Source organism: Daphnia magna, linkage group LG9 (genome assembly GCF_020631705.1).
Source record: "Daphnia magna isolate NIES linkage group LG9, ASM2063170v1.1, whole genome shotgun sequence".
Lineage (NCBI taxonomy): Eukaryota > Metazoa > Arthropoda > Branchiopoda > Diplostraca > Daphniidae > Daphnia > Daphnia magna.
The window spans coordinates 5088848-5225022 of record NC_059190.1 but is presented as its reverse complement, the minus strand read 5'-3'; the positions used below and the strand labels follow the sequence as shown (position 1 = coordinate 5225022).

Sequence of the window (136175 nt, the reverse complement as noted above, 5' to 3'; positions counted from 1 at the left end):
AGTTATAACAATAATAAGTGAAAAGTAAGATATTTATGCGGAATGTTTTATTGTGAAAATGAGATAAGTTTTGTATAGGATAGACTACTGCTGATTAGTATTTTAAAATTCTTATTTATTGTATAAGCCAAATGGGTGAATGGAAGAAGCCGTGAATGAGACGCGGGAGACTCGGGTTCGATTCCAATTCCAGAATTTTTTTTTTTCAGGTTGACAGATACAAGCTCGCGCGGCGGTGGCTGACTTAGCTTGAATAACCCAAGTCTGATGCTAGCTGAAAAATCTTACATTGGATCGGAGCAAATCTAGCTTGTCTCGTGGAAGCTTACACTACTATGGGAGCCTGCCATGCGAAGCTTGCGTCCAGCTTCTATCTAGCTAACCATCACGTACGGGGAGCCTTCATCGATACAGTACGTCGTTTTACGACAACACCTCCACATTTGTAGGCGCCTCGAATATTCTGATTGAGCTCTTCAAACAACCGGAGATCGCAAAGGAGCTGGCCAACTTGAGGATCACTTGGAAATTCATCCCGAAATGAGCAGCATGGTACGGTGGATGGTGGGAGCGACTGATATCCTTAACAAAAACTTCCCTAAGGAAAATGACTGGTCGGACGAGATTGAGTCTTGTTCAATTACGAACAGTCGTCGCTCAGATAGAAGCGATCCTCAATGATCAGCCTTTAACTCGAGTTTCCACGGATATCCAGAGCTTCAAGACTCTTACTCCTGCCCATCTACTCTACGTACGGCGCATTACTACATTGCCGATTCACTATGCAGCAGACGAGGAGTTCGAAGATCCAACTTATGGGCGTTCTATAGAACCCCAGATTCTGACCAAAACGTATTTAAGAACGCAAAATGTTTTAAGCGCCTTCTGGCGCAGATGGACTAATCACTATCTACCGTCACTACGGGAGCAGCACCAAGCCACCGAAGGAACGATCAAGGAAGTAATAAAGATTGGTGACGTGGTGCAAGTACAGTACCTACCAAAAGTCTTTGGAAGCCTGAGAGAACCTTATGCAAAAACCAGTGTATCGGATTTGGTACTTTTTTTAAATTAAAATCAAATCCACGTAAAAATAAACATGTAAAATCAATTTCAAATTAAATCATGTGTAAAAACTCGGTTTTCAAATCAAATCTTTGAAAATATTGCTAAAATCCAAATCATTAAATTTTCTTCTCTTGTCGGAGACAATTTCCAAAAGTTCAGCATTACGTTTAATAAATACAAGCATGTCAAATAATTTTGGTTTATTCTTGTTACTTCTTGCCGACAAAATGTCCACAGCCGTACTTAACGCACGTTCAATATTAGCAGAAGAACACGGAATTCCAATTATATCTTTTGCAATTGGGGCTAAGGCTGGGAATCTGTGTTGATTAAGTTTCCAGTACTCACACGGACTAAAATCAAGATCAAACTGACCCTTTTCATTTACAATCAGGGGCTCTCTAAAATCATTATCGAATTCATCGAGTATTTTCGATACACCTTTTGACAAAGTACGAGGGCGAACGAGCACGCTTGCAAGTAAAGATCGGATAGATTGTCTTGATCGCTTGTGAATAGGAGTGGCTGATGAACTGTCATTTGCTTTACGTCTTCTATCATCTTCACCACCACTGCCAGAGTTTTCTTCAATGCGTTCACCTTCTTCGTTTCCACCTAAAATTTTTTAAAATTATGTCACCGTAAATATAGGCTCACATATATGATCTAATGTAACAAAGGTGTTATAAGCTTATTACCGATTGTCCGATAACGCAACTTAAGTAGTTCCTTCACAGTCGCAATGACCTCTTCTTCTTCTTACCCAGCTGCTGTTATCCATGTTCCTTTAATTCTTGGGTCCAGCACGGATCCTGCAAACGTCAGGTTTAGAAATAAATGGGATTAAAATACGTACGATAATTTACTTCAATGTTATAACATACCCCATACAAAAAAAGTGTCCTTTAAAACCCAACTCATTCTTTTAGAGAGGGACCTGCTTAATTCTTCCGCCATGCATTTGCACGAAGTAATGAATTTTGCTTCTTGATTGACTCTTGGATCCAATGAACATTGGTTAACCAAATCCAGGTAAAATGGAATAACCAGCCCTATTGTTTCTGTATCCTTCTGGTAAACGTCAGTCGCAATTTTGAAAGGTTCCAGTAGGGTAACAAATTCTTTAAACACTTCAGTTGTTAGGATGATAGGGACCCTTTCGCTTTGCATGCAATTAATTTCGATTGAAGTGCCGTGTCAATATCAATGTCGTTAAGGAAGTGTTTCACCATTGAAAACTGCGAATTCCATCTAGTGAGATTCATCATTGATATTTTGAATCCAACGGAATCTAGCAGAACTTTTGTATCGACGACGCTTCTTCGAACCCCACCTACTATCTTGCATAACAAATCCAGTGACTTGGAAACAAATTTCTAAAAAAGAAGTTGAGAATTGGTTAGCGAAGTTCAATGAAACTGAAACGACGAAATGGTATTACCTCGATAGCCTTAAGTCCATCTTTAATAACTAGCTGTGTTTGATGAGGTAAACATCCTGCGTGTGACGAAGTTGCGCTGACGAACCAGTTTCGTTGATTTTCCAGCAATTTTCTTGAATTAGTCTTGCGAGGTCAATTTCTAATGTTGACATTAGATTTTCAATTTCTAATTCATCATTCTGAGAACCGCCAGCAGAAGACATGCATTCTAGGTATTCTTGAATCAAAACGTAGTTCGGGACTTCCAACCCAGCATCAAGTTCCATTTCGATGAACTCGTCTTCTTTCTCTTCTAAAATAAAGTTTGAGAGCTGAAGTCGGAACGCTTTAGTCATATTTGAAGCATTATCCGTTACAGTGCGAACAACCTGGAAAAATTAAATAATTACTAGACAGATTCAATGACCACTTTATAAAGACAACAACCTTCAACTTTTCCATTGAGCTCCCAGTCGGAAACGACGCATTCTGACTCTGATAGAATCGCTTCGGCTGTGTGATTTGAGGGGATCTCTTTCATGTTTAAAAAACATGTAAATGGGACGTAGTCAGCAGTAACAGACGAGCGTGAGACCCCCATGAACCCAACCATGCTGTTAGATGACCAAAGGTCCAGCATAATGGTCACAACATCACAAAATTTGAGTACAGTTTTCACTACTTCAGCAGTTCTTGCGTAGATTGAAGGTATAATGGTATCTCTCATCTTTTCGTAGCTTGGAATGTTGAATGTTGGTGCGATAAATAAGATCAACCTCCGAAATCCATCTCGCTGTAAAACTGTTAGAGGCAAATTGTCCATAACAATCATTTCGGCTAAAAGAATGTAAATTTTCTTTTGAGTATCTTTTGGCACTTTTGTTGCAAGGAAATTCGTCATACAAGATTGATTGGATGGAATTTGATTTCCTCCTGTATTTACTTTATTGTACTCTTCCTCATGGCATCTTCTTAAATATCGCAAGAAATTGCAAAAAGAATCTGAATGGCCGTGATGATATTTTCCATCTTTGCAATGCGCAGAGACCTTTCCGTTTGAGTATACAGTATGCCAGTTATCCCAACAATGATTTCTCCATAAAGGCCATTTTGTTTTCTCAAAGGCAGGTGTTTTAACAGCGTCTTTGGGTAGCTCTACTACCATGGATCTCACTTGCTCATTAGGGACAGCATCTTCTTCCTCGGAGGAAATTTCGTTTTCATCAGGATCGTTTGCTCGGTCTTGTTGATGTGATTTCCTAAAAAGGTCTTCTTCCTCCTCTTCGTACAATAATTGTTCTTGAATGGTTGGAGCAGTTGCACGACCACGTCCTCTTACTTGCGATCCACCTCTTGACCCACATCGTGATCCACCTCGTGATCCACCTCGTGATCCAGCTCGTGATCCACCTCGTGAAGCACTACCCCTGTTGCCGCTACCTGGTCCACCCATTTGTTAACACCTAAGAGTTAAACGGAATGAGTATTGTTGCTTCAATTATATTCAAACAGTAGCAGGTAACTTACAGAGGCAATGTAACTGTAGAATGTTGGCAGGCCAAGTTGCAAAATACAGTGCCGGTCCAGTTATAGAACCGGCCTGTGCGCGCTTCTATAACTGAATGGTTCTATAACCAAGCACCCGATCTTAGTGCCACCTATCGTCGGTTCTTTCATCCCTCAAACTTTTACGGTCTTAGAATGTAAGGGCACACAGCAGAGTGGTAATGCTGTTCGCTATAGATCTAGAGTCCCCTGTTCGAACCGCTGCTATGACTAACTTTAAAAGATTTTAAATATATGTGTAATATAGTCTATGGCTATGAATGGTGAGATACTAGTGTATCTTCATTGGTGGGGACCATTGACAGAGGAAGTGGTTTGATGAACTAGAAGAACTGTTGCCATACCAGAAGGAAAAAGAAATTAGAGTTGGTAGAAGAACTGGAATGGAACAAGGTGCTAGAAGATAAGAATGAATAGTGAAAGCTATTGTATTCTATTGTATTTGGTATGAATAACTTTACCGCTTATTATTATTGTATTTGGTATGAATAACTTTAATGCCTATTATTATTAGTTGGGTCATTGAACCGATGTACAGTATCCTGCACAAAAAGGTGGACACCGATTTATTTTGAAAAAGCCATCTGTGGGTAAAAATATGAATAGTTTACCTTTTTAAGGAGAGGTAGGGCGGTTTTGGCGCAAAATCATCATAAGGGGGGTTGGGTAATGTCAGTCCAGACCTCTTTTTTTTTTTGCCCTAGGTATTAAATGTCTGGAAAAAAGTGTAGACTGTATTATCGGTAGACTCCCCTACCCCCGGCAAAGTAGAACAATTTTAGCAATACAAAATAGAGTCTTTCCATTACTCGTTGTTGTAATTATCGATTGGGTCAGTAATCAGGTCCAAGCAAAATATCGGAAACAAGCAATCTTTAACTTATTTTTTTTTTTTTTTTTTTTTTTTTTTTTTTTTTTTTTTTTTTTTTTTTTTTTTTTTGGTGTTTTGGGTTTTAGGTTTTTTTTTTTTTTTTTTTTTTTTTTTTTATATTATTTTTATTTATTTTTTTTAATTAATTTTTTTTTTTTTTTTTTTTTTTTTTTTTTTTTTGTTTTTTTTTTTATTTAATTATATTTTTTTATTTTGTGGGGGGGAAAAAATTTTTTTTTTTTTATTTTTTTTTTTTTTTTTTTTTTTTTTTTTTTTTTTTTTTTTCCCTTTTTTTTTTTTTCTCTCTTTCGGTTGGTCCCTTTTCAAAATAATGTATAAAACATCTTTCAACTTAGGCTTTTTCGCAGAAGCGTCAATTATTGGCGTCAATTATTGGACCAATAAACTAGTTTTGAATTAGAGAGTAATTGGCATACAACTATAAAAAACTAATTTACTTTTTTTTATATTTAAATTTTTTTTTAAAAAATAAAATTTTTTTTTTTTTAATTATTTTATATTTTAAATAAAAAAAATATATAAAAAAAAAAAAATCTACTGTTTAAAACATTTCGTTAAAGAAAAAAAGGGCCTTCTGCACTGACTGCCATGCATTGACAGTTGCCTAGGATTAAAAAAAAAAAAAGAATTTACTCCCTAGGATTCGGCAACCAGCTAGGTAACAATTACGCAAATTAATTTTTTTAAACAAAATGTAATAGAATCAAATGAAAAAGCCACTATACCACGTATCAAATTTTGACAGAATTTTGTACAAAATTTGGGGACGAATGGTCAAATTCAGGGAAGAAACGTATATGGAAATACATAATGGACATTAAACCTTCTGAGATCTACTACTACTACCCTACCCCCTATACCCTACACCCTAAAATGGTTATAGTCCTTCGGTATATATACATATATACCCTCAGGGATGAGATATATAATATTAAATAAAATTTTGATGAGATATATAATATTTAAAAATTTGAAGAAAGTAGGCATATACGATGAATGATTATTTAATTCGTAAACAATTGCACTGTTTTAATGAACGCAATAATTTTGTAGCCAGTTATCTCATCCAAGTCTAGAACGCGGATCTCCCGCGTCGCCGATGGAAACGTATCCAACAAGCAACTAACAATTTACTAACTAACAGCTAGCATACGGATAAATATAATTTTGTGTTTCCATATGCTACCCGATTACCCGACCCGATAATGACAATAACGGATAATGGAAAGACTATTTTGTATTGCAAAAATTTTTCTACTTAGCCGGGGGGTTGGGGAGTCTACTGATGATACAGTCTACACTTTTCCAGACATTTAATACCTAGGGCAAAAAAAGAGGTGTCTGGACTTACATTACCCAACCCCCCTTATAATGATTTTGTGCCAAAACCGCCCTACTTTTCCTTAAAAAGGTATACTATTAATATTTTCTACCCACAGATGGCTTTTTAAAAATAAATCGGTGTTCACCTTTTTGTGCAGGATACTGTACATGTTGTTTTAGATATTGGTTTCACCCACTCTTATTCACTTCTCTCACTCATCCACACGTTATACGATGGGATTATGATGTATCATCATTATGTACTACCGCGTTTAAATTCAGAGTTATATACCTTGTTCTTATTAAGAATTATATTACTTCATCTGAGCCATTTGCTGAATGCATTTTTTTTCTAGCTTTCTTCTAGAATTTTGAGTAGTTGATGAGATTTGTAAACAGGTAAGGATTTGAGGGACATAAGCGTTTTAAATGGTTGTAAGAAGAGTTTTTTCTAAGAGATCTGGATGCGCTGTCGAGAAACGAGTAATAATTCAAGTGGGTATTACCGTTACACATAATGTTCAGGAATCGAATCAGGACAGTTTTTGTTACGTTTATTGTTTACGTACGTAGGTGTGTCTCTTCCTTAGAGATATATCTATAATTTTTTCTATTTTTTATTTACACCTTTCTGTGGTTTCCACCCTACTGTAAGTGGATAGTATATTTATAGTTATATTATAGAATATTTCCTGTTCCAAATGAGCTAGTGGCGTCATGTTAGCGTCTTGATAGTATAACTAAGCAGCACGTATGGATGGTCTAAATGCCTTCACAAGCTTGTATTTTGAGAAAGGAAGGAAGTAAGCCCAAAACGTCAGATGACAGATTGATGTAGGATTGCTGTTTATGTTAATGGACTTTTATTTCTCTTGGGACTGTAAAGGCGACGTAGAAATGTTCTTTGTGCTAAGATTTTCTTTTTGTTTAAATCATGTTTGCAATGATTATTTTCTCAAGGGAAATGTTAGGTATGGCTAAGAAGTTTCTGTCTTGTAAATCAATCGTAACAGTCTATAATAACCAATTAGGGGAGACCGGGGCTACTTGGCTCACTTTTTTTTTAGATGCGTCTCAAGCCTTTACTTTTCATCAAAATGAGACAAACTTTTATTTATAATATTAATTAATATAAACAACTTGAGCCAACTATCCCCTCCAAAAAAGAGCCAACTTACCCCTATAGGGGGTTGGTCCACTATTTATTATTTATAAAATGTTTGCAAACAGTCAAAAATATTTTAATGTAAGCCAATTAAAGCTGAATGAATGATGAATCCATCCATTTAAAGCTTATAAGTTTAAATCACTTACCTACGCCAAGAAAAAGAAAAGCACGGAGAAAAAAAAAGTTGGTCGGCAGTTGTCGAAAACGTTTTTCGTATGCTGTTCGTTTATTTTGCACAGTAGAAAAACTGAAACAACGTCAGACCATCTAACTGTCGATTTTGAAACTATTGGCTATTTTGAAAACAGCAGGTGGTAATTAACGGATTTTTAAATTAGAAATGAGCAACCTACCCCGTGAGCCAACTAGCCCCGGTCTCCTCTACCTTCGAAACTCACAACCACATACCCATATTCTACGTGATTTATTGGAATATTCGTTCCGCCTACATTTTGTCTTTACCAATAATAAATAACGCAGTAAGCCATACAAATAAATAAAAGATAATCGTCATTGGAAAGTTGGAGTAAGTGGAATTGTTCCAATTCAAATAAAAAAAGCACATTCTGCTCATTGTTTTCCTTTCCGTTCACGTCAATTCAATTGGATGAAGAGTTGTATTGCATTGATTTAATTTTAGCTAAAATTTATCAGACACAAATAATGGATGGCCTTCATCCTTGAAAGTGGGCATTCACTCAGATTCACCAATCCCAAGGTTAACAAAAAAACTGTCATATAACACAATGTTAACCTCCAGCAAAGGGCGACGTAGCACGAATAGAGTCGAAAAGTGTACATTCTTGTGATGGATACTGAAGGTTGTTGTCTCGAATCACCTTGCCCTACTAGATATAACTTCTCTGTTGAATGCTTTGGCTGTGGTACCGAATCTCGACCACAAAAAGTTTGATTTGCAAACACATTCAATCCCACTCGTTAACGAGGAAGATATTGAATGTGTATTTGAATCCGTTGCAGTACTGTAACCTATTTCAACCTATCTGGATCGATTGCCGCCTAAATCGTAATGACGTTCCTTTTATTTTAAACTTTACATCTTTGTAGTGGAAGATGTTATCTACTTATCGTGTTAATTTTACCCGTGGTTTTATGAGAGAAACCGATGTTTTTTCAAACTTTTATACTAACCTTTTTCGAAAAGACTAGCAAAACCCGAGGATTGAAAAATTGTGTGGGAATAGATTATTCTTTTACCACAAAGAGTGTATTTTAAAAAATATGATGCGATTACTGCAACACAAGTAATCGTAAAAAAACCGAGGATACATTTCATCGTAAGGGGCCATGGAAAAACTCGCGGAAAGCTACAGTGCGTTTCCAAACTTTGTGCCGGTAGTGTGACCCTGGTGCAAGTTTCAAAGAAAATTATTTTCTCCTGAGTTGTTGCGACTTATCAAAGGTGGCCACCTTTTACCGTAATCCTATCGGGAAAACGACGCTGTTTCCAAACTTATACACTAGTCATTTTGGGAGAAAACACGATTGAAAAAAATCAAGATAAGTGGCAATTCTTTTGCCACAAAAAGTGAATTTTTTTATTCAAGATGCAATAACTAAAAGTTAATCGTGAAAAAACCGTGGTTCCGGTTACGTTATCTCGTAAGGCGCCATGCTAGAAGCGCGTAAAACTACCCCACGTTTCCCAATTTTGCTTGAATACTTTAATTGTTAATTTAATACTTATTTATCCTATATTAATGAACTTATTTACACGTTGTGCGTTTCAGGTTACGGATGTTGAAAATAAATTTTCCCTTTTAGATTCTCGACGTAAAGCCGGTTGGAAGAGCCAGGAAAATATTGAATATCTTTTCAGGAAAAAAAGAAACCCTACAAGTAGAACTGAAAAGAAAAAAGAAGCAGGTGAATCGGAAATTAAGTCTTCTGGAATTCGATCCCATATAGCATTGCCAAGAAAGAAACAAATGGAATCTATGTAAGACGGTTTATTTGGTTTTTACGTAGCTTTGAACCTAAACGTTTGTGTTGTAGAACATCTGTGATAGACAATCCGGTCGCTTTCCTGGATCATCAGCCATCGCCGGTGATTGATCTTACTCGTCTGAACGTTGAAGCGGATGATTGTTTACAGTTGAAACAAAGCGAGGGAGAAGATGACACATTGCAACAACCTTACAGTTGCCACCAAGTCCTTGGCTTATGGACGCTGCTGCATCATACAGCACTCTAGTTGTTTCTTCTACAGTTTCGGCATTGGAGAAGGTGTAAGTTTTATACCAAGGGTCAAAATAGTACACATCTGTTACTGACGTTAACGCGTCTGTAACGCAGCAACAGAAAAATTAGGGATGAAAGGATGAATGACAATATGATAATGGCGAATGGGAAAATGAACAACTTTATTTCTTTGTTTTAACTGTGGGAGGGGAGACAATTTCCACTGACGTGGTAACAGAGAAAGATCTGAATTACTTTCTTACTGTATAATAGCTGGCTAAAAGGGCGCAAGGGCTACTTAAAACGTAAGAGAAAATTAAGAAGGCCCTTGCCACCTACAATCCTGCCCGTGAGGGCAGCACCGTAGGTGACAGTGGGCCCACTTGTTCACAGGTACTTAACAACAACAACAAAAAACAAAAACAAAGGAGAGAGGTAGTCTTTTGGTATCGCCACGGGCAGAGGCCCACGTCCACTTTTCTACTCCGGGATGATTGCTTGGTACGTTCTTCGGGGCGCATAAAGGATCTGGTGATGATCCTTACTGTCGCACATGGCACAATAGCGTGGGTGAGGACAGTCTGCTAGCTTCAAGTGCCCGGCGACAGATAATGGAAGGAAGCATCCAAAGAACCGATGTTAAGAGAAAAGCAGCTCCATCCGCTCCCGGTTGGTCCTCAACATGAAGTCTTCACACTCCAATATCTTGTGACCGCAAGCTAACATTCCCGGTTTTCTGAGGTGTGTCCTCAAGAAACAGAGAATGGTTGGAGTATGCAAGGGCGCGACAAAATGTGGGGCTTCCGGCTGGGCTGCTGCTGTCTTCTTCCTTTCTTTCAAGAGGTCTCCAACGCAGCTGTTGAGAATAGTTTCCCGTTCCGAGAGGAAATTCTGGATCCATACTGAGGTGCGTTAGTGGCCGGGCATTTAAGAGGGCTGCCACTTCTGCGATCACCCTTCGGAGGACTTTTTCTGTGACAAGACGGTTTCCCACACTGACTTTCATAGCTCTTTTCATGATTGAACAATTCTCTCCCAGACTCCACCAAAAAGGGGATCGGTGAAGGGGGCCCACTTTTTTTGGCCCGCCTACATTTTGTATTTTGTTTATTTGTGGCTTACTACATTTCATTTTTTCGTGCCCGCTTCCAATTTTTGACGGACCTTTTTCCGTTTATCTTTCCTTTTTTTTGGTTTATGTTGCTTGTACTTCAACTACTTCAACAAAAGTCAATGTTTTTTTTTATTATCATCATATTAGTGTATTATATGTATTCAAAATATAACAGTATTAAAAATCATTAAAAATCTAGTCATAAGTATAGAAGAATAAGAAACATAAACACGTTGTCATAGGTATAGAATCATGAGTAAAATAAACACGTAAAATAAACAAAAAAAATAAAATTATTACACTTTGGCGGCGGCTCAACATTTTTTACATGCAAATTTTGCTTCACGCGGTGTTTCAGTGACATCTTTGCACTTTCAGTGAAACCAATGTTGACAAGCGTTACACTGCACTGAGTTGTTTTCGTCATCTTGAATTGGTTTTTGGCAATGTGGGCAAAAATATCCCAGCTTCTTGGTGTCCCTCAATGTCTTCATTGTGTTTACTAGGAGAAATAGAAGTTCCAATTAGTTTTAATGTATACATGATTATTTTTTAAACTTACTCAATTTCATTTCTGCATCCCAGGCATCATCATCGAAGTATACCTTCAAGCAAGGAATAACTCTACCAACATCGTCCTCTAATAGTGCTGTGCTAACGCTTTCGGGAACTAACCTCACCATGTATTCTGTGATTTTTTGGTTGTTTTTAACAGCCGCTTCTGCATGCGTGCTTCCCGCAAGCCAGGTTATACTTTGCATTACAAGAAACATTACACACTTAAATGCTAAAATAACCAAATATGTCATCTTACTTGTAGACTGTTTCTCCTTTGTTTTTTCAGGAAAATATTTTGGGAAAACCTATAATGGTCCAGTGCCCGTTGTTTTTTGGGTCGGCCAGCACTTGTCTTTTGTTCTGGCAGATGGCAGGTGCCTAATTTCCGTTTAAGACCAGATGTAGGACTGATAACAGCAGCTACAGCTGCGCTTCTAGTAACAGGCTGACTAGCAGCCTCACTAGAGCAAGATGCCATAGCTGCCGGAATAATCTCACGCTCCACTAGAACTAATCCTAACGCCAGCGTGATTAGCGAGGTGTGTGTGCCAACCCTCAACGTCATTGGTGGTTTGAACCTAAAAAAATTAAAATTGTTATTTTTATATTTATAATTGATCGTTTGAAGTTATATTGATCGTTATTATTATTATTTTTATTATATTATATTGATTGTTAGAATAGTTATTTCTATATTTATAATTTATATTTATAACGAAAGATGACTCTTCGTCACATCTTCTTCGGATACATCATCTTTAGGACTTCTAGATAGAGATTGCACGTTGATGGGTCCAACGACGTCCTGGAAAAGGCGTGTCTGACGGTGAATGGCAACGCCGACGGCTTCGTCTATCGAGAGTCACGTCGCCTTCACTTCAATCACTTTCCCCTTCACTCTCCCTATTTACTTTACTTTCTTCTTCACTTTAATGTTCACTCTCTTCCCTAATTTCTGCATTTCCTTCTTTACACTCCTCCCTATTTTCTTTACGCTCCTCTCTATTTTCTTCATTTTCCTCTTCATTTTCTTCTTCATTTTTATCCCTATTATCATCACCCTCCTCACCATTTTCTTCACTCTCTGCCCAATTTTCTTCACTCTCCGCCATATTTTCTTCTTTATCTCTTCTTTATTTTCTTCTTCCCTTTCTCCTTCACTCTCCTCCCCATTTTCTTCACTTCTCGCCCGATTTTCTTCACTTCTCTCACCCACATTACTTTTTTTACTTCCTCCATCTCTCTCTTCCCCATCAGAAAAAACAAGTCCCTCAAGCCCAATACCCTGTTCCTTATCGTCATCGTCTGGTGTAGGAATGAGATTTGCTTTTTCAACGATTTCAGGGATGGATCCCCTGGAAAAATTCCGATAAGCACCTTCAATGGTTTGAGCGACTTCTTATGGTGTCAATTAATTCAAATCTAACACTCCTAAACAAACCATAATTATAAGAAAACACCAATACAACAACTATTTAAAAATTACCTATTTCATCTGTAGTTGGCAATGCAATTGGTCGGATGGGCCGATTGCCACCGACAGCCACACGCCCAGCACGCACTTTCATCATCTTCCCAAAATCACCAAAAACCTCAATACCAACCATTCTTACTTGTCGACCACGTCCACCACGTCCACCACGTCCTCCACCTCCAACTGCCCCACGTACTAACTTTCCTGAATCCTCACCAAGCTAAAAATCGGCAAGCCGACTTGGCTGGTTTCTTACTCTGGTAGGTTTTTCCATTGCTAATTCACTTAACCAAAATTAGACAAAGTTCCATGTGTGGCAAACGAAAACGACGTAGAAGAACAAATTGCGAAAAATTAGAGAAAAAAAAAGATAATTTACACGACGACACCTGGTGGATTACGAGTTTTGCGGCTGTGCCGAAACGGACAAACGTAGTGCCGAAACGGACAAACGTAGTGCCGAAACGAAAAAACACACACGAAGAAAATAAATACGCCTGGTACTAAATCTGGCCGTGATGCGGAAAAAGACAAACACATTGCCGAAACAATGAAAAACCAAACGAAACAAACCAAAATCAGTGCCAAAATGATAAAATCGAAATACCGAAAAAAAATGTCGAAACGTGTGGACACCATATAATCATCTTTTAGGTACATTTTTACACAAGTTAGACTCTACATTACGGGTTTTGGGTGTGATCTAATCTTTATATTTCACTCCTCGTGAATTGCCTACTTCGCTGGAAATTTTAGTTGTCGAGGATTCTTTGGATTTGCTTTCCGAGCTAACAGTTTGGTCAAAGTTAGCCGATCCAGTCCATCCCTTATATTCCTACTTTCAGGGGATTATGAACAAAAACTGCAAGTTTGAGCCATCTTTAGGACTGAATGTTTTCACAGACTACCGTTTTATGTGATAGTGATGGAGCAGTCTATCATACGCAAATGAAAGATGCGTATGTAAATCATTTGATCTTCCCAACTTGACAATCCTAATGCTTTGATTGAAATTACGTACATGGAACTTTGAATTTTACTTGGGGTAAGCCGCCAATATGGGCGAATTTTTCGTATGAAAATTGGAACCACCAGTTGAATATTCAGTAATATCCAGCTTGGGTGACAACTTTAGACGTACTGTAGGAAGTCCACCTTCGGAAATTTTGCTTAAAAACTGTCTGCCTTCCTTACATCATGGAACTTCAAACGAACGAGATTGTTTTTGGCCTACCTTAATATACAGTGCATTGGATTTGGGGCCATCAAATCACTCAAATCCAGATCAAATCCGAAAACTTGAGGATTTTGATTGGATTTTTGGTATTTGGAAAAGACAGTAATTTGATTTGGATTTGACGCAAATTGTCGGTAAAATCAAATCAATTTCAAATCCAAATCCAAATCATTAAGAGTAACTAAATCAATGGCCACCAAAGGGCAAAGCGCAAAGGTGAAAGGTCCAATTTCGCTGATGCTTTCCGTTCGGCAGTTGTTTTCTTATTCCACCCTACTTGTCATGTCTCATTAAGTAATTAGTCATTTTCCTCATTTTACAACTTCTTCCTTCTTTCAATACGTGAGTGTTTGTAACCAGCCACGATTGTGTGTAAAAGTAAAGGTAAAGGTACAAAATATTTAATTCATATTGCTATTTCCTACTCGGTTTTATATGTTCTCATTTTCATTAGATTGGCACTGACTTGACTGACTGACTGATTGTGCCAACTTTTCAATCCATATCTGATATCTCTCCACTCTTTGAAAGATTCAAAGATAATCAAAAGGTAGTATAAGTCCATTTAGGCTAAAATTGTATATGTTCTGTTTATACTCCATGTTCCAACCCCTAATAACAGTAATAAGTTTTCCTTTGTAGATAAGTTCTAGTTAGGTCTACATGTTATGTTTCTTTCTGTTCACATGTTGTTACTGCGAGCAAATTTTAAATTTTGATTGCGACTTATTGGCCAGGTCTAGTTCTGCATTTCAGATGATTAAGGTAATACTTAAATAACTAATATTGTAGAAATGTGAATTCATCAATCCTTTTTAGACTGACATTTTAGAATGAGTTCCAGAGGATACAAAAACGGATCACGAGGTAGTGGTGGCTGACGAGGACGTGGTAGCTCACGAGGACGTGGAAGCTCACGAGGACGTGGAAGCTCAGGAAGTGGGCATACCGTTCGATCTACAAATGTTAGTGATACTGCTCTTGCTCAAGACATTTCTCTAGAAGACGAAGAAGATGTCCTATTACGTCTATTGGCTGAAGAAGAAGATCACGAACTATCTATTAGTATGGAAACGGAAGATGTTTAGTCAGAAAAAGAAACACAACTACCTTCCACGTCCAAGTTACCAGAAGGTGCGCATTCCATCCCGATTTTTGAACAAAGCAAATGGCCAGAATGGAGGAAAAACTGTTGGACAGATTGGCATGCTTCATCGAGTAGAGTACTTTCTAAGTGCAATTTCTGCAGTTTGGTGGCTATCATTCCCGAAACAGAGACTCGTTTTCAAACTTTCTACGACACATGAAAAGGAATCACGTGGACGAATATAGCAACATTTTCACCAAAGTGTCACGTAAATCGAGACTCAACCAATCATCGATGACAACGTTTATTTTTAATCAAAAGAAAACTTCAAATGCCAAAAAAGAACAATTGGATAAATTGGTTACGTTAATGATCTGCAAGGACAACCTACCCCTCACAATTTTGCAGCGAGAGGGGTTTCGGAACCTAATGGCCGCTGCAGTTCCCGATTACAAACTTCCTTGTTACGAAAGAATGCGAGACACTTTAATTCCTAATCTTCATGAGGAGGTTGCAGCAGCAGTAAAAAAACGTCTTGCCTCATCACCTGCATGTTCGGTAATGATGGATTTGTGGTCTTCGAATGCAATGGAAGGATTCTTGGGAGTATCGTGTTCCGCAGTGACTTGTGACTATGTACCTTTCACAGCATTCCTCGCCCTCCGTGAGATGCCAAAGAATCATACGGCAGCTGCTGTCTTTGCAGAATATGAGTCGGTCATTGAAGATTGAGAAATCAATAAAAAGGTAAATGTTTCTAAAATCAAATCGTTCTGCTAACTGAATCTATTTATATTGCTTCGGGTTTACGATATGATGCTACGGCCCATGATATGATGGATTAAAATAAACAATGCCGATCAATCTTTCGTGGTGAAGGGACGAAATCCTAGCCCGAGGGAAGAATGGAAGGGAAAAGCAAAAGGGGAAGAAAGGGGGAACAGAAGTTCCGACGTACGTTTTATTAAAAAAATCGGCAAAAATCAGCCTTTCATAAAAAAAATTGAAACTTTGTCAAAATGTAGACGACTATGTCGTCTACCGTTTGTAAAAGTTTCAAGTAAAAATTCATATATTGGAATTTTTAATAATTTTTTCAGTAACATACACTTTAGCATGGAAACATATGGCGAGCGCGCCGATGTTTCCAAACTTTATACCTATGACTTTGGGGCTAAACTTCTATTCACAAAAATTTCAAAAAATTCATGGTGAAAGGAAATTCTTTCCTCAACAAGAGGATTTTTTTGGATTTGCTTTGCGATAACTCAAACGTGAGTTATCGCGTAAAAAAGGCAGACACTTCGGCCCGTAAGCCGCCGTGTTAAAAGCGCGGAAAAACTCGTCGTGTTTCCAAACTTTGTGTGGGTACTGTATATCATCGAGAATTTCTTATAAAGTAACCACAATGATTCATCTCCTCATTTGAAATCGAACACCGATCTCCAGCCTCACAGTCAGAAATGCTACACCTAAGCCGTTGACAACGACGTAAACATTCACAGGCAGACACAACATTAGCTAATTTTTTTCGGTAAGGAATATTACCAAACCCAAGCCCTAAATTTCCAACAAAATAAAAAAAAAACACACCATCCTGGGGTGTTGCAAAAATGTCCCGACCTGTTACTTGGCTTGAAGCATAATACCTTAAGGCATTTAAAATAAGGTCTAGACTTACCCAACCCTTCCCTGTCGTGTACATCACCCCGTCCCCCTTAAAGAAAAACAAACAAAAAAACCGTTACCCCGTCATTAGGTGGCTTCAAAAATTAAATCGGTGTTCGTATTTTGTGCAGGATACTGTACACGAAGGAAAACTAAAATATCTAAAGATAGATCAATCTCAAAGGTGTTCTTCTCTTACAAAGAAACCGAAAGCGAGCTAGAGAATATATCAGCTTAGAATAGATCCGTGGTCTAGATTTGTATGAGATAAATGTTAACAAAATTATTTCTGTCATGAAAATAGTGTAATTGTTTAAGAATTAAATAATCATTAAATATATACATTAAAATTGTTTCCCAAATTTTAAATATAATATATTTCATCAAATATTTATTTATTATATTCGTTAGCTATATTTGCTCTGAAAACTATTGTAACGAAAACTGACCTAAATATCTAGGCCATACACCACGTGGTCATAATACAACAACACGTGTACGGGGTATAAAAACCACGTGCGCAGAGTACCGCGTGCGGGGGGTGACACGTGCGCGAGGTGACACGTGCACGGGGGTAATGACACGTGCTGCAACATGACACCTCCCTAAGAGCGCGAACCCTTCATAAATAAACCTTTGTCTCACCGTCTGACAGTTAAATGTTTTAGTTACTTGTTTAACCTTGCTTAATATTATTGTTTATGCTAATGAACTAGTTTAGGGGGGGCTTTTCTACAGGGCCATTAACAAACCTCAAATTCACTTACTTCCCCATAAATTTCCTATGCAGCTAAAATTCACCCTCCCCCGAATTTCTATTTTACTCTCGTTAACTCTAGCTTAAATCCATTTTAAACGACCTGTCAAGAACCGTCAACTTGACTCGGGGTGGGTTAACACGGCCCACATCTTCCTCTTGATTATGTAAAAGTAGGTCACGGACCGGCTCGTTCGGTATATAAAGGCCATGATTTTCACCCCGAGCAATCAGTCTCCTTTCGAGATCCCGACCACTCTTGGAGCCTCCTACCACCAGCCGTGCCACCGTACTCACCTTATCGGTATGTTATTTTTAATTTAATAATTATTAGTCTTATTATTCGTCTTGATTGTAGCCCTAAATACACGGCATTCTGGTAAAATGCCTCGTTCATTTAACCCTATATTTCGTAGAGTAAGATGACGCAATTGAGCGTTACTCTACACTATTAACGCAAACAAGCTTAGAACACGGATCTCCCGCGTCACCGACGGAAACCTATCCAATAAGCCACTATCAATTTACTAGCAAATAGCTAGCATACTGATTAAAAAATTCCCACATTGAAGAATATTTAGGAGCGGGAGGATGGGAATTAAAACAACCCTTCATTAACTGTTTAACTTCGGGGTGTTGACCCAAAGAAAGACAATCAACGGAAGGTAACGTACAGAGTTGGGGGGAGCGCGCTCTTTTCGAGAGCGCGCTCTGAGCGGCGCTCAGAGCGACGAGCGAAGTCGCTCAAACTGGAAAAACGTGAGAGGGAGCGCGAGCGAAGACCTCCTGAGCGGAAGCTCAATGACTGCAACGCCATCTAGCGGTCAATATTTAAAACTAATTGGATGACGGAATATTTCCAAATAATATTCATCATCTCGTTCTGTGCTTGTGCCAAATTGCCAATAAACTGAATCAAGTAATTCAGAAGCAACCCAAACAGGCATTTTATTTATCCATGGCCTCCAATCAGAGAAGTAACAAGACAGGTGAAAGAGATTTTAATGAAATTGAAACAGACTGTAATTCTCAATCGTCTGATCACTCTGATGTCTCGCACACGTTGTAAGTAAAAAATAACGTTGGTTTTAATATTTATGTACTGTCAGTTCTAATCTATCATACTTTTTCTAGGGTGAATAAGGAAGTCGTGGAGATGGAAGTCATTGCTAGTGCTGAAACCCATTGTACGAGTAAAAGAATCCAACTACCAGCAAATTACTTTACTTTTATAGAAGATGTGAAGAAAGGAAAGGGGTTCAAAGTCAAGTGCCTATTGTGTCATCAGTTTAAGACAAAGTATGCCTCTAATGGACAACCAGAGTACCTATCAATAACTAACAACTCTGCATACAATGCAAAAAGGCATATGAAGGTAAACAATATTGAATGTAACAGAACCTTCAGACTTTTAAACTATTTTATCTTTGTCGTTCAACTTCCAGGTAAAACATCCTGAGAGTCTTGCTTATTTTGAACGATGGTGTAAAGAGAAAATCAAAGATGGAAACAATACTAATGGTAATGCTAGTATTGCTGGTGCTGGAAAAGGGAATGTCTTTCAAAGTAAGCTAGATCAGCACTTGAGTTCCAGTGCTTCTAAATCTAAGCCAATAAAAACACAAAAACAGCTTGACGATATGATACTGGTAAGAATTTTGCATTCAAACTTGAAAGATGAGTTAGATAACGATTCAAAATTGACTGTAATTCTCTTTCTTATACAGAATCACATCATCTCAGATCTTCTGCCGCTAAGTGAAATTGAGAAAGAGGGATATAGAGAGCTCATTGGTGGTTTAATTGGCTCTCTTGTCATTAAAAGTAGGCGTTCTATGATGGAACTGCTGAACAAGAAATATCAATCCACCAAAGATAATTTGATTGCCGAGCTTCAGAAAGCAGAGTACGTATGTACGACTGCAGACTGCTGGACAGCTCATAAGCGAAGCTTTTTGGGCATGACGGCCCACTGGCATTCAGAAGACAAAGATTCGAAAGAAATCGTACGTCGAAGTGCTTGCCTTGGAGTACGAAGGATTTACGGAAGCCATACTCATGATGTCATTGCTAAGGCAATTTCAGATGTTCATGCGGAATTTCAGATTTCCTACAAAGTTAACTGTACAATTACCGATAACGGCTCCAACTTTCTTAAAGCATTCAAAATGTTTTCAAGTGTAACACCCCAAGATAAAGATAATTTTTCTCGAAGATCCGATGGTGATGAATATGAAGAAGATGAGTTTAATGACGAAGAAGATGATGAGGAAGATGTGGTTTATATTGAAATCGGCGAAATTCTAAATCATGGACAAAATCAGCTGCAAATGGAATGTGATGAAGAACACGAGCAAAACATATCAATTCGAAAAGAAAATATAGGAGAGGACGATGTTGACAGTGACAATGAAGAAAGTCAGATCCGTCTTCCACGTCACTTCCGCTGTACGTGTCACACTATAAATCTGATAGCCACGACCGACGTTAAAAACATCGTGAATCAACGATTTTCAAGATTGAAGAAACAACTAGATGCTAAACTATCTTCCATCTGGAATAGACAAAGCCGTAGCTCATTGGCGTCCGACCACATTAAAAAGATCATGGGAGAACTGTTCGTGATTCATAATGCTACACGCTGGAACTCTTATTATGATGCATTACGTAAAGTGCAACATTTCGTGACTCACAAATTTGAAGAACTTCAAATGGTTTTTGATCATTTTAAAGTTAAAAGGATGACAACAGCGGAAATGGATTTTCTCAAAGAATTCATAAAAGTGATGAAACCAATCTCTGATGCCCTGGATGTTTTCCAAAGTGAATTAAAAATGTCTGTTGGGTGCGTTTTGCCGGTTCTAACCCTTTTAAAAGAAAAACTCATTGGTTTCCAAGAAGACAGGAGTTTTACTCATTGCGTGCCTCTAATCACTTGCTTGATCGATGGTGTTGAAAGAAGATTTTGCAAGTCATTTGTTGACGACTTTATGCGTCTTGCAGCGATCAGCGATCCACACTTTAAGTTGACTTGGAGTCCTGAAGAAAAAAAAGCGTACGACACCGACCTCCTGAAGCGAGAAGTTAAAAGACGTGGGAATGCTACACTTGAGTAAGGACTAAGGAGCTATATAAGCACTAATTAGAACAGAACTCAATGCAATTATTTCACCATGCTTGTATGGTCATTTCTTTTTATTTTATTTTTTATTTCTTCAGTAGAACTCAAAGCAGCCATGACGAAGGAAGTTGCAGTGATTTTTCGCCGCTGAAAGGAAAGAAACCGAAGAGAAATAGATTCTTGGAAGGATTGAAAAAGAGGGCCTCGACCGATGTTAGCGAAGTAGAACGCTACTTTAATGACGGTGTCGGTGGTTCCCTGGAAGATCTCCATCGTTTCCCAACTATAAAGCAAATATTTCTGTAAGTGTAACATTTTCCGTGCTAGCTAATTGATAAAATGATGTGTACTTCCTAATTTTGGTTTTCTTTCATGTTTATTAGGGAATACAACAGCGCACTGCCGTCGTCCGCCGCATGCGAGCGGCTGTTTAGCACGGCAGGACTAATTTTCGTTCCCAAACGTACAAACTTAAAGGACAGCACTTTTGACAAATTAGTTTTTTTGAAAAAAAAACGGGAATTCCAGTAAGAAGGATTCATCTTCTAAGTAAGTTGTAACTTGTAATGCAGTTGTAGTGCCAAAATGAAGATGGAAATATACAGATTTCATATGGCATTTTTTGTACGTGAGCGAAGAGCGCGAGCGCGAGCGAGAGCGCGCTCACTTTTTTTTTTTGCGAGCGAGAGCTGAGCTACGCTCACTTTTCAGCACTGAGCGGAAAGCTCTGAGCGCGCTCTCAAATCAGTGAGCTACTCCCAACTCTGGTAACGTAACAGACAACATCGATCTATGAATACTGATCGTAGGGTATGCTTTACCCGAATGACTAAGATATGCTAAATATTCAAGGACAAGATTTAGATTGCCAGGCAAGGGATTGGCCCGGACAACCTCCATGCGGTTAAGATGAGGGAATTGTCGCTCGTCAGAGGGTGAGGTTCCCCTTTGCTTGACAAGAGAAGATCCGTTCGAAACAGAATCACACGAGAATGTCGTTGGCCAGGTGTAGCAGGAGTGGGAACCAAGGCTGACTGGTCCATAGGGGACAAATTAACACCAATTTGGCTTGCTTTTTCCGGACCTTCGCCAGAAAGTGGGCTACTAGGGAAAACGGGGAAAACGCATACCCCTGAATGTGTTTCCAGCGGAGTGAAAAGGCGTTTATCGCAAATGCATCCGGCTGTAGTATCCAGGATTTAAATTTGTGATGCTGAGCGTTCCAAGCTGCAGCAAACAGATCAATGTCTGTTTTCCAAATCAGAGAGAGGTCTTGAAAGGCCGATTTCCTCATTATCTAACCGCTGGCGTCGAGCGTTTTCCTTGTTTGTTCGTCTGCAATAGAATTGAGAAGGCCAGGTAAATGTGAAAAAGAAAGGTTATTCTACGACTTTTACACAACAATCGACAATTAATCGAGCTAAATCACATAAAGCTCTGGATTTCGTACCACCACTTTGATTAATATAGCATACTGCTGTTGAATTGTCGAGAAAAAATGAACCGACAGAAAAGTGGAGAAAGATGTGAAGGATTTTAATGCGTAGAATTCGGCAATCCGCTCGAGCTCGCTAATATGGTGCAAGTAGTCGATCAGTCCAAGGCCCCCGGGATTGAATTTCATCACAAGTAAAACCCTATCCATGAAGAGAAGCGTCAGACTACCTGATTACTTGACGGGTTCTTTAGTTAGAAAGCACAGCCCTTTAGACAAGGAGAGATTCTGTAAAAACCAAGAAATATCTTCTCTAACTTCCAGTGGAAGAGAAACAACTTGAGAGACATCGCTGCGTTTAGAATGGAAGATGATAAAATCGTTGCAAATTACGATAGTGCGCTTGAGCGAAAGGCACCACAGGAATAGTCCATGAAAAACTTCCGATCAAGTATGATAGTTATGGAGAGACATGGATCCTTTCTCTAGAGCACGATGACAAATAGATTAGAGAGATACCACTTTTTCGAGTAGGAGTGCCAACAAAAGTGTAATGGAATAAAATAGTAGTCCAAGAAACTCGATAGATTGCGTGAGGGAAAGAATGGACTTATCCCAATTGATAAGCAACCCAGCAGAGGTGATCAAGTCAATTGCGGTGGCTAGATCCCGAAAATTATCTTCTCGGCTGCTACTCATAATAATAAGATCGTCTAAGTAGATAACTAAGCGAATTACCTTTCGACGAAGTGAAGCAACGACTGGTTTTAACAATTTGGTGAAAAAGCGAGGAGCTGAAGACCACCCAAAGGGAAGGCAATTAAATTGATAGGAGAGGTCCCGCCATATAGGGGATACACAAAAAGAGTTGGTGTTCCTTTCTTACAGGAACAGCTAGATATGCATCCTTAAGATCTAGTTTGACCATCCAGTCGTCCTGACATATAAGCTGTTTAAGAGATTCCACTCCTTCCATTTTAAAGTGTCTGAAATCAACGAAGGAATTTAATACCATAAGATTAATAATTGGTCAGAAGCCACTTGTCTTTTTGGGGACAAGTAAAATACTACTGTAAAAGCCAGGGGAGGATTTTAGGACAGGAACTATCGCGTTTTTTGTTAGTAACTCGGAAACTGCGTCGTCGCAAGCACTCTCCATTTCGAAGGACATGCGACAATTTTGCTGAATTGCATTCTGACAAGGGCAAGCAATAAAGTCAATGGTCGCACCCGAGAATACAATATTTAAAATGTAGGGATCGTTAGAAACCAAAAGTCACGCAGAAGAAAATAGCAATAATCTTCCGCCCACCGGAGGGTAGCTATAGTTAACAGAAGGGAAGGGGGGGGGGAATCAAAATATACTGTCCCAGAGCGTTGAGAATTTCCACTACCGCGGGCGGGTTGGAAGAAGGCAGAGGAAGTATAGAGTTGTTGGCTACCATACGACGTCTGTTGCTGGGCACCACGGCTGCCTCGGAAGGAATAGCGTGTCAAGCGTCGATGCGAACCTCCATTGCGTCCGATTTTAGCTATTTTGCTCTCTCTTCGTCCGCTTCTTTTGACAGAGCTTTGAGGAAGTGGACTCCAAAGAGGCGGCCAGTTTCACGAATGGAGAAAAGATACTGGTCCGATAGCAGATTGATGAAATCTGGGGTGGTCTGGCGTAGGATGTTCTATCTAGGATTTTTCCTTACTTCCGAGAAAACAACACCCCAATGGCGGAGAGCAGACTCCACATACTGATTTAATATATCATCAGGCGGCAGCAAGCCCCAAAGTTGAATAAGGGGATGAGCAATGTCAAAAATTTTATAACAAGTAGACAGCCATGTTTTTTCTACTAGGTCAGCGACCGAGCTTGATGATGATTTCAGACATTTTAAGGTGTGACCCATAGATTCATCTAGGCGCGGGCATTGTAATTGGAACGAACTTTCATAAACAGGAACGAAAACATAACGAAGACCTTTAGCCTCAGCAGGCGGCAGGCCGTTAATCATCCATCCTCGTAGTGATTTGGCTCAAGAACGGGGGATGGGTGGGATATGAACGGATGAAGGTTTCGGTTCACGAGAACGAGATGACAACTCACTTGAGTGACGAGGGGATGTCTCGCGGGGGTGACTAGGCGGTGACTCACGTGAGCGATGAGGGGATGAGTCTCTATGGCGGCGTGGTGATCGGGAACGATCACGAGATGATGTCTGTAGTGGCATGTGGTCAGAACGATCTCGAGAGGTTACACGTGATGGCGAACGATGAAGACTCCCACGAGATCGGCCACGTGATCGAGCGGATGAAACCGGGTATTCTGAACGGATTACGTAGCTATAACGCAAATGACGACCATGACCACGAGAATCGAGTGAATTAATCGAAAAAGAATCGTCATTACCATTCGTAACTCGAACGCCTCGAATATGCAGTGGGTGAAGAGGGAGAGGAGCTAGGCACGACGAAAACCTCACTGTAGCAGAGCTTAAACTGGTATGAGGAGTAGGTACTGATAGGCCCACACGGTTGCCGCTAGAGGGACATATGGATTTGATTTTGTATATTGTTAAGAGCTAATACAATGTATCAACACCGTTGAGGTCGACGCCGGAGTAGAGTGCAATAACGAGTAATGGAAAGACTCTGTTTGGAAAGACAGAAATTGTTCTCATTAGCCGGGGGGGGTAGGGGAGTCTACCGATAATACAGTCTACACTTTTTTCAAGATATTTAATACCTAGGGGAAAAAAGGTGTCAGGACTGACATTACCCAACCCCCTTTTGATGATTTTGCGCAAAAACTGCCCTACTTCTCCATAAAAAGGTAAACTATTAATGTTTACTACCCACATATGGCTTTTTCATAATAAATCTGTGTTCACCTTTTTGTGTAGGAGACTGTACATAAAAGGATTCATACCGAAGAACTTGATATGCTTGTTGAATGAAATGCAATCAGACACCTAGCGAGAAAAATGACACCGGAGCTGAAAGGAGAAAGGGGACGCTGTTTAACCCGGCCAGGAGCGTCCTCTGGCTCTTCGACCCTTCTCAAAAGACTTCTCAATTAAGCCACGTGACTGTAACTCTCGTGCATAACCACACCCTGTGTAACATTCTTTTCACTCTTTACTATATTTTGACGTAACTACTAACGTGACTGTAAGTATTAGTTGACTTGTCAGTCTATCAAGATTAACAGAATAAATCCTGTCAATTGACTCATTACACAAATCTCAAGTGCTTCATTCAACCTTGTGAATTACCAATACAATGGAAATCAGTCAAACAAAGGAGCTATGAAACTACTTAAAGACACTGCCAAAGAACAGACTAGTGTAAAACTCTATTTTCTCCATCCATTGGAACCTAATATCAAGATTTTGTGTTTCTTTGAAGTTTTGCACTTTCTGAAATGCGTTTGGAAGTTTGAATGATTACATTTATTGTACAGTCACTGAAAAAGGCGTGAACGGGCGTTCTTTACGTGTAGCTAAAAAAAAACCCTTTTTACTGTGTATTAGCGGATGGTACGAGCCTATGGCAGGGGTTAAGATACCTTATTTGCTAATTTTTGTTGTTTCTTTTTCCTATCCTTCCACCCATATTTACTTAAATTTTCTTCTTAACACTAATTACTATTTTATCATGGTTTGGCATATACAGTTAGCCTATTAGTTTTAATGTGTTAACAATAAATACTCAGTATGAAATGAATTTCCAATGTCGAGTCAGGTATTCGCGCGGTCTAGGTGATGGGGGCTTAGTCGGCTGGACAGACAAACACACACCGTCATTGCGCAAAAAACGACGGCTCTTTCGTGCAACGTAGACTGCTTCGTTTCTTGATTTTGGCCACCGGCCTTGGGCGATCAGAGTCTCTGAATTTTTCGGCTTGGTGTACGGCATTTGAGGCGCGTTGATCGTCGTCTGGCGTCAAGTGGGCATCGTGTAGGATGGAGTGTAAGAGCTCCAACTGGTCTAGATGTTTCATCCCGGTTTGGTCTTCGCGATTTCAAAGGTGGTTGGAAGTCACCGCGATTTTTTGTTCCTTTGTTTCCTCATTTGCCGACGTGTTAATAGTTGCGTTTTCGCAAATTGGTTCAGGAAGAGGGATGGAAAAAATGCAACTTTCAGTTGTTTGATGGTCCGACACTGATGCTGGTATGACAAATTCATCTGCGAATATGCTGTTTCCATATTGGTGATTTTCCTTGTCCTCGTGTTTTTCCGGGTGGGAAGAGGCTTTCTCAATGGTGACTCGGCTTGCGACAATAGCAGCCGAAAAACAGGTCGAGATATTTCAATTTTCAGTGTTTTACTTACATATTTTTTTTAGTTTCTTGAATTTTTCCGACCACAATGCCTTTATTTTCTTCTTTAATGGTTTTTCTTTGATTTCGTTGACAGAATATTTTTCTTCAATTTGTGCCATATTCGGCGAAGAGCTGCTGTAGTAGAGTTTTGGTAACGCGTCCGTAACGGCCAAAGCTTCAGTCGGCGGGTTCATCCTCGCTGCCACCAGATGAAACAATAGGGGAAAGATGATGTTTATTTAAATTTGACAACAATGACATTACAAAAACACAGCGGCAAAAACAAAAGGGAAAAGGTAACTGTCGGAGGAATCGGGAGAAGACTGACTGCCTCACTGTCTGACTGGCTGCTCGACTGGCTGCTCTTTAAGTTTGTCCGTCTTTTATGCGGCAAAACAGAATCGAATTTAAAGTCAAACGAGGTCAGGTGTGTTCAAAAATATAAGGTCGGCGGAAGAAGGCCGGCTTTACCATTAGAGTAATAAAAGTAGAAAGTGGGACATTCGGGGCAACAAATTTGGGGTCAAAACAGGGCAACGGCTAGAAGATACGGGCAATAAAAACAACACGTTAAATTTTACCGTTTGAATTTTGATTTTGTCGGCGGCTCGTTACAATATCATACAATCCCCACCCAAACATGTCTACACATTTCTTTTTTTTTCCTCTTTTAACAAGGCGTCTTATGGCAATACATTTAGCCATTTTTTTTATATTTACGGTCGAACCGTAAGAATAAAGTAAAAAAAACACAGCGAACTCACTGATGATTTGGCCACGATATAATAGGAAAGGTACGCTCTCGCGCTATCCCAGTCTCTTGGAGGAAACGGTGGGTGTTCAGTAAAGGGTCCCAAGATTCCCCGCCAGGTTCGCTAGTATAGGAGGCCCCTTGCCTCTCGGGGGTACAGTAAAAATTGGGGGTTTTCGTTCGTTATCTATAAAATTACCAATCAATGTGTCCAGAAATTGATTTCATTTAAGCTTAATTTAATTCCCTATCCTTAAATACCTAATTCATCTAGATTAGGCAATTATTTTTATGTTTAATTTGTGATTGAAATTTTAAAAAATTTTAAATTTGTGCCTTTCGCAACATTGCCTATTTCATTATATTATATTAAACACATTTGTCTTCTCTCTAGTGCAGCAACTTTTACACCATTGTTAAAAATGGATATATTTAATAAATATTGACGAATTCTATTTCTAATGAATTCAGCACTAGAGAGAGGACAAACGTGTTAAATATAATGAAATAGGCAATGTTGCGAAAGGCGCAAATGTAAAAAAAAATTTATTTTAATCACAAATTTAAAATATAAATAATTGCCTAATCTAGATGAATTAGGTATTTAAGGATAGGGAATTAAATTAAGCTTAAATTAAATCAATTTCTGGACACATTGATTGGTAAATTTATAGATAACGAACGAAAAACCCAAATTTTTACTATACCCCGAGAGGCGAGGGGCCTCTTATACTAGCGAACCTGGCGGGGAATCTTGGGACCCTTTACTGAACACCCGCCGGCCTTGGGCATAGCCGAGAGCGTACCTTTCCTATTATATCGTGATTTGGCTGTTATGCGAAATATATCGCATATTTTTAGGTTTATTTCCCTGGACGGTATTAGCTGATTCAGATAAAGATTATTTTCATGTTTTTACGTTTCGTGCCGCCGGCGCCATTATGAGAGTATTCCCTAAAAGTAACCACTTTTTATTATTGTTGTTATTTTTTACTTGTTTGGTGTAGAAATATCAGGTGCCTCTGGTGGGTAGCTACCAAAACTAAAGTACACCTACCATGTTTTCGGGAACCGTGCAAAAGTAATTTTTTTCACAAGTAAATAAAGTAATTAGCAAAATACAAAGAAATATGTTTGATGGTTATTAAGGTGATAGGAATTAAAACTCACTAGTATATTTGTTCTTAACCATTAATATGTACATGTAGATCTATATTATTTAAAATTTCAGCAAAAATTAATAAGCTTCATAAGTATTTCTAAGCTACGCACTTGTAAATATTTTACTAAGTAATTATGGCTACAAAATAAGTTGTTCTTCCGGATATATATTCTTAAGTAAAAAATTTCATTGTCCTCATGATAAATAATTAATTTCAGAAGTACATTTTGTATTAAGAAAAATAAATGTTATAATTATGGGTGCAAGAAACGTTGTTCCTAAGTAAACAAAGAATGAAATAAATCTTGAAATAAGTAAATTTTGTTTTTGTTCATACGGATGAAAGAAATAAGATGATAGATATTACTGGCAACAAGTATTTTTATATTTCGTACAAGTATTTACGTTCGTAACTATTTAAAGACATAAGTAAATGAACACATTGGTCATTTTGAACTTGTTTATTATTGCTCATAAGCACATTTTTCATATTTATTTTAATTTCATGTATTATTGGAGGGGGTTACCCAATACCCGTTAAACCGCACTGACCTGCCCTAAAAATAGCCAATCGGTTTACTACTCGAGTTATTGCTTTTCAAGCAATAATTTTACAGGAATGGATAGAAATCATCAACAGCTATCCATTCATGTATTTTTTTTTTAATTTAGAACTCATTTTTTTCCCAATTATAGTTTTTATTGGGAAAGGAAATTGCCTGAGACCCGTCAAACAACACCAACCTACAAAAAAATAGCCAATTGGTATACTACTTAAGTAAGTAGTTTTAAAGCGATAATTTGACAGAAATGGATAGCCCTCATCCAGAGATGTCAATTTCTATCAAATTTGTCAATATTATATTTACATTTTTACGGATAAAAATTAATTTTATTTCGTGTACTACTGGGAGAATATGGGGGTTACCTGAGGCATATTAAACCACACCGACCAACCCGAAAAATAGTCAATCGGTTATAACTCTAGTAGATACGTTTCGTTGCTACAAAAAATGGTTAGGCATTATTCTAGAAAAACTGAATGTGTTTCTTATTAAGAAGGATACGTTTTGCAAGCTGTTAACAAAGTAGTTCTAGAAAAGAAAAAAAAAATGTGTTTCCGAAGAAATGTCAATCCCCAGAAGGTTTCTATATCAATATTGCAAGAAATTTTCCACTATTGAGCTTGATGTACTTGACAAATATACCTATATTGGAGGATACCGAAAGCCGCACCAGGTAAGTACTTTGTGATATTACACAGTATTCAGTTAAGATCACAATTGTTTCTCACAAAACAATTTAATGCAATAACTCATCCTTAATCTGTCTTACTAGGACATGCAGTACTGGACCGCCAAAGGACGTTATAAGGACGCACTTAAACCACGGTCCTTTTATGTTGATGTTTGTGTTGAACTCATTCAGCACTAGATGGAAGCGTTATGATTTTCTGAGAAAAACATGGAAGACAACGTCTGAGTGATGACGCTGCGGCTCTCGACGTTGATGCAGAGAAGTTGGAAGATACGTCCGGTCTGTGTGGTATCTCTGACAGAGTTCAAGTGTTATTGTAGTACTGTGTGAAATTGAATTCTTGTGCTTTGAAAAGTCTCATTCAACTTATCTCCTATGCTAATCAGGGTTGCCACCCGTTTCGGCACTTTTTTCGGCATTTTGAATTTTGGTGTTTTCGGCACCAATTCTTTCCGTTTCGGCACTGCGATTGTCTTTTTCAGCACCGCCACCAGAGGTGGTCCTAAGTATTGGTATTACAATGTATGTTTTCTTAGCCACTTTTGTCCGTTACGGCACTATTTTTGTCTGTTTCGGCACCGCCCCAAAATTCGTAAACAATAAATTCCACTAGGTGTGGTGTTATAATATATTGTGAAATTTTGCTCACTTTGTTCTTAGACGCTTTGTTAGCAAGTTTATTAAAGTTTATTTGAAGTTTATTAGGTATATCATGGAAAGACCCACTAGATCGAGGAAACAGCCCAGCCGGTGGGCAGATTATGAGGTTAGTGGTGATTCTGGGTGGGTTGTGCGAGGCAGAGGTAGACGTGGTGGACGTGGGCTGGCTGTTCCTAATCAACCGATTCGGCCAAATGCATTGACAATCCAAGGTCAAACAGGTAATAGAATTTTGTTACATTGTTGATTCGTTTTTTTAAAATCAAATTTGGCTTTGGTCCATTAACTTTAAATGAACTGACACCAGAGGAAGCCGCTCAATACCTGGAAGCCGCTCAACGACATTCATCAAGGGGATCTATCCCTGTAATGGTTGAACAACCTAATATCATACCTATACCGGATGATGAAAGTGAAGATGGAAGTGAAGAAGAGAATGAAAGAAATAGCGTGGAGAGTGAATGAGAAATCAAAGAAGAGAGTGAGCAAAGTGATATAAGAGGAAGTGAAGAAGAGAATGAAGGAAATAGCGAGAAGAGTGAAAGAGAGAGTGAAGAAGAGAGTGAGCCAAGTACCCCACCCACACGAAGTCGTTGGCGTCGTCGTCACGCGATAGAAACGCTTTCTCCAGGACGTCGTTGGGAGGAACGTCGTCGAGCCCATAATCATTCAGCCGAGAGGCAATCTTTGTCAAGGAGTCAAAGCGAAGAATCAAACGCAAATATTACCAAGAGTGATCTATCATTAGGCGAAGAAACACTCGCTCCTGTGACTGAGGGGTTTTCTCAGCAACGTAAACCTCAGCGGGCTACACACATGCGCTGGAAACTTGTATTTAAAGCAGGAAAGAAGTAAGAAATACTATTCATTGTTCTTTTACGTTTTTTTTCTAACGTGCTATTTTTAAATCTAGGTTAAGTAATATCCTTGTTGACCGCAAACATGGATACAAGTTTGGTGTCTGGAAGGTGCTGAGTAATGGTATTCTTTATCGGTGTAATCATCGACCACAGGAGAATCCTTGCAAATGCACAGTTTTTCAATCAGGTACATACATCGTCTTTTTAAAGATTTCTTGTATTATTTAATGCTTATTCTGATTTCAGGCAATGCAATCATCCAGCGAGGAGTGCACATTACTTCCTGCCCAAAACAAGAAAATATATATGAGTCGCTAGTCATTTACAGGGACGCTAAGCGTGAAGGATTGAAAAATAAGGGGAAATCTGCTAAGGCCATTGCCGACCCCATCATCGCCAAGCACTTTGCATCAAATAGGAGAAGGAAACTTGTGAATAGAACACAAGTCTGTAAATCAGTCAACATGGTTAGGTATTTTTACACATTTCTTGCCTAAGTATTTATTAAAAAAATTCCAAACTTTGTTTAGAGCGAAGACTCGTCCAAAAAATCCAAAAACACTGGATTTTACATTTGAGGACGATGAAATTCCGGATGGGCTAAACCTTCATGACGTAGTAACCGCTAAGCGCAAACACATAGTCTGTTTCACTAACAAACAGGCGCGGCTATAAAAAAATGCTAAAAGATGGTACATGGATGGAACATTTAGCATCATAAAAAAACCCTTTATGTAGATGTGGACGATACACGCTTTCATTCGATATGGAAACGAAAAGAAAATGGTTCCATTATGTTTTGTCCTCATGTCTAGTAGGACTCAAAAGGACTACATACGTGTGCTGAAACACATAAAAAATGTAATTCTCGGTAACAGGTATAACTATAAATTTTTTATGACTATGAATGTAGTAATTACGAGACATTATTTATTTGTACAGTTACGCCATGAAAGAATGTGTCGTTGATTTTGAGAAGTCAGTGTGGCTGGCTATTGAAAAACAGTTTGGTATTGGTGTTAAAATATTTGGATATGGCTTCCATTGGACCCAGTGTATTTTTCGCCGCATAAAATCATTGGGTAAAATAAGACAGACAAATTAATAAGTAAAATTTTGAAATATATTAATGAATATTATAGGTTTAATAAGAGCATATCGTACAGACATGCTAATTCGTGGGATTTGCAAGTGAGTGTGAATATTTCTATATTTATTGTGGAACTTAACAGATGTATTTACTAACTATTGCAGGAAAATGATGTCTCTCCATCTCCTCCCACATGGAAAAATCCCTTCTGCCTTTGCAAATTTAAGATCAGCTGTTTGGGAAATTGAAAACAGGGAGAACCGAACTATGATGCGAAAACTGTACAACTACATGGAAAATACCTGGATTGACAGCTTGCTTTGGCCTCCTAAAGTTTAGTCGGTCTTCATGCAAGAGGTATTAAAAGAAAAATATAATTTAAAACATTCAAATGATTACATTCACTCTAACATGCTTTAGGTGAGAACCACTAATGACGTTGAAGGCTGGCACACACATCTCGAAAATCACGCTGGACTTAGCATTAGCAGTAAAGGCCTCAACCTGTATATTCTCCTCGAAGTTTTCTACGAGGAGGCTATACAGGTTGATATATACACAAAGATGCTTGAACAGGGTCAACAACTGACAAGACAGCGAAAAACTTTAAAAGAATTAAATTTAAAACTGTTTGGTTTGTGGAACGACTATTCCAAACAAAAGATAACAACCGCAGAACTTTTAGAACAATGTGCAGATATTTACACAAAGTTCAACGCAATTAAATATGCAAAAACTGCGAACGATGCTCGTCTCTTTGATTTAGAGACAGAATAGAAATTAAGTGTATGAACAAAATTGTATTGGATGGCTCAAAAAAAAGAAATACAAAGAGAACACTGTGTTCACTAAAAAATATTCAAAAATTTCACCAAACCGAAATCGGTTCGGGTGTTAACCGAAAAAAATGACACATTTCATAGTGAACACTACCCCGAACCATGCCACCGGTTCGGGTGTTCACCAAAAAAAACCCACAGTGAACACTACCCCGTGCCACCGGTTCGGGTGTTCGCCAAAAAAAAATGCAACATTCCAGAGTTGTTCAAATAATAAATACAACTAGTACTCACAAATAAAATAAAGCTCACAAATGAAATCCAATTTGAAGAAATAACAGCAAACACCACGCGAATAAAAAAGGAAAAAAAAATCAAGAGCTCCGCTCTGTTACTACGCGACCGCGCGACTGACAATTTCACGACAGACAGCATAAGCATAAGTCAGGTGGTGGTGGTGGCGCTGACTTCCAGAACTATACGCGCTGACTTCCAGAACCATACAGCTAGCGCCACTAGTGGCCTGAACAAAGTGTAAAGTCGACAGGCCTGTAAAGTACCGAAATCATGGCCTGGCATCCCTGTATGACTTGCAACATATTTTTATTTTGTGCCGAAACGGACACAGTTGGTGCCGAAAGAGACACAATTGGTGCCGAAACGGAGAATATAAGTGCCGAAACGGAAAGATTTTTTAATAAACGAGGAGATTTTAAATACAAGGGGGGACCAAGCGTTTTATATGGGTGCCGAAAACGCCAAAATCGAAAGTGCCGAAAAAAGTGCCGAAACGGGTGGACACCCTAATCAGGAGTCAAAATATACACTCTACTCGAGTATTAAACTGACAAAACTCTTCTCTGATATTATGTTCTAACAGTTTATGGGCCCAGATTTCGCCATACCGTTAACGAACTTATCAGAATGGCTCAAAACTACTCTTTGGATGCTATAAAGCATTAAGAAAGTTTGATGGAACTCAATTCACTACGTGGAAACACAACATGGAAATGTTGTTCACTCTCAAACAAATGAGACAGTTCATTCAAGGAGAAGACAACGAACCTCAAGAAATCTTTGCTGGTGAAGGTGATCTTCGTGTAGTCACCAATCAGGAATTGATCAATCAATGGAAGACAACTGATTGCTACGGCAGATTTCTCATATTCAATTGCTGTGATGAGACTAGAAAATTGGCGCTTCACAACTGTAGAACTAGCTATGATATGTGGACTCGGTTGGAAACCCAATATCTTCAACGGGCTGCAGACAACAAGCATCTCTTACACAGAGACTTCATGAATCTGAGACCAGTCGACAATCAAGGTATAATGAGTCACATTACTGAACTAGAATCCAAAGCCGCTGAACTCAATGATCTTGGAGTGATGGTGACAGAACACCACCTCATCACTACCATTTTGTGTAGTCTTCCTGAACGTTTTGCTAATCTGACGTCCATTTGGGACAATCTCCCTGACGCTGATAGAACAATGGAAGCACTACGGGCTCAGATTACTGGAGAAGAAAGAAGGTTCAACAACAGTCAAGGACATTCAAGTAGTCGTTCATTGAGTATGAATTCAGACACTCGACCACTTGCCAATTCCAATGGGAATTCTGCTCTGATTGGCAACGAATCACGTGGAAGAGGACACTTTCGAGGTGGAAGAGGTCAGTCAAGAGGGCACATCAGTAGCGGGATCAATAGGGATCTTGTCTCTTGCTCATACTGCGGGAAAGACCGCCATCTTGAATTCGAATGTCGAACTCGTAATTCCAATGAAAACGAGAAAACCAAGTCCAGTTCTTTTCACTACAAACGGCCTAAAGATGATCGAGACCCAGCTAATTCATCCGGGAAGAAAGTCGATTTTTCCCTCATCTCTTCATGTTGCTTGACAGCTACGAATTCGAAGGACATTTATCTTGATTCAGGTGCTACTAGGCACATGAGTGGCGATGAATCTATGTTAACTGATCTACGCATCATCCCTGACAATAGCTGGCCTGTGAATGGAATTGGTGGTACTGTCCTTTATACCCGTGGAATTGGGACAATGCGACTTGTCCGACACGTTGGAGATTCGTCTACGTATGGTGAAGTCAAAGAAGTTCTTTTTGTTCCTGGACTGGGCGTCAATCTCATCTCTATTGGATGCTTAACTAAGAGTGGATTCAAAGTTTCTTTCTCTGGACTACAAGCTATCATCAAACAAAACAAGACGATCATTCTAACAGCATCCCGGTCTGGGGAGACTCTGTATCGTGCTGATGCTACTCTTGCTCCTCCCACTGAAGTATGCCTTGCTGCAAACACTACCGTAGCTATACTGTCCACATGGCACGAGCGATTCGCCCACATCAACAGTAGAGCAGTTCATCGAATGGCGTCTGGAATTGGTGTAAATGGGATGATCGTCGCTCCTGGTGGCCGAAAACTGCATGACAGTTGTCATGGGTGCCTACTTGGGAAAATGCACAAGCAGCCGTTCACTCATAGCAACTACACTGCTGATTCTATTGGTCAACTTGTTGTTTCTGATCTGGTCGTGCCACTTCAAGTCAATTCTGTCGGTGGAGCACGTTACTATATGCTATTCAAGGATGTGCATAGTAAGTACAAAGTCGTTTATTTCATGGAACGCAAGTCTGAAACAGCTGATTGTTTTTTAGACTACGCAAAGAAAATCAAAACTCAAACGGGGCGTCGTGTGCAAACTCTTCGTTGCGACGGAGACAAGGTGTATCTGAACGACTACCTCAAAACAGCCTTGGCTGATCTACAAATCAACCTGCAAATCAGTGCACCCTACACTCCCGAACAAAATGGTATTGCTGAGCGTGATCATCGCTCTACGGTGGAATCTGCTCGAAGCCTTCTACACTCTCAAGGAATTTCTCTCAAATTGTGGGCTGAATGCATCAATGATGTTGTTTACGCTTTGAATCGGTCGGTTTACACACCAGACGTCATCACCCCTTATCAACGTTGGTTCGGCGTCAAACCGGATGTGTCCAGACTGAGGGTTTTTGGGTCTGTGACTTATTTTTTATCCCAGATGCATTACGTCAAAAACTAGATGCTAAAGCCACAAAGGAGCTTATGTTGGAGAATGTGAAGAATACAAGGCTAGTCGTGTGTACGTCGAATCCACAGGTCGCACGCACATCTCTAGACATGTCCAGGTTTATGAACGTGAACCATATTGGAAACTACCGGTTGCTGAAGTTACCTCGTCTTCATCATTTCTTCCTCCGGCTATCGTTTCGCCTACTACTACATCCGTCAATACACCAGTTGTTCTTCTTCCAAAGGAAACGGCCAAACGGACAATTCTGCAGACTACTCTCCCCATGCGCACTTCCAAACGGGGTCTTATTCCCAAGAAACTCTTCCAGTTTGAGATGGATGATCCTCTCCCGGTTCGTGGACTCATGAGCTACTGTGTGGATTTGGCTCTGAAATCTGTGTCACTGTTTTACGAACCACGTTCCTTCAAAGACGCTATGAACGGCCCTGATTCCATTTACTGGAAGAAGGTTGCGGATGATGAAATCTTCTCTCATGCCAAGAACAACACTAGGACTCTCACTCCTTTACCACCTCATCACGTATGTATTCTCAGTGGCTGGGACTTCAAGGTAAAAACGGATCAATTTGGTCATCTCCTACGTCGGAAGGCTCGATTTTTTGCCAAAGGCTATCGTCAAGAAAAAGGGGTTGATTACCTCGAGTCATTTGCACCTGTCGTCCGCTATGACTCTCTCCGTCTCATCTTGGCTATTGCTGCTGTTCGAGACCTCGAGATCGTTCTCCTTGATGCAACCACCGCTTTCCTCAATGGCGTCGTTGAAGATGAAATTTATATTGCCCAACCTGAAGGGTATGTGGACGTTGGCCGTGAAACTGATGTCTGTCGGCTCAACAAAGGCATCTACGACATTTGACAAGCATCCCGTATTTGGAACCAGTTGCTCCACACCGCTCTTATTCGTTTTGGCCTTTCACAGAGCCCTGCAGATCCCTGCGTCTACCATCGCATCACTCGGGACTCCTATCTCGTGTTTGCCATCTGGGTCGATGATGGGCTTGTCGCTGGTCATAACTTGTCTGTCGTTGATCAACTTATTTCTTTCCTCAACACGCAATTTGAAATTAAGACTGCTGCCCCTGGTTTGTTTGTGGGCATGATTATCACGCGTGACCGTCCGAACAAACGAATTCATTTATCCATTTCTCAATTCATTGATAAAATGATGGTTACTTTTAACATGTCGATGTCTCGCGCAGTGACCATGCCTGTTCTCAAGGGGACCCCGCGTCTTTCTTCCTCCTCCACCCAGGCGTCTCCTGCTGACGTCGCTGCTATGCACCACATTCCTTACCGCCAACTCGTGGGGAGTATAATGTACGCGGCTCTCACAGTTCGACCAGACGTCGCCTTCATGGCAAGTCAACTCGCTCAGCAATTTCATAATCCAACCATGATTCACTGGAAAGCTGCTAAACGTGTTCTTCAATACCTCGGCTCAACACGCTACCATGGTCTCTCGTTCGGCGGTAAGGGCCATGACAACAACATCGTTGTTGTGTATTCGGACGCAGACTACGCTGGGGATCTGGATTCAAGACGGTCCACCACTGCATATATTTTCATTCTGAACGGAGGGGCAATCAGCTGGTGTTCTCGACGTCAACCCATTTTCGCCACGTCTACCATGCAATCGGAATATATTGCTGCTAGTGATTGCTCAAGAGAAGTGGTGTCTATCCGGAGATTAATGGAAAATCTAGGCACTGTTCAACTGGAACCGACTCTGATCAAATTGGATAACCAGTGTGCTATTGGTCTTTGTTCTAATCCTCTTGCTCACAAAGGTGCCAAGCACATTGAAGTACGTTACCACTACATTAGAGAATTAGTACTGAACAAAACTATTTGTGTGGTGTACGTGGGGACTAAACTTCAATTGGCAGATGCGCTAACTAAAGCTATTGATGGCGATACTCACGAAAAATTTCTAAAGGGGATTGGTCTTGTTGCTGTGCCGATTGAGAATTTAGTGTAAACTGAATTCTATTTTTAAATCAAAGTTTCTATTCTTTTTTGCACTATGAAACACTTGGATTTATCATTCTATCTTAAAAATTAATCTTCAACTATTTTTTTTTGTGTGTTCATTTTTGGTGGTGAAATTATCTTAGTTCTGAATGAGAGAGAGTGTTGATGTTTGTGTTGAACTCATTCAGCACTAGATGGAAGCGTTATGATTTTCTGAGAAAAACATGGAAGACAACGTCTGAGTGATGACGCTGCGGCTCTCGACGTTGATGCAGATTAGTTGGAAGATACGTCCGGTCTGTGTGGTATCTCTGACAGAGTTCAAGTGTTATTGTAGTACTGTGTGAAATTGAATTCTTGTGCTTTGGGAAGTCTCATTCAACTTATCTCCTATGCTAATCAGGAGTCAAAATATACACTCTACTCGAGTATTAAACTGACAAAACTCTTCTCTGATATTTTGTTCTAACATTTAAAAAAATAAATTGCGTCCCTCAGAAGACGTCTTATTTTGATCCATTTCTTTAAAATCCACGTTTCCACAATTAACAGTGTAGCGTTGGGATTCAATTTTGTAAGAATTACGTACACCACATCAAATAATAATCCAGAATTTCTTTTTCAATACGTAGTGATTGGTTAAGAAGAAGAAGCTCAGTCTATGATGCGGGAGTCCAGTGATCGAAACTCATAATAGTTAAGTTTCTCTTCTGGTATCTTGGTCAAAGAGCGCAAGGTGTAGATTTGTGAAATGCTAAAATTTATTCAAAAATTCATTTCGTAATGATGGAAGCCAAAACTATTTCACTGTATTTTATTTCAGTCTAAAAAAGCTAAAACAAAGGAATGTTGCGTATATGGTAGACAACTCGACTATCATTCGGGAGAGCCGTGTTCGAATCCGATGGTAGAAAACTACTATTTGAATTTTTTTATAGAGAAAAAAGTCGTCCCAGTGAACGCCAAAATGAGAGTTTTGGTGCCCTAGCAGAACAAGTTATCTTTAAGATATCTTCCAGACAGAAAAACATCTACTAATTAGCTATCTTATAGATATCTTTTCAGTAGTCTATTGTCATGTATTGAAGATATCTGTTAGACTATCTTGAAAATATCTTTGAAGACATGTATGAGACAATTCATCAAATATATTTTCTTATGATATAGAACTAGGTAAGCGTAATAATCGCAAAAATAGTAAATAAAATTTCATTAGAAAACAAATCTGTATTAAATACACGCACATTAATGCCAACGCTTTCTGAGAATACCACAGTGGCACAGTACATATGTTTCATAAAAAACGTAACTAAAATTAACATTTTCTTGATATTAAATCCAGGTTGGTAGGTTCTACTCGCTGACTTTGACTTCTGCTTTTTTTATGGTAATAATTTTCAATCCTTCTGGTATCAGTAATTTTCAGTTGTGTCTTCGCTGTCTTCTCCATCTTTTCCTGGAGCATTTGCTTTTCGGTCATAAGTTGCTTTCGAATTCTTCAGAAATGTCTTGGTTTCGCATTCAAATGCTGATATCTCCATTTCCCGAAAGTCTTTATTGCTTGATATTCCTCCTAAAAACAAAAAAATATATATACACTGTTACTTTTCTACTACAATTATGAATAGGGTTTACTTTGGATGGCCTAAAAAGAAGTATTTAATTGAAAACAAAAAAAAAAATAAATAAAGTGTTAACATTATTTGTCGATTAATAGTCAAAATATTTACCATTCTTTTTATAATTTCCCGAATATTGTTGACTGTTGTCCGACGGCTCACAAGGACTTGGTGATGGCGTTGGCTGGGGAGTGTAAATGGTCATCATTTGCGAATCATTCCTGTAAGGTGGGATACTTTGCATATCGTTTGTATCGCCATGAGTGTTCCCTGGAAAATCTTACGTGATAGAAGTTGTAAGCAATAAAATAATAATTATGCTCAATAGGGAAATATAGTTCGTCAATCCCACCTTCTTCGCTACTGTCACTGTCAATGTGCATATCATTATCATACTGCTTTTCGTGGATCTCATTACTTTTCTGGAAAGACATCACTTGGGTTGAACAGCTCCTAACATTGTTGACTGCATTCCACCTATCTTTTTTTTTTATCTAATAAAAATTAAAATGTGGTACTCATGTTACTGGACACCAATTATAAACAGAGTGTGGACCCGACGACTCAATATTTATAAAACCAGTCTTTTTACCTGATAGTACGGATGGCCCGGCAAGTGCAGTTCCAACTGATGGTATTTTCATAGTGGATTTTGCAATTTTGTTACTGCTGTTTGGCGTGACTGTATGGTTGAACAAATACATGAATACTTAATAAATACATTGATATCCATGCACACTCAGCCTTACCATTCTTACTTTTGCTTCTCAGCGTAGGAGGTGGCAGAGGAAGCTTGGTAGTTTCAGATGAAGATTTTCTTTTAACAGGTGTACTTTTCTTCTTCACCGTTGACTTTTTGGTTTGAGTTAAACTGTCCTCTTCTTGTTCACTCTCTTGCTCAGTTGTAGAAAGTTCCCCAGGCAGCTTCAAACTTTTTTCTATCCTTTGACGATGACCTCTTCCAATATCAGATGACCTGGTGAAAATTGGTAAGCCTTTCTCAGCTCGTGGCAAATTTTCTCTGGCCTCTTCATATGAGTCTAATAAGAACAAATTTGATCAATAAGCAAATGATTATCAAACAATAACTGAAAGCTTTGTTACCAAATTGGTGGATCACTTTGAAAGAATGACTGCGTTCCCAAGTAATAATGTCTGGGTCCTTTCCATCTTTGAGCAAGCTAAGTTTATAGGCATGAGTATAAGAATTGTCTGGTGTATACAAAACATCTTCATATATCCAGTTCTTGGCAGCAATTAAAATCCAGCATCCTTTTAACGGAGGTTCTTTCGGTACTTCAACTAGGTAATGCGACATTTTTCTGTAACTTCAAACTGAAAATGCTCATCCAGCTAACGAGCAACCAAATCCGCCATGACGCTTTCAAAATGGTGCCAGCTGACAGTTTAATAGTCATGCTTGGAGTTGCCTTTCTTCCAACATTTAAAATTAATTAAAAAACAAATTTATACTGTTATTTTATGAAAATCTTAAAAAATGAATAACGTATAAAATAATATTTTGAAAGCAAAATTTAAACAAACATATGGTTTATAGACATAAACGCCGAAAGTATAAATGATGCAACACTGGTTATATATCGATTAGTTATAACACTCTGTCATCAACGCAGATACAGACGCTATAACTGTTACTGATTAAGTGATTATTTTGGAAATTTTCGCCTTTGTTTTATTTTTTCAACGGAAAACGATCGCAAAATATGTTTTAGGTAATTTCGGAATCAATTTTTAAGCTTTAATTTTTTAAATAATTTCACTGTTATTCGACAGCAATTGGAAATTTCAATGGCGTAACTACACATTAGATATACTTGCCACCACATTTACACAAAAATAGTTTCTGCTTATATTCTAATTTTGTGTGCTCTGCATTTGGTGCGTATATTATTGAAGAGGTTTTAATGAAGGAAATTTTTCTGCCTATTTCCAACATCTTGTAGATTGTTATGATAGCCAAAAGCATGGCCAAAAGGTTATCAACAAAGTTTAAAGCTACGTAATTTTTAGCAAACCTTTATTTGATGTAACTGTTTCCTTTGCATTTAGGTATAAATGAAGCAGCGTCTATCTTTCTACTTCTAGTTCTGAAGAGGAAATCCCTACGTCAGAAATTCATATACATGCTTGGATACTTCCACTATATTCAAGGTTACTTCCATTTACGATTCCAATTTTATTTAGAAATAACCAGAACACTAAGTTTATTGTTTCTTACTGGTATTTCAAATTTTGTGCTTCTTCCAAGGGTAGTTTAAGTCTTCTTTAAGTCTAACTTAGTCAACGGTAGTTTAAGTTGACATTGTAATCTAAAATGTCAAAGCGAAAGCAAAAGGATGTTGTGAGACCGAGACAAAGATCTAGAAGAGTTAGAACATTTATTGAAGAACATATGCATTTATTGGAAGAAGAAGTAAGTGATGCGGTTGATGAACCTAATGATGCGGTTGATGAACCTAATGATGCAGTTGATGGCAGAACTCTAAGTGTTGCTGAAGTAGAAAATGTTATCCCACTTGCTGTTTCCATCGACGATGTGTTAGGTAATGATGATTTTCATGAAACAATGGCCGATGGAGTTGAGAATGATGATCATCATTCCATCCATTCATCCATCCATAGCAGTTCAGAATCTGATGTTAACTTTCTTGAAGAAGTCGATTCGGATTCCGAAACTTTTTCGGACTTGGACTTTGATTTTTGTAAAGCTCCGAATTTTGATGAAAACTTAGTTGATGATGTAGATGATTGGAAAGTAGATTCGGACATTGACAACGATTTAAACGCAATCGACAACCAGAATTTATTTAAAAGACGCCTTTGTCATTGGGCAGTAGATTCGAATGTAGCGAGGGAAAGCGTCAATAAGCTCTTACAAGTTTTGAGAACCGACCCTTCTAATTCTTTTCTACCTAAAACGTACAAAACTTTGCTAGGCACTCCTCGAAAAGTTCATGTGATTGCTGTAAGCCCGGGATTTTATTACGGGTTTACTATTTTGGATGGGATCGTATGTTCTTTAAATTCAATTAACGCTACATTTCCTTCGAACAGTCATGAACTCAAGATGTTAGTTGGTTGTGATGGGACGTCATTTGGAAAGAGCACAAATAGTCAGTTGTGGCCTATACTTGGTAAAGTTTGCATGGACGGAGCGCAATGTTTTGACATTGGTTTTTATCATGGGCACGCAAAGCCAGATGATATAAATTCTTATCTGAAACATTTTTGTGACGAAATTTCTAAATTAATGAACGAGGGTTTTCAATTCAAGGGGTGTCACATTAAAATTAGAGTAGAATCTTTTTGTTGCGACGCTCCCGCTTGTAGTTTTATTTAAAATGTCAAGCCTTGTGGAGCGTATTATGGGTGCATGAAATGCGAAGTTGAAGGTGTTTATGTACGGAACAAATCTGGCAAAGGCGGTAGGGTAACCTATCCCGAAATAGATGCGATATTGAGAACTGACGAATCTTTTCGTGATCGAGATCAAATTAATCATCATAGTGGATTTTCTAATTTGGAAAATTTGTCGATCAATATGGTTGACGACTTTTGCATAGATCCAATGCATCTTGTTTTCTTGGGAGTTACGCGTAAATTGTTATACATTTGGGTGCATGGAAGAAAGAGCATGAAAGCAAGGTTGTCTTGGCAACAAATGAATGAAATCTCAAAAATTCTTTTGAGAATTCAATCATTGATTAGTGTGGAATTTTCTCGAAAGACTCGAACGCTAAATGAACTATCTCGGTTTAAAGCTACCGAATTCAGGTTACTTTTGCTTTATATTCTGCCAACAGTCTTAAAAAATCGCCTTCCCGATGAAGTTTACCAACATTTCATTTTGCTTCACGTCGCGATCAGAATTCTGTCTTGCAAACGAAGCGTGGAAGAAGAAGCCAACATTGACTATGCACACAGTCACTTGACTCTGTTTATTCAGAAGTCTGTCAGCATTTACGGAGATCAATTTCTTAGTTATAATGTTCATAATCTTATTCACTTGGGAAATGAATGCAACAGACTTGGAGCACTTGAAATGTTTAGCTGCTTTTCTTTTGAAAACCACATTGGTAAACTTAAAAATTTGGTTCGCAAGAGCGCGAAACCCCTTCAACAAATTGTGAATCGTGTAATGGAATTGCGCTCCAATCTCCCGGTTCAAAAAAAATCAACAAATCCAAATTTAATCAAAGTTATTTACGAACATAACAATGGGCCAATGATTCATGGCCTACGTGGGCAGCAATTTGAAAGGGTAATTTTTCAAAAATTGAGATTTAGTTGTAAAAGCCCAGACAACTGTGTGGTAACTGATGATGATTCTGTAATTTTGATTGAAAATTTTGTTGAAAACAGAGAAGGAGAAGTATATTTCATTGGAAGAAAATTTATGAATTCTGAGAATCTTTACAATCTTAATGGATTAGATTCGAAAACAATAGGCACACAAATTGTTAACACACTTTCGAACAATCTAGAATTTTGGCAATTAAATTCCATTTCTTTCAATGCTATGAAAATTCCTGTAATTCATGATATTCCACAGTCTCCAAAAAGTTTTGGCATTGTTTCAATAATGAATTTTGATGCAGAAAACTAAATATTACTAAGTAAAATGCAGGTAATTTAAAATGCTTTAAGTTTTTGTGTTAATATTATAACGTTCGTCTCGTTTTAGGCAGAAGCCATGGATTCTCCCAAAGAAATTGTCCCCATATAGCTGCAAAATGGAAGCTATTTATGCTCAAAATAATCTCCAATTAATTCAGAATAATTTTCAAATCAAATCACACTGTATATTTTTCTTACATACATAAATACATTTGAAGAAATTCAATTTGATTTCATGCTCACGTTTTATTTCGCTTAACAATAGAATTGGTTGTCACATGAGTTGAATATTAGCATGAAGAAAAAATAGAAGAATATTTTGAAAATCAAAAGATATCTATTATGAGATGTTTTATAGATAGCTACACTCTATCTCGTTTAGATACCTTATTATAGATATCTTTTAGATATCTTTAAGATATCTTTATTTTACGAGACATTAGCAAGATAGGAAGATATCTTAAAGATATCTAGAAGATATCCTGTTCTACTAGGGGTGACCATAAAAATGCGTGTATTAGAGCAGTTTTTGCCGGTCATCAACACCTGTTAAAATCGTCTTTAAGTCGTCATTGTAGGATTTCAGGACAGAATACAGAAATCCTAGTGGTGCCGTTAGGATGAATAAATATCCTTTAAAGACGTCAGTGTGCTGTTTGGGAGCAGATATCTAAGGCGGCTACAAAAAACAACTTGTCAAATGTGAGGAGAAGATTAAGCGAAAAGCAAAAACCGAAGAAACCGGATAAGAAGTGTGCATACTCAAACCAAAAATGTGGACAACCATGCAAAATAAACCAAAACGTGCAAAATCTTCAACTAAAGAAAAATATCCCAAGTGAAAATGCCATAGTAGTTTGTATCATGTGCCAAGAATTATTTAAAGAGGGTAGACCCGGTTAAAGTTGGATGCAATGTTTAAAGTGTCTTTTGTGGACCCACGTCAGTTGTGTGTCTAAGAAAACACGTTTTTTATGTTTAGAATGTTCTGAAATTGGTTTCTGTGATGTACATTTGTTTTGGTTTTTTATATCCTGTTCTCGTCGTTAGCATTTCTTGCCAAGAATAAACAATTGAAGTCGTGTTCTTTTTTTTTTACATTCTGATTTAAGTGCTATCACTAGGCAATTAAGCCTATAAGAAAAGCATAGGCCATCATACCCGCATAGAGTGGGCAACATGCCCCTCTGATGGGGCATATTGTCCTTATATTTAAAAATTTTTAATGATGTAATATATTCATAGATCAGAAAAGATACAAATTCAGCTCGATGCACCTCGCAGCATATGGAAAGAAGACTAACGCTGTCACGAAAAATTTCTTGATAACTAGCTTAAAAGAACCCCTGATGTAGGCTTCCTCTGATTTTAGGTGCTTTTGAAGAATACTCTCCACCTTGGCGATGGTGTAATAAAAGCCGAGTGAGGCGAAACGGAGGAATCCTTTGCTCTTAAGGGTGTTAATGTGTGCCGCGTAAAATTCACTGGGTAGCTCACTTTTTTCGGACGTAAGCGAAGCGAGGCACTTGTCACAATTGATCTCATCTTTTCTGGTAAATATAAGGTACCTAAAGTTGTAGTACGTTGCATTGGATTGCACCCGATCAAGATCATCTCCCAGAAAACCATTTCGCTTCTAGCTGCAAAAATGAGCCCTTTCAAGAGATTGGTCCTTTAGGTTGTTCCTTATTTTTGCGGATCTGTTAACGTTCTCTTTCAAACTTTTCAACATACAATTTTTTAGCTTGTAAGGATATGCATCCTCTCTTGGTCGTCGATGTTACCATCAAGTTAACTTGTTGACTTATCAGAAAATAATTAAAAACTAGAAACTTACTTTTTAAAAATGATACACTTTGAAACTTTGTCACTTTTTCTGTGAAGTTCAACTAATTCATTCTCCTGAAAATAATTTAAAACGAGACATTAATTTTTTTTTAATTAAAAACTACGAAACTTTATCATTTTCCCACAGTTATTCATTGTTGTTACTGCTTAACCATGGTCTCAACCGGTCTTAACAATGAAATGTTATGACTGATCCGGGTAGTCAGCGCATCTAGCGGATGCCCAGATTTTAGCAACATGGTCGCGCACTATCTCGTCTATGCTTTGCGACGAATCGCGCAGTCACTTTTTCTACTGAGGAAAGTCGACTCTTATCGACTGTCTATAAGAGTCGACTTCTCCATTAGAGTGTGCCTTTTTGAATGCTAGGTTGAATTTTTGCTTTTTCTACTGAGGACAAGTCGACTCTTATCGACTGTCTAGAAGAGTCGACTTCTCCATTAGAGTGTGCCTTTTTGAATGCTAGGTTGAATTTTTGCTTTTTCTACTGAGGACAAGTCGACTTTTATCGACTGTCTATAAGAGTCGACTTCTCCATTAGAGTGTGCCTTTTTGAATGCTAGGTTGAATTTTTGCTTTTTCTACTGAGGACAAGTCGACTCTTATCGACTGTCTATAAGAGTCGACTTCTCCATTAGAGTGTGCCTTTTTGAATGCTAGGTTGAATTTTTGCTTTTTCTACTGAGGACAAGTCGACTCTTATCGACTGTCTATAAGAGTCGACTTCTCCATTAGAGTGCGCCTTTTTTAATGCTAGCTTGTATTTTTGTACTGATTATTGTATTTACTTGTTTGAATGTAGGGTTTGAATGTAAAACGTTTGCAGAATAAATATATTTTAAATTCTCGTGTGTATTTTTTATGAACGGTTGATTTTAAAGGTAAATTTAATAAAGGTGATACTCTCACTTGGTGCTGGACTAGTGATGCTTAGGATACATTACAAAAGTGGTACAGGAATATACATAACTGAAGCTTTATTTAATTAAAACGTAAACAGCATTTGTTAATATATATTTAGATCTAATTTAATCTAGATTGTGCGAAAAGTTGCTCGCTAACCAATGGACAAAGTGGTAATCGACTCTTATTGACTAGTTGATGCTTATAGAGTAGTCGATGCTTATGGACTAGTCGATGCTTATGGACTAGTTTGTATTCTGTTAATTGTTTATAATTATTATATCAAACTTTTTAACTACGGAAATACGGAATATTTTTTAAATAATCTTTGGTAATTTTATAAATTGATGTTAATTTATTAATTCTGGAACAACTCCTTTCCGTTGCTCTTGGCAAAAACCATTGACGGACCTTGAACTTTGGCAACTCGGCAACTCTGCATCGATCATCAAGAATTCAAGAGTAATAAAAATATTACAAACTCATTAGAGAGATAATAAAAAATCGCTTAAAGTATTTCCGAATCATAATGGAAGATGAAAATGCTGATGATGAAATAGCCTCAAATGAAAGAAAACTGAATAAAAATTTAATTAAAAGAGAGCTCTTTCGATTTCTGTAAAATTTAATACGAAAAATATGAATGGAAAAAAGTTTCGAACAAGAATTTTATTTTCCGTCTTTTCGGTTAGATCCAGTTATAGTCTAGATCGAAAAACCGAAAAAGTTTTTCATGTTCAAAGATTTTTTTCCTTATAAATATTCGATATTAAATTTTACAGAAAACGTAAAAATAAAAACTTTCCGACTTCAATTGTAGCAGTTATTGATGATTAAAATTTTTACATTATTAGAGGGGGGGGAGACAAGCTTACACACCGAGACTTTGGGCTCTTCGTTTGCCCATTTAACACTAATAAACATAGTAAATATTTATATTTTCGTGATCCTTGTGTCACGAAGAATGCTTTGATGCAAAGAAATGGATTTTATAACATGTTTTTAAATGTTTAATTTGTAAATGTCTATTGACCAATCCTCGACGAGCATGGCGACGGCCATTTTTTTACGCGGGTTTTACAAAATATATGAAATTTAGGGCTAGTTTACCTTTTATTAACGTTTTGAATTAACATATACATCAACCATTCATTTAGATAAGGAAACACAAAATTGATGAAATTTATCTTTATTTCAGTGTTGTACAAATTTTCAACCGATTCTTTATTCAAACTGGAAGTCGATGATGCTATCTAATTCTGTATGATCGCCATCAATTTCGCATTCTCCTTCACTATCTTCCAACTCGCTCTCCATCTCTTCATTTCTATTTTCCCCTTCGCGATCTTCCAGTTCATCTTGAATTGATTCTTCGTCATCATCATCGCAATCATTTTCACTTTCGCTAGCCCAATCATCAATTTCATCACTTACGACAGGTGTTGCGAAGCTGTTGGAATGAGGGCTGGTATCAACGGGAACCCAATGACAGTCATTAAGCAAGCGAATTATTCTCCTAATTTCGGAACGCATTATAAAAGCTTTTCCACGGACTAAGAGATCTTCAAATTGGACGAGATTTTCGGACTGTTCTTCTAACTTCTTTTTGCGTCCATCAGGCCACAATGAAATCTCTTCATTTCTTCCTCCACCTGCACAATCTCTTCCTTGCTTCTGGCTGCAAGCATCCACGCATCAAGTAAGTTGAAATTTTCTTGGAAAGAGACTGAAAATTTATAAGTTAGCCCTAACTAATTTTTATAAATGAATTTTGTTTTCATACTGTCGTAAAGAGATTGCCAAGGAAAAACTCCACGGTAGCAGTCATCCATGGTTACCACCTCCCCATCTAGTTGAGGATTCAATACTTCAATGATCTTTCCAGCCTTTTCGATATACTTTCTCATCTCCTTTTTTAGTGCGATGCGCTGTTTGGAGGAATCTTAAATAATAACGAATTAGCACAAACATTTCAAAAAATATTTTTCATCGATACCAGTTTGTGTCGCAATACGATTCTTTAGGTTCTTGATAATTACATGGATTCCTTCCAAGCTTCGTTGGGAAACCGATAACGGGGTTTTGGGGGAAATTCTCTTGTCTTTTAAAAATAAACGAAGAGTTTACTCAAATTGCAAAATAGTTTATTCATTACTCATAGACAACCACTACATACTTTTACACTTGCGGGCTTCTTCTTTTAGCTTCTCGAGAATTACTGGTAGTTTTTCAAGTATGTTCATGCCAATGTCATTTGCAGTTTCCATTTTTGCCGCTTCCAGCTTACCTCTTATTGACGTGATCTGAAAAATTCGTTTACAGTTAGATAAGAACACAACAGGCGGACAGACACTGGATTCATAGTAAATAACTAACTTGAATATAATAATCCTTCAATTTCTTTGATCGAGCCAAAGACTCCGGATTAGGAGGTCCAAGTTTAATAATTTCTTTTATCTTTGTCGTACAACGGATCAGCGCCGCATTGGCCTGTAATGAAATATAAAAGTCGGCGTTAAACGGCGTTTTCGAATAGCTGGTGTACATGTATAAATTATTTCATTATACTAACGACTAGTGTCGACCAATCATTTGCTAATAACGAATGATCTACAGGTGTCGACTAGTCCATTTCATAAAAAACTAACCTCCGCAAGTTTATCGTCGATATTTTTTTTACGCCCAACATTTTTTCTTCCCTTTCCGTCACTAAACGATTGAATTCGCTTTCATAACGAATAACGTTTGCTTTCGCCTGAAGAAAACCAATTGCAATAGAATTACCATTCTTGTTCTATATTAAATAAAAACTGCAAATATTTACCGATGCCAACATTTTCGGTAATAGCTTTGGCATTCTTTCTTCCTTCTCTGTGTTGTAATAAATCATCGCTTGAGTAAGATGATCATGACGGTCTGTATAAAACAAATAAGAATGTTTGACATAACAATTAAGAATATGATTTTATGACGCGTTTTCAAACACACTTGCTCGACTCATGTGTTTCGTCGAACTTCCATATCTTGCCATCTTCGAGTTAGATTGCTCCGTGGTTTCGCCTGTCGTTAACCCAGCCCCTTTCATCCAGTGCCCACTATACAAGATCTATTGAGAAATATGAATAAAAACAAAAAGTAATGAATTAATACGAAGACAATTTTACCTGACAATACCAGGCGTGTGTTTTTTCATGCCATCGCGATAAAAAAGGTTTCATAGTCTCTGTGTGCGGTTTGAACTCGTTATTCGCCTTGGAAAGGTCTTCCGCAAAAGTCCAGTATTGACAAACAACGTCGTAACAAAGAAAATCACATCCACTTCTGAATGCATAGTCGTGCAGATAATGGACATGGCGGTACGTCTCTCCTTTTGCCATATCCACACCTCGTAAAAGATAACCATGCCGACACAGAGATAAGGAGATTGCTCACTCCACGTAAAGCCCAGCAGTCGACATTTTCTCTCCTCCCCCTCTCTAGCAGACGAATTCGACTGCGCTGCTCCTTTCGGCCAGCTCCGGAAGCATTTGACGGCTGAGGACCACTGGAGGACTGGTTTTACGTTTTGAAACGCAAAGATATTCGTATTTCTTATTTATTTAGTTCCGTTCAGTGCACTTTAGTGATTGAATTGATGAATTGAAAAGAAACAAAGATGAAAATTATGTTTCTACTGATTCATAAACAAGGTATATTTGTTCAAGAAATTTCTTTTAGAGGTTTCATTTGATAAGTTTTGATTAAACACTTTAGTAAAAGAAAGGAATCTGAATTTAAGATATCTGAGTACAATTAGTTTGATTAATTCATGAACACTTTCAACAGAAAACTTGTTAACAATGGTAGGAAACACTTCAGAGTAGTTAACAACTTTGAGGATCTTGTGCGCTAATGTTTCTAACACATTATGTTGATTGGAGAGTGCAGATAACTTTTCTACAACAACGGAATGAAAAAATGTTTCAGCTGTGTGAATCAAGGTATATACAGATTGTGAAGGAACAGTTATTACGTTTGTAACTTTAAATTTACAAATATTTAACAGGTCTGGACTTAGAGGATCATCACACGAGTTAAACAAGGAATTTCTTCTGGTTGGACATTTAACAAGTTTCTCAGTTTTCAGTACAATGTAGCCAGCAATGTATGCTAGGCATTGGTTGGTGAAGTGGTCTTTCAACTGACTAGCATGGAATTCCTCATCAGAACATATTACTTCAATATCCATCATGATATCCTGATCAACTGTGAGTTCGTTAACATCAGATACATTATCTACTGGCATAAGGGAACAGTTGGATGACAGTGAAGGGGTAACACCTCCAGCTTTTATAACTAATAATTTTCTCAGAATGGATTTGAATTGCAGAGCATTTGGATTATTATTCAATCCACAACGAAGTCGAATGATCCCAAAAAAGTGTTCCAATGGGTCCTGCTGCATGTGCCTAGTGGCTACATAACTCAATGGGTTGTTCTGCCGATGAAGAAGCTGGTGGGCTAGAGTTATAGTTGATCGTATCGTTGCGATAAATCCAATAATACAGGTTTTCCTTCTACTTGTGTAGACTAATCTGCCACTTGGAAGTTTTAGTTTAGCTAAAAAGAGCGCTAACTCATTAAGCTCTTTAGTCTTCTCCTCTAGGTTTTCTTTGGTAAGAACCGCTTTGTCACCATTTGCTTGAACATTCCATGAGTTCAGGATATCGAAAAGCTTATTGAATTGCCGACAGAACTGTTCGGTGGCCTCACTTCCTTGAAACTGTAATTTGTGAGTCAGATTTTGTTGTTAAAATTGGCTATTAATTTTTATTTTTTAATATTGAGATGTTACCTGAGGAACTTTTAGTACTTCTCGTAAATGTCGGAGCACATCTGCCACGGATCTACTCAAAACTTGAGCAGCGAGAGCCACCTTCATCTTATGTCGCTCGAAGTATGCGTGTTGTCTTGTAAGTCGATTACCGAGACGAAATCCAGCCTCATTTTGGAATTGAAAGAGAGCCTTGATGTACTTCCACTGTGCTGGATCTTGATATCCAGGTAACTTCACCGGTGAAAAAGACAGTAGATTCCTTGCCAACTTCAGCATGTGGCACGCATCAAGTAAAACATTTACTGGTTCTCCGGTAGAAGGATGCACGAAGTTTGGTTTAAACGGGCAAGTCAATTTTTTTCAAAGCGGCAGCTCGTCTTCCTGTCCTTGCTGTTTTTGTTGGCATTGATGACGACGAGTATTTCAGATTTGCGCCTAACTCAGTAGTCATTCCAACGTTCGCCGCTAACCCATCGAATACCACGGATCTGACAATAATCCCAAATTCGTGCGTCGCCTTGAGTACCTCTTTAAGCAGTCCTCCCAAGCGTGTTCCGTCGATGTGGTTTGTAAAATAATATGCGACAGGAGTTTTCCATTTACCGTCGAGACCAACGATGTAAAACACTAGTGCTTGGGTAGCCATAGAAGACACGGAATCGTCTGTTTCTGACTGCTCCTTGTTAGAAAACTCGTCGAACCCGAAATATTTTTTCAATTTTACATCCCAATGAATCCCTTTCTTGATCGCCATCTCGTCTAGCGAAAGAGTAGCTTCCGCCCCATGAAGACCGTCTTTAATTTGTTGCTGAATTTCTGCCAAAGCGTTTTTCAAAATACCGGAAGCACATCCAACGGGAGCTAAGTATCTTCTAATACTGCTAATCGACGGTAACCTGAAGATAGTTCTAAGTTTTTTGTATCCTTGATTCGAATAGAAGCTTAAATTGATTGCCAAATTCCTGATATCATCCGAGAAACGTTGGCCACGGGAATTTTTTTTTGCATTGATTCTTTCGTTGTTGAATATCAATTGTGCCGTGGGAGTCATGTTGTCTTTGAATGCGAGCTCTTTGCGCAAAGTTTTTTTAAGTTGTTTAGTTGGACGTGCATTTCCTTCAGCATCAGAGTCTTCATCGCCAATTCTTTTTCAACAAATTGCAACTTGGATGTTGTTACTGCCATGGTATGATTTTCTTCACGAAGCTTTTCTATTAAACCCTTATTTTGTTCCTGGTTCGCTTGAAGAATATTCAACTTTTCTTGAAGGGCATTATTTTCGACTTTTAATCGGTGGAGTTCTTCAAAAGTGTCACTGAGAGACTGTTCTTTTTGAATCTCTTCAGCCTCGAAATAAACAGTGTCATTGAGCAACTCTTCTTGTTGAATTTCAACAGTCTCCAGATAAGCGGCTTGGACGGTTAAATCAGGTGACCTTTTTTCTTACTTGGCGTCTCTGCGCACTCTGCGCCGTCGACATCATAACTTTCATCAGTACCATAAAGAAGCTTCTTTCGGCACAACACCGTCGATTCAGGTTGCGACTGGCCATCTTCATGTAAAGTCGATAAATTAGGATCATTGATATAAATGACGGAAGAGAACATATAGATTAATCTTAGTTCACTGTACCTGTATCCTCCGTCAAAACTGGAATTGGATCTTGCAAACGATTCAGTTGGCGACATGATCTCTTCCTAGGTGTATGTTTCATGGGACCGAAGTGCAAAGAACACAACACTGAACTTTTCTTTGGAACGAAATTATGTGGACAATGTTGTAGCCATAGCGCACGTCTGACGTCATCAACGGGGAACCTTAAAAGCGACACGTCACGATCACCAGACTTAGAATTACAGTCTTTCGCACTACACTTCGATGGCATACTGTTAGAGCAGAAACTTAAAACTGGACGTAGTTGAGATACGTGACCGTATATTGCGATGGAAAGACATAGACTGATGACTTGCATCACTGTACAGAAAGTCCTTGACATCCTTAAAGTCATTTAACAAATTCCAAAGAAACAGATATTACAACCAAAAATTCGGAAGGATCAATGGCGAAAAGCAGCTCCTCCGTCAACAAGCATTTCCCAGTAGCGCTCCCCCTTCACGTTTTAAACCATACCGTCCTTACCGCCAAGTACAGCCATGATTCCGGAGCTGGCCGAAAGGAGCAGCGCAGTCGAATTCGTCTGCTAGAGAGGGGGAGGAGAGAAAATGTCGACTGCTGGGCTTTACGTGGAGTGAGCAATCTCCTTATCTCTGTGCCGACATGTGCAGAACACGATTCCTGTTTCTGCTAGTCCTGTACGGTCATTAACGGAGTCAGACTTTCCCGCTTTATAGGATGCACCACCGCATGTATCTTTTGATACTTTCCCCAGCTAACAATACAAAACCAATTTATTTTAAAAATTATTAGATTCATTTGTTTAAAAGAGAGAAATTAATATAATTACCTTTGGTTTAATTTGATTTATTTTATCTGCGTGTTCTTGGAAAACTGCATCGGAAACAATACCGATGTCATTCAATAATTGAGAATGGTCCACCCTGAAAGAAATTTAAACTTAGACCTTAGAATGAAATCATATAAAAACTCTTGCATTTCTAACCCTTTTGAACTCAACCAACGGTACAGTTTCATAATGCCATCGATGTGCATGGCCAGTGGTCTTCTCCCACAGGCTTTACAGGTGAAAAGCTCTCGAAGCTTTGCTTCTACTTCAACCAGGTACTCCATATATTGGTAGTATTTATTTGAAATGGCAAAGGTTTGACGGCAAATCGTTCCCGACCGACCAGAGCGCTTGGAAATTTCACACAATGTTTCAATAAATTTTCTCTCTGAAGTGCCAGGTGTTTTATGAACTAAGTGGTTCCACATGATCAGCAAATCTGCTGAAAAAAGGTAACTCATGTTTTTGGGTGACCCAGGCCACCATCCGGATGAAATTAAATCATTCTCGGCTGCTATCATCACACCTTCACATTCTGAACATTTAAATTCCGGATAGCTCAAATCAAAGTGTCCTATAAATAAAAAAAGGAAGTTTTTTAAGTTCAGGTATCGCCAGTGAACGGATAATATATACCTTCTTTTGTAACAACTGTGATTTTTCCTGATCCAGGATGGAGACGAAGTTTTCCAGTTTTTAAACATTTCTGGCAATTTGCAGGAACAACACACGGAACAGCAACGTCTATAATCAAGAAAACAGATACATGCTAAATGTTACAATTTTAAATCTGGACTCTCCATTTTTACCTTGTTGTATCACTTTTCCATCCGTGTCAATAAAACTAGTAGGCAGCAGATTTTCTGATACTGCATCAGTAAATAGCGAACGTTCATGAAATGGAGAATTGCAGTGTAGAGTTTGGTCGCAAGTTGCACAACATGTGACTTTACAAGTCAAGCATTTAACATACACTTTTAAATCTTGTGAGCATATGCTGCACACATTTCCATTATAAGCTTTGGCTGATACAAAAGCCTTGTACATAATATCTTTTGCGCTTTCCCAGTCATCTAAGCGTTCTTTCATTCTTTGATTCCAAGGTTTGCGTGTTCTTTGGTGAATTGAATCAGATTCAGTTTCTTCATTTAACAGCTCTGTTTGATTAACTTCATCTTCTAACATAGTTCTTCTTTCCAGATGAATGACTCTTGTAGCATCAAATACAGAAGGAACTTGGTTGTTGCCTTCATCGACAACAGAAAGAAACTCTTGATTTTCCTCATGGCTGTTAGATCCTTCAACATTGTTTTCTTCAATAACATGAGTAGGCAAGGTTTCTTTATTACTTTTAGATTTCTTTTGGATGTTTACAGCTGATTCCTTTTCATTGGCTTCTTTGAAAAGACCTTTTTCCGCATACCTGTTCCAGAAAAACGCTGTTTCAATCTATTCAGTTTTGCCTTTTCATTCCACCTCTTTCGACGAGCCTTGGATTTATCAGTAACTTCCCGATGTATAAAATTTTTATCCTTTACTTTCTTGACTTGCTTCATTTTTTTAGTATAAAATTTGACGTATCCAAATTGACGCATCTGGCTAAACAATTCTGTGTTATTATTTTTGATACCGACTTTCATGCAGAGTTGCCAAAGTCCATCAATGGTTTTTGCCACAGGCAACGGAAAGGCGTTGTTAAAGAATGATTAAATTAACTTCTAATTTATATAATTGCAAAATGTTATAAAAATATTCCAGATTTTTTTAGTTTTTTTAGTTTAAAAGTTTGTAATAATAATTATCAATTAACAGAATATAAACTAGTAAGCATCGACTAGTCCATAAGCATCGACTACTCTATAAGCATCAACTAGTCAATAAGAGTCGATTACCACTTTGTCCATTGGTTAGCGAGCAACTTTTCGCACAATCTAGATTAAATTAGATCTAAATATATATTAACAAATGCTGTTTACGTTTTAATTAAATAAAGCTTCAGTTATGTATATTCCTGTACCACTTTTGTAATGTATCCTAAGCATCACTAGTCCAGCACCAAGTGAGAGTATCACCTTTATTAAATTTACCTTTAAAATCAACCGTTCATAAAAAATACACACGAGAATTTAAAATATATTTATTCTGCAAACGTTTTACATTCAAACCCTACATTCAAACAAGTAAATACAATAATCAGTACAAAAATACAAGCTAGCATTAAAAAGGCGCACTCTAATGGACAAGTCGACTCTTATAGACTAGTCGATAAGAGTCGACTTGTCCTCAGTAGAAAAAGCAAAAATTCAACCTAGCATTCAAAAAGGCACACTCTAATGGAGAAGTCGACTCTTATAGACAGTCGATAAGAGTCGACTTGTCCTCAGTAGAAAAAGCAAAAATTCAACCTAGCATTCAAAAAGGCACACTCTAATGGAGAAGTCGACTCTTATAGACAGTCGATAAGAGTCGACTTGTCCTCAGTAGAAAAAGCAAAAATTCAACCTAGCATTCAAAAAGGCACACTCTAATGGAGAAGTCGACTCTTCTAGACAGTCGATAAGAGTCGACTTGTCCTCAGTATAAAAAGCAAAAATTCAACCTAGCATTCAAAAAGGCACACTCTAATGGAGAAGTCGACTCTTATAGACAGTCGATAAGAGTCGACTTTCCTCAGTAGAAAAAGTGACTGCGCGATTCGTCGCAAAGCATAGACGAGATAGTGCGCGACCAGCCTGGATTTTAGTTTCAAAAAATAGAAGACAAAATTGCGAGCAGACGATAGTTCGTAGACCTCTAGTTTATAGACCATGCTAAAGGCTTTGGAAGCTGAGACCTAACAATAAATGGATTATTGGCAGTATCCTAATATCCCTAACTTTTAGATAGAAACTTATAATTAGCATGGAAAGATTTGTCTTAATTAGACGAATTTAACCATACCTAGTTTATGGGGGTGCAAAGGATGTCTTGAGGTAGTAAATCCACTTTGAAAATATTCATTTACCGTAGCTTCCCCCCGCGTCTGGCGGGGAAATACCCGCGTACCCTACGCCAATTTTCCCCTTTTTCCCCAATTCCCCTCTTTTTCCTCTGAGGCGTAGAAGAAAATTTTACTCAAACATTTTTAAAAATTTTAAAGTCTAGATGTGGATCTACCTGGAATTTGAACACTGAGTCCGCGTCACACACTGCACGCACTACCGTAAAGCTACCATACACTAGATTAATGTGTAATATCATTACATATTTTATTTTTTGCGCGCAAAATTGAATGTATTGTAATTAATTCACTTTCACACCAATTCCAATGTGGCCCTTTGGCGTTATACCATTTTTGCATTCTCTTTCCCTCCTTCACCTCAGACCTACCACCCACCATTCTACCACTCTACTCCCGCAGTTCTTCCATGTCTTCTTTCACTTCCCCTAAAGGTCATCAAGTTTACTTACGGTCAGTCACGTGAAGTTGATGTTCCATCATCCACCATTTTCACATTTTTATCGATAAAATGCTGCAATATTTATTTATGAGATTTGCACCATGCATGACGCATCGCTATATCAAGGGCGGGAGCTATAACCACAACGTTACAGAACACTGTTTATATGTCAGTATTCTAATATGTCGATATCCCAAAATTTAGCGCTAAAATAATATGTTGCGTTTATACGACAACAATATTCAATAATTAATACCGACTTGTAGCTTTTCGGTAGAGCGTGCAGTGTTTAGCTATTGTTTGTGAATGGTTTGTTGTTCATCCCCTTGTAGCAGACGAATTTCTGGCAGCAAACGAAATTCTTCGGCTAAAAGAGACAGGCAACTTACAAACAAAAATAAAATAAAAATAAAGTAGATAGAACTGGGGCTAGAAAAAAAAATGGGGAATGAAAAGATGAATAGGGTACCCACTGCTAGGAAGAAAAGGGGAAAATCTAAATTATAGTTATGAAAACTTAATTTTTAACGTGAAGAAGATGGTTTCTCCATAAGACGCTGCAGCCGCAGCAGACAACTTAGACTCAAATGAGATTTTCGCATTTGTGGAAAACGCGCAACGCAGGATGTTTTACTGCTCTATTCGTTGTATTGGAACTCCAAATTGTATAATTTCTAATACAATTTCGAACAAGTAATTTTATTTCTGTTCGGTAAAAAATCTCATTTTTATTGCTGTTAAGTACAAATATTTACTATTTTTAATGGCATAAATTCCATTATTATTTGATATTTTGGAGTCTTAGACCCCTGATTGCTCCACTATGGCTATTTTCCCTTTCAGAAAAGGGGTACTCTTTCGGGGGAACACTAGACGTTTTCCACCCGACGAGAGCGCCTCTTGCGGGTGTGTTGGTGTTCACTCCTTGCAGAGACTCATTTGTAGCATAGCACACTGGATGTAATAGTTAAAGCCGGGAGCTTCCCTATCTTGCCCGTTCAATCGTTTTGACGCACTTCCTACCTCCTTTTTTCCAACTTGGAATGGACTTCAGCGCGTCTAGTGGTGGCAACCTAGTTTTTTTTTTGTTACTAGGTATTACTAGGTAAAATACCTAGTTTTTTTACAAAACTAGGTATTGCTAGGTTATTTACCTAGTTTTCGCAAAAACTAGGTACGGTAATAGAGGCAATTCACATCGCGGTTTCGCGTGTCAATTGTTTCGATGTCCGCTATTTTCTCTGGCTGTTTATGTCATATTTTGCGTTGTCTGTATTGGCTGAAAGTGTTATTTCCCAATACAAAGTGGATTTTGTGAATCAGTGTTTTATTTTTTTTTTATTTTTTTTTTTTTTAGTTAATTGCTACGTATCTTGGTTAGTATGTGTAGCAATTTCTGTTTCCAGATTACATTTCTTGTATTTTTAAAAAAATTTTCTGTAGGGCTGTCATGGGTTTTCAATATTGTTGTGCCCCGGGTTCACAAGAAATGTGATCTGGAAACAGAAATTGCTACATCCAGTGGGCTATGTTTGTAGCCAGCCAGATAACGCTCGCACCAGGCGGAAAATTACTCTTAAGTATCGTTCAGACTACAGCTCTTTTCTACGTATAACGTATAACGTATAACGTTAAAAGTTTACGTTTGTACTTCGTAAATTTCGCTGCGTTTTTTACGGAGCCATATTTACGTAAATGTGTTCGTAGACTGTTCAGACTACACTGTCAAATTTACGTAGAGTAGGCTAGATTCTGCGGAGATTCTAGCGTCTGCTGTAGATTTTTGTACCTGTTGTAGCTCTTTGTTATATTTATTGATAAAAGTTCTAAGGACGAAACGTTCTTCTTCTGACCAATTTCTTGAAGACCTAAAATAGAATAAGCAATAAACCAAAATAGTTGCAAAAGATTTCATGAAATAATATTTACTTTTTGATTTTCTTTATCGGTGATTTTTTGGGGGCGACTTGAATTTGTTAGGGGAATTCTTTTTGGCAACTTTAGTAGGCCCAATATTTATTTTTAAAATAAAAATTAAAAAAATTAATTATTAAATTTACAATTCTACACCTGACATATCCCAGAATGAATAAACAGGAGAGAAAACCTGAAAAAACAAAAGAATGTAGACAAGCGTAATAGATTTTGGCTACGTAGTGCGTAGAACGTCCCAAAAACTTATGTAAAAATGAGATCAATCTCATTTTTACGTACGCTCAGTTTTGACTTCGTTTTGACTACGTTTTGAGTTTACGTATTACGTACTACGTAGAGTGTTGTGTCTGAACACTCTTCCGTTCCCAGCTACGTAACTCGGAGCGTAAAAACGTTATACGTAGTACGTAAAATGCTCAAAAAGGCTGTAGTCTGAACGTGGCTTTACGCTCCGCCCTAAAATCCTCGATTTTTCGTATAGTGTTCCTTGCAAGAGGGTACCTCTTTTCTGAAAGGGAAAAAAGCCATAGTGGAGCAACCAGAGGTTTCTGACTTTGGATATTTTAATCAAAAATTTATTCGTTATACGTTATTCGAATATTATTGATATTCGCAAATAAAACGTCCTTTTTATTCGTTATTCGTATTCGTTTGTACTGCTTATTCGTATTCGTTTACAAAACGAATTAAGTCTTTCCTTATTCGACAGAACACTGAAAAAATATATATCTAACTATCCACATGCATATATTATAACGACTAATTGTTTAAATGTTCTAAATACCATCTCATTCTGCATTCTTCTAAATACCACCTGCATCTGTTGTTTGTTATTCCTCCAATTGCAAACACTGTCCTGTAAAACGTGATAATTTGTCAAAATGCCAAATATTGTTCTATACATTTAGGGGTTTTTTTTTCAAATTTCAAGCACTGTCCTTTAGATAACATGATAATTCCTCAAAATGTCAAACATTGTTCTATAATTTTATGTAAATTTCTTTTTCAAATTTCAAGCACTATCCTATGAATTATGTAAAGTAATCAATGCTTGTCATTCTTGACAGCAGCAACTTTGAGAAGTTTTTATTACCACACTTTCCATTTAGTTCATCTCTAGATTTAAACACTAGTGACACAAGAGGTTTGGACAGTATAATTTTCAGCACTGTAGCAGTACTAAGCCACTTAGGATTGGGAATTCAACTGAAGCACACAAACTGCTTGTTGTAACCAGAGATGTTTGGTTTCAGTGTCTTGTGGTTCCCATTCATCTGCTAGAAGGAGACTAGCTTTAAATATCTGTAATTACTCACAGATTTGAAAAATGTTGATCAATAAAGTTCTAATGTAACATCTGCTGATGTTTCTGACCTGAATTCAAGTTTTGTGTTTTACTTTAGGTGCCACTGGTTATAGTTGACGAACCTGGGTGGGCCCTTTTTCACCGCAGATCGTAATCTGAATTCAAACTTGTCTGTTTTGTTTTTGAACGACGTAAACACCCCAGATTGGAAGCTGGAGAATAGCAATCTCAGCCATCAACCATCCAGTGACTTTAATTATCAAGACAAACCACAAATTAATTTCGTTTTAGTTCATTAAAATAAGAAAAATTTTTATTCTTCAATAGCCTACCGTTTATTGAAGGAAGGTAGTGTTCCCAATGCAATCATCTGTTTTTAACGTTTCATAAACAAAATATGTTCTTAAGAATATCAATTCTTGATTCTTAGGCTAGCAGACGTTTGCTATTGATCAAAGGGAGACGAAAATCGTTTTAGTATTACAATCGATTGTTAACTATCGATTATTACCCACGAGCCCCAAGCCAAAATAAAATACTAGCAACGCCGCAAGTCCGCAACGGTTCTGTCCGAAGTTTCTGATTCTTCCCAACATCGCGCCCTCATCGTTCGACCAATGAACCAACGGTATGTCACTTTAATTCATTCATTTATATCTCTTTCTTGTGTTTTTAATTACTTTTCTCGAGCTGTATTTGAACGGGAGGTATTTTACTTCAATTTCGTGCTCAAAAAGAAAGTTTGATGTTTATTACAAGGATAAACTCGGCCGTTTAACAGCGGCTTGGTGAAAGACACCCCGGTTTCAATGGCCGTCAGCGCCTCACTTGTCAATATGGCGCAATTTTCCCAACTCCAATGCCCCCTGTCTCCTTCTTCATGAAATGACGGTTCTTTTCAGTGACCGCCAGAGAGCGCATCTCACTGAATTTAATCGTTATTTTTCGAATCTGTTGGTGAAGAATCTCGGTGTCGTGATTGTTGCCATTAAACGTGTCGTTGATTAACATTTTACCACGGAAATGGCGACGTATTTCGGCAATATGGCGTTGGTTCAGACTTAGCATTTCCCGCCCATTACTTGTTGTAAAGCTGCTTTTGCCAAGCCCCAACTTTCTACAGCTCGATGACGTCCTTCGTCTGCCGTTTTATCGTCTAAACTAGATTGACTTCATTGTCTTTTTTTTATATAGCTAGAGCTATCCATGGCGGCCTTGAAGCAAGAAGAAGAATCTATAAGTGAGATACAAAATTATCTCGATACTTTCAACAAGGAAATTGAAGATCCAAACCAGATACCAGGTTCCCAACTAGCAAGCAAAGAAGCAGTTGTTCCACATGATGTAGAAGCTAATGATACACCTGAAGATGGTGGCACCTATTTTGTGGACCAGAGTGGACAGTACTACTATCAAAGCAATGACATTGATGGAGGAGATGGTACAGCTACTCTTGTTGCCCAAGATGGAGGTACCATGGTGTCTATTCCTAACAATGGAGTGAGTTTGTGTTGTTATTATCCACCCTGATAAAAAGATGTCTAACTGTTTTTGTTCTATTCATTTCTGTGTTGTTTTTGCAGACTTCAGGAGATGAAGGAGTTGTGCTTGCGCAAGGTGAAGGTGGCTACCAAACGGTTACCATCCTCCCCCCAGAATCATCTTCAGGTGAGGTTAGCTATGTTTTGATTGTACAGCAACCGGATGGAGGTGAGCAAGCTGTGATTTCATCTGAGGTTCTTGATGGTACTGAAGGTGAAGTTATACAAGGTAAATTTCAATTTCAATTTTTTTGCATTGACCTACTTACATGATCTCATTTCTTAATTCTTAAATCAGAAGATGAAGAAGGTGAAGATGATGAGAATTTTGATGGAGATGAAGATAAAGATGAGGACCAAAATCTAGCTGTATATGACTTCGACGAAGGTGAAGAAGGTGGTAGTGGCGATGGTCAGGATTCCGAGGATGAAGATATCAAACCAAGAATGACCAAAGGTGGTGCGAAGAAAGTTACACAGACCGTCTCACAAGCGCATATGTGTAATTATTGTAATTACACCAGCCCTAAGCGGTAAGTTTTCGTTTCTTAACTCTAAGAAAGTTTGGGTTTGAATTCTAATTATTTAATCTTATCATCAAGATATCTGTTGTCTCGGCACATGAAATGTCATTCCGAGGAGCGTCCGCACAAGTGCAGTGTATGTGACCGAGGATTCAAGACCTTGGCTTCACTTCAAAACCATGTTAACACTCATACGGGCACAAAGCCACATCGATGCAAACATTGCCATAGTTCGTTCACAACTTCGGGAGAGCTCGTTCGCCACGTACGCTACCGTCACACACACGAGAAACCACATCGTTGCACCGAGTGCGACTACGCTTCCGTCGAGTTAAGCAAGCTCAAACGTCATATGAGGTGCCACACTGGTGAGCGGCCGTACCAGTGTCCCCACTGTACGTATGCCAGCCCAGACACATTCAAGTTGAAGCGACATTTGCGCATACATACTGGTGAAAAACCTTACGAATGCGATATTTGCCATGCACGATTCACGCAATCCAACAGTCTCAAGGTACGTGCTAATAACCTGTTTGTGTTATCGATTAGAGTGGCATACGATAATCACATTTTATTTTGACAGGCTCATAAACTCATCCACACAGGGAATAAACCGATTTTCCAGTGTGAACTGTGTCCAACCACTTGTGGCCGAAAGACTGATCTGCGAATTCACGTTCAAAAATTGCACACGTCAGAGAAGCCCTTAAAATGCAAAAGATGTGGCAAATCTTTCCCCGATCGCTATACTTTCAAGGTATGACACTGATTTTGATGTAGTAATTTATCTTTAATTGTTTGCCGGATATTTTCATATGGCTGCTGGATAAGCTTTGCATTACAATGTTGTCTCTCTTTTTTCTCACTCTCTCGCAGTTGCACAGCAAAACTCACGAAGGGGAAAATGCTTTAAGTGCGACCTTTGTGCTTACGCATCGATCTCGCAACGCCACTTGGAATCACACATGCTGATTCACACCGACCAGAAACCTTATCAGTGCGATCAGTGCGATCAGTGCTTCCGGCAAAAGCAGTTATTACGCCGTCACCAAAACTTGTACCACAATCCCGATTACGTGCCTCCTCCGCCTGGAGAGAAACGGCACGAATGTCCGGAATGTGGAAAACCCTTCCGCCATAAAGGCAATCTTATTCGTCATTTGGCTCTTCATGATCCAGATGCCGCTCAGCAAGAGTTGCGAGCCTTCCGTGCTGCTCGCAAACAGCGTATTAAGGGTGTGTTACACTTTCTTACGTGCCGTATGGTGTATTCCATTCAATTCTGTTTTTGCTTCATTGCCATAATTAGATGGCCAGAGTTTAGAAGGGCTTACGGAAGGGGAAGAGACAGATATGGAGGATGAAGACATAAGCCTTGGTCTCAACTCCAATGAAGAATTGGTCTCTGTTCAAGGTCAAGATGGGCAGCAATACGTTGTCCTTGAAGTTATCCAGTTAGAGGTACTATCCGACTCTAGATGAAATGTAAAATCTTTCCCTATTCATAGTGTATGATTTTCTGATACCAGGGTGAAGGCGGAGACGAAGACGAAGCCACCATGATGGAAGTAGAGGGGGCTACAGAAATGGACGGTTCCTTGATAGAAGGAGAAGGCAATACCATGACCTCTTTGGATGGTAGGAAAAATTTTTTATTTTGAATATCAGATGTTTGACAACTTCTACTATTTAGATGAAATAGAGGATTCCATGCAAGCCACTCCTCGGGTACGTCGTAGTTCTCAGGTTGCTAAAGCTCAGGATACCAGTAAGGACGTGGCGAACTGTTTCGGATTCGATGATGACGATGAAGAAGACGAGGACGATGACAAGTGAAATTTATGTTGCCTCTCTGCACGTCAATAGTGTTTAACAAGTGTGAACTGTATTCTGAACGGGAATTCTTACGGTTGGAAAATTTGTGGACAAAAATAGAACTGCGAGTACATTTTTGCCGATAAGTATCTCTTTTCGATGCGTCTTTAAAAAGTTGATTATCTTCTTTTCTGTCCACTGTAATTGGCTTGATGCAAACAATACACATTATAACTGGACATTTTTAAATGGTGTAATTATCAGTTCCAAAATACATGAACACACATAAGAAAAAATGTCAATCCATCCTGGTTTTGAGTAGCCTGGTTGTTACTTTGTCCTTTTCACTATTTCAAAAAAATCAAAATTCAACTGATTAGAATACTTTTGATATGATTAATTATTTCTTGATATTTGCTTACATGACGTGAACAATACCTCCCCAACCAGATATAGCATCCCTGTCAAATGCATTCATCAGTGCTTGGCTGATTGTTTCAAACAAGCTATCAGGTTCTAGATTGGGCTCCCACAATGCCTCACACATACCAAACAGTTGTTCAGCACATGTGCCAGCCACAACAAAATCTTCAGGCACATTAGGACAGCCTATGAGATCCATGGCAGAAATAAATGGCTCCCAGGTAACAGGGTCCAATCCTATGTAGATAATTAATGATCAAAATATAAAAGGCATAATGATAAGCACAAGAGAAATTACCTGCGATGACAGGCTCAACAAAATAAGGCCCAAAGCGTCTCTCATACAAGAGATTTGAAACCATAGCTGAAAAAGTTTGTGGCTTGATTTTGCGGCTTTCTCTCAGTTCATAGAGATTAAGGCGAAATCTTAGCCTTTCATGAACAGTTAAAGTATCTGTTGCTAATCCAGGAAGACCAACATAAAGGTGAGGACCCATTTCAAAAATCCTTTGAAAATCCATTGCCAAAGTGGAAGTTTGGACTCCAAAACGACGATCAGATGCAATCGCCACGCATCCCTTCCCCTTCATTGCAAGAACGCAACCACCATTGTACGATAAGATGGACTAGGAATAAAACAAAAAGAGACAATAATTAACACTGGGATTTTTTCTTGGAAAGTGCTAAGGTTTACCATGTTATGAGTTTCACCGACGCTGCTAACGAATGTTTCGTTTTGTAGTCAATGAATATCCCAATTTTCAATTTTCACTTGTCATCCACTCAGCAGCCTGCGACACTAGCGCCGTGTAACGTGTAAAGAAACCTGTGAAATCCATCTACTGTCGTAATCGTCAACCGCATTGATTTCTCAAATCAGAAACCGTCCAACTTTGGAAGCTTTTGAAACCGTGTGATTTGTGACCCTACACATTTTTAAATTTACAAAAATTCCAATCGGAACAAAATACAAGCCCTCTTTTAATGTGAACTACAAGATTCACTCTACGCTCGCGTCACAAATATACTCTATTTCCATTTTCGTTATTCTATATTCTTCCGTTTAGTTAGTCGTTATGGTCGCTATAGAAACAGGTTCACAACATAAGAAACTAAGATTTGAACATCGAATATCGAAATTGTGTCGTATTCTTTGGTGGACAACTAATTTTGTGACTTTTTCCTTTTCTCTGTTTTTATAAAAAAATGAAAAAGAATTGGCTGCTAGAATATCATTTTGTGCGCGGCGACTATGCGTTTTGTAAGAAAATCATTCAAGATTTATCAACAAAGAGTAATAATCACCAAGATGAATACTCTATCTACGTGCAAGTAAAAATGTTGCACGAATAAATTAGTAAGACTTCCTCTTAAAATTATTTCTCTACTACATTTTTTTTAAAGGCACGTATATATTATGCCGAAGGGAAAATACTAGAAAGCTCCCAGCTGTTTCAGCTGTGTTATGCAAAGAATCCCAATAATCCAGGAACTTTACAAGAAATCGCCAAATATTTGTAAGTTAATTCATTAATATTAGAAGTAAAATTTATTTTCTAACAATCAGTCAGCTTAGAATTGTTCAGGGACGATATAAGAAAGCCGTCGAAGCGCTTACGCTTGCAAAACTCCTGATAACACAACCAGATTTTATGATTTTGCATGATCTCGCTCTTTGCAACATTAACCTCAGAGAATATGCCTTGGCCGAGGAAAACTGCAGAGAAGCAATCAAAATCTGTAAAAGCAAAGCCATCTATAAACTACTAGCAGCTTGCCTAATTCGTCAGAGTAAAACAGGAGAGGCGATTGAAGTTTTTCGTTTATCCTTAAGGTCAACAGAAATTGCACCTACCATGTTGGCATACGCAAATCTAACGCTTATGTCTCAACAGACTGTTTCCTAAGAGCAGTCAACTTTACACCACCTTTGGTAAACTCTGTGTAGATATGAACTTCGACGAAGACGCAATGAAAACTCTGTCAGCAGCCATCAAGCTAGATGATAACAACACCGTGGCATTAAATGAAATTGCTGTTTTACATCAGGTATATCCTCATTTAGGCTTCTGTTGCTAACATGCTTCAATAATTAGGCTACCCTACTTTATTTTATTAGAGACGAGATGAGATTGAGGACGCCGTAAACCGATACATAGAGTTGGTTTGTCGTGGTATGGAATCGGCAAGCATATATAACAATTTAGGTCTCTGCTATTTCTACAAAGACAAATTTGTCATGGTATAATTTGGAGCAAAAGAAACGTAATTAGTGTAAAAGTATAGAATTATTATAATTCTAGGCGCTAACGTGTTTGTTGCGGGCACGTGATATCGATTCAACGTCCAGCGAAACGTTGTTTAACTTGGGGCTCGTATTTGCAGCTTTGCACCAATATTGCTCCGCCTTTATCCACTGGAGAGCGGCTGCCGTTTATGCCACAACTAGCAGTTTCGTGGATCAAGAGCTAGTGGCGCTTATTTCGGCATGCTTACCTTTCGTTAATGAAGAAACGGACGACTAACAATTAGATGACGAATGCGTGAAAATTTTCATTCTCAAGGAACAACCATGATAGTAATTTTTTTTTTTCAGTTTAGTAACCGTTTATTATATGTGCTAATAATGGTCCGAAACTTATGCTGGGTTCGACTTCTGCGGTAAAAAATTATTTCGTTTGGCTTAGTTTCTTAAATCTGGATGTGGCTGGTGATGTAATTCAGAAGATCTATCTGAGTAACAATGCCAACCACCACAGTGCGCTCTTCAACTGTATCACTTGTATCTGCTGGGAATAAAGAGAAAGCAAAGCTAGTAAAATGTTCTGGTAATAATACGTTACGAAAAGTGAGTCATACACAGACGTTGATTATGAACGACCAGACAGTAATGGTCGCGTTCCAGAATGCGTGACACCTTTCCGAGCGGCGTTCCGAGCGTTACTCGCTTGAACTGACCGTAGAGTACATCTTCCACTGGTGTCTTAGGGTCGGCTTTTTTGGCCAATAAGCGGGTCATTAAAGACCCCAGTGTCACCATCCCTTTAATTGACCTAAACCGAAAAAGTTTTGTGTGACTGCTCGACTTAAAGGCGAAAACCGTCTTACCCTTCCTTGTCCACTACAGGGAGCTGATCGAATCCTTCCTTTTTCATGATGTCTATGGCCTCTTGGCATGTAACTGAAGGAACGATCGAAAGAGGGGCTTGCAGATTAAGCGCAGAAACTTTCAGGTTGGACCACCTGATGATGGACACAACAACGGCTTTTTACCCACAGATATTCTACTCGACTATAGATAACCACTTGACCCTTTACCAATGATTTTCGGAAACGTCACCCGATGTGTCAAGCAAATCACGTTCCATCATCCACTGATCAGATAGGAATTTGCTCATGTAGTTTCTTAGACCATCGGGAAGCAGGACGACGCACCGCTGGCCTTCCTTAAGCTCTTGGGCGGCTTTCACAGCTGCTGACATAGCAGCTCCGCAGCTTCCACCTGAACAAGATGGAGTTAGCATAGAAATTGCTAAATAGGTTAATCATACTAACCACACAAAAGGCCTTCCTCTTTGATCAACTTCCTCGACATTGTCAGCGAATCCTTATCGTTAGATTTGTACCACCTGTCGACCACAGAACGATCTGCACAAAAATAATACGTTAAAACCAAACGCCAAATAGGCGTACCGTTTTAGCAAACAAACCGAGAACAGTTGGAATGAAATCGTATCCGATTCCCTCCACTTCATAAAATCCAGAGTTGTCAGTTTCATTAAGTTCTGCTGGTTCAGCTAGAATGGAACCCTCGGGATCGACACCAATTACTATGCAATTAGGAAGTTTTTCTTTGATTTTACGGCCAATGCCAGTAGCAGTACCTCCGGTTCCTGCTGACAGCTAAGACGAAATTTTGCACAAATTTTTTTTAGAATGAAACATTAAAAGAATTAAATTAGTTTTTCACTTACGACTATCATATCTAAATGACCATCACACTGATCTAAAATTTCTTCGGCCGTGATGTCATAGTGGGCCAGGGGATTACCAGGATTACGGTACTATAATTTGAAAAATGCATATCTTTATGAGATGATAATTTCTAATCTAGCAATAAAGACTGGAGGAGAATATAAATATTGTAACTTTTGTTGAAAAATCTCTATATTAAGTATACCTGATCAAGAATCATGGAATTTGGGATATCGCGGTTTAGGCGTTGGGCCACCGAGATGTGACTTTCAGGAGAATCAAACGTGGCAGAGGTTGGTGTTCGCACTATCTCTGCTCCAAGCGCTTTGAGTGTGTCTACTTTTTCGTTGGACATTTTCTCCGGTAGAACAATAATGCAACGATAACCTTTCACGGCAGCCGCCAATGCGATTCCGATCCCTTTTTGCAAAACAATGTAACAAATTTATAGAATTCTTCCTGGTCATGACACACTTGGAGTTTATCCCAACCCGTATTTCCAGATGTCGGTTCGATAAGTACGTCTCCAGGTTTAATTTTTCCAGCTTTTTCCGCATCTTCCACCATCCTTAATCCAATGCGATCCTTAACGCTCCCACCAGCGTTAAAAAACTCGCATTTCGCAACTAATGTATTGATATGTTATTTCTTGTTTAACTTAAAAAGTAAATGTAATGCTTACGCATGTCGCACTTGAGCCCATAGCTTTTCGGGATAGAATTCAATCGAACTAATGGAATATTGAAAATCATATAGTAACGACACAGAGTGAAACGTAACAAAAGAAATCTATAAATATACCTAGTGGTGTGTTGCCTATATTGTCTAATATATTGGTCATGATCTTCTTTCGCGGCTGTCTAATAAAAAATATATAAAGTTAGAATTTGTTTAATTGCAGCATCCAATTTGCATGTAACATTGAACTTACAGAGGTTTCACCGTGTGAGGCGAGGTGGCAGGATCAGCGTTACGGTGCCACGTGCAACGACTTGGTAAATCGGGACGTACGAATTCGACCGCAGCTGCTGACTCGGACACATTGCTATTGATTGAAGCCATGTTGTTGTCGACAAACAAGGTTTCTTATACTCAGCCTTGTAAAATAAAAGTGAAATTTAGACACATACTGTGTTGGATGACATCAAGCTTTTTGGCTATGCTGGAATACCACGGTATATCACGAATCGGTTTCGATTGATAGAGTTACCGAGTTACTATGAGTATTCTAGATATGCGCATTTAGCCAGCTAACCACATATTTTTTTTGGTTGACCTGACCTTACCACTCATCTAATCTAACACATACACTGTAGCTTTGCTGCTAAGATCCATGTTTTTTTTTCTTCTACAAAATGCCTACTGTTGTCCTTGAAATAGATTTTATATTCGGAATTACGAACATGGAACTGTGTAAACTCTGAGGTAAGCCCAGTTCCTCTCAAACTTAAAAATAAATGACAGTCGTTCTTCTGCGCAGGACTAATAATATCGGTTAATTGATTACTTACGAAAATGAGGGAGGAGGAGGAGACTATGAATCGGACGATGCACCAACGCGCCAAGCTCACAACGCACACGGAAGAGTACTAAACTCCTGAGCCCAAAGGCAGTTACTCTCTATAGCTTTTCCTTTCGAGCTCGTCTCACCAACTGCCACCTAAAGCTTCAGCTCATTTTAGTGCTTGAGCTAATGTTCGTCGTGAACATGGCATGCCTTCCCGCCCTCACGGTGTCCTTGTAAGAGTATCGACCCATCAGCGACACCCCCTTTTTGGTACTCGTCAAACATATGTGATAGACTGTCCTGTATTAAAAGCAGGCAACCCCATCTGGAGACGGATGTCACGGTCTACAGCAACTAGTAATAGGAAACAGTCGTTGTCTTATTTTTTTATCTTATTTTGTTTTTAACTTGTTATCTGATACAATGAAATCTGTAGTTCAAGTATAATGATATAACGGCACATTTTCGTCAAAGGGTTTTTTCTTAATGATTTGGTGATAAACGTCATATAGGAGCACGCAGCATGCCCGAAATGAGCGACGGAGGAAACGATGTGCAATTTGTGCATTCAGAGATTTCCAGATTAAGCATAGCAAAATGTCCAACCACATATGTTTAGTACTATAGACGAACTTGAAAAAGCCTTTTGATCATGAAGAAATTCATTGTTTTTCGAATGACTTGAAATGAAACTGGAATCCAGCCATGCTACGAATTGTAGTTAAAAGTTAAAATAATTTGTTAGTCTAAAACCCAACAGGTGACTGCCATGAGGACGATGCCTGGGTTTTGTAGTACTGAGCTACACATACTGCTCGGATATTTTTCAGCTGAAAATATGGCGCGAATGAAAACATGTCTAGAAAGTAAACAAGTGCCTGCCTTTCACGGAAGTCGGAAGGCCTTGACTAGGCCATATAAAGTTTCGGAATTTGTCCCAGTATCAGTTGGTGGTCGGCCCACTATTTTGCCGCAAGCTGGACTATAGGAGCATTGTAATTTCTAAATAACCACTACTTTGCATTATTTACATTTACCTAGTCGGTTTCAAGTGTATTTTCACTTACTTTGTTATTTCAAAGTTCCAAAAATTCTTATTACTTTAAACTGGAAACGCAACAAGCAACCACAACTGGTTGCCAAAATTATAACATAAAAGAGACATACGTGGTATTATCCAATATTTCCATCAAGGTTGTCGAACGAATGACTTTTTAGCGGTTTTCGGGATAACGTGTAAAGAATAGGTAGAAAACTAGATCAAATTTTAATCCGTCTGTATCATCTTCATGCCTAGCTTTCCTAACTGCTTTTCGGCAAAGCGACTGAGGTTCTGGCCACATCTAGAAAAGATTTAAAAAAGAAAACAAATAAGATTAGAAAATTTAACGATTCAAAAATACAGAGGTTGCTGAAGCCAAATCTGAAATAAATGTGAACTTACTTGTATTCATCGGCAGCGTCATTATTGTAAGTAAAGCAATTAGTGAATATCAACTGCAAATCCTTGACGAAGTCTTCCGCAGTTTTATATTGTATACTGTTGAGTTTGTACTTCATTGTACCAAGATCCATAGCTTGTTTGATAACCCGATGATAGTCGGGGGCCTAAAAATGCAAACAAAGAAACTGTTTTAGTAAAATGTTACAACGGGAACGAATAATTAAAATGCAGAAGAATGCTTCAAATAATTTAAGCAGGGTATCAATTACAGACTTAATGACCAGCAGTGAGAAACCCAACACAAGACAATCGAACTTTTCAAAGCAATTTGATATGCAAAGGTTTCTTTTTCGTTTCTCTCTCTCTGAAAGGAGGGTGCGAGGGATTTAACATAGTTTTACCTCGGCTCTTGTAACTGGCTTGAGAAATGGCCAACTGTCCACGTGACTGCTGCAATCGGCCAAAAGCTGAAGTAAATCAGCCAAGTCCACAAAGCCGGATGGAGACGTTGTGGAAGGCAATGGCAATGGGCGACTTCGTTTCCGATGGGCTGATGCATTCCACTTGCTGTTGCTGTCACTATTTCCACTTTCATCTAAAATTCAATAAAACCAATAAGATATGATGTTAACTGATAACTAGATAACTTTAGAATTGCATATGTTTGAAAGATTTTAAATACATACACAAAATACAGAACTGATAACCTTACGAGTCTGTTTGGGACAAATGCTAGCTCCCAGAATAAATTCTACCGTACATTTTAGGACAAAAATGCAAAAGCTAGCTTGTTTGTCACGCAAAAACGTTGAAGCGAAATTGTTTTTTAGCATTCGCAGCATAGAGAGGTGAAAATAAATAAATCAGGTAAAAGTGGTTGATTCTTTTTATTACGAAAAATGGCAGGTGGCAGGGCGGCTCCAATTCTCACAGCTTTTAAAGAATTAAACAAAAAGTACGTCATAAGGCAATGTCAAAGTCAAGGCCGATAAGTTACGATGATGAGTGGAACAACCTTGGTTTGGTACTTGGAGAAATGAATCAAGGTATAACGGTCTTTGAACGAGGTGCGGGAGGGTGTGCAACCCGGAAGTCATGGTTTGTTATGTTATTAAAACGTTTACCTTCGGTAAACAAATCTCTTACCATCGTTGCTGTCCCCTCTGAGTCGCTTGGAGGACTGAGCAATTTTGTCAACGGCTTCTGCAGCCGAGCGACGCTTCCCTAGGTTCAAGTCAGACGGCGATTTGGCTCGAACGGGGTCGGTTTGCGTACGCTTCCGAGTCCCAGGATTCCTAGCCATATCTTTGGTTTCTTCGTAGAAATCAATGGCGTGACGAGCCCGAGAAACTCTTGAAGATGCCCTGCCATCCGAATCTGTACAAAAATGATAAGTAAAAAAAAAATAATAATTTTAATAAATCGTTAGTTTATATACTTTTACATGCATTTTTAGGTGTACAAAAAACTTTAAATGGTAGCTATATCAAAATGACTTACTTTTTTCCCGAAGTTTGCCTCGATCCTTATCCTGAGGCGGCGTCTTGCACTGTGGGCACGACCACTTGCCCCTTGGAACCTTCCTCATAGGTGGATTGATGCACTCTAAGTGATAGACGGCTGGACACGTATCACAACAGATAACCTCTCCACCTTCCTGACACACTGGACACGTTTCATTGTGTATCGATTCCATTTCACTTTCACCCTCCTCTGCTTCAACTTCAGCTTCCTCCTCCCCAGCTTCAGCTTCTTCTTCTTCGACAGCCTCGTCTTCCGACTCTTCAGAGAAGACGCGGCGTGCTTTACGAGGAGTTCGAGGTTTTTCACGGGGTTTGCACTCGGCACAAAACCTTGGATAAAAATAATCGTGAGTCAAATTACATCCCACAAATACTTTCATACTAGAGTTTACCAATCTCCTTCTGGAACAACCGTGAGCAAGGGTTTCAAACAATACATGTGATGTCCTTTATCACATCCATCGCACAGCAACATTTTTTCTGGATCGCCTTTCCGACGACAAATACGGCATCTTGCATTCAATGCTGACCGATTCCACGTAATACTGTTATCTGGATCAATTTGAAAAAGTTTTTTTTTTTTTTTTCCGAGGACAGAATTAATTTTTAAGATACAACCCGGCATAGGTAAGATGTAAAATAAATAATTTAATAAAAGAACTCACCTAGTAACGCTAAGTGAACGTACAACTGAGACAGACTTGTACAGGCATGAAGAGACAACTCCCACTTTTCTAAAGGTGTCCTTACTGCTTTCGGTTCGACTAGAAATCATATTTGCGCAAATGAAGTTGTTGCAAAAACAAAATATGAAAGAATAACCTACTTTTTGTATCTGCTTTGTCAGGCCCCTCTTTGTGATCTTCCCATTTTTTCATGGCTTCTTCAGCTTTCAGTCGTTTTTTTCTTTCCTTTTCGTCTTCGCCTAAAAATCAACTTCAGATTGAACGTTGTTTAAAATAGTCGCAAACTGGTAGCTTACCGAGAGGCTTCTTCAAATACTTGCTTTCTACACTTTGAGCTAACTGAAGTACGGAACATGCTAGATCGACAACGCTCTTTTTCGGCACAGTATTAGCCACACTTTCGCCTTCTACTGATGAACTTATTTCGGAGCGATTATCATCCTCTTCAGCATCATTGTGTTCGAGCTTTGGCTGCGTTTTCGTTACAAGTTTTCCGCCCCACGTCAAGGTATCAATCTGAGGAACAAACTTTCGTGCCTCTAGAGAAGATCTCCAAGAATTTCTGTCTCTGACCTATGCAGATCATTAAAAATGTTAAAAATCTAAACCTTTAATCTGTCCATTATTGTCATTGCTAATAATTAACCAAACATACCTTGAGAGATCCCAATCCGCCAACAAAGATTTTTTCCTCAGTTTCAAGTATCATATCTATGAGCGTGCGTTCCATAATTTCTTCAACAGGAGTACCAGCAGGAAAATAAAGATTGATATCATATTCCTTCTCCTTCCGTATTTGTCTTGTGGATTTGCGTGTTTCACTTTCAATCTTCACTTCAGGTCTGGAATTATCTAAACGGTGGATGAAGCACTTGGTAATTCCTTCAACGATCCTTTCTTTTTCTTGTAGCAGAATGTTTTTTAACGCGTTCTCGCGATACCCTCGCTCATTAAGGTTCAGTATGAGTTGATCAATAGAATCAACATTATCGTAGAACGACCATTTTGTTCGTGAGAGGTAGGTAGCGTGGACAGGGCAATTCGTTGGGTTAGACGTACAAACACCAAATACCTTGGGCCTAATTACCAAATGGCTATTAAAATTATTAGAACAACACGAACAACATGAAAAGCAATACTAACTTTTCGCAGACAGGTTCATTTGAAATATCGTTTTCTTTATTTGCAGTTTTGAAGAACTTGCGAATGTCTTCTTTACTTTTACTAGGGTCGATCGGTAATCCATTAGGTTTTTCTATGGAATATGGAGTAGGTTCAGGCAAGCAAGTTCCGACATAATCATCATCATGCTCGACGAAAAAGCCGGGAAACGATTCAAAAACCCAAAACCTCCTAAAGATGTTTGATTAGTTAATATTGTGTGTTTCCTAAACATCGATCTCGACTTACCGGAACGCACGATCTTGTCCAAGAGGCGTCAGATGAGTCATAGCTTGCATTTTGAGAATTTGTTGGCGAAGTTGTTGCTCCTTCTTAAGGACCTCTCCTTTCCTTTTGGCAGTTTCTTGTAGTAATTTTTCTAATTCTGGACCATCTTCCGTGTTGCCATTCTCTTCGGAGCGTAGTTTGGCTCGATTAATAACGTCTTCTTTTCTCATACGTCTCTCATTAGCATGCAAAGCTCTCAGTTCTTGCCGCAACTGTGTTAGTTTGGTGCTTTTTTCTTCTAGTACATCTCTTATCGACGCATATGTCAGTATTTGATGACACAGACATTTGATGATTTTCATTTTATCACCAATTGGCAATTCGTACACAGTACTATGGGCCAAGGCGTGAAGAATATGTGGATCTTCCTGGCGTAACTGAACGCCAGGATCGTCGGCAGCACTATAGCCACCGCGTTGCTGATATCGCCATTTTGTGCGCAGTTCACTGCTTCCACCACCAGACGAGATTAGGTGTAACCGTAAAATTTCGGACACAGTCAAGGAATCCATTGACAACTTTTTCAGAGGAGTACCCTGAAACAATGTCACAATTAAGTTCATAACGCTCACCACTTTAACAAGAGCAATTAAAAATCAGAGACCCCATCTTCCCCCTCGCCAATAAAATAACAAAAAACAAAAAACAAAAAATCACACATATATATCAGAAAAAGCTACCTGGTAAGTTAGTCCACCTTCGGCTACTTCAGTTTCTTGGCTACCTGTTGTTGTATAACCAGCTTCTTTCACTTCCTCAGATTCGGCGTCTTGGAATTCAAATAAAGAACTGAGCAACGCTTGCAAAATGTCACTGAGAGGACCAGACACTTCACTTTCCACTACTGCTCGTTCTAAAAGTTCGAAAGTGAGCCCTCCCGGAAAAGCATCTTTTAACTGCAGCTCTTCGCCAAACGCTAAGAAAAACTCCAACACCATAATGAAATCGCCAAAAATTCCGTTGGGAATAGCACACTGAATAGGCGTGGGGGAAGGCAAATCTTTAAGGTCGTCGCATTCCAAATCTTCTCGAATTTTGCTCCATTCCTACATTTCACGGAATATTTAAAATGGCATTTTTTGAACCAATTCTTTAAATTTACCTTAACGTATTCAGCTATAACTCGCTTTTCTTCCTTCTTTTTTTCCTTTGCTAACAACTTTTCATCAACCTTTTGCTGCTTCCGTTGATCAGCGATTTGCCGGAGACTTTCACGTTCTTCGCGAATTCTAATAGGGAAATGGATAATTAAACGACTGATCGCACGAGGGAAAAAAAAAAAAAAAAAAAAAAACGCAGACACACATAAAAAGGAAAATAATAACAATGCTTTCAAAATTACTTGATGAATTCCTTCGCCAAAGATTCGGCGTCCAACTTAGGACTTTTGGTAGCGGATTTTGCATTTCGTGTGGTGTCTGGTTGGCCTTTTTTGCTTGGCGTTCCTTTTACCGGTGTACTCTTACCGTTACTCTCTTTGTCATTGGATGGGGTTTTGGGTGTTTTAGGTGTTTTTGCTGCTTTAGGCGTCTCACCTCCCTTACTAGTTGACAAACTTTTGTTGACTTTCTTTGCAGCCCTCTTCTCTTCAAACCTTGGTTTTTCACCTGTAAAAATCTCGGTGTATTTGACGGAGTCCATGTTCAACTTCTTCCATGCTTCAGGCTGACGTATCAAAAGAATAAGAATAATGAATGCAATGGCTAAGATAGATATCATTAATTCAAAATTCACCTTAACTACCCAGATGCCTTCGTACTCCTCGAACTGTAGGCAGTAGCGTAAATATAACCGAACTTTATCTCGAGAATAGAAGCCTTTTTCTCTTCTGATGCAATCCACAGTTACCTAAAAATGTAAAATTTCAAAGCGTGAAATTGCGTAAGAATAAATGAAGAAAAGAGAGGGAAACTAGAAAACAAACGACATACCGTGTGAATAGGTTCAACAGTTCCGCTTCTATCATCAACAATTTCCCTAACTTCATATTTAAATAATTCAGGTGGAGGGCCATACTGATCTAGCATTAACAACTTGTCCTCTGTACTCAGTTCATCATCCAGTTCTTGCTTGTACTGTTCAAGTTCTTGAATAGTTGGAGGCACAACCCGGAGTACTTGTGCAGGATACCACTTGGAGCGAAGGATTGCTTCCACATGCTCATTTTTGAAGTAGCGGTCTTTCATAAAGTAGTAAACATCATCACATGCTTCATTGACTTTCCCTCTGCACGTAAGGGATGCTACAAGAAGTAAAGGTTGCCTCAGCTATTGACATGAAAAGTTAGTTGCTGTTCTGGCAATGCAAGATAAAACAAATACCTCTAATGGAATGTCACTAACAGATTGCAGTGCCTTTTTTCACTTTCAATGGCTTCTTGGTACGTCAAATTGCTTTTAGCAGTCAAGGAACATGACCAGACCAAGGAATTGCAAAGAATGGTCCTCTCAAAAAATGCTCTGAAAATGTAACAAACATAACACTGTTGAACAGAATCGGAATAAAAGCTTTTCACAAACAATAAATGATATGGAGAATAAATTCTAATACAAATTGAAGTTTTCTTTCCCTACCAGGAAATATGTAAGCAAAAGAAGTGGGGCCACTCTGTTACTATAAAAATACAAGCAAAACATACTCATAGTCTCTGAAGATTTCTTTTGTGAGTGGGAAATAGAAAATTTCCTCGTCCGGACGAATATCAAGTGGTGGCGATTGAGGAACGAACGGTTGGCGACGTAGAAGCGGCATGGCGTTTGATCATACAGCACTCTGCACTGCACAAGTTTAGAACTATAGTTTTTAGTGAAAAGATGAGCACAGAATGCCAACACAGTGTTTTAACATCAGATGTGAGAAAGCAAAAATCATTAAAACTTGAAGGGAAGAATGAATAGCAATAGTCCCAAACGAATCACACAATCATACACGAAAGACGATCTGATTACGACAGTGCGGGACACAAAGCCAACGTTACCGTTAGAAACCACCAAAACGCACCGGGAGAAAACAAGAGCCAAAAGTCCCATCCAAAAAGTCGGCTAGTTTTGCGCTGATGTTGAACTGATAGTTGTAGAATTAATTTACCTGTCTACTGTATGAAGTTATCAGTACAATATAAGCAGTTAAGTAGTTCGTTAGGTTATCCTTCTTGCATCGGTGGTTATTTTTCTAATTCCGCGTGGATTCGACCCTACTTTATTGGAAGCAGGCGACAACCGCGAATCAGCGCCATTAGATATAAAAAAACAAGTGAAGCTCGGAGCGCGAGTCTTTGTTTGAATCGTGTAGCCGTACCAGGGGGCGCCAAAAGAAGGTAAACCCTTGTAAAAAGTGGTGGGCTACACGAGATATGAAGAGGGTTAAAGCTTAAAGGTATGATTTTTAGTGTTCCATTTCTTTCCGATAGTTAAACGCATAGAGTAAAAAAAAAAAAAAAAGTTCGGTTGCTATGTTGACACTGTTTGTGCTCCGCTCTACGCATTTTTTTTTACGTTCTTCAACATTCGCTTCACCAGTGACTGTCGAGTAATTATATTATTTTTAAAACTAGATGTAATGTCTTAGATTTTTTTTCCTATCGCATTACGATAGCTACAATACAGTCGGAAAAGTGCAAGTGTAATTTCCGCCCTGTTTCCGCCGTGCTAATAAGGTACACCAAACGATTGTTTTTTTATCGAAAACATGTATTTCATGGGATCTAGCATACCACAAACTTCTTAGAACTTTTGTAGCGTTTATTAGGTAAAGCGCAGTGACACATAAGTATGTAAAATCCCATACTCCTTAACCAAAAAGCTGGTAAATGTCTCAAATAACAACATGTGTCGTTACTGAAAGGGTTTAGTGCTGACGTTTTCTTCCTGATAACGCATTATTGTTAAATGGAGGAATAACATTTGTTTTATGTCTTTGGCATTTCATGATACCGACATTTTCGAACCTCAATCTCCCTTGCCAAAAGAAATCACATGTATAATTCATACTTTGTTAATTGTAAATGCCAATGTTAGTTGGAACTTGGAAGAGCCAACAAGCGAAACATTCGCTTGAAAAGCCGAACATTATTGAAAAGCAAAAGGCAAAAGAAAAAGAAAAAGAAAATAAAAATAAAAATAAAAGAAGAAAAAAATCTCTGAACAGGAATTATTTTGGGCAGGCTTACGTCAGTAACCATGAACTACGTCCCCCTTTCGGGAGAATATGCCATGGAAATCTTTTGTTATTATCCCAGATGCTACGTATTCTACCACAGCTTCTTCCTTGAATGTAGCGGCATTTAAAATTATTAGTAAAACTTTCTTTGGGTTAACCTGATCTACTGCAGAAAATAAAAGGACTCCATCATCCTCCTCAATGGATTCAGGGCGCGAAACGTAAACAGGTTCAGACGGACTAAATCCAGCTTTAGCCCATTGTTTTACTTCTCTGGTATTCAGGTCCAATTTTAAGATCTATTTTTTGGATACCGAAATTTGTAGTTAAAAAGTTTGAGCTTTACCAGGACGGATTTGCGTTTAGTAGTCTATAAAAGACAAATACTTCGTTCACCTTTTCTGGTTCGGCGTAACCGTCCAATTGCGAAATTCCGTAGACATATCTATACTCCTTTCCATTTCTCGAGTAGTTTATTCGTGGAAGTTCCAAGCTTTGTTCCAGCAAACGTTCGTGCTCACAAAAGATGATTTTATTTGATTGCCAGTATGATTTGCATTTTGATCCCTCCACTTCTACTAAATTTTTGCAGTCCTGAAAATCATTACCTATAGGAGGCTAAGAAATGTTGATTTTTAAAAAATTCTGAAAACTCTATCAGCTAAGTATAGTACCTCAACACCTAACGGCAGTACGAAGCGGGTGTAATAAGTATTCGTAAAGTCACCTCTATTCTCACGTAAGCTTTTCAGACTCAAACCAGCAAAAATCTGAAAAAGAACCAATGATTTCAAATAACGGCTGAGCTGCCGATGTAGCACACATTTACTGTGGCGTCCTTGCAATGTGAAATATCCATAATGATATAGCCATTTTTCTCATAACAATTTCCATGATGAAAGCAAAAGAAGGGTGGAGCCTCATAAATCGTATCAACCAGTTCGCCACTTTTTCTCTCCACCAGAAGGATACGGGTCTTCAACGTACAACGACACAAAAGTTTTGAATAGTTCGCAAAATTAGAAAAAGCCTGTTTTTGTTACCTTTTCGGTAGGAAACCAGTCCAACGATGAATCAACAGCCTTTTGTCTTAGATTCATTGCTAGCAGCTTCTGCAGGGAAGAAAGGCATAATTTTTAACTCCATTGAGAAAAAATAAACAAACAAGAGTATACCGCCGTGTTTAGGATCAACGGAAATTCAAGAAAAACAAAGTAATTTTCCGTAATGCCAAAACTATGATAATAAGAGTGACTCATTTTCCAGCGTGAAGGAAAGCTTGCTACAATTTTCGCTCCCTCCAATGCGCCGGCCCCTTAAAAAAATGAATTTTAACAGATTTAGCGCAGCACAGTTTAGTTGGATGTTTAAGGTACCCGTGGGAAATTCAATGATGTTGTAAATGGGTCCTTTTGATCCTACAGAATTTCCCATGTTATAAACAGTCCCATCTTCAAGAACGTGAGGATGAGCAGTCGAATGGTTAACGGCCACTAGTTCGCTAATGTTACACTGTATTGATAAGGTAATAAAATTAATTTTTTTTTCATTTTACGTGTATAGTCAACCTTTTCTCCGACGGTTTCAAGAGTTTCTGCGTCAACTTGGCGAATTTGAGGAGTTTCAGTAAAGGCATAAAGTTTGTCTCCTAAATAACAAACGCTAACACAACAGTTGTCCGTTTTCTCCGTTTTTGTAACTGGTTCAAAACGTGCCATAAACCTAGGGATCGAATACAGCATTAAAGAATTTTTATCGCTGTTTATTTAACGACAAATATGACATACCTTCCCCACAGAGATTGACAGGGATCGGGAAATGCAAACGTACCTAGAAGGCATAACTTTAAAAGTAGAGATTTCGCATGGAACACCATTAGATTTACCAAACTGATGCATGGTCAGCCGATTGGCAGCTTTAGCTTGTTTGTAAGTGTCACTCTGCAGAATGCGGTTCTGGTAAGTTGATTTTCCTTCGCCGTAGCCATTGATGGCAAAACGATGCATAACAGATAGCCCGTCGAACAAATGATTCATCTTTGTTTCTCCAATTTCAAACATTCCAGAACCGTTCCGTATTAAAGAACCTTCCAACCATTCTGGAATCTTACCTGAGAGCAGAAAGGCATGACAATGCCAAAAGCTAATGATTGAACAAAAAACTTCTATAACGCAGCTTACCAACTATCATCCCTTCTATGGGCGATTCGGTTTCCACGTCCAGTGTTCTAATCCATGAACTTAGATGTTCAATTTTTTCCGACATATCTACCAATCGTTGCTAACGGAATAAAAATGTTAACCGTATTATCAAATGCATATTGAGAACCAGTTGGCGAAAATGTTTTATTCGTTTTATCATAACGTACAATGACTAGTAAAAATTACGTAAACAATGGTTCGCACTAGCCACTTCAGCGTGCTTTCTTATATGGTAGCAATACTGCAGTAATGCTCTTCGAGGAAGTGCGTTTAAACATTTAACTGTCCACGACTGTCCAGTTATTATTAAAATTGACTTTAACGCTTACATTGTGCAAAAAGGCGACTTTCGTTACTTTTTTTACAGCACGGGAGGAAGCTAAAGATTCTTTTTAAAATTTTGATGTTACGGTAGAATAAATCATGGGTTTATTTCATTGTTCCAAAATAACAACTCAGTGTACCCATAAAATGATCAATGTCATGTGTACCCATAAAATGAAAAATGTCATACGCAGTAGGTTCATACATATGGCGTTCACTTACTTTAATAATTGAAGAACAATACTGGTTACAGAGCAAACACCCAAAAAGTAATTTTACTGCGGGTTCTGAAACAGTACAAATTAAGGACGATGCACGACTTAGCTATTATTTGGTTTAATAGCAATGGAAAACGACTAAAAATAGAGTGCGTAACAGAGAGTAACTAAAACATGGGGGCTGAGATTGGGATTTGGGAAACGCCTCTTCATCGTCTGCTACAATGATTTTAAATTTCGTCTGCTGTAAAATCACTGTACTGGGAGAAAACAGAAAAGTAAGGGTTCCCTTGTTTCGCTACGTTAGCGAATGCAAATAATTTAAATTACAAATTTGATTAGCTAGTGGTTATGTAGGACAATTTTGATTAGCGAATCGGTTCGCTAACCAACGGGCATTAGCGAAGAGGTTGGCTACTAAAAGCCGTCTGCCCAGTCTGAATAGCGAACTAACTCGCTACTAGCTAATCGGCCGGGCAGCCAACTTCTCACAATAGCGAAGTAGTTCACTAATCACCGGGCTCAGTAGTCAACTGACTCGTGCCATCATGCGGCCATTAGCGAAGTAGTTCGCTACTGGAGATCATCCTACATTTTGAATAGCGAATCACTTCGCTATTATAAGCCCCCTACATTTTCTATTAGCGAAGTAGTTCGCTAATGGAGATTATCCTACGTTTTATATAGCGTATCACTTCGCTATTATAAGTTCCCTACATTTTCTATTAACGAAGTAATTCGGTAAAAAATTCCCAAATCCATTCACATTAGTGAACGCCACGCTAATGTGAATGGATTTGGGAATTTTTTGGGAATTCTAATGCGCTAACTAGGAAGCCGTGGGTTTGTCCTCTTCGGCATCAGCTAACAATGACTGCAGCAGAACTTCGTTTACTCTCAGGCAACGAGCTGCGTCTTCAACAATTGCCACACCGCAGCACAAATTCGTTACTTACTGGTAACGAGCTGCGTCTCAAAAATTAAAACTCTACAGCTCTTATTCGTCACTTACGGGAAACGAGCTGCGTCTCCATCAATTGTCACACTGGTTGTATTTGAACAAGCACAAATGAATACAACAAGTGATGACTTAAATCTAAACAATGGTTTTTCTCAAACAAAAAGGGGATAACTATTACCAAAAGTTGGAGAAGGGTCTGAAGACCTATAGGGAAACCATGGAACACCTCTAACGGAGCCCAGCTCCGGGAGCTCACCCGATGGAGACTCATCTAACGCAGATTCGGGGCAGCGTTTTATACCGTCCCGCGAATTACTCCCTTTCGGGACTGCGTATCTGCGTATCTTACATAGAGCGGACTTCTCCCGATAATTTCTTCACCACGATCGCAGCGTTGTGCAAGGAGCAGATGACTCATCTCTGCAAAGAGATAAGCAGATAACCAATCTCCCTTTTCACCCGCGACAATATTAATTATTTTGAGTTTATCGGTAACATTTATCTATAACTAATCTATGTACAATTAACAATAAAATATTTAGGTTTTTTTTTCATCTCCTAGATAAACTCAGGACACAGGGTTGAAAGGCCAGCCGAGACATTTTAAATTCAGAAAACGGAATGCTTATTTCGGAGCAGCGAAAACCGTTTTACAAAAACAGGGACAAACAAATCAGAGAAAAGACGGATCAGCTGGATAGAGAACTCACTGGAATTCCGAATGCAGACATTCAACCTATTGAAACAATTAGTGTTAAATGTTTATTTCAATTTGGCACCAACACGTTACAAAATACAGCGGCAAAAGGGAAAAGGTCAAAGACTGAGGGAAGATTGGGAAGACAGGGCAACGGATAAGAGATACGGGTAATAAAAACAGTATGTTCAATTTTACCGTTTGAATTCGATTTTGTCGGCGGATCCTTACACTATTACCGAATTCCTCAAAACAGCAACTGAGGGTAATCCAGAAAATTATCCACAAAATGATTTCATTGCAGCCGATGCCGTCTTAGACCACGAAGATTTTTTACTGGAGGTTATTATATTTTGTTCTACCATTCTAGAAATCTTAATCATACTTTTCTTTAAATTTGTTTTTCAGTATGGAAAACATACTCCGCACATTCAAGCTGCATTTCAAATGCTCCTTGATTCACCTCAAGTTTTTGTTCCACAGGCTTGCCCACTAAACAGAAATGAACCACGACTGCAATTTTTTGGACCCGATTCGCACATGGCCCCACAACCAGCAAGGAGAGCCGGACATCTCAATCCATTGCTTCAGCCAAGCGCAATCAGTTAGCCACCAGCGGTTCCTCAAATTGCACGCAGAAATGCAGCTGTCAATCGTGGAAGACAACTTGGTGATCTACGTGCCATTCGTAGTTTTAGACCAGCTGTTGAACCACTACCAGAACCTGAGATCTTGGCCGCCGAAATGGAAGTCGAAAACTTTTTAAATGTACAACAAAACCAGGAATGGCTGGCGGGGGGTGGGGAAAGACAGCAACTTGTGCAAGAGTTTAGAGACGAACAAGAGTGCATTGAGAACAATCTGGCCGTTCCAAATCAACGTCTACTTATCGAAGACTGTACGATTTGTACAAATAATGAAGCAGCCCATTTGATAAGTTACTGTAGACAATTTCTGTGTCTTTCGTGCATTCGAAACATCAATATCCCTCGAGTAGTTGACGATATTGCAATTCCATAAAATATCTTCCCATTTTGTCGTAAAGACACTTTTATACGGCACCAAGAATGCCCTCCGTTTAAATTAACTTTGTTTTTCGTAATGATGAAAGTGGTGGTGAATAAACAAAGATTCAGAATTAAAAAATGCCTATTTATTGCAACTTTTTATTTCCAGTATGTCCATTCAAAATGACGTTCAGCTCAGCGAGCCCCCAAAAAGCGCTGCTAGTTAAAGACAGTTCAGCTACTATCAACCAACTATAATACTATAAAAACAACTTTTTAATAACTCAAACTTGATTAATCCATTGACAAGTTTAAAAACTAAAACTATTATTTCATACATACCACTTTTGCCTCTCAGCGCAATCTTCACTGTTAGAAATTTTCTTTGGTTTTCGAAGGTTATAACGTCGTATTCCTGTATTTAGGGTTTTAAAACGTTATAACCTTTGGTTTTGCTTTTATTTTTGCAGGTTATGGTTTTGAAAGGATACGAATTCTTCAATTTCTAAAGGTTTAAACTTCACTATTAAACCTCCATTTTGAATAAACGATGTGAAGTTAAGCGGTATTGAACTACAGACCTAATGGTTTCTATCTGGTGGTACCCATATAGAGCAAGTGATTGACGAGTACCCCCTCCCTATTTGTGAACGCACTCTTGCGGATTTCGCCATGTTTGTTACGAGTCCGTTTTTCCTCTGAGGAATCCTTATAGGGAAAAAAGGGGATCGCAAAAAAAAATTTGTGAAACCTTCCCAATTTACCAAAGGATACTAGCAATAATTTTGTGTTAAAGGTAAATGAACTAGCTACATTTTAATATTAAATTAAGGGTATTTAATTCTAGAAAACAGCTAAATTTTAATGTTTAACGGTATTGTTTACATTATGTGTAAGGAAAAATGAGCTGCGTTGTAAAAGGGTGTCATCATACCCAGGGCCTAAGACAATGAAAATTGTAGCTCTATAGCACATTTCTGCCGTCGGATGTCCGAATCATGGCCGAACATCCGTTAGATATCCATGTACTCAATGGGTAGTTCCAGGGATGTCCGTCGGCTAGTCACCTTGGAAGTGCAATGGATGTGCGAAAATTATTTTCTACGGGCCTCCTTCCAACAGCCAAGAAGATTTTCAATTGTCTCATTTAAGGATCGGCCTCGAGCCAATCAGGGCGCTTTTTTGCTAATCGGGTTTCTCATTTCGGGTTATCGAGGCGTGGTTCAGGGTGGAAAATTCTTCTCCCCGAATTCAATTGGGGTTTAATCGAGGTACTTAATCAGGGAAGCTACCCCGATTGCAATCAATCGATTCATCGATGCAAAAAATATAATCGATTGACTGTTTCACCCGATCGATCCGATAACAACCCCGATAATAGCTCGTTCTACACGCCTGCCCCGATTTTTACTCTGAAACCGAAAGAATGACATTTTTAAAAAATTTCGTCGGGGCAGCGGGTTGACCTTAAATTTTTACCCGCACCGGCCCGTTTGAAAAAGTGGCACCTCAATTCAGCCCCGAATGCACTTTATCGGTGCGGGGTGGTTAACTCGATTAGAGCTATTTGGGGCCGATCGCTAGGTTTCATTATTAATTGTCAAAATTTATTTGTTTCCAAAAGGGGAGAACTCAACCGTGTTCACATTTTTCCCTTGAAAGTATTTTTATTTTAAGTCCAGCATTCAATAGGAAAAATAAACAAAATAAAGGAGTAGTTATCTATTTACCGGGTGGTTTATTTTTAAATTTACTACAAAAAAATCAATAAAATATATGTAAGTCATGAGTTTGTTTGCACATGCTTGCCGTTTAGCTTACGGAAACCAAGCCATTGGAAATTAACTTACAGAAAATATATATTATTCGGCATTTAATAATATTCGAAGCAAGTATACTTATGAAGTTATGATAGGATTTTAATTTCAAATAATGAAAAACTAATTTAAACTTAATAAATCATGCTGAAGTTTAAAATTTAAAAAATATTTAGTATAAATTGTTTAATTACAATTTATACACTTCTGGTTTAACCTAAGTTCGACATCATCTTGACTTCTTAAAAATCCTGTTGGTGATTTGTTATCGAAAAAAACTCAAGTGTTTTACAACAATTCGATTGGATTGTTCGAAAATGATGTTTAGTATATCTGTCGATTGGCACAGTGAAAAAATATTCGACTGTAGTGCGGGAGATCCGAGTTCAAATCCAGAAATAGCATAATGATTTTTAAAGATTAGAGGTCCATACATGTCATATTTATAGCCAAATGAAAGCCCTTTCGGATATCCTTAGAATGACCCACACTTGAGGGCGGCCAAAACCAAAAAAATTACATCCATAGAACATCCAATTCGGATTTCGGGCTGTCCGGCGGATATAAAAAAGATGTACTCAACATCCGACCTCGACATCTGTCGGACATCCGACGGACTGCATTGTGTTATGTGGGTAGGGGAGACCGGACCCATCTTGGACACTTTAACATGTTGACAGATGACGGGAAAATTAGTTAAAAAAGTTCTAAAAATCAAATTTTTACACCGTATGTTCCCATTTATGAAATCTTCAACTGTAGAAAATTTCAACACGGAATTGGTGAGCTAGCTCAAACGCTCGTCCTCAAAATGCGAATCTATTCCTCTCAAGGCATAGCCCACTGGATGTAATAGTTCAAGCCTGAAGTCTAGAACTGTAAAAGTGACTCACCCCTCCGGCGATGGGAGGAGCTTATTCTCGAATGGACACTAGCACTACCACCAAAGATTCTTGGAACTTCATTGAACAATCGTTAACAAAACAAAAAACAAACAAAACAGTTAGTTGTTGTTTTAGCGTTTTGATGTTAGAGTTCTTTTTTTTTTTTTTGAAACTGTTGAAATTGAAAACAAAAGTTACGGGTTTGGAATATTTTTCATTGCAAGTCTTCTCCTGTTTAATTGAATAACAAGGATATAAGTAAACAAAAATTATTAAGCATCAATTTTATCTTGTGTTTATTATTGCTAAACGTCAAATTATGAAAAGGCCCTGTATTATCAAGAATAAAAAATTTTCAATCCAAAAAGACTAATTATTATTCTTATTAGCAGTAGAGTTATCTTATTAGTTATATCATATATTTCAGGTATAACATAGCTGAGTGGTTAACGCGTCTGACAAGTGCAATAAATGAGAATTGGTATTAGGTTCAGACCCTATCTGATTCTTGCCTTTTTTTTCAGTGTTAGCACCATTTTATACAATATTTACATTAAATAAACGAAAATTTCAAAAAATAATTACATTTATTTCCGTTCATTCTGCGTTTTCTCCAGTCTTTATAAATAATTAATCATCCCTAGTTTATCCATGAAAATTTATTCAAGTAAAAGGCTAGGGATGCTGTTTAGTATTTTTTGCGTTTCTAGTGTCAAGAAAATATGTAAACATGGGTGATTCAAATGTGGATATGGGGATAATGGATAAACTAGGGATGATTAATTATTTATAAAGACTGGAGAAGACGCAGAATGTCTTAAAGTGTAGTATTCTAGAACATTTCCTGAATTGGAAAAGTATTACTAGGGTAAATAAATCAAAAACCCCCTTTTTTCCTATCTCCCCCTGCAATCGAAACCCCCCTGGATTTTTTTAAATTTTGCAACGCAGCATCCGAAACTGGTCTATACACATTTCCGGGCAAATAAATTACATATATTTTCCGCTAATTAGCGCACTTGGAACAACGCCACACTGCGCGTTTTTCTTTCAGAACATCCGGTGGAATAATTTCTCACTCGGGATGATACCACTTCTTACAATTAATGCAGCCCACTACCGTTCGAAACCTTTCAGGTACACCGCAGTCCTTGTCATCGAATGGCATTCTACATACGCAATGAACTTCGTATGTCCATTGTGTGTTATGTCGCCACTTCGAATTTCTGCAAAACCCAGGCATGGTTGGAAACGGTTCCATTTTTCCCGACGAAATACACCTCATTAGGTGCTTTCGCATTTCATCCTTGTTAAATATAATCTCTGATGGATTGAGATGAAATGCAAGGGTGGTTGCGAACGCAATAGCAAATGGGCCGCAGTTAAATCCATCCTGTTGATTTTGACAGGGCATCATTGAAATTTTTAAAAAATCCTTGTCTGTATGGTGCATTTTTGCAACGCAGTATACAGTATGAGAATTCGGTTTATATTGCTCGAACTATCATAAACAAGAATATTGCTATTGTTGCCAAACCCATTGGCTGCGGTGATCCAATGATTGGTTCCGGTATGTAAAATTGTGGATTACTCGAGGGTCGCGTAGCGACCCGAAGAGTAATCTAGATTATTATAAATGAAAGAACGAGACCTTAACGGTGTAGAACTGATTTATTAGCTCCTCCAAAGACAAAAAATAATCTGGCAACGCCCGACCGTATGCACAGTGGGCGTGCCAGATCCCCCACATCCTCAGGACTTTTCAGAGACACAAATAAACACAAACATGATTGACTTCCAAAAATGAGAAATTCTGTGTTGATGAGGAACGCGAACAAAATCTTGCCAAGGATACGTTAATTGCCGTAGCCGTTCTTGGAGTTAACGAAGCGTTTACCTCTGTAAAAGAAAAAAGAACATGATAATTAAACAGGGAGGTGAGGGAGGGCATAACGAGACCGTTAAGGTCTCGTTCTTTCATTTCTAATAATCTAGATTACTCTTCGGGTCGCTACGCGACCCTCGAGTAATCCACAATTATTATCATTCAGCCACTTCGACCTTAACGGTGATTTTAAAGATGATGTCAATCTGTTTGTGTGAGAATTGAACTCGCAACAGACGCGGAAGTCAAAGGGCGATTGTAAAATCGATTGAATGTTGACTCATTAGTCCAACTAGCGGCTTTCAAAATTTGTTCAATGGGAATGCCAATTTTGGCTGCTTTAGATGCACCAGAGCCTCTAGTGGAATGTGCTGAAAATGAATCATCTATTCCAGCGTCTGACAGACACTTCTTTATCCATCTGGCGATAGTGGAAGAGCCCACCGCTCGATAAGGTTTCTTAAGCGAAATAAACAGAGAATCTGATGATGGACACAATGATTTGGAGCGTCCTAGATAATTTTCAAGGCAATCAACTGGACAAATACGACCGGAGAGGCGGGGCAAAGAAATAGATTGTAACGGCCCATCATGTTGGGTTTTGCGCGGGCGAGAAAGAGAAAAGGTTGCTGCAGACGCGGAGCAATGAATTGAGGTTCTCGAAATGGACGCGATTTCGGACACTCGAAGAAGAGATGACAGAGCCGTCAGGGTAACGAGTTTATAAGAGATGACTGAAAGGGAGAGATCAGAATTATCAGGTAACGACGATATGAATTTTAAAACGTCATCTGGATTCCACATGTTGTTATATCGAGGGCGAGGGGTAATGAATTGTAGCATCCTTTTAAAAGCTGGACCACCAATGGGTGTTCCCCGATATTTATGCCGTTTACGGGCTCCAAGGTCATTGATAACATCGATCGATGTAAATTTATCGTTTGCGACGCAAGACCGGAATCGAACAAGTGAGCGAGATACTGCAAGATAGTATTTAGATCGTTTGACAAGGGATCTTGGTTCCCTGCCATGCACCAACGGTACCAACCGTTCCAGGCTGACTGGTAGGTAGATAACGTAGATCCACGGGAGCTGGCCAGCAATAATCTAACAACTGATGGCGGAAGGCCTCGCTTTTCAAGGCGTCCCCTGATAATTTCCATGCGGCTAGGAGGAATTTTTTCGATTGAATGAGTGGGTGTGGCTCGAGGGAGTTCGAATGAAGGAGGATCGGGTGTGAGCTGAACACTCTCGTAATGTCCGTTGCCATTTCCAACAAAAGAGGGTACCACGGCTGAGACGGCCAAAGCGGGCAAACCAAAATGACAACAGCTTTCTCCTTCTTTATCTTTGTCAGACATCTCGGAATCATTGCGAATGGGGGAACGCGTAACAATTCAGGCGTGACCAATTGAGGGAGAAGGCGTTCACGGCTATCGCGTTCGGCTGGGGTAGCCAGGAAACAAACTTCGGCAATTGTTTGTTCCACGCCGCCGAAAAAAGATCCACCTCCATGGGCCACACATCCTGGAGACGTTTGAATGCCCCTGTGAATAGCATCCAATCGCTTGGGTCCAATGTCGACCGTGATTCCCGGTCTGCAATGGAATTAAACATTCCAGATAAATGGGAAGCCGACAAAGAGATGTTGCGTGTTTCACACCAGGAAGTCATTTGAGAAGAGATGGCGGAGAGGGAACGGGACTTGGTACCACCGCAATTATTTACGTAAGCTACAGCTGTAGAATTGTCCAAAAGAAGAGAAACAGATATATCGGATGAATTTTGGGTAAAAATTTGCAGGGCGTAAAGGGAGCCTAGTAACTCGAGCTCGTTAATATGACGTGATTGGTCGGCAAGAGGCCAGGGGCCTCTTGCAGTAACGCCATCGCAAACCGATCCCCATCCCTTCAATGAGGCATCAGAATAAATCGATAAGTCGGGACATGGTGGAATTATTGATTTGCCATTTGAAAGTTTAAGATTATGAACCCACCATTGAATATCAATTCGCGCTTCTTGCGTGAGGGTAACGAGTTTGTTCAAATTACTAAAATCTCCGACTGCCTGAATATAAAATCTCTGTAAGGACCGGTAGTGACTTGGGGCGTAAGGAACTGATGTTATCGACCAAGAGAAATTTCCGAGTACTGCGGCGAGCTCGCGAAGCTTTACTCGATCTTTTTTCAAAATAGATTGGCAAAGGGAGGCAATGTTATCAACTTTACATTTGGGAAGAGGAAATGACAACATGCGCGAGTCGATTTCGAGGCCTAGAAATTCGATGGACTGAGACGGAATTACGACCGATTTTTCCCAATTTATAAGGAAACCAAGGGACAAAAGTAAATTCACTACTGAGCGCAAATGTTGTAGAACGCCATTAGGGGAACTGCCCAAGATTAACAGATCATCAAGATAAATTAGCAGACGAATACCAAGTTTTCGCAAATGAGCGATTATTGGTTTCATGAGCTTAGTAAATATCCGTGGGGCGCTACTCAAACCGAACGGCAAGCATACGTATTGGTAAACGACGCCATCCCATATGAAACGCAAAAATTTACGATGTTGACTGGTCACAGGGACTACAAAATAAGCATCTTGTAGGTCGAGTTTGACAAGCCAATCGTTTCTGCAAATCAAATATTTTACATTATCTAAACATTCCATTTTGAAGTGCTCATAGCGAATAAATTGGTTAAGCGCTTTGAGATTAAAAATGGGGCGATACTTCCCGGTTGCTTTTTTGGGAACGACAAATTGATTACTGATAAAACTTTCAACGGGAGAGGGGGCCACGACGATGGCTCCTTTCTTTTTAAGGGACTCGACTTCCGAGTTGCAAATAGCGGTTTTCTCCTTGTCCATAATTACTTCTGGCGGAATAAGCTTCTGGACGGGGGGGATGAGTAAATTCAATAGAAAACCCATAATCAATAATGTTTAAGATCCAAGGATCATCCGTGAAAGCGTGCCAGGCATTAGAGAAAAGAGATAGGCGACCGCCTACAATCGAGCTATCGACAGAACAGACAGGGGGAGAAAATTTGATACATACTTGTTATTATTAGAAGCGCCGGTAAATTGTTGTCCGCCAGACTTGTTGCGGTTAGACGAGTGTGGTTTGTTGAAGTTCCAGTTACCGTTGGATTTGAAATTGGCGCCAGAACCAGAATTGGATCCGCCTTTGCGGAAATGAGTATTGCCTCCACGGCTGTTGGAAGGACCACCGTAGCGTCCGATCTGATCCATTTTGGCATCAGCAATTGCTTCTTTCTCCAAAGCGTCAATAAATTTGTTGCCAAACAAATTACGGTAATCACGAGATGAGAACAGACGATTATCGATCAACATCGTAGAGAATTTGGGCGCACAGTGGCGCATGGCGTTGGAGCGTCTCATCTTGGTGATGCGAGAAAACACGTGGCCCAGCAGACGTATAGCAGTTTGAACGGGCATCTCAGCATCGGAATTTTCGGGCATGACGCCTAACATGTAGGCAAGAGGCTGAAAGGCATCTTTCACTTCTCTCTGCAATGATAAGAGCTGTTTTTCCCAAAAGTCTTTCAGCTTAGCTCGATCAGACGATTCGCCAAGATTGCGCAGCCATTTGCGAGCCATTGATGGGTCCAATAAAGGAGCCATAAGTTCAAAGTCACCCTCAAATTTGGGAACATAAGCAGACCGGAGGGTGTTTCCCTAGGTTTTGGATTCAATACCTTCTTTCATCCATCGACGTAGGTCACGAACACGTGAGCGAGGCAGCATGGCGACGTTGGATGGTTCGTCGAATCCGCCTGAATCCGTGCCATCCTTGCGGGATTTTTTACGATCGTGAGATCTAGAAGAAGACGATGATCCTGAGTCTGAATCAGAAGGGGAGCTATCGCGAGAACGACGACGCTTCTTCTTGTTTTTCTTCGTACCATGCGAATCTGTGGAGTTCGGAATACCAGGTGGTAACTCAGGCGTATTAACACTATTTTCACCTAAATCTACAGTAAGCGTGTCACCAGACATGCTACGTAAAGCACGACGACGTTTAGTAGATTCACTTGACGAAGGCGAGGACGGGATATCACCCATGACTAAGTTTGGACGGAGCTGAAAAGGTTCTGAGGATGTGGGGGATCTGGAACGCCCACTGTGCATACGGTCGGGCGTTGCCAGATTATTTTTTGTCTTTGGAGGAGCTAATAAATCAGTTCTACACCGTTAAGGTCGAAGTGGCTGAATGATAATAATCTGTATCTAGCAGGTTGACTCCACTGCCGGGAATTCTATGGTTTGTCCCCATTGGACATTGAAAAGTCCGTCAATGTTAGGAAACTGAGTCCTCAGAAGGGCTAAGGCTGCGTTAATATGTTTCGTCCCCAGCCATTCTTCTTTTTCGATTCTGGCTATTTCTTTTGAATCCAGTATGTGGTTCGCTCTAGGATCCAAATTTGTTTTTTTCTCCAGTGATGACAATTCTTTTGTGATTTGAAGATCGTCGTACGCGTCCGGAATATGTCTCTGAACAACGGTTGATTTTGCCTATAAATTTTTGATAATTACAGATAAAGTTATTGTTATTTTATTACATAGTAGCAATTTAAAGATAAAGTAATTTTAGTGTGTTATCAATTAGATTTAGTAGTAGATGTAGGAATTGCCATAGACAATTACAAGTAGGATTATTGTTACTTATGCCAGAGTAGACTAGCTCTCTCTTTCTCTCTCTCTCTGCATATATATTTATGTATACATTAATATATAACATTATATATACATCAAACAGGTAAGTTTGTAACCGTTATTACTTTTTTCGAGATTCTCACAGGAAGATTAATGGGAAACCGATCGTTTGCTGTTTCACGGTCGCCGTCAATGCTCAGCAGATGAGAATTCTTAATGTTTTTTGTTGTTGTTGCCTCTTCGCTTAATTTTTCATCTCCGACATTGCTCTGGCAGGAATGAGGGCCATGATGTGGGGATAACATCCCTCCCGTTGCTTTGGCCAAGTTTTTTTCTGATTCCGGCCACAAGGGATATTTGACATTTGTATGGTTTTCTAAAAAAAATGGTGTGTTAATATTCTTAGATATCATGGCAAGGTCTCGGTCTATATTGGCCAAAAAAGAACGAAAATCCTTTCGCTTCGCGATCGACGTCATTTTTGTCGTTGGCATTACTTACTTGCATTTTGGGGAAGGACAAATGTATCGTTAAATGGTTCCTCCTGTTCCGCAAGTAGCTCTTCCATAATTCCGAGATCGTCATCCACCTAAAAATTGTTTTTTAAAAATTCCATTAATGATAGAAGCGTTTCAAATATTTATATGAGATAATCGGCGTTTTCTTGTCAGATTGTTAATTGTATCAGCAACGCGAGGTTTCTTTCTACCTGACCTCTTATCAGCTGCCTTTAGTTGATTTTTTCTCATAGTTGTGGTGTTTGGCTGCTTTTTCAACTGCCAAACGCAGTTTATGGAAATCATTGCCGCCATTATGTGGCAGCACGTACTGGTAGCAACACAGCTACAAGTCGGACATTGCGCACCGTTGTTGAATAGTTCCACACAGTATTTTTTGCCCGTTGACCCTTTCACCGTCCAGCTTTGTATTTTTGGGTCAAGTGATATATGTTCTCCCACATCCTCAGGACTTTTCAGAGACACAAATAAACACAAACATGATTGACTTCCAAAAATGAGAAATTCTGTGTTGATGAGGAACGCGAACAAAATCTTGCCAAGGATACGTTAATTGCCGTAGCCGTTCTTGGAGTTAACGAAGCGTTTACCTCTGTAAAAGAAAAAAGAACATGATAATTAAACAGGGAGGTGAGGGAGGGAATAACGAGACCGTTAAGGTCTCGTTCTTTCATTTCTAATAATCTAGATTACTCTTCGGGTCGCTACGCGACCCTCGAGTAATCCACAATTATTATCATTCAGCCACTTCGACCTTAACGGTGATTTTAAAGATGATGTCAATCTGTTTGTGTGAGAATTGAACTCGCAACAGACGCGGAAGTCAAAGGGCGATTGTAAAATCGATTGAATGTTGACTCATTAGTCCAACTAGCGGCTTTCAAAATTTGTTCAATGGGAATGCCAATTTTGGCTGCTTTAGATGCACCAGAGCCTCTAGTGGAATGTGCTGAAAATGAATCATCTATTCCAGCGTCTGACAGACACTTCTTTATCCATCTGGCGATAGTGGAAGAGCCCACCGCTCGATAAGGTTTCTTAAGCGAAATAAACAGAGAATCTGATGATGGACACAATGATTTGGAGCGTCCTAGATAATTTTCAAGGCAATCAACTGGACAAATACGACCGGAGAGGCGGGGCAAAGAAATAGATTGTAACGGCCCATCATGTTGGGTTTTGCGCGGGCGAGAAAGAGAAAAGGTTGCTGCAGATGCGGAGCAATGAATTGAGGTTCAGCTACAGCTGTAGAATTGTCCAAAAGAAGAGAAACAGATATATCGGATGAATTTTGGGTAAAAATTTGCAGGGCGTAAAGGGAGCCTAGTAACTCGAGCTCGTTAATATGACGTGATTGGTCGGCAAGAGGCCAGGGGCCTCTTGCAGTAACGCCATCGCAAACCGATCCCCATCCCTTCAATGAGGCATCAGAATAAATCGATAAGTCGGGACATGGTGGAATTATTGATTTGCCATTTGAAAGTTTAAGATTATGAACCCACCATTGAATATCAATTCGCGCTTCTTGCGTGAGGGTAACGAGTTTGTTCAAATTACTAAAATCTCCGACTGCCTGAATATAAAATCTCTGTAAGGACCGGTAGTGACTTGGGGCGTAAGGAACTGATGTTATCGACCAAGAGAAATTTCCGAGTACTGCGGCGAGCTCGTGAAGCTTTACTCGATCTTTTTTCAAAATAGATTGGCAAAGGGAGGCAATGTTATCAACTTTACATTTGGGAAGAGGAAATGACAACATGCGCGAGTCGATTTCGAGGCCTAGAAATTCGATGGACTGAGACGGAATTACGACCGATTTTTCCCAATTTATAAGGAAACCAAGGGACAAAAGTAAATTCACTACTGAGCGCAAATGTTGTAGAACGCCATTAGGGGAACTGCCCAAGATTAACAGATCATCAAGATAAATTAGCAGACGAATACCAAGTTTTCGCAAATGAGCGATTATTGGTTTCATGAGCTTAGTAAATATCCGTGGGGCGCTACTCAAACCGAACGGCAAGCATACGTATTGGTAAACGACGCCATCCCATATGAAACGCAAAAATTTACGATGTTGACTGGTCACAGGGACTACAAAATAAGCATCTTGTAGGTCGAGTTTGACAAGCCAATCGTTTCTGCAAATCAAATATTTTACATTATCTAAACATTCCATTTTGAAGTGCTCATAGCGAATAAATTGGTTAAGCGCTTTGAGATTAAAAATGGGGCGATACTTCCCGGTTGCTTTTTTGGGAACGACAAATTGATTACTGATAAAACTTTCAACGGGAGAGGGGCCACGACGATGGCTCCTTTCTTTTTAAGGGACTCGACTTCCGAGTTGCAAATAGCGGTTTTCTCCTTGTCCATAATTACTTCTGGCGGAATAAGCTTCTGGACGGGGGGGATGAGTAAATTCAATAGAAAACCCATAATCAATAATGTTTAAGATCCAAGGATCATCCGTGAAAGCGTGCCAGGCATTAGAGAAAAGAGATAGGCGACCGCCTACAATCGAGCTATCGACAGAACAGACAGGGGGGAGAAAATTTGATACATACTTGTTATTATTAGAAGCGCCGGTAAATTGTTGTCCGCCAGACTTGTTGCGGTTAGACGAGTGTGGTTTGTTGAAGTTCCAGTTACCGTTGGATTTGAAATTGGCGCCAGAACCAGAATTGGATCCGCCTTTGCGGAAATGAGTATTGCCTCCACGGCTGTTGGAAGGACCACCGTAGCGTCCGATCTGATCCATTTTGGCATCAGCAATTGCTTCTTTCTCCAAAGCGTCAATAAATTTGTTGCCAAACAAATTACGGTAATCACGAGATGAGAACAGACGATTATCGATCAACATCGTAGAGAATTTGGGCGCACAGTGGCGCATGGCGTTGGAGCGTCTCATCTTGGTGATGCGAGAAAACACGTGGCCCAGCAGACGTATAGCAGTTTGAACGGGCATCTCAGCATCGGAATTTTCGGGCATGACGCCTAACATGTAGGCAAGAGGCTGAAAGGCATCTTTCACTTCTCTCTGCAATGATAAGAGCTGTTTTTCCCAAAAGTCTTTCAGCTTAGCTCGATCAGACGATTCGCCAAGATTGCGCAGCCATTTGCGAGCCATTGATGGGTCCAATAAAGGAGCCATAAGTTCAAAGTCACCCTCAAATTTGGGAACATAAGCAGACCGGAGGGTGTTTCCCTAGGTTTTGGATTCAATACCTTCTTTCATCCATCGACGTAGGTCACGAACACGTGAGCGAGGCAGCATGGCGACGTTGGATGGTTCGTCGAATCCGCCTGAATCCGTGCCATCCTTGCGGGATTTTTTACGATCGTGAGATCTAGAAGAAGACGATGATCCTGAGTCTGAATCAGAAGGGGAGCTATCGCGAGAACGACGACGCTTCTTCTTGTTTTTCTTCGTACCATGCGAATCTGTGGAGTTCGGAATACCAGGTGGTAACTCAGGCGTATTAACACTATTTTCACCTAAATCTACAGTAAGCGTGTCACCAGACATGCTACGTAAAGCACGACGACGTTTAGTAGATTCACTTGACGAAGGCGAGGACGGGATATCACCCATGACTAAGTTTGGACGGAGCTGAAAAGGTTCTGAGGATGTGGGGGATCTGGAACGCCCACTGTGCATACGGTCGGGCGTTGCCAGATTATTTTTGTCTTTGGAGGAGCTAATAAATCAGTTCTACACCGTTAAGGTCGAAGTGGCTGAATGATAATAATCTGTATCTAGCAGGTTGACTCCACTGCCGGGAATTCTATGGTTTGTCCCCATTGGACATTGAAAAGTCCGTCAATGTTAGGAAACTGAGTCCTCAGAAGGGCTAAGGCTGCGTTAATATGTTTCGTCCCCAGCCATTCTTCTTTTTCGATTCTGGCTATTTCTTTTGAATCCAGTATGTGGTTCGCTCTAGGATCCAAATTTGTTTTTTTCTCCAGTGATGACAATTCTTTTGTGATTTGAAGATCGTCGTACGCGTCCGGAATATGTCTCTGAACAACGGTTGATTTTGCCTATAAATTTTTGATAATTACAGATAAAGTTATTGTTATTTTATTACATAGTAGCAATTTAAAGATAAAGTAATTTTAGTGTGTTATCAATTAGATTTAGTAGTAGATGTAGGAATTGCCATAGACAATTACAAGTAGGATTATTGTTACTTATGCCAGAGTAGACTAGCTCTCTCTTTCTCTCTCTCTCTGCATATATATTTATGTATACATTAATATATAACATTATATATACATCAAACAGGTAAGTTTGTAACCGTTATTACTTTTTTCGAGATTCTCACAGGAAGATTAATGGGAAACCGATCGTTTGCTGTTTCACGGTCGCCGTCAATGCTCAGCAGATGAGAATTCTTAATGTTTTTTGTTGTTGTTGCCTCTTCGCTTAATTTTTCATCTCCGACATTGCTCTGGCAGGAATGAGGGCCATGATGTGGGGATAACATCCCTCCCGTTGCTTTGGCCAAGTTTTTTTCTGATTCCGGCCACAAGGGATATTTGACATTTGTATGGTTTTCTAAAAAAAATGGTGTGTTAATATTCTTAGATATCATGGCAAGGTCTCGGTCTATATTGGCCAAAAAAGAACGAAAATCCTTTCGCTTCGCGATCGACGTCATTTTTGTCGTTGGCATTACTTACTTGCATTTTGGGGAAGGACAAATGTATCGTTAAATGGTTCCTCCTGTTCCGCAAGTAGCTCTTCCATAATTCCGAGATCGTCATCCACCTAAAAATTGTTTTTTAAAAATTCCATTAATGATAGAAGCGTTTCAAATATTTATATGAGATAATCGGCGTTTTCTTGTCAGATTGTTAATTGTATCAGCAACGCGAGGTTTCTTTCTACCTGACCTCTTATCAGCTGCCTTTAGTTGATTTTTTCTCATAGTTGTGGTGTTTGGCTGCTTTTTCAACTGCCAAACGCAGTTTATGGAAATCATTGCCGCCATTATGTGGCAGCACGTACTGGTAGCAACACAGCTACAAGTCGGACATTGCGCACCGTTGTTGAATAGTTCCACACAGTATTTTTTGCCCGTTGACCCTTTCACCGTCCAGCTTTGTATTTTTGGGTCAAGTGATATATGTTCTTTTTCTATAATTTTTATTGCACGCTGCTTGGTGCTTCCACTAGGATCATAGTACCTATTGGAGTCGTTGGGGACCTAAAAATATACAGTGGCTACCTAAAGTATCGGAACGCGCGAGAGAACCTTATGGGAAAAGGCGATTTTCTCGGCGCTCCTAAATACAGCGCATTCGTCGGAAAGCGACCAATTTTTTTTTGTAGGGAGTTATAGGGGTCAGCTATTAGGTGATTTTTAATCCGAGCCCTAAGTATCGGAACACGCGAGAGAGCCTTATGGAAATGTGGCTACTTTTACGACCTATTATTAGTGAACTATTTGTAATAAAACTACGGGAAAAGATGCAAAAAACCGAACTATGCTAGTTCTACAATACACATCATTTTCAAATTTTTTCATTTAAATTTAACCCAATGAATTTCAATTTGAAAATCCAATTTATCAATTTATCCTTTTTTCCCCTTTCTTTCTCCCCCCAGCAGAGTTGTCGCGTTTTCTCCCCATTGGGTTGGGAGAAAAAACATCACCATTTTCTCCCAAACCAATGGGGAGAATACACCCGGAATATGAAAACGCGACAACTCTGCTGGGGCGTTCTAAGATATCATCTGAGGATATCTTTTTGGGTATTTCAACTCCTGGGTTATTAATGTCATAGAGGTGTCTGAGATGTGGTAACAAAATGTTATCGTCGCCAACACCAAATTGCCCTCTTCGGATTCTTGCAAAATGCATGTCCGATAAATCCAAAAGGGCAAATACTATTTCATCATGCCTCATCTCTTTCCAGTTAACAAATCGCTTTAGCGAAGCATTTAGCGATTCAGATGAATTTGTAGTAGCTAATTCAAATCCATATGGACGTAGCGCCCATGATCCCATAATCCGCGCATCGTCATAGATGTGCTGTTTGAAGTAAACCTGAAATTTCTAATAACGATGCGAAAATTTAATTTATGATTAGTAAAAGGTAAAAACTGGAATTACAATAAAACTTTACCTTATCCCATGAACACATCAAATCTATTAATTGGCCTTTAAAGTCTTCTTCGGAATCCTGTTGAAGAAGATGGATAAAATCTTGCTTGTAATTCTGACACTCCGGCCGTGTGGTTATGTTCAAGGATGCCAGCTATATTTCATATTTCTCCAACAATGAATCCAACAGCGTACCCAATGCACGGTGGGTAAGTATCGCTTCACTGAATTAACGATAGCGGTTTCTTCGTCAGTCGCGATTGCCATTTTTTTTTCTGCAGTCATTTTAGAAACAATTTTGGTGAATCACTAAAAAAAAAAGTCATGACTAGACTCCCATTTCCGTTCGTGCAGCATATACATAAGCGGCGTAACCGGCCTCTGTTCAAACTGTGTATCACGGTAGGTCAATATAGAAAGATAAAAATCTCCCATCTTGAATGTAGTGTCATAACTTAACCACATGGCAGGGAGATCGCTGCGGCCAATCAGATTTTAAAAATTCTCCATAACCGCTAAAAATACATTTTAGTTACGTCAATGTAAAGCGAGTTAACAATTTAAACTTACGTTTGTGATAACAGAGGCAAATCAAAGTAGGAAAAAGGAGCAGGTCACTGATGAAGTCGGTTTCGTAGTAGAGTTCTGTTAAGTAACAGATGGGATCACGGGAAAGTCTTTTGTTATCTCGAACAACCTGTTGGGCGTTTCTCGCTTGTTTTAGGTCCCTAGGCGCATCAATTACCTGCCGAGTTAACGATCTTGGCGCTTTGTTGACAAAATCAGAATAAAATTTCACAGGATGTCCAATTCCTTCCGTTAACTTCAATTCCTTTAATAGCGACGGCCTGTCGGAATGGAAAACTTTTTCGGTTTTTTCCTACTCGTCGCATTTCCGTGACAAAAATCGTTCACCACGGAAACGTCACCCTCATAAAGTACGAGAACCTTTTTATCGTAGGTCGGATGCGTGTACGCAGATTTCTTAAATTGTTTAGACCATTCTTTAAATCCAATTTGTAACTTGAAATACAACTTTTTCCCTCTCTCTACACCATCATGCACAAAATTACACGTACCGTCTTGCTTCCAACGATAGTCATCTCGTCTCCAGTCTTCTTTTTTTTCACTTTCTTGCCACTGATAAATATAACAGAATCCGGGTTTTGAACGCAATGGCACTTCACTAAGCACTGGAACTGATTCGGTTTCAAATAAATCCATCACATCAGAAAATGGGTTAGCCATTTAAAAACTAAGCCGTATAGGAAAGCACACTGCGAGGGTGAAACGTGGTCGATGACTAACCTTCAACTTTTTAATGTGGTTGGGGTTCAGCAACTGACCTTGAAGACTAAATCAGTTTAGCTGTGTTAAAGTGCTAGCTCAGTACACGGTATTCCATTTCTTTGAAGCTGAAGTAAAAAAAATGAACAATTTTACTCTCTTTATTTTATGTATTTTACTATTATTTATTTAGTTACACATTATTTTCATACATATTTAAAACACATAAGCATTCGCCACAGTAGTGTTCTGTGAACTTATTCCGCCAATCCGTTCCGCCATTTAGACCTAGCATAGGTATGGAAGGAGCAGGCTAGTTGGTGGAACGGGGAAAAAAAAAATGTCCATTCCACCTTGATTCCGCCGTTTAGGTTCCGCCAATCCGCCATTCCGCTTCCGCCGTTTAGGAACACCCTCATTTGATGTTGAACCAGATTTCAACCAAACTGTACCCCGTAAAAGCAATTTTTAAATGTTTGTAGTATTATTATGTTAATTTCTTTTCCTGCAAAGTGCTCTTGAAAGTTTTGCTGTTTTAGAACAAAAAATTGGACTGTCTAGTGAAATGATGAAATTAGCCCATGTCCGGCTGGACAAAATGAAGAAGGACAAAAGAGCAGTGAAAAGAAACAAAGAATGTTTAGATGAAGCTTGGTTAGAAATGGAACAAGTGGTCTTCTCTGCATTTGTTTGTTCGAAAGCCTGTTTGAAAAAAGAATGTGATTCCTGCTCCGAGAAACACGAAATACTGATTAAGTGTTATCACTGTAAAAAGCATTTATGTGCTGAATGTGATTTGGTTCCTCACATCAACAGTCCTTTCCATCAAAGAACAGTTTTTTTTACTGATTTCACATCAAAACATCTGTTGTCTCATGAATTTGTAGATCCCAAAAGTGGAATTATCTTTCAGAAAGGTATTATTTATTCTATGGATTGATGACCTTTATTTTTAATAATTTAAAACATTATAAGAAATAGCTGTTCCTGTTTTTAGTCCAAATTCCTGCCAAATTTGCAATCAGACTGGAACTTGTTCCTTGCTACCGGGATCTAAACCATGCATTGTGGTCACTACTCTCTAAGAAATATGTCGGAAAAATATTTCGAGATTGTATCTCGGTATATTTTTTCCTAATTTTACCGACATATTTCTCAGATTTCCCGCAATTTTTAGCGCCAAAACCACCACAGTCGTGGTTTTCTTTAACCAAGAGTCAAATCCGACAAGTTATCTCGGGATTTGTTTGGAGGTAGAGACGCTTATGAGTTTCCTTGGAAGGGGGGGGGTGGCATCCATAACAAAGAAATAAAAGAATAAGTACCACCAGACCACGGCCTTGGATTGCAAAAAAATTCGTGGTCGCATGTTTGTTAAGGGTAGGCTACATGGGCAATAAGTCAGTTATACTTGGCTACCCACGTCATTCTAACGTTTACAAGTTAAGTTATAATAGAGTTATTGTTTATCATCATGTTTAACTGCCCCGTGTGTAAGAAAAATGTGGAAGTTGGTTCGCGTTTAGATGTTGGGAGACATATGCGAATGCATATTCGTACGCTTGATTATCCAGTGTCTTTCCCAATACGGTGTTGCCAACAGAGATGTCATTCTATTTACTCTTCCTTGGATGCGTTTGTGAAACATATGGGTAAAAAGCATAGCAGACAATATAGCAATATTGCTCCCGTAGCTAATGACTGCGATAACCTTGACGGCTACGTCCCCGAAGGGGATAATGGAGACCATGAAATGCAAGAAATGCCGCATCCGAGTGACATTGAATCAGATAAGTGTTATAGCAATGAGGCTATGAAATTAATACTGTGTTTAGTTAGTAAAAGCTCGGTGACATTTAATTGCGTGACTGAAGTGCTTGCAATTTTTGATAATTACCTGCAATCTACACTTGCCAACATACACAACAAATTAGAGCAAATTGAAATTGCCTATCATACCCCTACTTTGTCCATTGTACTAGACGAAATCAATAAATCAAGGCAATGCATTTCTTCTCTTAACACCGATTACAAAATAAAAAATTCAATAACTCAACATAATTTGTTTATAAATCCCATAGAGATTGTGCTGGGTGAAAGAGAGGAAGTGCATTTGCAGGATGGGGCCTCAATCAATAATGTCACTGTTAAAGATAAAGCTTACTACGTTCCCATTTTCAGTATTATAAGAAATTTGTTGTCTGACGAAAAATTTGCAACACATATTTTCAATGAAAAATTGTTTCGCAAAAAAGCTGACGGAGTATATTCAAATTATTGTGATTCTACTAAGTTCAAGCAACACGGTCTCTTTTCCGACAAAACTAAAATTAGTTTGAGAATTCAATTGTTTTATGATGGCATGGGAACAACAAATCCTCTTCGTGGCCATGCATCAATTCACAGTGTTGGTGTATTTTATATTTCTTTTGAAAATGTACATGAGAAGTACAGCTTTAATTTTCAAAAAGTACATCTCCTTTCTATGATTAATACTTTAGATGTTAAAACGTATGGTTTCGATGTTATTTTAAGAAAAATTACTGATGACATTAAAATTCTTGAAACTACAGGAATTCCCGTAGAAATAAAAAATAAAGGAACAGTGCAAATATTTGGATCGATAAGTCAGTTTTGTGGGGACAGTCTCGCAACAAACGAAGTATTTGGACTTGTTGAAAATTTTAGTAGGACGGAATACTGTTGCGCGATTTGTTACGGTAATATCCAGGAACGAAGTACATACTTTTGGGAATCCGCGTTTCGTTTACGTAACAAAGAGTTGCACAAGGACGACTTAGAAATGCTGCATTCTGATGATGAATTACTTCATGTTCGGGGAGTTAAAAAAAACAGCGTCTTAAACGAACTAAAATTTTTCTATACGTCCACAAATCGTACCGCTGACATCATGCACTTATTGCCTGAGGGAATCTTACCTCTTGTATCTGGGAATATTTTACATGAATTTATTACTATCCGGAAAGTTATGTCACTGACTGATTTAAATAGAAAAATTCGATGGGTTTTTGCTTGCCTCAAAGTAGACAAAGGTAATACGCCCCCTGAATTGAACAGCCTCAAGCCACCGGGGAAAGGGTTATCACCTAAACTTACCGCTAATGAAATGCTTTGTCTTTTTAGGTATTTACCTGTTATCCTTGGGCCATTTATCCCTACGGGTGACAAGTTTTGGGCTTTGTTTGTTCAGTTGCAAATGCTTGTAGACATCGCATATGCTCCTAAACTTACAGACGTGATATTAGATTACTTTGAAGAACTTTATGAAGATCACATGTTGTTGTATAAAGAACTTTATCCTGAAATCGCGGTTAAACCCAAGCAGCACTTTTTGGTCCATTTTAAAACAATTGTTAAAGAAAATGGACCTACCCGTAACCTTTCTTGTTTGAAATATGAACTACGAAACGGATTTTTTAAACGTTTGAGCCATGTCGTTTGTAATTTCAAAAATATTAGCAAAACCTTGACCACTCGAAATCAATATACAACCCTTGCTCACTCTATTATAGGAGATATCTTACGCGACGAGTTTATTTTCTCAGGTCAACAAAAAACATGCGTTTTACAGTCAATTGAATCCTCAGAAATCGTAGCCCAAAAACTTAACATACCATTAACCACGACTGTTGACATTGTAAAACACGTTGATTATTATGGCGTAACTTATTCAGTAGGAAATATAGTCGTTATTAGTAAAGAAAATTTTGAATTAAAATTTGGTGAAGTACAGTCTATTATTCGAGAAAAGAAGCAATGCGTTATATTGGTCCAAAAATTTGAAACTGTTGGTTTTAATTCACACCTGCACGTATTTAAGGTAAAAATACCAACAACTACTGAACTTATTTGCATTGATTTCACTGAACTTTTTGATTACCATCCTTTGGACCTCTATTATAGTATATCTGACGATAATTACTACGTCAGATTGAAATATCACCTCTTTTAAAAACAACCGTATGAAAAATAATTGAAATCCATTTTATGACTCACATTAATTTTAATATACTCCATTAAACACGTTTAGTTCATTTTACTGTCGTAAGAGTCAATAGCAAAATTACTCCTTTCGAGTAAACGTTGCCATATAGAAAACATTATTTTAGATAAAGCTCTTTTTTGGTGGGGGTTGGGGGTGGCGGGAGCTGCAGTAGCCGTGGGTCTATCATTATTCCCAAATTTTCCACGCTATTGCTCATTTGTGCGTAGGTGTCTGCCGCGGCCTATTAATTTCTCCTCACAAAACTGAGTTTGGTAGCAAACTAGAGTGTCTGTTAAAGAGCAAATAGTGAATATTAAAAAAATCAAGACAAGTAAACAGTGACAAAGCAGTGAAGTGAATATCAAACATACGCAATGCCTCTGTGTAAAATAATGATAAAAGGTACGGGACAAACTGGTATATTCAACGAAGAAACGCTGCTTGACTTGAAAAATAAAAGTAAGTACTCATTCAATACCATTTTTTACGTACATTTTATTTTTAAATATTACACAAATGTGCTAACGTTGGCTAAGTGGAAGCGTGTCTGGCTGACAAATGCAAAGGTCTGAAGTTCGAATCCATATTTAATACTTTTTTTTTAGTTTCTCAAAGATTCCTGGCACCTGTCGATCTCCTAGAGCTGCATAGCGACGGATTTCCTGTTGTGTGCGATGACGACTTTTTGTGCCTGAGTATCGTTGCTGGTCCTTTAACATTCACTGTCACTATCCTTGAAGGCCGTGAACGCTACAATGACCATAGAGGCCTACCAGATTTGGGCAACGAATTAGATCCAGAACCATCAACGTCTGAGACTGGGATCGATATATCTTTAGAGGTACCTTAGTTTTATAAATTCCCAAACATTTTATTCACACTATTTTTTTCATTACTAGGATTATTACCCGATTCGCGACATAATTCGTGAAAACGGGTGGGATAAAAGCCGCGTTGATGCTTTCTTATGCCGCTTAGATGCCGAGGACGCGGAGCTCAGTAAAAAGGATCGTTCTGCTATTAATATTGCAGTCGGTAAATGGCTCTACAAACATAAGGGAATGTAAGTAGGATTTTTTATTCAAATTTCATCTTAATGTTATTTAATTTGATTAAAATTATTAACAGGAATGGCATGCCAAAGCCAGCAGAATTTGACATGGCTGCCAAGTCGATTGTAGCGCATTTTCCGATAGCAAAGGATGCATCAAGCACTGCCGATAACATCATTCACTCTTCGTGGTATGATGTAAATACAAACGTTGGACGTTTATCAAATTACGCCAGGGATCGCAGATCCAATAATAAGAATAAAGGGGCCATTGTAAGGAGCTACAATAAAAGGTACGTATTTCAAAATAATATTTTTGACAGTGCGCGCATACATTTTTTAATTTTTTTTATGTTTTTCTGCATGCAGACAAACTGAAAATTTTGAAGATGAATTCGACATTACTTTACAAGACCAAGAAAAATTTATGCGCGAGAACCAAGTAACCGCCGAAAATAAAGAAAAAATGATGCAGTGTCATTTTGGCACGCTCGAATCCCGTAGAAAATGGATCCTCGAGAAGAAACCTACCGTGACAGACATTCTGACAAGGTTTCCCAGATTCACATCACTAAAGGGAGCGGTAACAAAATAATAATTATCGGGCCTATCCCTGGGGTTAATATATAAAATATTTATAAGTTGTTCTTTCTATTTTCGGACAGTCTCTGTCTACATGTATGCATATGTCCTTCGTTATTATACAATACTGTGGTATGTCATAACGCTTAAAGACATTATGTTATTGTTATTAGATTAAATTAACAAAATTATCATTAGATGAAATTGATGTTATTGTTATTAGATACAACTAATTTAATTGTTACTACATAATGTTTATTTAACTGTTATTTGATATAATTAATTTAATTCAGTAAATATTTGTACGCATGTTACGTATTATTTAAATGCTTCTCCCCTTTAATCAAGTATTATGTTTTTCATAATTATGAATCATAGAATAAAAAATGGCCGAAGGAGGTGAAATAGGAGAAAAAGTAGTTGTATTTTTTTTTCCGAGTTTTATTCCGGCTTCAAAAGTTGTAGAATTTTCAATGAAAAATCGTTGACAACCAAAGATTTACATGTTTTCTTTTTTTTGTTGTTGGGTAAAGCCTCTTTTTCCCTCCCATGCTCCATCATATTTTGCAAAAAAATATACACCAGGTTGAGGTTGTCGGGAAAAATTAAATTGAATATATGATATACAGCAAACAAAATTGCAATAGATTCAGCAGCCGATGGAGTATTAATTTTGATTGGGATGAGATCCGCTTTTATGTAACGGCGATTTCCAATAACAATTAATCCGGGTTGGATCATTCCATTGGTCTCACACCGTTGCAAGGCTTCTGATAAATTTGTTCCAACCTGAGGTAAAAAAAATGTCTTCTCACTTTTCAGTTAATTTTTATTTCAATTATTATACTTACCGGGAACCGACGAACAAAGATTTGGGAAATATTTTTCAGATTCGGAAGTGTAAACCCTTTCGAGGCCCTAGACGGGCGAGGTGGAAAAAGAATTGGAAGAGATGAAAATATTATAAGTTTCCTGTCGTTGGCCGTATCTAAAATCATATAAAAAAAATACTGTAAGTAAAAATATAAACAAATATAATATACAATATTTATATGTAGTATCTATATAGAGTATCTATCTATCAATATACAGTCATGCTTGAAAGTTTCTTTAGCAGGCAAATGGGTCTATATCCTTTCATTTTGTTTGGACGGAAGGGATACTATGGTGCCTACCATACCCTCGTTTTCTTTCCATTCTTCTCTTCCTCTACGTTTCAGTTAATTTTCCTACTTTTAATGTTGCACCTTTTTCGCGGGTTGCAAAGAAAGAGAAAAAAGGAATAGCATAAAGGGGTACGGTAGGCACCAAACTATCCCCTCCATCAAAAAGAAATAGAAGGATATAGACCCATTTGCCTGCTAAAGAAACTTCCACGCATGACTGTATATATAGTATCTATATAGAGTATCTATATATGTATAGATAGATATATATACATATTTGAAGTTTTGAAATTTTTACCAAGTCCGAGCAGTGAATTTTCATAAGAATCTACTAGATCCATGGTGAGCTCTGCAAACGGCCCCAAAGATTCTCCGTGTTTTTTCAATAGCTCCACTGCCAAAGATTTTTCAATTTTTTTCCACCTTTCGGTAAATTCCTCTGTTCGCCACCCTTCCACAAATTTCAGGTCACAATCAACCTGTAAAAATAGAAAGAACAACTTATAAATATTTTATATATTAACCCCAGGGATAGGCCCGATAATTATTATTTTGTTACCGCTCCCTTTAGTGATGTGAATCTGGGAAACCTTGTCAGAATGTCTGTCACGGTAGGTTTCTTCTCGAGGATCCATTTTCTACGGGATTCGAGCGTGCCAAAATGACACTGCATCATTTTTTCTTTATTTTCGGCGGTTACTTGGTTCTCGCGCATAAATTTTTCTTGGTCTTGTAAAGTAATGTCGAATTCATCTTCAAAATTCTCAGTTTGTCTGCATGCAGAAAAACATAAAAAAAATTAAAAAATGTATGCGCGCACTGTCAAAAATATTATTTTGAAATACGTACCTTTTATTGTAGCTCCTTACAATGAGCCCCTTTATTCTTATTATTGGATCTGCGATCCCTGACGTAATTTGATAAACGTCCAACGTTTGTATTTACATCATACCACGAAGAGTGAATGATGTTATCGGCAGTGCTTGATGCATCCTTTGCTATCGGAAAATGCGCTACAATCGACTTGGCAGCCATGTCAAATTCTGCTGGCTTTGGCATGCCATTCCTGTTAATAATTTTAATCAAATTAAATAACATTAAGATGAAATTTGAATAAAAAATCCTACTTACATTCCCTTATGTTTGTAGAGCCATTTACCGACTGCAATATTAATAGCAGAACGATCCTTTTTACTGAGCTCCGCGTCCTCGGCATCTAAGCGGCATAAGAAAGCATCAACGCGGCTTTTATCCCACCCGTTTTCACGAATTATGTCGCGAATCGGGTAATAATCCTAGTAATGAAAAAAAATAGTGTGAATAAAATGTTTGGGAATTTATAAAACTAAGGTACCTCTAAAGATATATCGATCCCAGTCTCAGACGTTGATGGTTCTGGATCTAATTCGTTGCCCAAATCTGGTAGGCCTCTATGGTCATTGTAGCGTTCACGGCCTTCAAGGATAGTGACAGTGAATGTTAAAGGACCAGCAACGATACTCAGGCACAAAAAGTCGTCATCGCACACAACAGGAAATCCGTCGCTATGCAGCTCTAGGAGATCGACAGGTGCCAGGAATCTTTGAGAAACTAAAAAAAAAGTATTAAATATGGATTCGAACTTCAGACCTTTGCATTTGTCAGCCAGACACGCTTCCACTTAGCCAACGTTAGCACATTTGTGTAATATTTAAAAATAAAATGTACGTAAAAAATGGTATTGAATGAGTACTTACTTTTATTTTTCAAGTCAAGCAGCGTTTCTTCGTTGAATATACCAGTTTGTCCCGTACCTTTTATCATTATTTTACACAGAGGCATTGCGTATGTTTGATATTCACTTCACTGCTTTGTCACTGTTTACTTGTCTTGATTTTTTTTAATATTCACTATTTGCTCTTTAACAGACACTCTAGTTTGCTACCAAACTCAGTTTTGTGAGGAGAAATTAATAGGCCGCGGCAGACACCTACGCACAAATGAGCAATAGCGTGGAAAATTTGGGAATAATGATAGACCCACGGCTACTGCAGCTCCCGCCACCCCCAACCCCCACCAAAAAAGAGCTTTATCTAAAATAATGTTTTCTATATGGCAACGTTTACTCGAAAGGAGTAATTTTGCTATTGACTCTTACGACAGTAAAATGAACTAAACGTGTTTAATGGAGTATATTAAAATTAATGTGAGTCATAAAATGGATTTAAATTATTTTTCATACGGTTGTTTTTAAAAGAGGTGATATTTCAATCTGACGTAGTAATTATCGTCAGATATACTATAATAGAGGTCCAATGGATGGTAATCAAAAAGTTCAGTGAAATCAATGCAAATAAGTTCAGTAGTTGTTGGTATTTTTACCTTAAATACGTGCAGGTGTGAATTAAAACCAACAGTTTCAAATTTTTGGACCAATATAACGCATTGCTTCTTTTCTCGAATAATAGACTGTACTTCACCAAATTTTAATTCAAAATTTTCTTTACTAATAACGACTATATTTCCTACTGAATAAGTTACGCCATAATAATCAACGTGTTTTACAATGTCAACAGTCGTGGTTAATGGTATGTTAAGTTTTGGGCTACGATTTCTGAGGATTCAATTGACTGTAAAACGCATGTTTTTTGTTGACCTGAGAAAATAAACTCGTCGCGTAAGATATCTCCTATAATAGAGTGAGCAAGGGTTGTATATTGATTTCGAGTGGTCAAGGTTTTGCTAATATTTTTGAAATTACAAACGACATGGCTCAAACGTTTAAAAAATCCGTTTCGTAGTTCATATTTCAAACAAGAAAGGTTACGGGTAGGTCCATTTTCTTTAACAATTGTTTTAAAATGGACCAAAAAGTGCTGCTTGGGTTTAACCGCGATTTCAGGATAAAGTTCTTTATACAACAACATGTGATCTTCATAAAGTTCTTCAAAGTAATCTAATATCACGTCTGTAAGTTTAGGAGCATATGCGATGTCTACAAGCATTTGCAACTGAACAAACAAAGCCCAAAACTTGTCACCCGTAGGGATAAATGGCCCAAGGATAACAGGTAAATACCTAAAAAGACAAAGCATTTCATTAGCGGTAAGTTTAGGTGATAACCCTTTCCCCGGTGGCTTGAGGCTGTTCAATTCAGGGGGCGTATTACCTTTGTCTACTTTGAGGCAAGCAAAAACCCATCGAATTTTTCTATTTAAATCAGTCAGTGACATAACTTTCCGGATAGTAATAAATTCATGTAAAATATTCCCAGATACAAGAGGTAAGATTCCCTCAGGCAATAAGTGCATGATGTCAGCGGTACGATTTGTGGACGTATAGAAAAATTTTAGTTCGTTTAAGACGCTGTTTTTTTTAACACCCCGAACATGAAGTAATTCATCATCAGAATGCAGCATTTCTAAGTCGTCCTTGTGCAACTCTTTGTTACGTAAACGAAACGCGGATTCCCAAAAGTATGTACTTCGTTCCTGGATATTACCGTAACAAATCGCGCAACAGTATTCCGTCCTACTAAAATTTTCAACAAGTCCAAATACTTCGTTTGTTGCGAGACTGTCCCCACAAAACTGACTTATCGATCCAAATATTTGCACTGTTCCTTTATTTTTTATTTCTACGGGAATTCCTGTAGTTTCAAGAATTTTAATGTCATCAGTAATTTTTCTTAAAATAACATCGAAACCATACGTTTTAACATCTAAAGTATTAATCATAGAAAGGAGATGTACTTTTGAAAATTAAAGCTGTACTTCTCATGTATATTTTCAAAAGAAATATAAAATACACCAACACTGTGAATTGATGCATGGCCACGAAGAGGATTTGTTGTTCCGATGCCATCATAAAACAATTGAATTCTCAAACTAATTTTAGTTTTGTCGGAAAAGAGACCGTGTTGCTTGAACTTAGTAGAATCACAATAATTTGAATATACTCCGTCAGCTTTTTTGCGAAACAATTTTTCATTGAAAATATGTGTTGCAAATTTTTCGTCAGACAACAAATTTCTTATAATACTGAAAATGGGAACGTAGTAAGCTTTATCTTTAACAGTGACATTATTGATTGAGGCCCCATCCTGCAAATGCACTTCCTCTCTTTCACCCAGCACAATCTCTATGGGATTTATAAACAAATTATGTTGAGTTATTGAATTTTTTATTTTGTAATCGGTGTTAAGAGAAGAAATGCATTGCCTTGATTTATTGATTTCGTCTAGTACAATGGACAAAGTAGGGGTATGATAGGCAATTTCAATTTGCTCTAATTTGTTGTGTATGTTGGCAAGTGTAGATTGCAGGTAATTATCAAAAATTGCAAGCACTTCAGTCACGCAATTAAATGTCACCGAGCTTTTACTAACTAAACACAGTATTAATTTCATAGCCTCATTGCTATAACACTTATCTGATTCAATGTCACTCGGATGCGGCATTGCATTTCATGGTCTCCATTATCCCCTTCGGGGACGTAGCCGTCAAGGTTATCGCAGTCATTAGCTACGGGAGCAATATTGCTATATTGTCTGCTATGCTTTTTATCCATATGTTTCACAAACGCATCCAAGGAAGAGTAAATAGAATGACATCTCTGTTGGCAACACCGTATTGGGAAAGACACTGGATAATCAAGCGTACGAATATGCATTCGCATATGTCTCCCAACATCTAAACGCGAACCAACTTCCACATTTTTCTTACACACGGGGCAGTTAAACATGATGATAAACAATAACTCTATTATAACTTAACTTGTAAACGTTAGAATGACGTGGGTAGCCAAGTATAACTGACTTATTGCCCATGTAGCCTACCCTTAACAAACATGCGACCACGGATTTTTTTGCAATCCAAGGCCGTGGTCTGGTGGTACTTATTCTTTTATTTCTTTGTTATGGATGCCACCCCCCCCCCCTTCCAAGGAAACTCATAAGCGTCTCTACCTCCAAACAAATCCCGAGATAACTTGTCGGATTTGACTCTTGGTTAAAGAAAACCACGACTGTGGTGGTTTTGGCGCTAAAAATTGCGGGAAATCCGAGAAATATGTCGGTAAAATTAGGAAAAAATATACCGAGATACAATCTCGAAATATTTTTCCGACATATTTCTTAGAGAGTAAGAATTTCAATATTCCCGAAACCAAAAAAAACACTGAAGATCAACCTGCAAACATCATTTTTTTTGGACCAAAATTTTTTGTCAACGACGTTGTGTGTCAATACTGGCCATTCGCGATCAAGATGGGAGAGCTATCAGAGGCCTACTGATATCTTACTACTGATATGGTCCCTTTCCTCTCTCGGCTACACGGCCAAGCCTATAGCTGGCCATGCCAAGTATTGAAATTTATTATAAAAAGATAATTTTATATTAATTATTTCATTTGTCGTTACAGATCCTACATTTTGGTCATTGGAGAGATGGATCAGCTGGAACTTTAGGAGAAGAACAGGAACAAGTCTTTTCTACTTTTTCAAGCTACAGTAATTCAACAAAAACAATGGGAGCAGCAAGTATGGAGTGATTTTTATTGTTTTTATTATTGATATCTGACAGTTCAAATTATTCATAATCAGACAGACGAGATTTTTTAACCGGAGCAATGTTTTATTGGGATGGCAGAAAAGAAAAAGGAATGGCTCGTACCCTCACTAGACGATTGCTGATTGTATAACAACTACTAATGTTATCGATTTAATATTCGTAATTTAACACTTAACATCTTTAGGCTATGTATAGAGTTCAGTTTTATCGTGAAAAACTGAACAAATTACTATCAGCGAAAAAAATTCAATTGTCCGAATTACCTGTAATTCAAGCTTCGTTGGAAGAAGAGGCCCGTGTTGCACGAAGTAACTGAAAAGTTTGAAGTATAATGCTTATTTTTTTTTCTTTTCTAAAACTGCTTTTAATTTAGAGAAAGAGAAGATCGCCTAATTAAAGTGGGATTACCTATCGGAGTTAAAAAGTGAACTGGAACGGATTCACTTCCAACACGTAACATTGCACGACAGAATTTCGAGTGTTGCAGGTAAAATTAGGTCCTAGAGGTGAAATGTAAGTAATTTTATACTGATAACACTTTCTGTTTTTCTAGTTTCTTGCAAATGGCGAACTAAACTTAGAAGAAAGCAGACTTTATTAAAAACGAAAGCTATTACAGTAATGAACGACATAAACGACCTGGCTAACGTTATGGTAACCGAGCAAAATTTCTTGGATGGCGTTTTTCCGTGGGATTCTAACCAAAACCGTAATTTAATTCAAATGCGATAAAAAATAAGTTGCTATAACTCATTTATTTTAGTTTCGTTCAAGGATAACTTTAAATTAGTTGATTGTTGGATGCTCTACAAACGAAACACAGAACAGATTCTTCAATGCAAACTAGAAATGTCACAATTCATCACAACAATCAGTGAAGATATTTTGTCGATGCAACATGAAATAACAAAATACAACTCGACTGATGAATTTTTTTCTGCAAGCAATTGCCCAATGAATTTTTCAGTATTTCAACAATCTGAAATAGTCATTAAAACGCAAGAAGTGAAACGTCTCGAAATATTATTGTCAGACTCGCTCGCCTTCAAACAATACTTTTATGAAGAAAATTTAGATGATGATGATTTGGTTTTCGAAGATGATTGTATGGATGATGATATTGATGGTGATGGTATTGACAAAGATGATTTATGTGATGAAATTGAATGTTCTTCCGACGATGATTATTAACTACATCAGATGACTCGTGTTTTCATTGAACAACCTTTCACAGTATTATTAAAAGTTTGAAAAGACAAATTTTAAGCCTACCTTTCTAAATGTTGGTTAAGATATCTTTTTTCTGATGTGAATTTATAGTACATTTTTAGTGGTCAACGAATACACGCAAAGAAAAGTAAACGCGGAAGCCATGAAATAATAATATAGGCACATGACCAGGTTTATTGTCAAATTTTAAGTTTTGCGCTTAATTCAAAATATTGGTTATTTGCTATAAGAATAAAAGCGAACTTATTAATGTTGATGACATGTATTTATAAGGTAATCAGAATTATTAGCGGAAAATGAATAATGTTACAATAAACGAAGGAACCATCAAACCATAATGTACGAACACGTATATTAAATCATGCTGAGTAGAGTGCAATATTTTCACTATTTTGCGTGGAAGCCTACATAAGCGTCAGCGTTATAAATCACCTGGCTAGAATTACAGGTAGATGCATATAATATAGAGTGTTTTTGAACTCATATTTAGATTCCGCATTAAAAGTTTGGTTAAAACGTTTATTTTATTATTATTGGTGGAAGCCTGCATAGCATGCTTTGCGTGAGCGTGAGAAATCGTTTGGCGTGAATTAACGGTAGAATCATATAAAATAGACGGTATTTTACTTCACATTTTGATTCAGCGTTTAAATTTGAGTGTAAGATGCTAATTTCATTATTTTTGACAGGAATTTGTCGTTTGCGACAAAACAATTTTCGAAAAAAGGTCGCCTAGTTAATGAAAGCGAGTTGCTTCGTTTTTGTTGTACAACAAAATTCGTCGAAAACGAATAACTCTCGCAGGCTGACACTAAAAATGATGAGATTAAAACTATGTAGTCAACTTTTTACGCTGAATTCAATAATGATTTGTAAAACAGTCTATTTCATATGCGTGTACCTTTAATTCACGCCAAACAATTTTTCACGATCACGCACATAATGCTATGTTGGCTAACGCTAATAACATAAAATGATTGCACTTAAGTCAACTTTTCACGCGGTATCCGAATATGGGTTAAAAAAACAGTGTATGTGCTGCTCAAATCGAACTTAATTAGTTCTTTGTTTTTTACTTTCAAAAACTCCAATCAGGTTATCTAATTTTGACTAATTTTCAAAATAAATGATCATGTACTTTACATATGCAGTATAATTAGGAAAACAGTAAACGTGAATCCATCAGAGATAAGGAGATGGCTCACTCCACGTAAAGCCCAGCAGTCGACATTTTCCCTCCTCCCCCTCTCTAGCAGACGAATTCGACTGCGCTGCTCCTTTCGGCCAGCTCCGGAATCGTGGCTGTACTTGGCGGTAAGGACGGTATGGTTTAAAACGTGAAGGGGGAGCGCCACTGGGAAATCCTTACCGCCAAGTACAGCCATGATTCCGGAGCTGGCCGAAAGGAGCAGCGCAGTCGAATTCGTCTGCTAGAGAGGGGGAGGAGGGATAATGTCGACTGCTGGGCTTTACGTGGGAGGTGAGCCATCTCCTTATCTCTGGAATCCATGAACGACACAAAGATTTTATTTCGTTTCAAGATTATAATTAATAAATTTAAAAAACAGGTTGCGCAATGACAACGATATTATAAAGAACACATTTAAATCTGATTTTAAAAGTAGCGTAGTTTTTCCTACTATTCCGTGATCCATGTTTCGTTTGCTGGACACCTGCTTGATGGAAAATTGATTCGTAAATACAAAAATTGGGACAAATCTATGTGTGCATACCATATTCTTTTGTAATGGCTCTGGAAAGTACCACTTAATTGCTCCTGGTTGTTTCCTATAGATTAAAATTAATAAGAGGTTAGATTTTACGTATAATATTTACTACGCAAATTCTAAGAGACTATACTACCATTGAATGGAAGTATTCGACGCCTTTCGTGCATTTTATTTTAGTTTTCACATAAAAATAACTTTTTCTTTGGTTTAATCTGTTTCACTTTAACAGGTGAATCATCAATAAATATCCACTTTTTCTGTCCCACAGATTCGGTTGAAGTAGTCACAGTTGTGGCAGGAGAGCAGGTATCATCTGTGGGCAGTTGGTTTTTCTTTAAAGGCGCATTTACGGATGTTTTCATTACTTTTTCTGATGTACAATGCAGTTTTGCACAACTGGTATCTTTACTTTTTTTCTTTCCGGAAGAATCTTTGGGCAGTTGGTTTTGCTTTAGAGGTGCACTTTGAAAAGTTTCCGTTTCTTTTTCTGGTCTACAATGAGAGAGTATGGCAAAACTAGTATCTTTACTTTTTTTCTTTCCGGAAGAATCTTTGGGCAGTTGGTTTTTCTTGAGAGGTGCACTTTGAAAAGTTTCCGTTTCTTTTTCTGGTGTACAATGAGAGAGTATGGCACAGCCGGTAGTAGGAGATTTATTGGTATTTTCCCCATTTTCAGGTTATTTGCGCTTTCTAGCAGCGGCAACAGCAGAAAATTGTTTATTTTTAGATCTAGATTTCTCTAAAGGTAAACCTCCATTAATACTTTCCGAATTTTCTGATTGGCAAGTTGGTTTCTGTTTGGTACGAAGTGTTTCGCTAGGCGAATCCTTCGTTTTCTCAACTCTTAACGGGACAGGAAGTCGGGACTTTGATTTTGACATATTATGTTTGAGTAAACTCTTAGCAGGAAATGAAAATTGGGTAGAAATATCACGGTTGATATTTGAGTGCTTATTTGCCTTTAAAGAAGGCACGAGGGAATTCGTAGATCTCACTGGGGAAACAATTTTCAGTTGACTTAGAGAGTCAAGTGACATTGCTTCATCCTGAGAAAATTCAAATATGTTTACAGGTTCTTCTAACAAAGATAGTGGGTTATCGTTTGCAGCATTTTCATCGTCAGTTTCTTTGGAAGATAGGGAAATTTCTTCGGAAGTGGTGATTTTAGCAGAGTAATAGAGAGGATGGTGGCGTCGCCCTGTCGAAATTCTCCATAAGGCTATGTCCGAGCCGTCTCCCTTAAAAAGGATGACACCTTGCGGATTTTTCCAAGAACTAAACTGAAATTTCCCCGCGAGTCCGTAAAATAAGATTACAACATGCTGTCTGTAAAGCAACAAATCTCAAATGTAAAGTTACACTTAAATTATACTACAAATTATACCATAATGCAAATAGTTGATGATTTATAAATATTTTTCCTTTTTTCATGAAATGAAATAAATATCAAACTTTAAGTTTTATCCGTTGTATTTGCTGTTTCTTTTTCTTTGACTTTTTCACATTGAATTTCAGCACTTTTTGGGATTCTTGACAATTTTTTGTTAGTTTTCATTTGCGTTCGATCACTAGACAGATGTATGTTTCGAAATCGCTTAGACTCTGTGTGAAAACGAATATGTACATATTGCATTATTAAATAGGGCAAGGAATCTTCGTGTTTATCACAGCAAACATTCAAAACATTTAGTTTGCATAACTCTGACATGACTTCCTCATGTCATTCTCAAAATTAGTTGGGTTGATGTGAGACTCAGTAAGTTTAAACGCCCTCCGAAAATGATTTTTTTTCCCAGTTTATGTAAACGTTTGTAGTAAATGAAACGTGCAGTTGAACCACCATACTAATGAGAAAAAAAGTTAAATTTTGCAATTTTAGAACACGTTTAACATTAAAAGTATTTACCTGAACCTCTTTATGTGTTAGAATTTGATTTCTTGTACACTTTAAAAGATGCGGTGCGTCAAACAACCAATATATTTTGATAGATGGATCCAATGGATGTTTCATGAAATAAGAATTGTCTTTTTCAACCTTTTCTCTTGATTTTTTTCCATGAATACCAAATAAAGTCATGGTGGCTTTATTCGAGGAACACCCATCACACACGAGGTTCTTGACGATGGCATTATTGTTATGAAGTAGAACAATACCTTTCACAATAACTTCGTGAAGTATTGTGAAGCTGGCAGCGTTTTTAGATGCGAAACAAGCAAAGGGTTGCACCCAATTGCCTCTGTATGGGCGAAACATTAACACTAGGGCATGTGTAGCAATTCCACTCTTCACGGCTCCCTTAATATCTTCACCGAAGTCCACAATACCGTGCCATTCCAATCTAGACGAATGCCAACTGAGATCTTTCTTCAGCGAAACCTCGTCCCACATAATACTACCCCAACGTTCAGATTCTGGTAGATTTGCCATAGCTTTCTTGATGTTTTCCAGTGCTAGTTCGTTGAAACCAAATTTGCATTCCGATGAACTAAGCCGCCGACGAATCGTTGATGGACTAGGATGGGGCAGAATTTTGTTCTTTCTCAGATGGTTATAGGTGGAGCTGCTTTTCAACTTTAGAAGCAGGCACTGCATCAAGAATCCAGCATCGTATTTCATACCGTAAGCTCTTCCAGTATCAGCCTTAAGCTCAGCTTTGCCCTTCATGATGAAGGTGTTGATGATGACTCTTTCCTAAAAATTGAAATTGCTTGTTAAAAGACTTGACGCATGCAACTGTTTCCAAAATTGTCTTATAGTTTGGTCATCAAAGTCGATACATTTCAAAGGATAAAAGTCAAATATTATAAAGTTATTATGAAGTCAATAAGTCATTATGAAAATTGAAATAAAATTTTATCATTTTGTAGCTTTTCCATATTTCCGTAAGTTCCAAAGTAGAGAATTAAAAATGTTTCATCTAAACAACTCACAAAAAGTAAAAAATTTTAAATTACAATTAATTTACATTTTTTACTCATAAACAGTTCCTTCATAGAGATAGAAATGGGCAACTTACTCCGTGAGTTAGATGCTTAATTTTCTCGTCCAGTTGATTTTCGGTAAGGGTTGCAACGTCATCCTTTAGCTTAGAGATGGTTTCTACGCAATCCTAATGAATGACGTAAAGGGTTTGTAAATATTTTGCTATTGAATGTACTCATTATTTAATAATAGATAAATATTTACCACCGCATACTGACGCATTCTCGCCAAATGTTTGGATGACGTATTCAGTTTTTTTCCTTTTCCTTCAATTTACATTTTAGTTTTGCTAAGTCAACTGTCGCTTTAACTTGATAACTCCTCACAATCTTCAGTTGTTTGTCCTTTTCCTGTACAAGCATCTTTAGTTCCCTTATCTGACATGGTGCACACTTCCCCTTTATTTCTTTATGGCATTCGCAGTAAGTTGGTGCCTTTATTCGATAAACTCTTTTAGGCTTTTTCCCCGGACAGTTGGGGCACCAACTATTTCTGCATCCGTAGTTTCATTTGCTGTAGTTACATCGTTGATTTCTGTTTCTGGATGTTGTAGGGTTGGTGAAGCAACCGATTGAAATGCAGTAGTAGTTTCACAACTAGCAGTGTCTTCTTCTACTGTGGTTTCTCTGTCATTGAACAACTCAAAAGACTCACCCGTTTCTGTATGATCACTGTCACCATTGAGTTGTGAATCACGATATTGATGTGGAGGAGAAGTAGTAGTAGTATCACTACTGACAGAATCTTCTTCTTCTAATGTGGTTACAATGTCAATGGGCAAATTTAAATGCTCACCAGTCTCCATTAGATCCCTGCCAGCAATTATTTCTGTTTCTGGATCTTGTTGTGGCGGTAGAGCAACCGATTTAGATGTAGTAGTAGTATCACAACTGACAGTTTCTTCTTCTAATGTGGTTTCAGCCTCAATTGGCAAATTAAAATGCTCACCAGTCTCCATTAGCTCACTACCACCAATGATTTTTGTTTCAGGATGTTGTAGGGTGGGTGAATCAACCGATTTAGATGTAGTAGTAGTATCACAACTGACAGTGTCTTCTTCTACTGTGGTTTCTTTGTCAATGGACAACTCAAAAGGCTCACCCGTTTCTGTATGATCATTGTCATCATTGAGTTGTGATTCATCTTCTTGATGAGGCGGTGAAGCAGCCGATTGAAATGCAGTAGTAGTTTCACAACTAGCAGTGTCTTCTTCTACTGTGGTTAGAGTCTCAATTGGCAAATTAAAAGGCTCATCAGTCTCCATCAGATCAATGCCACCAATGATTTCTGTTTCTGGATGTTGTAGGGTTGGTAAAGCAACCGATTGAAATGGAGTATTGCTTTTAGAAACACGACTAGGTGCTTGGTGGCCTGCAATGACATTTAATTTGAAAAATACAAATATAATTACTAAAAACTGATTGAAATATATAACAACTTACTTATAAGTTTCAATTTTTTGTTATGTTGGTTAGGTGGTGTATTCTCGGTACCAACAGTTCTTTTTAATGGTTTGTGTCTGTTTGCTCCATTACCCAGAGGTGATGGTAGGTTTTGGTGATTGTTGGACATAGAATGAACACTAGAAATTTTAGCTTGTATGCCATCACGTTTCTTTTGTTGTGTGTTGACTGAAAACAGTTGTTTCAGAGGAGTACGTTTGACTACTTTGGAAGAAGCTTCCTTTATACCTGTTTCAAGTAACGTTAGAACTTACTACAAGTTTTACAGCACAATAATATTAATTATACCCAAGAAATGTTTAGGAACAGCAGAAATACTTAATCTCCATCTTCCATAGGGATGATACACTGTGCCATCTGTAAATCCTTTTAAAACATCTGACTCATCAAAATGCTTTTCACACAGTAACGATGCTTGCTTCAGCTCTGGAATGATTAATTGCCAACTAGAAAACTTGTTCTTAGGTACACCAAAATTACAAATTCTTTTGTTTTCATCCTGATAATTGACACCACAAAAGAAGCAAGTTTTTCTTGAAGATTTTAATTTCAACGGATTTGAAAGAGACATTCCCTTGAATATTACCAGCCATGGGGAAGGAATGAAGGAAATCGTGGAAAGGAATGAAGAATGATTTTCTTGCTTATGTTGACTGAAGGCTACGCGTGGCGGCGCTGCGTTTAAGGGAGAGCTATTCTGTAACGCCCGCCAAACAATTGAAAAAATCTTGAAAAACCTCGGACATAGCCTTATGGAGAATTTCGACAGGGCGACGCCACCATCCCCTCTATTACTCTGATTTTAGTAACAGGCGTATCGAAAATTGAATCTTGTTCATGAATGGGATCTTTATTGATTCGGTCCTTCACTAAACTGACTGAAAGATTGGAAGAACAAATTTTCTGGGGAGTGAAAGACTGGGATGATCTGCCATTATTTGGTGTTGATGGTAAACATTCAGAGCTTTTCGGAATCAACTTTGGAGGGGGAGAACAATTAACTAGACCTTGAACTGGATTTGATTTTTTTGTTCATAGGCTTTTTGGGTTTCACAGAAGCTAACTTCTGATTCTTGTTTTTTCTCCTATAGAGAGATAATAATATAATGAAAGCAATAGTTTTTCAGCAAATTAATTCTTACTGTTCTTCCAGCAATTTCAGCCTTTTCATTGTAGCTGCCTTTTTTACAGCAATATTTACTGCATTTCTTGCTATTTCTGTGGTAATTTGGTCATTTTCATCAATGACTGAATCCATGGTTTTCTTCGTAACATTTTTCTTTTCAGGTTTTTTCCCAGAATAAGGTCCTACATGAGGAAAAAAAGAGATATAGGTTGAATGAGTTTTAATTTAAGTCTTGAAAGGTTCAATTTACCAATCCATGTTTTACTAGCTTTATCTAATGTCGAGTGAACTTGTTCTCCCAGCTTTGTGGAATACAAGAACCAATCAGCATGTTCTCCAAAAGATTCTAAAAATCTGGTTGGATTTTTTTTGTTTGGTGCTACATAGCATAAGATGGTTTGAACTTTTGCATGAATGCTGAGTTCTTCAGCCTAATGAAATTAACGAATTTAATGAACAGTGAACGAAACGGTGTAAAACGCTTGTTATTAAAGTCAAAACTTACCAAATCCCGCATCTTTTTTATTTTCCTTTTGGTTGAAGCTGCAGAAAAAGGGCCTCTGATGGTAGGTATCTGTCTATCACTAAAAGCACCCAAGCATAAGTGCATGGGTTTTTCATTACTTCACACATTTGGATCTGCATTACTTTCTGACACATCATCTTCATTTTCATCCATATTTGCTCTTTTGTCCTTCTTCATTTTGTCCAGCCGGACATTGGCTAATTTCATCATTTCACTAGACAGTCCAAGTTTTTGTTCTAAAACAGCAGAACTTTCAAGAGCACTTTGCAGGAATTCTATGGTCACAAAAAGAAATTAACATAATAATACTACAAACATTTAAAAATTGCTTTTACGGGGTACAGTTTGGTTGAAATCTGGTTCAACATCAAATGAATCAGCTGGTTGATCGTGGATCTCTGGGCACCGAGAACAACTTTCTAAAAACAAGAAAAGTAAACTAAAACTGTTTTTGAATAAGTCATACAAAGATTAAAATAATCAAGTTTACCATCTCTTTTTCGCTTCATACTTTTAGTCACAGCAATTTCAGAACTTTTCTGTTTAGAACCGTCTCCTGAGTTATTCGAACCTCTAGAAAATAGTCCGAAAGATTTCATTCCTTAAGAAATGCAAATTAATATTTAACATTTGAAATATTTTTAAACATTTGTCTAAAAAGAAACAAAACTAACCTTTTCTTCGACTATCATTGTACTTCTTAACTCGAGCCTTTTGTTCTTCGATGCTTAAACACAATTTCTTACGTCCCATATTTCCAATTAAACGAAATCAATAGTTACTTTCGAATAATTAAAATCCAATTAGAATCTAAAATAAAAAAACGCATTAGATTACAGTTGACAGTGGGGACAGCCGAACTGGAAAATGCAAACAAGAAAAGAAAGATGCGTCTGCATTTCAGTACTAAACAGTATCCGAAATTTGAAATGTTATTGTTTATACAAATAAATTGAATTTGCGAAATTCAGACTGTTTTCAAACAAAAATAGTGAAAATATAAGAATTAAATGATATCTAATTTTAAAAGTTTAAATTGAAATTTAAATCAACCAATCTCCATTCTGACATAGGCTTAAGAGCGAAGGAAAATTAATAACTAAACTAAGAATATATAACTGAAACCGGGTGTGTATGAGGTTGTTAAACAAAGAAACCTATCAAACAACACATTTAAATTAATTGAAATACAATGGAAACAATTCCAATTAAAAACATCTCGCCATTACCTTTTCTCATTCCAGCCTTGATAGTTTCCGATAAATAAAAACCCAGAGATAACCAATGCTGGCAATTTCTTCAGAAAAAGGTCCCTAGATCAATCATAATGAAATAAAGGTTAATATAATTGAATGGAAGCTAACTTTCTGTAAACAGAATGTCAAATGCAGGAAACAGCTTTGCGAACTGACCCTAGTGTCATGGTATAGGAGTTATATGGTACGCGTACTTCCCAGAGCCGTCGACTGCGAAAATGGGACGAAAATTGGAATCGTCAACATCGGCAACTCTGGCCGGGTGTGTAACTAGAGGGCCTACTTTAACGTAGGCTCTTATGGGACTACCCCCTTTGAATTGTTACATTAAGGTGTTTGAATTTTTTTTTTCATTTAGAAAAATTTTTATCGTGCGTAGAAATAATTTTTATGCAAAGTTAATTTTTTGGATTTTAATTTAAAAATGCTTGTATAATTAAAAAAAAATAAAAATGGTCCAAGAATTTCTGAAAGTCTTTAACTTTCCACTTCTGCTAGACTGTTCCACATTATATATAAAAAGCGGAATTTGTTTAATTTTAATTTAAAATAGCAACAAGCAATAACAAGCAAACACAAAAACGAACGAAGACAGGAAAACAAAGAACCGACGTAAAAGAGCGTCAAGAAAGAACTAAAGGACGAAAAGAGAAGAAAAGCATACAAAAAAAAATGATTGAAATCTGTCGTAGCATTCCAGTAAAAAGGAACGTAGACCATCATTTATTAACTAACATTTTATTAGCCTAAAGACAATGAATAACGGTACAGGAAACATATCTTGTATTTTGTGCCTCATACTATAGCCCAACAAACAAGAATAACGGTGAAGGAAAGAAAGTAGGTGACGGGTAAAAACAAGTTTTCACCTAACCATTGCCACGCCATATGCCGAAGAGAAGTAAGGAGAAGAAGAAAATCAGAAGAAAAAGAGGAAAATTGGAGGACCAATTTCTTCTTGCCGAAGGGGGAAGGAATGTAATAGACCGCAGCAACTCCTCCCAACAACAGCAGCCCCACCCAGCAAGAAGGTCGTCACGAATGCAACCTTCCCTGCGGATAATAGTTTATGATAAAAGTAAAAGTTATTGTTAACCCCCCTTCTTAACCTTCAATCTTTTGGTATATAAGCGCATGGTTGTATCGTCTTAAGTAGAGTTAGTTTACTGGCAAATACACAGTCTAGAAACTATTACAAAACGAAACAAAACCACTTGATAAGCACCTACCCGAGTAATGACCAATCAGCTATTTTTCAGGTAGGTAGGTCGGTGCGGTTTAACGTGTCTCGGGTAATCCCTCTATCCCAGTACACAAAATTAAAATAGCTTTCCAACAAATCCGTCGCATGCAACATCATAGATGACTTGGTGGAAGGAATCTCTCATGTAAGCCTTTTCAGAGAGAAGATGATTTTGAACAATTTTCTCAACTTTGGCAAATGTAAAAAAACATGTCAAGAGAGGCAAAACGCAGGGAGCCTTTGCCTCTCTTGGCATGTTTTTTAAGTTGAGAAAATTGTTCAAAATCATTTTTGAACGGCACCTTGTTTTGTCAAAAATTTGTTGCGACGAACATCGCATGGAAAGGGTCCCTTTTTTAATGTTTGAATATTGTCGTGGGTGAAAAGGGAGATTGGTTATCTCTTCGCAGAGATGAGTCATCCGCTCCTTGGACAACGCTGCGATCGTGGTGAAGAAATTATCGGGAGAAGTCCGCTCTAAGAAAGATACGCAGATGCGCAGTCCGGAAGGGGAGTAATTCGCGCGACGGTATAAAACGCTGCCCCGAATCTGCGTTAGATGAGTCTCCATCGGGTGAGCTCCCGGAGCTGGGCTCCGTTAGAGGAGTTCCCTGGTTTCCCTAGAGGTCTTCAGACGCTTCTCCAACTTTTGGTAATGGTTATCCTTTTTTGTTCGAGTTAAACCATTGTTTAGAATTTAAGTCATCACTTATTGTATTCGTTTGTTCTTGTTCTAATACAACTCGTGTGACAATATATAGAAATCTGATATCAGAGGGAAGCGAAACATTTAAAAAATGAGGTAAGCCAGATATTTAAAGAAGGGCAGCATTAGCTGCGCAAACTGTCTAAGATGGTCAATTAATGTGTATTAATGTATATTAAGGTTTATAATACAAAGAGGAATTGATTCAGGTTTCCTTTATTTGTATAGTACATTTTTTTAATTTTTAATACAGAAGAAAACAGCGCAAAAAACAGTCACAAGCGACTACTTTCCCCATTGTTAACAACGTTATGGAGGGAATGTTATGACTGATCCGGGTAGTCAGCGCCCCTAGCGAATGCCCCAAAATTTGTACGCGGAAATAGCAGACGAACAGCCCAAAACAGGCCTAGCAGACGACAATTCTGGGACCTCTAATGTTAGACCATGCCAGAAGTATCAAACATTTTATTTTCAAACGTTTCGACACTTTTTTACGTATCCCTGAATTTTACAGGTAAAACCCTTTGAATTTCAAGATTATTATATCTCTTGTCAAAATTTCATAAGTTAAAACCTTCGATTTTCAAGGATTTGTAACCTTATATTTTGTTAGGATGCTTTCGCTTTCGGACTCAAATATTTTTCGACGTTTTTGAAGAGAACAGCATCCATTAAAGTGACAATTTAGGTAATAAAAGTTCGAAAATTACTTTCATTTACTCAAATAGGGTCTTGTGTGGTAATACCAGTTAAAAATTTAAAAAACGATTAATGAGAATCTGTAAATTTTAAGAATTGTTGCTATTTTTAAGGTTAGTTGTTTTTAGATTCAGTTTCCGTTGAGCATCTGCAAAGGTCTTCCCATACCATTCCATAACCCACAACGTAAGTGCACGTCGTGTGTTTTCCTGTGCATTTGCGAGCTTGATCGGATTCCCAGTTTTCTTCCATAACAGGGTAAATATTACGTTGTTTCGGTGCGCTTGGTTGAGCTGGGCGTGATTGTGTGGGTCTTTCCATGGTAAGAGGTGTAGGAGCCGTCATCCTAGTGAATGGTTGTTCTATTATTTCTTCTGGTGGTTGAGTGCTTGAATTTGGATCATTGAAGTTAATTCGTGCGCTTCTTCCATATTGATTCCATATCGTCTTAATCTTCTAGCTTGGCGAATTTTTTCCATGATTCTTGTGAAAGGGTCACAAATGATCAATATGCGTAGGCATACGATGAATATAATGAATCCGATAATAGATAGGATAAGAATTTTTAATGTGTCGAACCATGAGAACATGGTTCCTATCTGATTATCCTGTTTTTCTGACATCACTATGTTAGAAACTGATTTTGAATTGGATTCCTGCATTAGGCCTACTAAATCGTTTAGGATATTCAATTGCTCCATTTCCATTGTTTCATGCGCTGGATGGCTCTTCAAACTGTAGTCGAAATCACGAAATCATCAAATTGTAGTCGAAATCATTCAAGTTCGGCATGTGAATGCTTGCTTTTTGTTTTACCCACTCTCCGTCTGTTGAATTGTGTTCCCAGGTGTGGAATCCATTTAAGTTTACCAAATGAGTTTTCCAAAAGCAATCGGAATATGGATGTATAGACCATCCATCTACTCCAATTGTGCAGTTTTTATCTTCATAGGTAAAGAATGGTTGAAATCCACATTTGGATTCTTTTGCGGAGATGAAAATCCGTTTTGTTTCACATTGTTGAAGTGTCATCGCTTGTCCGAAGCCTTGCAGTCTCGTACAGATGGGTAATCCAAGCGCTGAAGTAGCCAGAATTCCGTTACTTTGAGCTAGAATCACCGCTTGGGTTTTCTTTATCGTTGATAGTTGACAATATACGTCGCGGATTTCTTTTGCAAGTTTGTTTTCGTGTTCTGTTTCTATACTTATTTTATATTGCTCATGCATTTTTGAAATTTCAAATTTAATTTTGTCACCGAATTCTTCTATATTTTGGGGTAGACCGCTTTCTGTTTCCTCCGGTACTTGTTCTAGTGTTAAAGATGCTGCCTCGGGTATTTCTTGCTGAGATGTTTTTTCAGTGTCATCAATAATTTCCATTATTGCATCTTCCATACTGGTGTGATTTTTCGTAACTGGAGGATCTTCTATTTTTTCAGTTGTTGTGGGAGGTGTTGTTGAATTGCTTATTGATTCAGTTGTTGTTCTCGCTATAGCTGTCGTTGATGATTATGTAGTGGACGTGGTTTCAGTTGTAGTTGATGGCAATGTAGGTTCAGTACTTGGAGTTGTAGGCCTAGTGGTTGTAGTTGTTGGCTCAGTAGTTGTAGTTGTAGCTGTGGTAGTTGTAGTTGTAGGCAGGGGGGTTGTAGTTGTAGGCTTATTTGTTGTAGTTGTAGGCTTTGTTGTTGTAGTTGTAGACTTTATTGCTGTAGTTGTAGGCCTAGTAGTTGTAGTAGTAGGCTTATTTGTTGTAGTTGTAGGCTTTGTTGTTGTAGTTGTAGGCTTGGTTGTGGTAGTCGTAGGCTTAGTTGTGTTAGTCGTAGGCTTAGTTGTGGTAGTCGTTGGCTTTGTAGTTGTTGTAGGCCTAGTTGTCGGTGGTGTGCTTTTAACGGTCGTTTTTATGGCTGTTGTGGCTATTGTGGTTTTCATTGTGGTTGTGCTTAATTTTGTAGTCGGTTTTGCTGTCGTTGTGGTGCTGGAAGTAGATGAGATTTTTGTGTGGTGGGCGTGGTTAAGTTTTCGTTGTTTACTTTACTTTCTCTTTTGAGAAGAGGGGATATAAGTGGGAGTTGTGTTCCGTCCAATGATTGTTGAGTGTGAAGCGCTATAATGGCTGCTGCTGAAAGCGTCCGCATTTGGTGCGGGTTTCGATATTCGAAGTTAAACTGTTGTTTTTTACTTGAACCGTGGCAATGTCCTAAACTCAGACGTCCTACTTTTAGTGTGAGACATTTTCTGTCTGACGCCGGTGAATGTAGGCCAGTTCTGTCTGTTGCCATGAGCTGTCCTGTGTGTTCGAAAGTGCCCCAAATTGAACTGGTGTTGGTGCATTTCTGCAGAATAAGCATTGTTGTGTTTGCCTTGACGCAAGTATTAGTGTTGAACGGTCTAATGGTGAAATCAGACGTATACTCGAAAGCTTGTCCTTTGTTAGTTGCTTTACTTCAGTTTCCTACGGATACTTGTGATTGCACCAGGGGATCGTTACTTGTGAGAAATGTTTTTAGTTCTTCTTGACATTTTGTCCAATCTCTGTCACAATCTTCCATGGTTAGTTGTTTTTCAAGTCCATGATGTGTGACACATTTCCCGTTTGCATATTGTCCATTTTTCAACCATCCCCGGGCGATCATGTCCCAGATGATGTTTCCACTGCCGTGATTTGCTTTCAAGATACCGCCAAATATGGGTGAGTTGATTGTGGTTGTAATTGCTCTTCGTTGTTCTAATCGGACTTCTTGAATATCCTGCAATGTTACGTCGGGAAAATTTTCTATAACATCCGGATTGGTATTTATTGTTTAAAAGAACCACTGCTGGTTTTTCCTGGTATCTACTTCCAAAGCACACTTTTCCAATTTTAAGGTTTCGTTGACTCCTACGGTAAGACACATTTCTGATTCTTGGTCTGTTCTCTTTTTCTAAAATCCATCTCGTTGATTCCTCTGAACAGGCTGCAGCAAATACGTAGTCGTGTGTTGTCTCCGTGATGCAGATATGAGTATTTTGTACGCGTATCGTTTGGTCGACAATGTACTCAAATTTCGATCCTGATGGGAGAGGGTCGTCCTTTGAAAGTTGACTGTACGTTGTCAAAGGGTTTCTGCTTCCGGATTCGTAAGTAATGTATATTGTTGTATCCTTTTGTACGATTTTTCCATCTTCCTTGATTATCTTTGGTCTTCTATGTGCCAATCTTAGAGTTCCCCAGGCGTATGAAATACTGTAGAGGCGAATCCCAAGTTGTTCGTCTTCGACTTGGGTGTCGAAAAGAAAGTGCACTTCTTGAAGAAGAGAACGTTGTGGTCTGGATTTGTACAACTCTCTGTAGTCTTCACACACGGGTGTGGCAAGGTTGGTAATTTTAAGGCATGTTGCGATTGTGTTCTTGAACATTTCATACAAAATTTTTGTTGTTTCTGCAGGAAACGTCAAGTACGTTAGAGGGATTCCAACCACTTTATGTCCTATTGGTACGATATCCTTATCGGGTTTGTTAAGAAAAGATATTTCAATCTGCCGACTGGTGTCGTAAAGGCGGCTGGAGTTATCCGACTCCGGTTCTCGAGGAGTTTCCAGGTATCCTTTCCCTTTTAGTAACGTCTGAGTGTATGAACTGTTGGTTGTTCTTTCTCCCCCACACGATTGTATTTTGATTTTGGATGAATTGTCCTTCCTGTTGGGTGGTGTTTAGTAATCCGAAAGGGCTTTCGATTGGACTATCTGGTTTCTCCTGACGTAGCGTGATCTGTTCCGCTATACAGTTGAGTGTTTGGTATTCCTTGATGGCGTACCATTTACCTTCTCCTGTAGGAGTGGCTGTGAAACTGAGTCCCGTCGGTCCGGTTTGCATATTATTGTCGCCACATTTTTTATCGTTGACCATCCGCCAGCATTCCAAAGGGGTGATTAGTATTGTTTCTTGCGAGTAAACTGTATCGAAGGATCCGATCCAGAACGATCCGGTTATTTTCTTTGTTTTAGTCCACTGTCGACAAGTCCATCCTTTCCAAGTGGCTGCTGGTTTTTGCTTGGTTACTAAGGTGTAAGTAGTTGGTTTCCTTGGTAAGTGTTGTGTTTCTGGTTTTTCATTGTCACAGTAGTAAGGCAATTCGAAGTCTAGGATTCCTCGTATTTTCATGTTGTTGCAATCGCAGACGGATGCGTAGATAGGGTAAGTAGGGTTAAGTGAATGAAGGAGGCAAAGAAGGAAGAGTAATGTCTGCATCTGTGAAAAATGAAAATGTTTAGTAATCCGGTCCTTGATATCGTCTTCTTAAGTGGTATTGGTGATTCGTTATAGGATCGTTTTGGTTTTGGTTACGGTAAAGGTAAGGTTTTGTATGGTTTGTTTGTTCTTTTGGTTCTCCTTCGTTCCTGCGTGGTTTGATGTTCATCTTCACTGTGGATGTATCAGCTGCTGCTTCCTTGGTCGGCCTGGTCGGCGTTGGTGAATTGTTGGTCGTCGTTGGGTACATTTTCTGGTAGGTTTTGTAGTATTTCTTCTTCCTTAGTTGTTTCTTGCTTTCTTGGTATGTAAAGTTTGAGACGGTTGGTGTGTACGACAGATTTCAGTTTTTTGTTTTCAGTGTGCTGGATCTCGTAGTTGATATCCGAGAAGCTTCTTGAAATTTGAAATGGTCCGTTCCATCGATTTATTAATTTTCCTGCTGCTGGTGGCGCCTTCAGTAATACGTAGTCACCTACGTTGTATTTAATAATTTTCGTGGTTACGTCGTAGTATTTTTTCTGTCTTGTTTGGGATTTGAAGAGATGTTCTCTTGCAAGTTTTTGAGCTTTTTCCCATTGCTGTGAATACACCATACTAGTATCTTCATAGGTCTCGTATCTTCTGTTAATCTTGATATCATTGGGTATTATTGGTTCTCGTCCGAAGAATAGAAAGAATGGTGTTTCTTGAGTTGAAGCTTTTTTTGCTGTGTTGTAAGCAAAAGTAACGAACGGAAGGTATTTGTCCCAGTTAGCAGGTTGGTCTGAGACATAACAAGCTAACATGTCACAGAGAGTTCGATTGAACCTCTCAACTAATCCATCAGTTTGTGGATGATAGGCCGTAGTCCTTATTTGTTTGACTTTGAATAGTTTACACACCTCTTGTATTAGACTGGATAGAAAGTTAGTACCTTGGTCTGTTAGAACTACTTCTGGAGATCCATATTTAGTAAATATTTTATTAACTAAAATCTTCGCAAATTTAGTAAATATTTTATTAACTAAAATGTTCGCAATTGTTTGGGCAGTTTGATTTCTTATTGGAACTGTAAAAACAAACCTACTGGCATAATCTGATATAACTAATATATATCTGTATCCCTTAGCGCTTTCTTGAATTGGGCCCACTATATCCATAGCGATCCTTTCCCATACTCCTTCAACTAAAGGCAAAGGGTGCAATGGTGCTTTACTTCCACATACCGATTTTCTTTTATTGCACATCAAACAACTTTTAACGTATTCTATTACGGAGGTACGCATGCATGGCCATGTGTACTGTCTTTGAAGTCTAGCCAACGTTTTTCCTACTCCTAAATGTCCTGCCAATATGTGATCGTGATTTTCCTTTAAAATTTGTGGCACCATTCTTACTGGCGTTACAATTCTTCCTCTGGTATCTGCTAATAATCCTTTGTCGTTTATTTTAAATCTATTTTTAACGTCCTTACTTGGATTGGCCTTTGCCATTTCTTTTAATATTGTTCTGCAATACTCATCTTTGTGTTGGAGTTCTATCCATGTTTCCGTGTCCTTGAGCTGATTACTATCCGTTTCGAAAATTACTTGTTTTGTTCTAGTTTCCTTGGTTTCGTTTTTTACTTCTGGTTTCTCTTTTGTACCTGTTGACCTTGTTTCTACTTTCGCTTGTGGCACTATTGGGGTGCGACTAAGTGTGTCAGCATTTTGGTGTGACTTTCCTGGTCAGTACCCAATAATGATATCAAATTCTTGGATCTTAAGAGCCCATCGAGCTAATCTTCCTGCTGGTTCTGTCTTACTCATTAACCATTCTAAATGTCTATGATCTGTAAATACGGTAAACTTACGCCCGTATAGGTACGTCCTAAACACGTAGATGGCGTGGATTATTGCGTAGGCCTCTTTCTCTGTGGTTGACCACTTGGCCTCGCGGTCGTTCAGATGTTTAGAGGTATAGGCTATGACGACTTCTACGCCGTCTGATTTACGAAGGTCCTGTCCGTCAGACTCCGCTAAATCCGCTGATTGAGGTGGAGGTTGTATTTGAGCCAAGACTGCTCCTATTCCATATCCTGAAGCATTCGTGTAGATGATAAATTCTCGAGAAAAATCCGGATAACCTAGAACAGCTCTAGTGATGAGACAGTTCTTAATACGTTCAAAGGCGTCCCTTTGTTCCTCCCCCCATTTCCATTCCGCTGACTTTCTAGTGAGCGCAGTTAATTGATGGGCTTTATCAGCAAAACCCCGAATGAATTTTCTGTAGTAGCTGGCTAGACCTAAAATGAGCTCAATTCTTTGACGTTTTTGGGAGCGGGATATTTAATAATCACGTCTTACTTTTTTGTACTTGGTGTTATTCCTTTCCCGGATACGATGTATCCTAAATAATCTAATTCTTCTTTAAAAAATTCGCACTTCTTCCTTTTCAACTTTAAACCCGCTTGTTTAAGGAGTCTAAAAACTGCTTCCAAGTGTGTCACATGATCAGTAATTGAATTACTGAACACTATGATGTCATCTAGGTAAACCAATGCGAATTTGTACAATACCGTTTTCAAGATGTTGTTCATTGCTCTTTGAAAAGTGCTGGGGGCATTTGTTAAACCAAATGGCATTCGATTAAATTCGTATTGGCCAAATTCACAAATGAAAGCTGTTTTGTGTTTATCACTTTCTTCTATTTCTATCTGCCAGTAGCCGCTCAGTAAGTCCAATGTTGAAAAATAAACCGATCCGCACAACGCGTCAATTGTGTCATCTATCCTAGGTAGAGGGTACATATCCTTAACAGTAATTTTGTTCAAAGCTCTTTAGTCGATGCACATTCGCATCTCTCCATCTTTTTTAGGTACCATTACTATGGCTGCAGCAAAAGGACTGTGGCTTTCTCTTATTATTTTGTTACTTAGCATTACCTCTATTTTAGTCTTAACAACAAGTTTTAGGGATTCGGGTGTTCTTCGCAGTCTTTGATTAATGGGAGCGTTATTGCCTATGTTGATGTGATGTTTCATTTGTGTAGCTAGACCCAAAACGGATTCTTGGTCTGCGAAAAGATCTTCGTGTTTCTTTAGTAAAATTTCAATTTTAGTTTGTATGTCGTCTGATACATTGAGTGCTTGTTCTTCTTTTTCAGCAATCTTAGCTATCTGATTAGTTTTATTATTAAAGTCTAACTGAGTGAAGGATTCTAAATTACGATAATCTTGTTGTGTAAGATTTTCGTCTTCTCTATCAATTGGGATTAGTGGTATATGTATTCCTGCTTTGCTAAATGTTACACTATAAATGGGCATGGTATTACTTCCAAAATTTTGTTCTACTCCAAAGTGATCATAACATATTTGACGATTTCTAGTGTTAATCTTCACATTATTGTTAGATAAGAAATCTAATCCTAAGATGCATTGTTCATTTAAGTTGCTCATAACATAAAAGTGGTGGTTAATAATATTGTCACACGAGTTGTATTTGGACAAGAATAAGCGAATACAACAAGTGATGACTTAAATTCTAGACAATTATTCACTTTTAACTAATAACAATAAGGGATGACCATACCAAACTCGGAGAGCGTCTGAAGACTCCAGGAACTACCCTTACGGAGCCCAGCTCCGGGAGCTCACCCGATGGAGACTCATCTAACGCAGATTCGGGGCAGCGTTTTATACCGTCGCGCGAATTACTCCCCTTCAGGACTGCATATCTGCGTATCTTTCTTAGAGCGAACTTCTCCCGATAATTTCTTCACCACGATCGCAGCGTTGTCCAACGAGCGGATGACTCATCTCTGCGAAGAGATAACCAATCTCCTTTTTCACCCGCGACAGGTCCCCCTTCTTCAAGACAGGCGACCCGACTGTACTAATCTTCTGCGATCCACGAAGGTTGATGAGACTAAAAATCAGCTTGCGTCCTCTTGGCAAATAAGGGACTTTTACTCCTTCGTTTTTCTTCTTTCCAGTTGCGCTTACTTGTTTAAATGTTTCTTGTATTTCCCG

The 136175-nt window shown here is 38.4% G+C and overlaps 20 protein-coding genes, 2 long non-coding RNA genes and 4 pseudogenes across 38 annotated transcripts; 10 read left to right on the top strand and 16 right to left on the bottom strand.

The window, feature by feature from the left end:
- The first annotated feature begins 17795 nt into the window (after positions 1 to 17795).
- Positions 17796 to 21256, top strand: LOC116930735. Its single transcript, XM_045179135.1, has 6 exons — positions 17796 to 18599; positions 18669 to 18909; positions 18980 to 19183; positions 19262 to 20646; positions 20754 to 20957; positions 21039 to 21256. The coding sequence occupies exons 1-6, from the start codon at positions 18493 to 18495 to the stop codon at positions 21184 to 21186; spliced, it is 2289 nt and encodes a 762-aa protein (XP_045035070.1). The 5' UTR covers positions 17796 to 18492; the 3' UTR covers positions 21187 to 21256.
- Positions 21257 to 29905: 8649 nt separating this feature from the next.
- Positions 29906 to 33075, top strand: LOC116935849 (annotated as a pseudogene).
- Positions 33076 to 39310: 6235 nt separating this feature from the next.
- LOC116930736 lies at positions 39311 to 41023 on the bottom strand. The gene is made up of 6 exons (XM_045179145.1): positions 40752 to 41023; positions 40397 to 40687; positions 40240 to 40329; positions 40000 to 40141; positions 39759 to 39926; positions 39311 to 39601 (listed from the first exon to the last, which is right to left on the bottom strand). Exons 1-4 carry the CDS (start codon positions 40963 to 40965, stop codon positions 40125 to 40127), a joined length of 612 nt encoding a protein of 203 aa, XP_045035080.1. The 5' UTR covers positions 40966 to 41023; the 3' UTR covers positions 39311 to 39601; positions 39759 to 39926; positions 40000 to 40124.
- Positions 41024 to 41246: 223 nt separating this feature from the next.
- Positions 41247 to 44465, top strand: LOC116930458. Of its 2 annotated transcripts, XM_045179139.1 has the most exons (4): positions 41247 to 41380; positions 41442 to 41643; positions 41718 to 44295; positions 44353 to 44465. In XM_045179139.1, exon 3 carries the CDS (start codon positions 43042 to 43044, stop codon positions 44272 to 44274), a length of 1233 nt encoding a protein of 410 aa, XP_045035074.1. In that variant the 5' UTR covers positions 41247 to 41380; positions 41442 to 41643; positions 41718 to 43041; the 3' UTR covers positions 44275 to 44295; positions 44353 to 44465. The 2 variants fall into 2 exon arrangements, with proteins under 2 accessions (XP_045035074.1, XP_045035075.1); XM_045179140.1 differs by lacking the exon at positions 44353 to 44465 and having other exon boundaries at positions 41718 to 43022.
- Positions 44466 to 48184: 3719 nt separating this feature from the next.
- Positions 48185 to 49671, bottom strand: LOC123475911 (annotated as a pseudogene).
- An 866-nt stretch (positions 49672 to 50537) lies between these two features.
- On the top strand, positions 50538 to 52207 carry LOC123475917. 12 transcript variants are annotated; one of them, XM_045179153.1, is made up of 6 exons: positions 50538 to 50725; positions 50862 to 50878; positions 50964 to 51016; positions 51082 to 51130; positions 51190 to 51349; positions 51388 to 51595. In XM_045179153.1, the coding sequence occupies exons 1-5, from the start codon at positions 50692 to 50694 to the stop codon at positions 51337 to 51339; spliced, it is 303 nt and encodes a 100-aa protein (XP_045035088.1). In that variant the 5' UTR covers positions 50538 to 50691; the 3' UTR covers positions 51340 to 51349; positions 51388 to 51595. The 12 variants fall into 12 exon arrangements, 2 of the variants coding, with proteins under 2 accessions (XP_045035088.1, XP_045035087.1); XM_045179152.1 differs by having other exon boundaries at positions 50542 to 50725; positions 51406 to 51595; XR_006651458.1 differs by adding an exon at positions 51864 to 52207 and having other exon boundaries at positions 50546 to 50725; positions 50862 to 51016; positions 51406 to 51800.
- A 1300-nt stretch (positions 52208 to 53507) lies between these two features.
- Positions 53508 to 54880, bottom strand: LOC123475916. The gene is made up of 3 exons (XM_045179147.1): positions 54473 to 54880; positions 54317 to 54410; positions 53508 to 54241 (listed from the first exon to the last, which is right to left on the bottom strand). The coding sequence occupies exons 1-3, from the start codon at positions 54835 to 54837 to the stop codon at positions 54092 to 54094; spliced, it is 609 nt and encodes a 202-aa protein (XP_045035082.1). The 5' UTR covers positions 54838 to 54880; the 3' UTR covers positions 53508 to 54091.
- Positions 54881 to 54920: 40 nt separating this feature from the next.
- LOC123475962 lies at positions 54921 to 55872 on the bottom strand. Its single transcript, XM_045179220.1, has 3 exons — positions 55793 to 55872; positions 55126 to 55739; positions 54921 to 55060 (listed from the first exon to the last, which is right to left on the bottom strand). The coding sequence occupies exons 1-3, from the start codon at positions 55870 to 55872 to the stop codon at positions 54921 to 54923; spliced, it is 834 nt and encodes a 277-aa protein (XP_045035155.1).
- A 4890-nt stretch (positions 55873 to 60762) lies between these two features.
- LOC116930452 lies at positions 60763 to 61648 on the bottom strand. Of its 2 annotated transcripts, XR_004398438.2 has the most exons (4): positions 61509 to 61648; positions 61330 to 61442; positions 61066 to 61247; positions 60763 to 60993 (listed from the first exon to the last, which is right to left on the bottom strand). It is a non-coding gene; the product is annotated as an uncharacterized LOC116930452 (long non-coding RNA). The 2 variants fall into 2 exon arrangements; XR_004398437.2 differs by lacking the exon at positions 61509 to 61648 and having other exon boundaries at positions 61330 to 61471.
- LOC116930447 (transcriptional repressor CTCF) lies at positions 61488 to 65116 on the top strand. Its single transcript, XM_032937858.2, is given in 11 exon segments — positions 61488 to 61625; positions 62196 to 62497; positions 62581 to 62767; positions 62837 to 63071; positions 63141 to 63576; positions 63646 to 63819; positions 63939 to 63960; positions 63963 to 64298; positions 64372 to 64523; positions 64592 to 64700; positions 64756 to 65116. Coding segments are annotated over 10 exon segments (2088 nt in total). The 5' UTR covers positions 61488 to 61625; positions 62196 to 62203; the 3' UTR covers positions 64899 to 65116.
- On the bottom strand, positions 65117 to 66144 carry LOC123475915 (proteasome subunit beta type-3-like). Its single transcript, XM_045179144.1, has 4 exons — positions 65995 to 66144; positions 65599 to 65926; positions 65300 to 65537; positions 65117 to 65224 (listed from the first exon to the last, which is right to left on the bottom strand). Exons 1-4 carry the CDS (start codon positions 65995 to 65997, stop codon positions 65176 to 65178), a joined length of 618 nt encoding a protein of 205 aa, XP_045035079.1. The 5' UTR covers positions 65998 to 66144; the 3' UTR covers positions 65117 to 65175.
- A 142-nt stretch (positions 66145 to 66286) lies between these two features.
- LOC123475912 (Bardet-Biedl syndrome 4 protein-like) lies at positions 66287 to 68033 on the top strand. Its single transcript, XM_045179141.1, has 6 exons — positions 66287 to 66632; positions 66705 to 66817; positions 66877 to 67134; positions 67196 to 67349; positions 67420 to 67542; positions 67604 to 68033. The coding sequence occupies exons 1-6, from the start codon at positions 66507 to 66509 to the stop codon at positions 67823 to 67825; spliced, it is 996 nt and encodes a 331-aa protein (XP_045035076.1). The 5' UTR covers positions 66287 to 66506; the 3' UTR covers positions 67826 to 68033.
- LOC123475910 (cystathionine beta-synthase-like) lies at positions 67883 to 70954 on the bottom strand. 2 transcript variants are annotated; one of them, XM_045179137.1, is made up of 13 exons: positions 70787 to 70954; positions 70207 to 70372; positions 70077 to 70135; positions 69958 to 70005; positions 69767 to 69901; positions 69481 to 69695; positions 69275 to 69364; positions 69011 to 69203; positions 68856 to 68948; positions 68619 to 68802; positions 68409 to 68543; positions 68160 to 68353; positions 67883 to 68089 (listed from the first exon to the last, which is right to left on the bottom strand). In XM_045179137.1, exons 2-13 carry the CDS (start codon positions 70335 to 70337, stop codon positions 67992 to 67994), a joined length of 1575 nt encoding a protein of 524 aa, XP_045035072.1. In that variant the 5' UTR covers positions 70338 to 70372; positions 70787 to 70954; the 3' UTR covers positions 67883 to 67991. The 2 variants fall into 2 exon arrangements, with proteins under 2 accessions (XP_045035072.1, XP_045035073.1); XM_045179138.1 differs by having other exon boundaries at positions 67883 to 68086; positions 70787 to 70952.
- Positions 70955 to 71805: 851 nt separating this feature from the next.
- On the bottom strand, positions 71806 to 79132 carry LOC116930443 (bromodomain adjacent to zinc finger domain protein 1A). Its single transcript, XM_045179131.1, is given in 21 exon segments — positions 71806 to 72125; positions 72227 to 72390; positions 72628 to 72821; positions 73373 to 73603; positions 73727 to 74079; positions 74142 to 74301; positions 74415 to 74513; positions 74576 to 74674; positions 74732 to 75008; positions 75091 to 75514; positions 75579 to 75788; positions 75846 to 76420; positions 76565 to 76930; positions 76987 to 77113; positions 77227 to 77549; positions 77619 to 77732; positions 77816 to 78151; positions 78206 to 78240; positions 78243 to 78343; positions 78523 to 78661; positions 78972 to 79132. Coding segments are annotated over 20 exon segments (4377 nt in total). The 5' UTR covers positions 78636 to 78661; positions 78972 to 79132; the 3' UTR covers positions 71806 to 72049.
- Positions 79133 to 79606: 474 nt separating this feature from the next.
- On the bottom strand, positions 79607 to 82952 carry LOC123475909 (carotenoid isomerooxygenase-like). Its single transcript, XM_045179136.1, has 12 exons — positions 82790 to 82952; positions 82223 to 82322; positions 81928 to 82152; positions 81830 to 81872; positions 81611 to 81764; positions 81419 to 81554; positions 81218 to 81357; positions 81086 to 81154; positions 80872 to 81018; positions 80717 to 80812; positions 80439 to 80660; positions 79607 to 80341 (listed from the first exon to the last, which is right to left on the bottom strand). Exons 2-12 carry the CDS (start codon positions 82305 to 82307, stop codon positions 80054 to 80056), a joined length of 1605 nt encoding a protein of 534 aa, XP_045035071.1. The 5' UTR covers positions 82308 to 82322; positions 82790 to 82952; the 3' UTR covers positions 79607 to 80053.
- Positions 82953 to 84331: 1379 nt separating this feature from the next.
- Positions 84332 to 85959, top strand: LOC116930480 (annotated as a pseudogene).
- A 4856-nt stretch (positions 85960 to 90815) lies between these two features.
- On the bottom strand, positions 90816 to 93723 carry LOC123475961 (annotated as a pseudogene).
- A 1964-nt stretch (positions 93724 to 95687) lies between these two features.
- Positions 95688 to 98427, bottom strand: LOC123475914. The gene is made up of 2 exons (XM_045179143.1): positions 97802 to 98427; positions 95688 to 95826 (listed from the first exon to the last, which is right to left on the bottom strand). The coding sequence occupies exons 1-2, from the start codon at positions 98386 to 98388 to the stop codon at positions 95784 to 95786; spliced, it is 630 nt and encodes a 209-aa protein (XP_045035078.1). The 5' UTR covers positions 98389 to 98427; the 3' UTR covers positions 95688 to 95783.
- Positions 98428 to 103064: 4637 nt separating this feature from the next.
- Positions 103065 to 103917, top strand: LOC116930477. The gene is made up of 2 exons (XM_045179150.1): positions 103065 to 103551; positions 103610 to 103917. Exons 1-2 carry the CDS (start codon positions 103200 to 103202, stop codon positions 103717 to 103719), a joined length of 462 nt encoding a protein of 153 aa, XP_045035085.1. The 5' UTR covers positions 103065 to 103199; the 3' UTR covers positions 103720 to 103917.
- Positions 103918 to 103947: 30 nt separating this feature from the next.
- Positions 103948 to 108352, top strand: LOC123475908. Of its 2 annotated transcripts, XM_045179134.1 has the most exons (5): positions 106629 to 107099; positions 107246 to 107481; positions 107540 to 107703; positions 107769 to 107984; positions 108061 to 108352. In XM_045179134.1, exons 1-5 carry the CDS (start codon positions 107015 to 107017, stop codon positions 108284 to 108286), a joined length of 927 nt encoding a protein of 308 aa, XP_045035069.1. In that variant the 5' UTR covers positions 106629 to 107014; the 3' UTR covers positions 108287 to 108352. The 2 variants fall into 2 exon arrangements, 1 of the variants encoding a protein (XP_045035069.1); XR_006651451.1 differs by lacking the exons at positions 107540 to 107703; positions 107769 to 107984; positions 108061 to 108352 and having other exon boundaries at positions 103948 to 107099; positions 107246 to 107376.
- Positions 108353 to 108678: 326 nt separating this feature from the next.
- On the bottom strand, positions 108679 to 110197 carry LOC123475913. The gene is made up of 4 exons (XM_045179142.1): positions 109999 to 110197; positions 109738 to 109918; positions 109125 to 109261; positions 108679 to 109062 (listed from the first exon to the last, which is right to left on the bottom strand). The coding sequence occupies exons 1-4, from the start codon at positions 110152 to 110154 to the stop codon at positions 108715 to 108717; spliced, it is 822 nt and encodes a 273-aa protein (XP_045035077.1). The 5' UTR covers positions 110155 to 110197; the 3' UTR covers positions 108679 to 108714.
- A 94-nt stretch (positions 110198 to 110291) lies between these two features.
- On the bottom strand, positions 110292 to 111667 carry LOC123475960. The gene is made up of 4 exons (XM_045179219.1): positions 111176 to 111667; positions 110794 to 111029; positions 110571 to 110734; positions 110292 to 110505 (listed from the first exon to the last, which is right to left on the bottom strand). Exons 1-4 carry the CDS (start codon positions 111258 to 111260, stop codon positions 110292 to 110294), a joined length of 699 nt encoding a protein of 232 aa, XP_045035154.1. The 5' UTR covers positions 111261 to 111667.
- A 2899-nt stretch (positions 111668 to 114566) lies between these two features.
- On the top strand, positions 114567 to 116345 carry LOC116933244. 2 transcript variants are annotated; one of them, XM_045179148.1, is made up of 7 exons: positions 114567 to 114780; positions 114840 to 114957; positions 115021 to 115112; positions 115173 to 115296; positions 115362 to 115475; positions 115542 to 115697; positions 115752 to 116345. In XM_045179148.1, exons 6-7 carry the CDS (start codon positions 115610 to 115612, stop codon positions 116177 to 116179), a joined length of 516 nt encoding a protein of 171 aa, XP_045035083.1. In that variant the 5' UTR covers positions 114567 to 114780; positions 114840 to 114957; positions 115021 to 115112; positions 115173 to 115296; positions 115362 to 115475; positions 115542 to 115609; the 3' UTR covers positions 116180 to 116345. The 2 variants fall into 2 exon arrangements, with proteins under 2 accessions (XP_045035083.1, XP_045035084.1); XM_045179149.1 differs by lacking the exon at positions 115752 to 116345 and having other exon boundaries at positions 115542 to 115576.
- A 1477-nt stretch (positions 116346 to 117822) lies between these two features.
- Positions 117823 to 119091, bottom strand: LOC116933243. Its single transcript, XR_006651462.1, has 3 exons — positions 118082 to 119091; positions 117952 to 118006; positions 117823 to 117891 (listed from the first exon to the last, which is right to left on the bottom strand). It is a non-coding gene; the product is annotated as an uncharacterized LOC116933243 (long non-coding RNA).
- A 309-nt stretch (positions 119092 to 119400) lies between these two features.
- LOC123466556 lies at positions 119401 to 123950 on the bottom strand. Its single transcript, XM_045179133.1, is given in 10 exon segments — positions 119401 to 119792; positions 119855 to 120640; positions 120966 to 121058; positions 121136 to 121194; positions 121197 to 121400; positions 121403 to 122302; positions 122374 to 122622; positions 122683 to 123479; positions 123537 to 123702; positions 123771 to 123950. Coding segments are annotated over 8 exon segments (2703 nt in total). The 5' UTR covers positions 122966 to 123479; positions 123537 to 123702; positions 123771 to 123950; the 3' UTR covers positions 119401 to 119663.
- A 234-nt stretch (positions 123951 to 124184) lies between these two features.
- LOC123466358 lies at positions 124185 to 125202 on the bottom strand. Its single transcript, XM_045179151.1, has 4 exons — positions 124721 to 125202; positions 124537 to 124647; positions 124389 to 124465; positions 124185 to 124321 (listed from the first exon to the last, which is right to left on the bottom strand). Exons 1-4 carry the CDS (start codon positions 124797 to 124799, stop codon positions 124283 to 124285), a joined length of 306 nt encoding a protein of 101 aa, XP_045035086.1. The 5' UTR covers positions 124800 to 125202; the 3' UTR covers positions 124185 to 124282.
- Between the last annotated feature and the right edge of the window lie 10973 nt (positions 125203 to 136175).

What these genes read in the sequence shown, in the direction of transcription:
- LOC116930735 (XM_045179135.1), top strand. Translation starts at nt 18,493, where the DNA reads ATGGCCTCCAATCAGAGAAGTAACAAGACAGGTGAAAGAGATTTTAAT. An exon ending in TCTGATGTCTCGCACACGTT is followed by an intron (nt 18,600 to 18,668) that starts GTAAGTAAAAAA and finishes TACTTTTTCTAG; the next exon opens with GGTGAATAAGGAAGTCGTGG. An exon ending in ATGCAAAAAGGCATATGAAG is followed by an intron (nt 18,910 to 18,979) that starts GTAAACAATATT and finishes TTCAACTTCCAG; the next exon opens with GTAAAACATCCTGAGAGTCT.
- LOC116930736 (XM_045179145.1), bottom strand. Translation starts at nt 40,965, where the DNA reads ATGTCGCATTACCTAGTTGAAGTACCGAAAGAACCTCCGTTAAAAGGA. An exon ending in CAAAGTGATCCACCAATTTG is followed by an intron (nt 40,688 to 40,751) that starts GTAACAAAGCTT and finishes TGTTCTTATTAG; the next exon opens with ACTCATATGAAGAGGCCAGA. An exon ending in GAGAAGCAAAAGTAAGAATG is followed by an intron (nt 40,330 to 40,396) that starts GTAAGGCTGAGT and finishes TCAACCATACAG; the next exon opens with TCACGCCAAACAGCAGTAAC.
- LOC116930458 (XM_045179139.1), top strand. Translation starts at nt 43,042, where the DNA reads ATGAAATGCGAAGTTGAAGGTGTTTATGTACGGAACAAATCTGGCAAA.
- LOC123475917 (XM_045179153.1), top strand. Translation starts at nt 50,692, where the DNA reads ATGAAAATTATGTTTCTACTGATTCATAAACAAG. An exon ending in TTTCAGCTGTGTGAATCAAG is followed by an intron (nt 51,017 to 51,081) that starts GTATATACAGAT and finishes AATATTTAACAG; the next exon opens with GTCTGGACTTAGAGGATCAT. An exon ending in TAAACAAGGAATTTCTTCTG is followed by an intron (nt 51,131 to 51,189) that starts GTTGGACATTTA and finishes AATGTATGCTAG; the next exon opens with GCATTGGTTGGTGAAGTGGT.
- LOC123475916 (XM_045179147.1), bottom strand. Translation starts at nt 54,837, where the DNA reads ATGATAGCAGCCGAGAATGATTTAATTTCATCCGGATGGTGGCCTGGG. An exon ending in CGTTGGTTGAGTTCAAAAGG is followed by an intron (nt 54,411 to 54,472) that starts GTTAGAAATGCA and finishes AATTTCTTTCAG; the next exon opens with GGTGGACCATTCTCAATTAT. An exon ending in TAAATCAAATTAAACCAAAG is followed by an intron (nt 54,242 to 54,316) that starts GTAATTATATTA and finishes TTGTATTGTTAG; the next exon opens with CTGGGGAAAGTATCAAAAGA.
- LOC123475962 (XM_045179220.1), bottom strand. Translation starts at nt 55,872, where the DNA reads ATGAAGCAAGTCAAGAAAGTAAAGGATAAAAATTTTATACATCGGGAA. An exon ending in TCCAAGGCTCGTCGAAAGAG is followed by an intron (nt 55,740 to 55,792) that starts GTGGAATGAAAA and finishes TTTCTGGAACAG; the next exon opens with GTATGCGGAAAAAGGTCTTT. An exon ending in TGGAAAAGTGATACAACAAG is followed by an intron (nt 55,061 to 55,125) that starts GTAAAAATGGAG and finishes TCTTGATTATAG; the next exon opens with ACGTTGCTGTTCCGTGTGTT.
- LOC123475915 (XM_045179144.1), bottom strand. An exon ending in TGTTGAGCCTGTCATCGCAG is followed by an intron (nt 65,538 to 65,598) that starts GTAATTTCTCTT and finishes TTATCTACATAG; the next exon opens with GATTGGACCCTGTTACCTGG. An exon ending in GGAGGTATTGTTCACGTCAT is followed by an intron (nt 65,225 to 65,299) that starts GTAAGCAAATAT and finishes TTTTTGAAATAG; the next exon opens with TGAAAAGGACAAAGTAACAA.
- LOC123475912 (XM_045179141.1), top strand. Translation starts at nt 66,507, where the DNA reads ATGAAAAAGAATTGGCTGCTAGAATATCATTTTGTGCGCGGCGACTAT. An exon ending in CAAGAAATCGCCAAATATTT is followed by an intron (nt 66,818 to 66,876) that starts GTAAGTTAATTC and finishes CAGTCAGCTTAG; the next exon opens with AATTGTTCAGGGACGATATA. An exon ending in GTTTTTCGTTTATCCTTAAG is followed by an intron (nt 67,135 to 67,195) that starts GTCAACAGAAAT and finishes ATGTCTCAACAG; the next exon opens with ACTGTTTCCTAAGAGCAGTC.
- LOC123475910 (XM_045179137.1), bottom strand. Translation starts at nt 70,337, where the DNA reads ATGGCTTCAATCAATAGCAATGTGTCCGAGTCAGCAGCTGCGGTCGAA. An exon ending in ATTCCATGATTCTTGATCAG is followed by an intron (nt 69,365 to 69,480) that starts GTATACTTAATA and finishes TTCAAATTATAG; the next exon opens with TACCGTAATCCTGGTAATCC. An exon ending in GACGTTTCCGAAAATCATTG is followed by an intron (nt 68,544 to 68,618) that starts GTAAAGGGTCAA and finishes GTCCATCATCAG; the next exon opens with GTGGTCCAACCTGAAAGTTT.
- LOC123475909 (XM_045179136.1), bottom strand. Translation starts at nt 82,307, where the DNA reads ATGTCGGAAAAAATTGAACATCTAAGTTCATGGATTAGAACACTGGAC. An exon ending in TTGAAACCGTCGGAGAAAAG is followed by an intron (nt 81,555 to 81,610) that starts GTTGACTATACA and finishes TTATCAATACAG; the next exon opens with TGTAACATTAGCGAACTAGT. An exon ending in ACTGGTTTCCTACCGAAAAG is followed by an intron (nt 81,019 to 81,085) that starts GTAACAAAAACA and finishes TGTACGTTGAAG; the next exon opens with ACCCGTATCCTTCTGGTGGA.
- LOC123475914 (XM_045179143.1), bottom strand. Translation starts at nt 98,388, where the DNA reads ATGGCTCCTTTATTGGACCCATCAATGGCTCGCAAATGGCTGCGCAAT. An exon ending in GGCGCTTCTAATAATAACAA is followed by an intron (nt 95,827 to 97,801) that starts GTATGTATCAAA and finishes TTTCTTTTACAG; the next exon opens with AGGTAAACGCTTCGTTAACT.
- LOC116930477 (XM_045179150.1), top strand. Translation starts at nt 103,200, where the DNA reads ATGATGAAATTAGCCCATGTCCGGCTGGACAAAATGAAGAAGGACAAA. An exon ending in TGGAATTATCTTTCAGAAAG is followed by an intron (nt 103,552 to 103,609) that starts GTATTATTTATT and finishes AAACATTATAAG; the next exon opens with AAATAGCTGTTCCTGTTTTT.
- LOC123475908 (XM_045179134.1), top strand. Translation starts at nt 107,015, where the DNA reads ATGCCTCTGTGTAAAATAATGATAAAAGGTACGGGACAAACTGGTATA. An exon ending in GGATCGATATATCTTTAGAG is followed by an intron (nt 107,482 to 107,539) that starts GTACCTTAGTTT and finishes TTTCATTACTAG; the next exon opens with GATTATTACCCGATTCGCGA. An exon ending in CTCTACAAACATAAGGGAAT is followed by an intron (nt 107,704 to 107,768) that starts GTAAGTAGGATT and finishes AATTATTAACAG; the next exon opens with GAATGGCATGCCAAAGCCAG.
- LOC123475913 (XM_045179142.1), bottom strand. Translation starts at nt 110,154, where the DNA reads ATGCGCGAGAACCAAGTAACCGCCGAAAATAAAGAAAAAATGATGCAG. An exon ending in AAATTCACTGCTCGGACTTG is followed by an intron (nt 109,262 to 109,737) that starts GTAAAAATTTCA and finishes ATATGATTTTAG; the next exon opens with ATACGGCCAACGACAGGAAA. An exon ending in TCTTTGTTCGTCGGTTCCCG is followed by an intron (nt 109,063 to 109,124) that starts GTAAGTATAATA and finishes TTTTTACCTCAG; the next exon opens with GTTGGAACAAATTTATCAGA.
- LOC123475960 (XM_045179219.1), bottom strand. Translation starts at nt 111,260, where the DNA reads ATGCCTCTGTGTAAAATAATGATAAAAGGTACGGGACAAACTGGTATA. An exon ending in GCTTGACTTGAAAAATAAAA is followed by an intron (nt 111,030 to 111,175) that starts GTAAGTACTCAT and finishes CTTTTTTTTTAG; the next exon opens with TTTCTCAAAGATTCCTGGCA. An exon ending in CTCTACAAACATAAGGGAAT is followed by an intron (nt 110,506 to 110,570) that starts GTAAGTAGGATT and finishes AATTATTAACAG; the next exon opens with GAATGGCATGCCAAAGCCAG.
- LOC116933244 (XM_045179148.1), top strand. Translation starts at nt 115,610, where the DNA reads ATGAACGACATAAACGACCTGGCTAACGTTATGGTAACCGAGCAAAAT. An exon ending in GTGGGATTCTAACCAAAACC is followed by an intron (nt 115,698 to 115,751) that starts GTAATTTAATTC and finishes CATTTATTTTAG; the next exon opens with TTTCGTTCAAGGATAACTTT.
- LOC123466358 (XM_045179151.1), bottom strand. Translation starts at nt 124,799, where the DNA reads ATGGGACGTAAGAAATTGTGTTTAAGCATCGAAGAACAAAAGGCTCGA. An exon ending in CAATGATAGTCGAAGAAAAG is followed by an intron (nt 124,648 to 124,720) that starts GTTAGTTTTGTT and finishes GCATTTCTTAAG; the next exon opens with GAATGAAATCTTTCGGACTA. An exon ending in TATGAAGCGAAAAAGAGATG is followed by an intron (nt 124,466 to 124,536) that starts GTAAACTTGATT and finishes TCTTGTTTTTAG; the next exon opens with AAAGTTGTTCTCGGTGCCCA.